Source organism: Mytilus galloprovincialis, chromosome 5 (genome assembly GCF_965363235.1).
Source record: "Mytilus galloprovincialis chromosome 5, xbMytGall1.hap1.1, whole genome shotgun sequence".
In the NCBI taxonomy this organism is placed as follows: domain Eukaryota; kingdom Metazoa; phylum Mollusca; class Bivalvia; order Mytilida; family Mytilidae; genus Mytilus; species Mytilus galloprovincialis.
The window spans coordinates 96,751,093-96,869,854 of NC_134842.1; the positions used below are offsets into that span (position 1 = coordinate 96,751,093).

Below are 118,762 nucleotides of genomic sequence, written 5' to 3' on the forward strand. Positions count from 1 at the left end.
AGAAAAACGCAAACCGGAGAGTTGTCTCAACATGGCTATCATAACACATCTTCTTTTTTTGTAATCAATGAATTTTGTAAAAGATTTAATTACTGGAGAATTTCAGAAAAGGTATCAAAGGTTCACATGAATAATTTTAGTGCTTTATATCTGTATATTATGAACATTCATTACTATATAAATATAGTGTATTTACTTTCAATTTTAAGTTTACTAATCGATCCATGGTGGTCATCGATATAGTATATATATATACATACCCTCTCTATTTAATAAACTATATGACCGCCGTGGATAGTAAACTTGAAAATGATAGCAGATAGAATTCTTAAAATACAGTATACAGAAAAACGCAAACCGGAGAGTTGTCTCAACATGGCTATCATAACACATCTTCTTTTTTTGTAATCAATGAATTTTGTAAAAGATTTAATTACTGGAGAATTTCAGAAAAGGTATCAAAGGTTCACATGAATAATTTTAGTGCTTTATATCTGTATATTATGAACATTCATTACTATATAAATATAGCGTATTTACTTTCAATTTTAAGTTTACTAATCGATCCATGGTGGTCATTGATATAGTATACAGACCCTCTCTATTTAATAAACTATATGACCGCCGTGGATAGTAAACTTGAAAATGATAGCAGATAGAATTCTTAAAATACAGTATACAGGAAAACGCAAACCGGAAGTCTAATCAGACTTTATATTTCGTCCAATGACGGGACAAATCCGGATGCCTTTTTTCTCGTTTTTCTCCCAAAATAACTCAATCTGAATAATCATATGAATGGATGACAAATGCGACTATGTACTGTACCTATAGGACACAGAGGCGTGTTGATTAATTCAATGTGAAAAGAAGAGAAGCGACACCAAAAATGAGGTCTTCTCGTTTAATAGTATAGATGAGTTTGACTGTCCCTTTGGTATCTTTCGTCCCTCTTTTCAAACAAATTTCGTTGTAGAAGGGTCTAAAAACAGCACAAACAACATTTTCCAAAAGATCAAAAAAGTGAAAAAGTATATTTAAACAAAACGCATTTCACTAACAGGTCGAACAACTGATGTTCTTTAACCCTGCTGACTGCCATTGGCGATTGCCAAATAAAATTGATCACAAGATGTAACAAAATGGATCTTAATATAAATTTAATACTAAACAGAAAAAAAAATTGTTAACTTGTGGCCACGATGTTGTGCCACAAACGTTCGGTGTCAATATTTCTTTAGTACACCAGATCCGGATTTCGACAATAAATGTCTCTTCAGTGATGTTAGGGATCGAAACGGTATTTGGAAGGCCATATAAAAAGTACCCTCAATTTTAGATCAACTCTTGAATTTTAAGAGTCAATATAGGATGAACGGATCATATAACCCGGAGAGAAAATATGATACATGCCCAAACAAAAAATATAAACGAGTCTAAATTGAAAACTACGTTCAAACCTATGATTGCGTTGGATAAAAACCGCAATTTTTATACGTGTGGATGACAAACAAATTTCGTTGTAGAAGGGTCTAAAAACAGCACAAACAACATTTTCCAAAAGACCAAAAAAGTGAAAAAGAAAATTTAAACAAAACACATTTGACTAACAGGTCGAACAACTGATGTTCTTTAACCCTGCTGACTGCCATTGGCGATTGCCAAATAAAATTGATCACAAGATGTTACAAAATGGATCTTGATATAAATTTAATACTAAACAGAAAAAAAAATTGTTAACTTGTGGCCACGATGTTGTAACACAAACGTTCGGTGTCAATATTTCTTTAGAACACCAGATCCGGATTTCGACAATAAATGTCTCTTCAGTGATGTTAGGGATCGAAACGGTATTTGGAAGGCCATATAAAAAGTACCCTCATATTTAGAAAAAGTACCCTCAATTTAAGATCAACTCTTAAATTTTAAGAGTCAATATAGGATGAACGGATCATATTAACCGGAGAGAAAATATGATACATGCCCAAACAAAAATTATAAACGAGTCTAAATTGAAAACTACGTTCAAACCTATGATTGCGTTGGATAAAAACCGCAATTTTATACGTGTGCATGTCAAACAAATTTCGTTGTAGAAGGGTCTAAAAACATTACAAACAACATTTTACAAAAGACCAAAAAAGTGAAAAAGTATATTTAAACAAAACGCATTTGACTAACAAGTCGAACAACTGATGTTCTTTAACCCTGCTGACTGTCATTGGCGATTGCCAAATAAAATTGATCACAAGATGTAACAAAATGGATCTTAATATAAATTTAATACTAAACAGAAATTGCGCCACAAACATTCGGTGTCAATATTTCTTTAGTACACCAGATCCGGATTTCGCAATATATATATATATATATTAATTGTATAAATATAGATACATTAAATATATAATATTCAAAGTGTCCTCGAAATGAGTGGTAAATCTCCTGTTTTCTATTTTGATTTACGCAAAATAAACTGTTACCATATTGATATGATAAATTAGTATACTAAGTACTGTTCCATTTATTAATAAAACTAAATAATTCAAAAATGATATCAGATAAGAACAAAAGATAAAATCAATATTCTAACATATAACATGTGTTTTAAATTCTAACAAAAAAAAACCATTAGTTAACTACTGTTCATAATAAACACAACGACAACAAAAAATTACAAAGTAAACATTGTATATTTTATATAGAGAATAATACATGGCAAAATCCGTATTATATGTCTTATCATCCCGAGACATCAATATCAGCCCAAGGGCCTTTAGGCCCGAGGGATGATATAAGTCGAGGGTGATACGGCATGTGATACGAATTTTGCCATGTATTATACGCTTTATCATATATTTCAACAGAAGAGTATTATATTATATGAACTGTTTTCTGATCCATAGCACTGGGTTACCTTCAGTTCTACTTTTGTCTTGTTTCAAAGGCCTTTTAAAAAAACACTGCTCAATTACTTATCCGAAGCACATTACAATTTGCGTGCTGTTGTTTTTAAAAAAATATTTTGTTTATCATTGTATTTATTTGTGTGTTTTGTACTTTTTATAGTTGCATTTAGTGTGCCAAAAATATGAAAACTTGACGTTCGTGACGTCACATACAATATATATAGAAAACTTGACGTTCGTGACGTCACATACCAAACAATGACGTCATTAAAAAAAATTACCTATTTTGAGGAAAAATTTTCTTTGAGCAAAAAAAAGTAAAACTAACTTTAAAAAAAAAAATAGTAAGTAGGGGTGTGATAAAGGGTAGGGGTGCGATAAAGGGAATGCGATAAAGGGTAGGGGTGTGATAAAGGGTATGCGATAAAGGGTGCGCATCAAAGTTGCGCGATATGGATTAAACAGCAGGCTATTTATCACATATGCAAAACTACTGTATTTACTACTAAACATATGATAAAAGATAATATAATACATTTAATATAATACTTAACTTGCAAAACAAACAAAATCAATTTTGGTCATAGCAAATACATAGACAAAACTATTAATATATTAAAGAATACGCAGCTGCGCCATGAGCGCATCGGCCGACGTCTTGTGTGGAAGTATCGTCCGACGTCTTGTGTGGAAGTTTTATGCAATAATCATAAATAGTTTCTGAGAAAGTTTTTAGCAATAACCATTTATTGTTTTTGAGACACGACGGGACATTTGACCCCCCCCCCCCTTTTTTTTCAAACCAACTAAATATCACTACAATAAAATTTTGAATCAAACCAAAAAGTATACAGATCTTTAGACTAATGTAACAAAGAAGTGTGTACAGTTTCAAGCAATAATCATAAATTGTTTTTGAGATACGGCACGACATGTAAAAAAAAACATCCCCTTTTTTACAAAAGACTCAATAACTCAAAAATAAAATTTTGAGTCATCACCAAAAGGTATGCAGTTCTTTAGATTAATATAACAAAGAAATGTGTAAAGTTTTAAGCAATAATCATAAACGGTTTTTAAGATACGGCACGACATGTAAAAAAACCCTCCCCCTTTTTTTACAAAATACTCAACCACTCAAAAATGAAATTTTGAATCATCACCAAAAAGTATACACGTCTTTAGATTAATATAAAAAACAAGTGTGTAAAGTTTCAAGCAATAATCATAAATCGTTTTTGAGATACACCGCGACATGTAAAAAAAAACCTCACTCTTTTTTACAAAATAATTAATAACTCAAAAATTAAATTTTGAATCATCACAAAAAAGTATACAGATCTTTAGATTACTATAACAAAAAAGTGTGTAAAGTTTTAAGCAATAATCATAAATCGTTTTTGAGATACAGCGCGACATGTAAATAAACACCTCCCCCTTTTTTACAAAATACTCAATAACTCAAAAATGAAATTTTTAATCATCACCAAATATTATACAGATCTTAAGATTAATATAACTAAGAAGTATGTAAAGTTTAAAGCAATAAATCAAGAATCGTTTTTGAGATACGGTGAGACATGTGAAAAAAACCACACCTCTCTTTTAGTTACAAAGTGCCGTAACTCAAAAAGTTTTAATCTTATTTTCATCAAAAAGTATACAGATCATTTGACCATCATAAGAAACATCTATATTTTAACCTATAGCTGTACAATGTAACCTATGGGAATGCAACAAGTGTATAAATCTCAATAACCGAAAATTATACCATAGCTATCTATGGTATAATTTTCACAATTATACCATGGTTTTGTTGTGCATGATTTTCGAAAAGAAAAATACAGATGGCAAGACCTAAAGGAGGCCGCCTAAATTTTTAAATTGACATGAACAACAGAGTCAATGTGGGGCCACTAAGCTAAACTGCCCGCTTTGCACCAGCCGATATAAATGAATGCCTAGGGTGGGAATCGAACCCACGTACACCAACTCCGTTGTCCCTACATTTTCAAATAAACAAATTTAAAAAAAGGAAGAAATGTGTTAAAATTTAATTATCAAATTATACATGAAAATATAAGTTGTTTTTCGATGATTCAGAATCTGATGTCTACTTAGATTGTAGTCCCATAGCCTCCATTGTACAGCTACACGACTGAATATATTTGGTAAAAGGGTTTAAAATTGCCGAGGCACATTTTTTTTGGGAGAAAGGAGCGGAAGGCACGCCCTTTTCAAGGAGCTTCATGTATGGTAGATGCGTAGTCCTTTTTTTAAATATAGTTTTACCTTAAATGTTGACTTGCTAGACCCCTCCCCCTTTAAAAATCCTGGATTCTCATCCGATTTGATATAAATCCAAACTGTTAACGAGGTTGATTAAGTAATAACAATTATGTTTGAGAATTAAAATAGAAAGGTTACTTAAAATGAAGCTGAACATTTTGTTTAAATCATCTAGAATATACATCGCATGCGATTTTAATCGTGGACATTTTGAATTCCTTGTTAATTAATGCGTCGACCTGGGGTTCTGGTACAAATAAAAACGTGGAATTATTCATCCAAACTCACTAAAAGATTCTTGGGTTCAAATTTCCACAGAATTATAAAATTAATCAACAATAAAAATTTAAACATTTCGAACATTTAACATTTTGATAAAGTAAAAAAAATCACTAACCCTTTGCAGTTCAACTTTTAATCTGGGGTTCCGGAAAACTTTTAAAATACCTCTTGCAGCCATATGCAGAACATCCAATTTCTTTTTACTGTAACGTTACCCGTCACCAATGTAGATGTGCATCCATCGCTGTCGAAAAATCTTGTCTAACTGATGTTCCCGCTGTTTCAGAAGCCCGTGCTTATTTCAGAAAGTAGGCGGAGCTTAATGTGTAAGGTCCAAAAAGGGTATTTTGACTGATTCTTATTAAAGTATTTTTAAAGTAAAAACTAACAAAAATATATGAAATACACATTTTTAAACAGCAATATATGCGATAGGTTAAAACAGATATTTCATATATTTTGGATAGTTTTGTGGTGTTTCATAAATTATACCATAGCTTTTGTTGAAACCCCTCGGCAACCTCACTCGACTTCGTCTCGTGAGGTTATTGCCGGGAGTTTCAACAAAAGCTATGGTATAATTTACGATACACCACAAAACTATCCAAAAGATATGAAATATCTATAACAAGTTTCATGCCTGAAAATTAGATAAGTCGTTCTCAAGTTACGGTGCCACATGTTTACGCCGGACAGACAGACAGACGGACACCGGACATTTGTATACAATAATACGTCCCGTCAAAATTTTGACGGACGTATAAAAATAGTGCACATGTTCAATTGATACAGTAAATGGTCTCCTTTATGAGTTGGAATGACTCTTTTATTTACCTTTTTTTATAATGTATCGTAACAGGGTTATATATTTAAAAAATCATATTTTAAGAGCTATTTCGGTATACAAATGTAACAAGAGTTGCGTTGGCCTTTAACTGTGGTCTATAACGAAGATTTTGTATGTTTAATATTACTTTCAGTTTATGTACATCTATTATCAATTATTCTAAAAATAACAACGGTGTTTTCCATATCTTTATTTTTATTGAATATTATTTTTGGTCTGATGACTTTAATAGATCTCCGGAACTTTAAATAAATACAAATGGCGACAAAAAGATTGAACAAGGTAAGTCCTAAATTACACAGTAAACAGGTAAACAAAACACCTATTTCATATCAGTATAATGTGTATCTATCCACACGCAAACAGACAAAACATAAAACTCATATTAGATTAACCAGAAGTTACAATTTATCCAATATCTTATAAAATGAAGTAAAGAGTTATGAAATAAATAATTTGGATATATCTATAGATTCACACTAGATGCAAATACAGACCTACCACAATTATATAACAACAAACAATTGTCATAGTTTTAGGGAATGCCTTTATTCATTTATTTCAATGTAACTATTAAAGCCAGGAAGAAAAAATAAATTAAATATGATTAAATATACCATGTAAACATCCAATACAACGCATGCGTTATTGATTAAACTTCCCGAATTCCTATGTAAACTTATTTACGGGCCTTAATAACGTGTTTATTCGATGCAAACACTAAATAAGCTTTATTGAAGGAGTAACTTCAGTTGATACCAATGGTGTAATTAATATGTCAGTCATTTTTAAAAATGTATTTTATGTAAGCTGGTCGCATCTGTATCATGTGTATGCTTTGAAAAGAACATGATATCATGGATACGGACTATCATATAAACACATTACTGATTTTAAGAGTTATCTTCCGTATAAACTAAGATCTAGTACCCTTTGATAATTAAATTCAAATCGCACAATGAACAGAAACAGTCTGTTGTGATGTCTCTTTGCAACGACTGTAGAGTAGGGAAGACTGGATATGTCACTTGTGTTCAATTTTTGAAAAGTCATTAAAATAGATGTAGACGAAATATGTGTTTGATAGCTAGAGAAATGATAAACTATACAAACAAAATCGCAATATAAATTAGTTTTTTTTTTAACTTGCATTGTTGCTATTCCAGGACTGTATCAAATTTAAAATATTGATAAACTTGCTTTGCATAACATGACGTGTAATTTTGCTTTTCAGGAACTTAAAGAACTTGCTGGAAATCCTAGTCCAGGTTGTTCGGCGGGCCCTATAAATGATGACAGTAAGCAATCGAATAAATTAAATGATAAGATACTAGTATACTAGAAGGTGACCGCTAAATCGCGGTACAACTGCATGGGCAAGTGTTGTAACAAAGAGTGTGTACACAGCAAAGACAAATGTTCGTTTGTAATCGTCGATTCAGTCTTGTTTTGCTGAAAAAATCGTAAATTTCAAATAATATCATCTCTTAGTCAAAACATTGGGCAGTGGGAGAAGTGTGTTTTAGACATAAAAAGGGGGAGGGTTATAATTAGTCGTTCTCTGTTTGTTTGTAATCGGCAATCCATTCGTTTTTTTTGCTAATAATTCTTTAGTTTAAATGATTTCACCTTTTAGTCAAAGCATTAGGCAGGGGGGTTACATAGAATAAGGGGGAAGGGTACGGACGTCGGGTGCCTGTGTTTAAACATAAAAAGGGGAGGATCATTCCGACACATTCAACGCTCAATTTCATTTTTGGACAGTTCTGCACCCGAGTAAAAAAGATGGAAACGTTTTATTTAGCAAAATGATACATTTATAATACAATACAGGATCTTTATATGCCTAACTGTTCCATTTTCTATCCTTTTTCTAATTTTCACATGGATTTCTCGGGCAGTACGTCGACTGTGCATGTGCAAAAGCGTATAAGACATGGATCGATAAAGTTCTGTCTCCGAATTTGACGTTTTCTGTGGAAAAAAAGAGTGTTTCAAAGGCAAATTACGGAAGTACAAAACACTACATTTATACGTCACATCACAAACATTTCCGACTTTTTATGGTGTAAGAGGAGTTAGGGCTAAACGAAATCAGTCTCTTCCTTTAGTAGTTGTAGATAACATATACTAGTATACACAACCATGTATCACAATCACTGCTGGTGGTCCGATGGGTAAATCTGTTGTAGAGTTGTCAATGGTTCAGACGCACTTATAAATATAATTATTTCTGTGACTGAATCTTGGATTAATTTGAAGGGTCCTTAACAATAGACATATATATATTTCAGCTGATCTGTAACAATTCCATCTTCATGCCTTATATATCATGTACTGTATTACGACGCTAGATTAAAACTGACGAGGAAAGGTAACACCCGGGGTTGAAGTCATAAAACTTTGCTCAGTGCTCGGAGCACAAAAATCAATGATTCTCGAAACATGAAATCCAGTATTTTGATTGGTTGATTCTTGAGTCTGAGTAAAAAAAATCGTGCTCGAAAGTTTCATGACCGCAAGACCCGGCCACCGAAAGCTTTAAATTTGTGAAGCCAAGGTGGTCGAGGGGTCTAGCGCGTCGGATACAGTGCAGGCGATATCTCAGTAGCATAAGTTCGAATCCCGGCGAGGGATGAACAAAAAATAGCAAAAAGTTAATTAACAGATCTAACATTGTTTGGCTGATCAATGTTTAGACGAATTATATATTATATTCAGAGGGTAAAGTTGCTTATTTCAGTTGAACATATCATACATCTTTTTTCTTCAATGTATATCCCGGCTTCATACACAAAATTAATTCAAAATATATGGCATCATTTAGAGCTTAAAAAAACTTGCATACGTTATTATAATGGACGTATTTTGAAACACAAAAGAAAAGAATAAAAACTATATATAGCAGACAAAAATATACTGTTTCCTTTATCTTTCAGTGTTCAATTGGGAGGGCAGGATACAGGGACCAGTAAGTATAGACTTTGTGTTTAAAGATGGGGTTACAGAATTGAGATTAGCTAACAAATACTACAGAATACTGGTAAAAAAGATATTTAAACAAATCTTTGCTATTTTTTTTTCTCCACATTTTAAGCATCAAGACAGCGTCACTAAAGGCACCTGTTCGAACTCACCTATTAGGTCTGCATTGTACTCGGTAAAAAAAAGTAATATTGGTAGTCAGTTTTTTTTATTACAGAAAGATTTCTGGAAACCTGATGACTGTTCTGCGTGTATTGTTTTCTGTTTATGAAAGTGTCTACCTTATCAAAAATATTGTTTAAACAAAAAGAGTTCCTGTCAATTTTCCTTGAAGGAGTTGGGCGAAGGAGTAGGAACAATTTTCATAGAAGGAGTAGGGCAAAAGAGTAGGACCAATTTTCCTCGAAGGAGTAGGGCGATAGAGTAGGACCAATTTTTCTAGGAGTAGGGTCAAGGAGCAGAATAATTTTTCCCTGTATCTGTTTCCTATCAGTTTCAAAATCTAACAAATTGTCGAATCGTACTTGATAATGTGTCGTTTCAGGATGGAACTCCTTATGCTGGAGGATTGTTTTACTTGCGGTTGACGATTCCCAGTGATTATCCTTTAAAACCACCAAAGGTTAGTAGTCTGTATTCTCTAATTGTTATCTTGCAGAGTTAGTCTGGGATCCTGCATGACACAATATTCTCAATACCGTAAGTGGACTTCCGATTTTAGTATTATAGTGAATTGAAGCTTGCAAGCAAAATTGAAAATATTTCATCAGGATTCCATGTCACTTGTAGAGTATACTTTGTATGAAGTCAATATGATTGAAAGAAAGATCCCGCCTTGCAGTCTTAAAACTTTCAAGCACGATTATTGTACTTAGACTCAGAAATCAACCAATCAAAATACTGCATATTGTATAACCTGGAACCCCTGTGTTCACGATTCGCTTACATACAGTAGACTCAGATCAAAGTAAACCAGACAAAAAAGTGAAAAAATGAAAAGAATATTTTGCTGCAATCTTTGTAACAACAGCGCACTCCGCCTTTAGTGTTACAATTGTACTGTGATATTTATAAATTGTTAACTAAGTTGCGTTTTAAGTAAATTTTTATAGTCAAAGGTAATATTATGTTTTTGTTACATTTCTTATAATTTGCAGGTAAAATTTACAACAAAGATTTACCATCCAAACATAAGTGGAAGTTCAGGTGAAATATGTTTAGGTGTACTTAAGTCAAATTGGGCGCCATCTTTAGACATACGTAAACGTAAGATATAGCTTTAAGTTTCAACCAATATGTCAGGTAGAATGATGTTAAATGAGAAATTAGAATAGGCTGTATGATTGCCATTGAGACCACTGTATTCAAAAAGACCAAGGACAGCATTGTACAACAGCTTAGTCCGAGATTTCTCTAACGCCCAACGGCTGTTTTGCCAGAAAATTTGGGCCAACGGCCCCAGCTGGTCTAGCAAAACAGCCGTTGGACGTCACAGCAATCTCGACTAACAACAGTCTAATAGGTTTAAATTATCTGCAATGCATATATTAGTGTCTTAATGGGGTTTACAGAATTGAGATCATGGGGGGAGGGGAATTACAGAATACTTGGCAAAAAAAAGAACATAGTAAAGTTGACTTTAAATTATAGAATAAAAATAATGGGGTTTCTGTGTATTGTAATACAAAAAGTGTGGACACAGATGAGTGAGGATAGTATGATGAATATATGGCAGTGTTTTCTGACAAAAACAGTTTCTATGATTTTCTGTGTCAAATTGTTCCACTGTGACATTCCTCCTGAATATCAGACCAGTACTAAACATCTAATCTTAAAACTAAAAAAAAGTTAATGACCAAGTGGCCATATTGGTTTCAAAAACGATATATACAAGAGTAGCCCAGTAGTAGTCACTAGTGGAGCAAGACATACTGACCGTTTAGTGCACTCAAGTTCACTGTATGGCTTTGACTAGAAATCATATGAAATACAACTACACAAGCGCATGGTTTTTACTGGCAATGGCATATGTAATACAACTACACAAGCAAGTTGTATTACTACTGGGACTACATAAATTATACAACTACACATATGATATATGCAATATATATACAATCGTGTGACTTTTGCTGGGAATATCATATATGTTAAACAACTATACTAAGCCCCAGCCCTGTGTCTTGAACAGCAATGTATTTGCTCTATTTTTGTGATACATGTAATATTATTTATTCCAGTGTTACTAAATATAGTATCGTTATTGAGTACTCCAGATCCTGATGATCCACTTGATACAGATGCTGCAAAACTTTATGAATCAGATAGAAAATTATACGATAAAACAGCGACGGAATGGACACGAAAATACGCCATGTAACGTGGTTAACTTGGATGACATCATGTTACATTTAACGTTTTCATTGTACAATACAAAACCTAAATGTCTTTGTTGCGTGGCTGAAATTTATATAAAATTGCACTAAGTTGATTTATATGTTGAAATAATTAATCTTGTTTTGTAGATTGTAATGAAATAAACTCTTGTAAGCATATGATACGTATATATCAACACCATTTGTGTTTGTTCTTGTTTTTCGTCCGTCGACAGACTTAAATAAATTTATATTTTCTTGTCTTCTTTTTTTTATATGTTGTTCAGTGTTGGGAATTTTGCCTATCATATGAAAATATTGATAACGGCTGCTGACCAAATCACAGTATAACAAAGAAGGGTTCATATTCAGAACACACTGGGATGTTCTCGTCCTAAAATGTGTGTAATGTTTGCCATTGGACATTAAACACCAATAATCATCAGTGGCAGATCCCAGGGATGGGGTTTCGGTGGTGGAAAACTCCCTTTCTTTTGACGATCAATGCTTTTGAAAAGAGGACATTTGGTTGGACCCTCACCCTTTCCTTTTTAAAATATGTCGAGATTTTAATTAACATTGCCAAAAACTATTACCCCCCCCCCCCCTTTAACACACACAAAAAAGAAGAAAAGAATATAAGATAAAAAAAAAATAAAAATGAATTTGTTTAAGATACTTAACCAGCCAATGAAGCTTTTCCAATCTTCTTACGATTTGTTTGACTGATTTATTCATTGACACTCAACAGCCAGCGACAAATATTACAGGTATATTCCCAAAGACGAAAACATGTTTATATCAAATTAATCTAGCCAAACATATCAATTATCTTTATGTTTTACTTGCTGGCTCACAAGTTAAAAGTAGACGTCCCTGGTAATAGGAAGACACGTTACATCTATAATATTTATTTGTGATACAATACAATCTATTTCTTAGTCTATATAGACATAAGAAGATATGGTATGAGTGCCAATGAAGCAACTCTCCATCCAAATCACCATGTGTAAAAGGAAAACCGCTATAATCAAATTACGGCCTTCAACACGTAGCCTTGAATCCGTGAGACCGAACAACAACCTATAAAGGTCATCACAATGACTATATATTATGTTATCATACACGGAAATCAGATATTCAGGAAACGTCTAGAAACCTTCGAAGAACACCTTACTTGTTGAATCTGTTAGTAATTTTAACGCCATCGCTTACAAATGTGACAATCATCTACCTCAGATCATGCATGTATAGTGAGTCATCCTATCGGAACAATCATTTTCAAAATCTACCGTAAATTTAAATAATGATATCTGTTTTACATAATTTATTGCCTGCTGAAACATAGGATATAGTTTCGTTTGACATCTCACGTGAGGTGGTAATACTTCTATTAAGTTACGACAATGGCCACGGTGGCTTTTTATTTTTAATTTATTTGACGTCTTAATGAGAGGGATTTGATATTGGGGTCCATGATAACAATTTTCACCCCTTACTCCGAGATAAAACGAATCGACCAGACGGACTTTTTCAGTATTTCCTCATCTTTTTTGACTCCCCCCCCCCCTTTTCCTAAAGTTCCCACCCTGACTTCTGTTTTGTCGTGCATTATGGAGTTTTCAATAAAAAAAATATCCTGAGAGTTTGTAAAGAACCAATAAAAAAAATGGATGACACTCTTAGGCGACCGGAGTTTGATTTCACTCTGAAACACCTCTAAGATGACAGATCTGAATAAATTTGTTGATCATTCATTAATCGTCTTAATTCTTACCATTTCTTGACACCAGAACTGAAATAGTTTGTAAGTGACTATCAATAAGACATGTTCGTCGAATGATTCATTCAAAATCTACTGTAAAATTGGATAATGATATTTTTTTATTTACATAATTCATTGTTTGCTAAAACATATTATTAAGTCTAAAATTGGCGTCTTTATTTAGTTGGTGGATTTTTTTTTTAAACTTATCACTATAAAAGTAGGATAATTATATATTTTGAAGTTAAAAGAAGTATGTCAACAAAGGTAAAGGGTTTCCTTATAACCAAGAAAACAATTATTTTTGTAAGGGTAGGGATAGGTTACATGATTTCCTTGATAGAGGGTTGCTGCTCACTAGGAAACTATTAAACCAAGAGTTCTAAACGGTGAAGTCAGGGGCGTAGCGGCCGTTGGGCACTTTAGGCACGTGCCTACACATAATTTTTTTACAAATATTTTGTTTTTATTAAGAAAAGTAAGAAACAATGTTATCTATAGATGAACGCCAGTGAAGTTGTCAAAACTCTTTAATTATCGAATGTTCAGTACATACGTTTCTCGTCCTTAGTGAATGGAATATTGGATAGAATTGAATGTTTTTATGATTTTACCTTATTTAGAAACTATAAACTAGAACTTAGGTTCAGATCATTTCACTTCTATCAACAAAAACTTGAATGAACCACAACTGAAACACATGAGTTTTCAATTAGTTGTTGTTAGTTTTCAATTAACTAGCTTTCCACTTTGTCTTCACCCGACTTGCCAATGTTGGTCGTCTGTTTGGCTGTGCATGCATGATGTATAAATATGCAGTCACGTCTGGTCAGAATGGGGACATTAAATCCGATGCCTAGTTGTACAGAGAATACCACTCTATGAGGATTTCGTAATTGGTCTACTGAAAGGCAAACTTTCTGCTCCTATCCAATAATTCCTCATTTTCCAATGCATGGCATTTTCAAATTTCCAGACCTTCGTCCTGGACGACAAGACAAGACCTAGCTTCCTGTTGTATTTATTGTAAACCTTTTTTTGGGACCTGAACTTGCATAAATATTTGACACTGGGTGTTTAAAAATCAATCAATCAACTAGCTTCCAGTAATTTTGAGTACTCTCAGATCTACGTGTAATGACCACAATTATTCAAATTCCTAAGCAGGTAGGGATTTTACAGTAGAGGCTATACAGAAATACGAATTTCTTGAATTTTGTTACGACAGAACAGAACTTTTGCCTTAGGCATCGACTAGTGTGTATGTGTTTGTGTGTTTGTGTGGCTAGGTTGAAGGTTTAAGATTCAAAAGAGTGATGGTTGATGTTTAGCCAAAAGGATAGTTTTATAATATAGAAATATAAGTGTTTACGTGCCTATTTTTTTTTTAATGAAGGATCGTCAAAATGTTCTATTAATTACGTTATTCAATTCGCCAGTCAGATGTTACGGTAAATTATTCACAATTCTCAAACTTTTCATAATGTATATCATAATTATCATGATTACATAACCAGTAAATTTAATATTTTTGTACATAAAATTTTGCAGCTAAAACACTGAAAACCGTTTTCCGTCGGGGGGCTTCGCCCACCTTAACTCCCTACCAGGGCTCTGCCCTGCACCTGATGGGGGGCCTTGAGCGGCCCCCAGACCCCCTGCCGATTGGTGCCTACAGTTGATTGAATACATAGCTACACCCCTGGAAGCTGAAATCATTCCTTCGTAAATTTTACGGAAGCAATCACGATACTACAGTTTAGTCTGCCTCATATCTTGACTTACATATAGAAATTGACAATGAGGGCCGGTTGAAAACAAAACTTTACTACAAAAGAGATGATTTCAGCTTTCCAATTTTGAACTTTCTATTTCTATGTAGCAACATTCCAGCAGCTCCTGCATACGGAGTCTACATCTCCGAATTGATACGATATTCCCGGGCTCATATTTCCTATCATGATTTCCTTGATAGAGGATTGTTGCTCACAAGGAAGCTATTAAACCAAGAGTTCCAAATGGTGAAGTTGAAATCATCCCTTCGTAAATTTTACGGACGCCATCACGAGTTGGTTGACCGTTATGGAAGCCCTGTTTCATAGATGATATCGGATATGTTCCTTAAGTCGTAACTACTATCCGCTTCCCTTTTCATGAATGTGACCTACCGAATAAGATTATTTACCAGGTTTTTAATAACATGAGCAACACGACGGGTGCTACATGTGGATACCCTTCCGGAACACCTGAGATTGACTCCAGCTTTTGCTGGGGTTCGTGTTGCTTTACAGTCTTTAGTTTTTATGTGGTGTCTGTGTACTATTATATGTCTTTTTTCTTTTTTAGCCATGGCGTTGTCAGTTTATTTTCGATCTATGAGTTTGACTGTCCCTCTGGTATCTTTCGCCCCTCTTTTACAAAGCTTTTAATGCGTGGTGATGTTGTGAGAGTATGAGTAGGTGATTGTGTAAGTTTTTCTTCGTCTAAAGTTTTGAATGTCAAATTGGTATCTTTTAACTTTTTTTTGCTTCAACCGGTGTTGTCTAATGGGATTTTTCCTTTTTTAGCTCCAAGTGAGCTTTTCTCATCACTTGGCGTCCGTCGTCCGTCGTCGTTAACTTTTACAAAAATCTTCTCTGAAACTACTGGGCCAAATTTAACCATACTTGGCCACAATCATCATTGGGGTATCTAGTTTAAAAAATGTGTACGATGACCCGCCAAACCAACCAAGATGGCCGCCATGGCTAAAAATAGAACATAGGGGTAAAATGTATATGTTGGCTTTTAACTCTGAAACCAAAGCATTTAGACCAAATCTGACGTGGGGTAAAATTGTTTATAAAGTCAAGATCTATCTGCCCTAAAATGTTCAGATGAATTGGACAACCGGTTGTTGGGTTGCTGCCCCTGAATTGGTAATTTTAAGGAAATTTTGCCTTTTTCGGTTATTATCTTGAATATTATTATAGATAGAGATTAACTGTAAACAGCAATAATGATCATCAAAGAAAGATCTACAAATAAATCAACTAGACCAAAATGGTCAGTTGACCCCTTAAGGAGTTATTGCCCTTTATAGTCATTTTTAGCTCACCTATCCCGAAGGGCCAAGTGAGCTTTTATCATCACTTGGCGTCCGTCGTCGTTAACTTTTACAAAAATCTTCTCCTCTGAAACTACCGGGCCAAATTAAACCAAACTTGGCCACAATCATCATTGAGGTATTAAGTTTTAAAAATATGTCCGGTGACCTGGCCAACCAACCAAGATGGTCGCCATGGCTAAAAACAGAACATAGGGGTAAATTGCAGTTTTTGGCTTATAACTCAAAAACCAAAGCATTTAGAGCAAATCTGACATGGGGGTAAAATTGTTTATCAGGTCAAGATCTATCTGCCCTGAAATTTTCAGATGAATCGGACAACACGTTGTTGGGTTGCTGCCCCTGAATTGGTAATTTAAGGGAAATTTTGCTGATTTTGGTTATAATCTTGAATATTATTATAGATAGAGATAAACTGTAAACAGCAATAATGTTCAGCAAAGTAAGATTTACAAATAAGTCATTAGACCAAAATGGTCAGTTGACCCCTTAAGGAGTTATTGCCCCTTATAGTCAATTTTTAACTCCCCTGTAACTATAGGGCAAGTTCATTACAGATAGAGAAAAATTATAAGTAGTAAGAATGTTCAGTAAAGTTAGATCTACAAACACATCACCAGCACTAAAACACAATTTTGTCATGAATCCATTGGTGTCCTTTGTTTAATATGCACATAGACCAAGGTGAGCGACACAGGCTTTGAAGAGCCTTTAGTTTTTAAGAGTGATAGCAATTTGCCCCTTTTTATTACTTCAATCATCTATAATACTAAAATTACGAGGTCCAATTTGTCAGCCGTCATCGGGTAAAAACGAGAAATCAAAGAATTCAACTCTATATATAACTAATATAGGACAATGGTGTAGATTAAAAATTACACCACTCCAGACCCTTTTGTTTTCAGCATAATTAATATTGCCAATAATTAACAAGTTCCGGGTCGAATCCGATACCGATACAAATAGTATATTCAGCTAATACCTTATCTGTACGTTCCGCATTTGACAGGCGCACCACCAAACGGTGTATTTAGGATTTTGCTATATATACGGGTCATAATCAAAGGACTGACACTACTAAATTCAATCATTGTCAAATTGTTCCCTATTGTAGTTTTATTCAGCAATCTGCAAGACTTTCTAAGATAACTTATATAGGACAATGCTGTTGATTAAAAAATACTCCATTCCTGGATAGCCAGGACCTTTTGTTTTCCAAATAATTAATATTTCCAATAACTGATAAGTTCCAGGTCGACGGGTTCAAACAGAAAGATTTAAAAGCAGAGAAAACTGTGTATCTTATAATCGACATGACTTATCAGATGACAATACCAATAACTAAAATAAGGCTTAGGCATAGTTATATACTTTAATTCAGTCACGGACCCGCGATATCACAGGTGTGTACTTGTTTTACCTATAAAGCCTTCATCTTCAGTCGTTTTAAGTTCAGTGGCCAATATTTCATGCATATTGATGACAAACTTTGACACATTCATAATGTGACTGTCCTTAGTCAGGAGCCTATAGTTCAGATGTTATCACTTGGTTCTGGTCAGTTACATTGATATTTCGTTTCTCATTTCATTTATTTTACATTTTTCATGCCAGAACATTTATTGCAAACTATGCAATTTGTTAGTTTGGATTTTTCTCATTGTTGAAGGTAGCTGCTTGAAACTACTTCATTTGTAATCTGGTGTATAGTTTATTGTCTCTGGCCATAATATGACATCTTATTATAGTATTCATTGGAATTTTCATATGGTTTGAATAGCTATTCAACTGATTGTTTTTCTTCTTGTCAACTTGTATTTAGCTCAAATTTAGAGTGGCAAATTTGTTATTTATCCAGCTACTTTTTATTGAAGATAGACTAATATCTGGTGAAACCAGAGAATAAATAAAAATCAGTAAGTTGTAGTTACAGCCTAAAGAGTAAATGTCAAACTAACCTTTGTAGAAGGTATATCTTCCTATATTTATTTATTGTATAGCTCTAAAGAGAAAAAATGCATGGCATCATTATTTAAGTGGTCTTATGTACAACATACATATTTTGGGTTTATTGTTTTTCTTCTTCTTCTTCATCATTCATTATTTCGTTATTTCAGGCCTGTTATAGCTCACTATGCAGTATGAGAGTAGCTCATTGTCAAGTCCATACTGAGACCTACAGTTGTAAACTTCTAATGTCATTAGGTCTCTTGTTAAGAGTTGTCTCATTGGCAATCGTACCACAACTCTTATATACCATAACAAATAAAGAATGTGTCCATGGGACTGTACAGAGATGTCCTCACTTGCATATAACGTTATAAAGGAACATAACTCAACTTTTAAAGTGATGCAACCCAAATTCGTACTTGACATGTGTTTTGTGGTAATAAAAGTATTGTGTACAAGTTTCATTAAGTTTGGTAAGGCAAAATTTAGTTAGAGAATGAAAACTAACTTTAGGATGTACTGATGGTAACACTTAATGCCTCCTCGGCTGAAGAGCGGGCATAAAAATAAGTTGAGATGAAATGTTATTATCAATTTTTATTTATTGACAATGAAATGACAAAGATGAATGCAATCTGATGAAACTGACCCTATAATCTACAACCCATTAAAATCTGGCAACATCTCTTGATGTCTCATTTCATTATCGTTACAATACATAGCAATGTTGTGAAAAATGTTACCATGGAAATTTGTCACCTCTTCTATTTATATTACTTGATGAAAGATTTCATGACAACTAGTAGATAAGTAACTGTGGACTCATTATTATTTGTAGGATTAATTTTTTGTTGAGGATTATGTGGATATGGGGCAACACACAATCAAGGTGTCCAACAATTAATATATATATCTTAAGGCTTGACTGAAGATAAAGAAATCAAGTATCCATGAATTTTTTGTTGAGGATTATGTGGATATGGGGCAACACACAATCAAGGTGTCCAACAATTAATATATATATCTTAAGGCTTGACTGAAGATAAAGAAATCAAGTATCCATGAAAATTCTTCTCAACAAAATTTTTACACTTTGTACTTACAAAAATAAAGGAATCTAAATAAGATTTCAAGTTCACCTTCAGTATATAGTCTTAAAAGTACATTTATACCAATATAAGTAATTGAATACATCACTGCATTCCAAGTTGAAAGTTTATTTGTGTGTGTATGGCTTCATTGAGATATCTATATAGTTGGACTTTTGAGAAATATATTCATACTATGCAATTGTTCTTATTTCTGCATGATTTTCAAGAATAAAGAAAATTTTATTGTGAAGAATATCCAAAGGATAAATGAATGCAAGTCTTACAACAACATAGCCAATGTTATTTTCCCCTCAATATTATACTGTGTAAAATTTATGACAGAAAAACCTAACCTTTTTTCAAAGCCAGTAAAACAATATTATCAAGCATTGCAAAGAGAATTTTAAAAGCTGGTCCAATCATTTAAAGATCGCATCAGGTACAGATAACAGGTACAGATAAAAGAAATTTGGGTACATAAAAGATAACAATGTTTGGTCATTGCTAAAACATATAACAATCATGGCATAAAACATTTCAATATATACAAAGGTGGGAGCTAAATTGTATCTCAAACAATTTTAATAAAAACATAATAAAAATGTCAGCTCTTCCCAATTAACATTGAAATTAATGTATTAAAAGTAGTACTGTACTTCTTATATATACAATTATTCAATCACCTGTTGTTGGATTACAATGTATAAACCTATGATAGGAAGACATGTTTTTTTCATTTGACATTAAAATGATGATACCTGTAAGCATTTCTTATTTCATAGTCCAAAATAAAGGCTCAATAAAATCCCACATAAGTTGGTCAAGGCAGGTTAGCAAAATATTAAAATAATGACCATGCAAATTATATCGCTCACTTGTTGAATGTCAAAAACAGTGGTGCATTCACTTTTAAGCTTAGTAACTTGACATCCTTTTCCCTCTAAAATGATATGGTATTGAAATGAATTAATCCTCATTATTTCCCAGACAAGCAAAACTACATCTAATAATAATTGTAGGATATGCAACATGACATTTAGATTATGTAATGTAAGCAATTTCGTTTTTTAAAAGTGTTCTTTGTTGAATACTAAGCCTAACATCACAAGAATGTCCCTACTGAAACAGTATAAATTGAGGTATATAATTTTTGTATGGGGTTTATTTATCTATTTGTCTTAGACGATGTGTAAAAAAAACTTTCACATGCATTTGTACAAGGTGTAAAATTTTATTAGCACTAAGTTATATGGTATCATAACAGATTTTGTTTTACAGAAAACAGCCTATATATATATATATATATATAGTACTTAACTCTCATCAGAACATGTCAGATTTACAGATTACACCATAGATCATTTACTTTCACGTTTCCAATTTTTTTTTTCTCACAGACAAAAAATAGAATTACATAATTAATAATGATAAATGATATTTTTTACATCAATGTTAAATGTTCTACTGCTAAAATATGATAACACAACATATTAACTCTACATGAATATTCATGATAATAATGAATTTACAATATGCAAATGACAAACTTAATACTATATGACCATTGCCTTCATTCCCTTTTCTTTCTAAAATGACTGCCTTGTGAAAACACTCAATTTTAATAATCTTATATTTTTTTGAACTTGATGGGAACATTTGTTTTTTTTTTAAAACCATCATTAACAGTACAAATTTGATGCAACCAGATGATATTTGGACAAACAATGGGTTTTTTTCATGGGAAAAAGTATTATGTTGGCAATTTGGTGCAAGAACTCTAAACTGCGTGCAGACTGTATATCAAGACATTTTATGCCTCAATGTTTTGCTATGATTTGATGTAGGCATTTAAATGTAAAATTAACTTTATGGAACCATCTCAATCCCTATACATTGTACAAGTTGAGAAATGTGAAGAGAAATTATTTAAAAAGCCCCTTCAAAGGCATACACAGTGAATAAAACTTGATGCAAAAAATAACCAGATATACAAAATGTCTGCAATTCTTGCTGAATAATGCATTACTTCAAAAGAATTTTGCCATACATCTGTTTCAACATGTCATCAGAGTTACTCTTAAACTAGAGGCTCTAAAGAGCCTGTGTCGCTCACCTTGGTCTATGTGCATATTAAACAAAGGACACAAATGGATTCATGACAAAATTGTATTTTGGTGATGGTGATGTGTTTGAAGTTCTTTCTTTACTGAACGATTTTGCTTCTTACAATTATATCTATAATGAACTTTGCCCATTAGTAACAGAGAACTATATTTGGTAAAAATTTACATAAATTTACCAAATTAATGAAAATTGGGCAATAACTCCTTAAGGGGTCAACTGACCATTTTGGTCATGTTGACTTATTTGTAGATCTTACTTTGCTGAACATTATTGCTGTTTACAATTTATCTCTATCTATAATAATATTCAAGATAATAACCAAAAACAGCAAAATTTCCTCAAAATTACCAACTCAGGGGCAGCAACCCAACAACCGATTGACCGATTCATCTGAAAATTTCAGGGCAGATAGATCTTGACCTGATAAACATTTTTATTCCATGTCAGATTTCCTCAAAATGCTTTGGTTTTTGAGTTATAAGCCAAAAACTGCATTTTACCCCTATGTTCTATTTTTAGCGGTGGCGGCCATCTTGGTTGGTTGACCAGGTCATGCCACACATTTTTTAAACTAGATACCCCAAAGATGATTGTGGCCAAGTTTGGATTAATTTGGCCCAGTAGTTTCAGAGGAGAAGATTTTTGTAAAAGATTACTTTAATTTACGAAAAACGGTTAAAAATTGACTATAAAGGGCAATAACTCCTAAACGGGTCAACTGACCATTTTGGTCATGTTGACTTATTTGTAGATCTTACTTTGCTGAACATTATTGCTGTTTACAGTTTATCTCTATCTATAATAATATTCAAGATAATAACCAAAAACAGCAAAATTTCCTCAAAATTACAAATTCAGGGGCAGCAACCCAACAACCGATTGACCGATTCATCTGAAAATTTCAGGGCAGATAGATCTTGACCTGATAAACATTTTTATCTCATGTCAGATTTCCTCAAAATGCTTTGGTTTTTGAGTTATAAGCCAAAAACTGCATTTTACCCCTTTGTTCTATTTTTAGCCGTGGCGGCCATCTTGGTTGGTTGACCAGGTCATGCCACACATTTTTTAAACTAGATACCCCAAAGATGATTGTGGCCAAGTTTGGATTAATTTGGCCCAGTAGTTTCAGAGGAGAAGATTTTTGTAAAAGATTACTTTAATTAACGAAAAATGGTTAAAAATTGACTATAAAGGGCAATAACTCCTAAACGGGTCAACTGACCATTTTGGTCATGTTGACTTATTTGTAGATCTTACTTTGCTGAACATTATTGCTGTTTACAGTTTACCTCTATCTATAATAATATTCAAGATAATAACCAAAAACAGCAAAATTTCCTCAAAATTACCAATTCAGGGGCAGCAACCCAACAACCGATTGACCGATTCATCTGAAAATTTCAGGGCAGATAGATCTTGACCTGATAAACATTTTTACCCCATGTCAGATTTTCTCTAAATGCTTTGGTTTTTGAGTTATAAGCCAAAAACTGCATTTTACCCCTATGTTCTATTTTTAGCCGTGGCGGCCATCTTGGTTGGTTGACCGGGTCACGCCACACATTTTTTAAACTAGATACCCCAATGATGATTGTGGCCAAGTTTGGTTTGATTTGGCCCAGTAGTTTCAGAGGAGAAGATTTTTGTAAAAGTTAACGACGACGGACGACGACGCCGGACGACGGACGACGGACGACGACGACGGACGCCGGACGCAAAGTGATGGGAATAGCTCACTTGGCCCTTCGGGCCAGGTGAGCTAAAAAAGACTGACATGCTTCATGTCCAGTCGCAAATATTTCATACATGTTTAGGATAAACAGGAGGTAAATGCTATATATAATGATAAACACAAGGAATGATTGACACAATGTAAGTGATATGGGGGGACGGTGATAAACTCCTGTATGGCCTTATAAGGACATACATATATTTACACATTTTCTCTGGTTCCTATACTGACAATAGGAATGTCTACACAAAAATTCCAACTCAATTTCTGATTCTAATGTCATGCAACATTTTGACAATTTCTTTTCTCATTTCCTTTCTTCTTTTTACAGAAACTTTATGTTCAGATAAATTCAGATAAAATGAAAATGGCATTTTTAATAAAACAAATCCAGATTAATTTTATTTAAAAATGACAAATAATTGTAATACAGATATATATAGGATATGGGATACTCTTAACAAGGGATAAAATATATATTTCCTCATTAAAATGTTCAATGTTAACTAAACAGTGGAATTAGTGAAATAATGTGGGTTTACATTTACACAATGCCTTTGTATGAAATCCATAGACTTGTTTGTTTAAAACCTTCTCCCAGTTTGAACTTCAAACAATTCTTTCAAGTTTAACCAATTCATAAAGCACATGTACATTTCTTTGCTTTTCATGATATAAAAATATCCCCTTTTTTGTGCAAGATCGCACTGGGACACATAAGTCTTAAGAAGATGATGATGGAAGCTTTTAATGACCTTGACTGGCGATGCAGCCCTCAAACAGTCGACCCTAGCTTGCGCCTTTTTCAGCATTTTAATAATTTTATTTTTACCATTTGATTCACTCCACATGATAAAGCATGTTGTAGAAATTTATATTCATATAATTTATCAATAAAAGTAAAATGGCCCTTTTTCACACAGATGCTGAATAGCACTACATTATATAATGTTATATTTGTGTCCCAACACGTTAAGGGTTATTCAAATATATGCAAGTGTATTTCAAACTTTCTGCTCAATAGCACTACATTATATAATGTTATATTTGTGTCCCAACACGTTAAGGGTTATTCAAATATATGGAAGTGTATTTCAAACTTTCAGACTGGAAAAGATTCTTTCCTGTAAAAGCAAAATTTGCCTCATGTAGGCAATTAAATGTAAAGAAGAAAACAAATGGTACAAGTTCACTGGTAAAATGTCTCTCCTCAAATAAAATAACAATTCTCCAAAGAACTTTCATATGATATTAGATTCTTTATGACCAGTCATTTCAAACTCTTCAGTTTCATTGGTCACATGTTTCAGAGTCACTATTTCTGATTGGTTAATTCCCTATGATTCTAGTTGTTATCAAGGTTGTGATTGGACAGCTTGTTTGACACATGCTGCTAAAAGTTCGTCTACTTGGTCACCATCAGCATCAGGATCAATATCAAAATCCTAAAATTAAAAGAAATCATAGACATGAAATTTCTAGACTGAATATATGACGTTTATTTTTACAACTATGTCTAAAAATATAAAAACTTTCACTAAGAAGGTCATTATAAATGATTCAAAATTGTTCTGGCTAATGAAATAAAAATTCTCAAGTTTTAATTGTGAAGGATCAGCAAATAAACAAAATTCATATACTGTAAATTCTGAAATTATTGCATGCATTTATTATTGAAAATTTGTCATTTTCAACTCCAATGTGATTTAAATTTTTGCGATTTTGAGAAAAATCCTATTTAATTCATATATTAAATTTCAAAATGTGAGTCCAAATTATTTCGATTATATTGTTATCAAATCCACAAGAAATCATCAGCTTCTTTATCTTTTTACCTTTGATAGTGTTTGAATATCAATGATTATAGTTGCACTTGCTTTATTTAACATTAAATCATTTTGAATTTACGATTTAGTGTCTAATCTGCGGAAGAGAATTTGAGGCATGTATATTACATAGTAAACAAAGCATGTGCGTTTGTAGTGAAAAAAACACATTTTTTTTCTACGTAAATTTAATTAAAGAACCTTAGTGAGCACGCTCACATACCCCACGTCCCCACATTGTCATTGGAGAAAATAAATAAGTATAAGAAAAAAAATTGTATAAGAAAAAATATTGAATAATAATTTCCTGTCAATATACATAGTATGTCCTTATTATCTATAAAATTTCATGAAATTCTGTTGTGTGTTTTCAGAGGAGTTGAGATGACAAACTGTTGCAGAAGTACATTGAAGCAAATAAGTTCAAAGGGGCATAACTCCTAGAAAAAAAATTGAACCGTAATTTCCTGTTGATATGCACATCTACATAGTATGTCCTTATTATCTACAAAGTTTCATGAAATTCTGTTGTGTGGTTTGAGAGGAGTTGCGATGACAAACTGTTGCAGTAGTACATTAAAGTAAATAGGTTCAAAGGGGCGCAACTCCTATAAAAAAAAATTGAATCGCAATTTCCCGTCGATATGCACAACTACATAGTATGTCCTTATTATCTGAAAAGGTTTCGTGAAATTCTGTTGTGTGGTTTGAGAGGAGTTGCGATGACAAACTGTTGCAGTAGTACATTAAAGTAAATAAGTTCAAAGGGGTGTAACTCCTAGAAAAAAAATTGAATCGCAATTTCCCGTCGATATGCACAACTACATAGTATGTCCTTATTATCTGAAAAGGTTTCGTGAAATTCTGTTGTGTGGTTTGAGAGGAGTTGCGATGACAAACTGTTGCAGTAGTACATTAAAGTAAATAAGTTCAAAGGGGCGTAACTCCTAGAAAAAAAATTGAATCGCAATTTCCTGTCGATATGCACAACTACATAGTATGTCCTTATTATCTGAAAAGGTTTCGTGAAATTCTGTTGTGTGGTTTGAGAGGAGTTGCGATGACAAGAAACAGGACTGACGGACGGACTGACGGACGGACTGACGGACGGGTCAAAAACATTATACCCTCCGCAACTTCGTTGCGTGGGGTATAATTAAGTTTTGATTAAACATAAATCAGAATTGACAATTGTCTTAGCTTAAAAGTAATTAAATAATGAAGACAGTTGTAATATTAGTTCTGAGCTGTGATCAATAGCCAGGTGTGAATTAAAAACACAGGTAAAGAGATTAGCGATGATGGATCATTAGCTTAAATATTTCACGGAGGCCTTAATATACATGTAGTAATAAGGCCCTCAGGATTATAACACTACACTAGAGTGGCAGTTTTATTACATGAAATCGATAACAAAACAAAAACAAGTTCAAAATGGCTTTTTAGAAACTCGATCTCAACAAAATGACCGAAACTATTTCTTAATAAAGTTTGTCCTAAATCCCAATTCCTCATTTAGGACAAACCCTTTCAGTTTAGGACAAGTCTGGAATATATGACAATTTCTGGACCCTTGAATTAGAACCACCACATTTTTCACAATGATAAAAAAATCACAATAATTTCTGAATTTACTGTAACATCATGAAAGAGGCCAATAGGTGACATGGCACAAAACTACTTTCTGTCTATCATACACTTATTTTCAAGTGGAAGTCTAAATCTCCCCTTTCATTCTGGTGTTCCAACTTTGTAGACCGCACCTATGGTTTTTTTTATTTGTTCTCTTTTGTAATGCTTGAAGTATTTTAATCAGAATTATAAGCAAATAAATAATCAACTAAAAAATGTCCTCAAGTATTATATAATGACTTTTATGAAAGATCCTAAAAGTCAATTCTTAATCAAATTTTTCTAAAAATAAAAGCAGAATCCTGTGTCTGTGGTGGGACTCTCCAGTAATTTAATGTTTTTGCTAAAAACTAAAACTCTAATCCAAGTCAGTCAATCAGTCAAAAAAAACCTCAACTATACATTTTTTCAAAGTAAAATTTTATAGATTTTTTTCTCAAGTCAAAGGGCAGTAATTCAGAAATTTTTCTCACTATTTGGAATTTAACTCCATCTTTTACAGACAACCAAACAACCTCACGTCTGGAGAATTCCAAATCACAAATATAAATAAAATGTAACTGACCACTAAACCTCAAACCCCAGGACAGTATAATTCCGACTTACAGACATTTAAAAATAACAAAATTTGTAACTGAACATTTAAAAAAATTAGAAGTCTTTTGACTTACTGACTAAATGCAAGCTACTTTTAGGTAGCTGCTAACCCATTACTGTTTATTCAATATTAAAATCATTCTCAAAGAAATCTTATTTTATGACATGAAAATTGATTCCCTTTAATGCAGGTGTTTGAAGAACTGGACAATGGACTGACCTAACAAGCAGAACAAAACCATATCGTACATATTGGGTGGTCACTAAATTTAACCACCCTTGTAATGTTTTAACATCCATATCAAATTTGTATACAAGTCGTAAACACCTGTTTGAAGACACTACAATTGTCTAATTTCCTGTGAGGTATGAGGTACTTACGACTTGTATAAGACCCGTTTAAGTTTTCAATATTTTATTGCATAGCAAGACTGTCAAATATTTCAACTTTTCCGTTTTATTTCTGTGAAAGTATCGCTGTATTATACACGTCACAGTGTAACTTCAGTAACTTAATAAGGTGACAAATTAACACATCAATTTTATAGTTTCTTTTTAAAATGTATTAAAAGTCACAAGTGAGACAAATAATATACAAATTATGCTTAAATGTAGCTTTCATTTCACTAAGATGAGAAACGTGTGGTTTTTAGTGACAAAAACTTCTGGTTAAAAGGTCCCTGAAATTGAGATATTTCACAAGTAATTGGTAAAGGAGATGTAAAGTATAGCTCACAGATTTATTCTTTTAAACAACATTATGCATCGGATTCTAGAAAAATGACACCAAATTAAACCATTCTGATTCATAAGGAAATTGACATTAATGAGAAAGAATCTGTTTCCCTCTTCTTTTTTTTTAACGTCCATTAAATATTTGGGAATTTGAACAATACAGAAAAAAGAAATAAAACTTCTAATTTTAATTTATTACAAAATTTAGCTAAGACCAGTAATTTTAACTCATAAATCAAATTAAACTGAATTAAATAAGTTGTTAAATAACTGTATTTTCCTCTTTATAATGAATCATTCAAACAGAAAATCTATACTTTATTCAAGACTCCTAAAACGTGCGTATTTATGACTAAGGCACAAGACAATTGTATAATTTCCTCAAGAAACTATGATAATTTCAAAAGACAAATCCAAAAGAACAATTCATCAACAAAAGTTGCAATCTTTATCCCTCATTTAAACCTAATATTTACTAACGATTAAAATGCATTTGTTTAAACGTAATTTACATTTCTAATTCAAAAACACCTTTTTTGAAAGTCGACCACTTGAGATGATAATAAAATTAAGAATGAAATTAGGTGTGAACAGTTTACCCCTACAGGTAAAGTTACCTGTTATGCCAGGTGGGATGTAATTTAATATTTTTATGTTTCATCCTCCGACAATCTGATAATCATCATAAATGGTTTTTCATTTACGACTTCACACACCATGAAATTTGACAATTATCAATGCACGTCCCATATACACTAGCTAGTTTTGGTTCCAACCAAATGTTTTGACGATTACGACTTGTTGCTAAACACTGGGAATATTTTGACACGTTTATGCTTCTTTTTTCGGTGACTGTATTGGCAAATATGTTACGATTCTTGTGGGAAAATCTCTGAATTAGTGAGCAAAAATACAGCAATTAAATTAAACAGACATAAAACAATCACACTTTAAAATAATTATTAAATATTTATGCAATGGATCTTAACATGAATTTATAAATATTAGACCAAGAGAATGATTCATTTAGTCACCCGTTTTAAATTAATTTATGATGACACAGTTTTATTGCTTCCATTTAAAAGAATTAAAATAATCATATTTTCAAATTAAAAACACTTTTCCATCAATAAACAATGTTATTTCAAGACCAGGCCGTAAGAAGAGAAATTTGATTTGATTTATAAGAGACAACCAACATATCCAACTGTATATTACAAATTGTTGTGATGTTTTTGTTATTGTGAAAAAAGCAACAGGGTTATAATTGCAATATTTCAACTCACATTTTGAAACATTTTATATAAATCAAACAGTATTTTTCTCAATATCACAAAAAATTAAATAACAATTTAGTCTAAAATGACAAAATCGCAATAATAAATACAAGCAATAATGTCTGAGTTTACAGATTATCAAGCTTTTGCTGAGAAAAGATTACTTGACATAAAAAAAAAAAGTTTTTTTCTTCTTCTTCACCAAACATTTATCTTTATTATGAAAGCATTTTATATAACAACAATTAAGAAATTGCTGCAGTATTTAATTGAGATTGACATGTTTTTTGGTTCCTAGATTTTTTTTTATATTTTAAAGATTTGTTGAAATAACTGAAAACCAGCTTGGATTTCATAGAAATTTGTATCTTTATCAATTATCTTTACCATCATCCAGTCTATTTTAATGTTTCAGAATTATTTTTTTGCAATTTAAATTATGAATGAAATACTTGCATCATTCATTTGTATTTTTAACTACCAGAGATATTTTTTTTGCTACATTCTCATACCATTTAATGATAAATCAATTTGCAATCGATATGAAAATCCATATTAATAAACTCTCCCTCAATTAAATTGTCAATCATTTAAATAGGTTCCACCTCCATATATCATATTTCCAAAGTAAAAAAAATGACTAACAGCAATAAAATAAGAGAACAACCCTTAGATTTCTCTTAAAAGCCTGGAAAAACACAGATCAAATAGTAGTTCTCTTTCTTCTTCAATGACATCCCTAGCTGGAAATATTTCATTCCCAAAACATCACAGTGCATTACCAGTCGTGTAAATGGTGTGAAAATTCGTTGGCATACAGCCATATGTACGGCTATTAATTCAATGACCGTAGATTAGGAATTGATAACATTTTGCTAGTAATGACAGTTGTGTATTAATATTGATGATTTGGCATTGGATTTTTCTCATCGGAGGAACTTATCATAAATCTACTAAATGTCTTTTTCCGATGCAATTCTTGATGTAGTCAAACATAGCTCCCATTTCAGAAATTCTACACACTCTTTGATGTTATTTCTTCTTGTTGTAAGGTTTTTTTTGTTAACAAAAACATTTTTTTTCTAAAATTTTACATACATTGACTGACCTCTTTGGTATGTGAGTGATATGAAAATATATTTATGAATCAATTTCAATCTGGGGTAGTCTTTTAAAAATCTTTTTTTTAAAATCATATTTTATCCATTGTTCATTTAAAACATGTGACTGACAGATGACAATTACATAATATATAGAGACTATTTCATTTCAATGAAAATTCACTGAACTGTGTCAAATCACAATAAGATACTATAGAATGAAAATGTAAGGTTTAAAAAATAGAACCTGACACAAAAATATAAATCACAAAAAACTGAATTAAAAAAACTAGAGGCTCTAAAGAGCCTGTGTCGCTCACCTTGGTCTATGTGCATATTAAACAAAGGACACAAATGGATTCATGACAAAATTGTATTTTGGTGATGGTGATGTGTTTGAAGTTCTTACTTTACTGAACGATTTTGCTTCTTACAATTATATCTATAATGAACTTTGCCCATTAGTAACAGAGAACTATATTTGGTAAAAATTTACATAAATTTACCAAATTAATGAAAATTGTTAAAACTTGACTATAAAGGGCAATAAAATTGAGAAAGGAAATGGTGAATATGTCAAAGCGACAACCACCCGACCATAGAGCAAACAACAGCCGAAGGCAACCAATGGGTCTTCAATGTAGCGAGAATTCCCGCACCCGTAGGTGTCCTTCAGCTGGCCCCTAAAATATGCATAATAGTACAGTGATAATGGACGTCATACTAAACTCCGAATTATACACAAGAAACTAAAATTTAAAATCATACAAGACTAACAAAGGCCAGAGGCTCCTGACTTGGGACAGGCGCAAAATTGCGGCGGGGTTAAACATGTTTATGAGATCTCAACCCTCCCCCTATACCTCTAGCCAATGTAGAAAAGTAAAAGAATAACAATACGCACATTAAAATTCAGTTCAAGAGAAGTCCGAGTCTGATGTCAAAAGATGTAACAAAAGAAAATAAATAAAATGACAATAATACATAAATAACAACAGACTACTAGAAGTTAACTGACATGCCAGCTCCAGACCTCAATTAAACTGATTGAAAGATTATGTCTTCATCATATGAATATCAGGTACAATCCCTCCCGTTAGGGGTTTAGTATCATACTATCATAAAATATATGAGAAGAACATAACCCGTGTCATGCCAACAACTGTTTTTTTAGAAATAAATGTGTTTAGTTCCGATGCAAAGACCCTATCAGTGAATCAATGTTAAATCCAAAATATGCAATCTTTAATGACCTGACAACAGTATCGTAACTATATCCCCTTTTAATAAGTCTATTTAAAGGTTTTGTTAGTTTCTGAGGAGAATACTGACATTTTTGTGCTTTATAAAGAATATTTCCATAAAATTTTGGATGTGAAATACCTGAACGTATAAGATGTCTGCATGTTGAGTTATATTTACGAATTATTTCCTTATACCGGTGATAAAATTTAGTAAATGTTTTGACCAGTTTGTGATATCGAAAACCCTGGTGTAATAATTTTTCAGTAATACATAAATTTCTCTCGCTAAAATCTAATACATTGTTACATACACGAGCGAATCGTACAAGTTGAGATATATAAACACCATAACTCCTTAAGGGGTCAATTGACCATTTAGGTCATGTTGACTTATTTGTAGATCTTACTTTGCTGAACATTATTGCTGTTTACAGTTTATCGCTATCTATAACAGTATTCAAGATAACCAAAAACGGCAAAATTTCTTTAAAAATTACCAATTGGAGGGCAGCAACCCAACAACCAGTTGTCCAATTCATCTGAAAAATTCAGGGCAGATAGATATTGACTTGATTAACAATTTAACTTCTTGTCAGATTTGCTCTAGATGCTTTGGTTTCATAGTTATAAGCCAAAAACTGCATTTTACCCCTATGTTCTATTTTTAGCCGTGGCGGCCATCTTGGTTGAATGGCCAGGTCATCGGACACATTTTTCAAACTAGATACCCCAAAGATGATTGTGGCCTAGTAGTTTCAGTGGAGATTTTGTAAAAGATTACTTAGATTTATGAAAAATGGTTAAAGATTGACTATAAAGGGCAATAACTCCTAAAGGGGTCAACTGACCATTTTGATCATGTTGACTTATTTGTAGATCTTACTTTGCTGAACATTATTGCTGTTTACAATTTATCTCTATCTATAATAATATTCAAGATAATAACCAAAAACAGCAAAATTTCCTCAAAATTACCAATTCAGGGGCAGCAACCCAACAACCAATTGACCGATTCATCTGAAAATTTCAGGGCAGATAGATCTTGACCTGATAAACATTTTTACCCCATGTCAGATTTGCTCTAAATGCTTTGGTTTTTGAGTTATAAGCCAAAAACTGCATTTTACCCCTATGTTCTATTTTTAGCAGTGGAGGCCATCTTGGTTGGTTGACCAGGTCACGCCACACATTTTGTAAACTAGATACCCCAAAGATGATTGTGATCAAGTTTGGATTAATTTGGCCCAGTAGTTTCAGAGGAGAAGATTTTAGTAAAAGATTACTTTAATTTACGAAAAATGGTTAAAAATTGACTATAAAGGGCAATACCTCCTAAACGGGTCAACTGACCATTTTGGTCATGTTGACTTATTTGTAGATCTTACTTTGCTGAACATTATTGCTGTTTACAGTTTATCTCTATCTATAATAATATTCAAGATAATAACCAAAAACAGCAAAATTTCCTCAAAATTACCAATTCAGGGGCAGCAACCCAACAACCGATTGACCGATTCATCTGAAAATTTCAGGGCAGATAGATCTTGACCTGATAAACATTTTTATCCCGTCAGATTTCCTCAAAATGCTTTGGTTTTTGAGTTATAAGCCAAAAACTGCATTTTACCCCTTTGTTCTATTTTTAGCCGTGGCGGCCATCTTGGTTGGTTGACCAGGTCACGCCACACATTTTTTAAACTAGATACCCCAAAGATGATTGTGGACAAGTTTGGATTAATTTGGCCCAGTAGTTTCAGAGGAGAAGATTTTTGTAAAAGATTACTTTAATTAACGAAAAATGGTTAAAAATTGACTATAAAGGGCAATAACTCCTAAACGGGTCAACTGACCATTTTGGTCATGTTGACTTATTTGTAGATCTTACTTTGCTGAACATTATTGCTGTTTACAGTTTATCTCTATCTATAATAGTATTCAAGATAATAACCAAAAACAGCAAAATTTCCTCAAAATTACCAATTCAGGGGCAGCAACCCAACAACCGATTGACCGATTCATCTGAAAATTTCAGGGCAGATAGATCTTGACCTGATAAACATTTTTACCCCATGTCAGATTTGCTCTAAATGCTTTGGTTTTTGAGTTATAAGCCAAAAACTGCATTTTACCCCTATGTTCTATTTTTAGCCGTGGCGGCCATCTTGGTTGGTTGACCGGGTCACGCCACACATTTTTTAAACTAGATACCCCAATGATGATTGTAGCCAAGTTTGGTTTGATTTGGCCCAGTAGTTTCAGAGGAGAAGATTTTTGTAAAAGCTAACGCCGGACGACGACGGACGACGGACGACGGACGACGGACGCCGGACGACGGACGCCGGACGCAAAGTGATGAGAAAAGCTCACTTGGCCCTTTGGGCCAGGTGAGCTAAAAATATATTAATTAACTGTCTTGCACATAAAAGATATTTCTTTCAACATTTAACAAGAGTGCACACGCTGAAATGTCTCGCCTTCTATACTAATCATTGATATTATGTTGATAGTCCTAAGTATAAAGCTAAGCTTTAATACAACTGTCACATAAACTTAACATTAACCAAGATAACTAAACAAAGACCAATGAACCTTGAAAATGAGGTCAAGGTCAGATGAACCATGCCAGGCAGACATGTACAGCTAACAATGCTTCTATACAACATATATAGTTGACCTATTACTTATAGTTTAAGAAAAATAGACCAAAACACAGAAACTTAACACTGTGCAATGAACCGTGAAAATGAGGTCACAGTCAAATAAAACCTGCGCGACTGACATAAAGATCATAAAATATTTCCATACACCAAATATAGATGACCTACGGCATATAGTATTAGATAAAAAGACCAAAACTCAAAAACTTCACTTTGACCACTGAACCATGAAAATGAGGTCAAGGTGACATGACATCTGCCCGCTAGATAGGTACACCTTACAATCATTCCATACAACAAATATAGTAGACCTATTGCATATAGTATGAGAAAAACAGACCAAAACACAAAAATTTAACTATAACCACTGAACCATGAAAATGAGGTCAAGGTCAGATGACACCTGCCAGTTGGACATGTACACCTTACAGTCCTTCCATACACCGAATATACTACCCCTATTGCTTGTAGTATCTGAGATATGGACTTGACCACCAAAACTTAACCTTGTTCACTGATCCATGAAATGAGGTCGAGGTCAAGTGAAAACTGTCTGACAGACATGAGGACCTTTCAAGGTACGCACATATCAAATATAGTTATCCTATTACTTATAATAAGAGAGAATTCAACATTACAAAAAATCTTAACTTTTTTTTCAAGTGGTCACTGAACCATGAAAATGAGGTCAAGGACATTGGACATGTGACTGACGAAAACTTCGTAACATGAGGTATCTAACGTAACGGTACCCAAATTGCACCGAGTACCCAAATTGCACCTATTTAGCAAAACTAGCAGCGAAAATCTTACAAGATTTCCTAGAGACTAAATAATTTGTATTTTTATGATTGATACTAAGCATATCTTTCAACTATTTAGATATGCACAAAACGTGTGAACAAAACGTTCACAGTATTTATCAACCGATGAAGTATTTACTGAAAAAGAAAAATGTACTGAAACGTCGCCATGCGACGTCATCAAAACGTCCTCTTTTTAAAATAAGCAAATTCAATATGTTACAAGTATCCATTTAAAAAATAATAAAGAGTAAGCATGGACTAATATCATATTGTTCAAAATATTTGAAGAAATTAAACAAAAGCTCTGTTATTAGACTTTTGACGATGTGAATTTAAGCATGGATGCAATTTGGGTACTCCTCATTTCAGAATCATTGATGGTTTGGAAGTCAGTATAGACCAATTTTTCTATGATTCCATATGGAATAAAAATCAAATTGGTGTACCTTTATAATAAAGACGGATACGGCTACTAAATAAACACAAAATGAACATTTTTGTCTTTATCATAAAAAAACGTAGATGAAAAAACTGTCAAAATAGGTGCAATTTGGGTACCGTCACGTTATATACAAAGTATGAAGCATCCAGGTCTTCCACCTTCTAAAATATAAAGCTTTTAAGAAGTTAGCTAACACCGCCGCCGCCGCCGCCGGATCACTATCCCTATGTCGAGCTTTCTGCAACAAAAGTTGCAGGCTCGACAAAAATCAACATAAAAGTTGACCCAAGTTATTGAACTAGCTAAGTAAAGGTAACCCAATTTAATTATTCAGGCAAATTAATTCTAATTCTATCATTTCTATCAATGCTGGTCTTTTTAAATGTAAAGTCAAAGTATTTTACAAAGTAATCATTACTGTTATTAAATTGAAAGTGTACAATGACCTATAGTTGTTTACATCCTTTCCATTATGTTTCTGGTGAACAATTGTCTTCTTGGAAATCCTACCATATCTCATTTTTTTTCTAAAGGAGAAATTGAAGATAAAACAATTTTTTTTATATGGTTTGATGGCCGTTTATGGCTATATGTAATTTAATGTAAACAAAATTACTTAGTCAGTTGGTTGTTGGGGGATGTAGGTCTCTTCAACAACATTCATTCTTATGAGAGCCAGATAATGTTTGGTGTATTTTTTCTTTAAACAGGTCACCTACCTCGTTTATTGACTTGAGAAGTTTGGCAATAAGTTTCCGTACTGACGATAATTTTGTGACGGCCTGGTCACTTTCTTGTTTTCTTTGAGAGGCTTCTGTCTGGAAGTTACCAACTAACTGTAATAACAAAAGGAACAAAATACATGTTAGAATATTTAATGCCAAATAGAAAAGGGGGGGGGGGGGAATCTGATCCCACTTATCCATTGCTTAGAAAAATTAACAAAACCAAAAATTGTGATAACCTTTTTTTTAAAAGAATCATTTGATAACATAATTTATTGATTGCCTTTAGAATTATTAGAAGTTCTCCAAGATTTAAGATGTGTTTTTCACATCAAACTTTTTGCTGATGTAACTGACAACTTATCTCAGGAATGATTCCAGGTGTTTTCAAATGGGTCCCTTGAATATCAAATTGGGAATTTTTATTTAATTGGGAATTTTTAAAGCATAAAATCTAAGACGAAATAACATTATTTTCCTGTAAAAACGGAAAATGTATATTATTAATATACATGATATACATGTACACTGATGTTCATGTAAGTTGTAACATTTTGAATAATTCTGGATGGGCTACTGTTATTACATGAATATCATTGAACAAGATGCACAAGTCGATCATCTTAGCTAGAGTTACCTAGGCCTATTACAAAAACATATATTTCAGCTAATATAAACCACTGAAAAAAATCATTCATCAGGTATTTTTCTACAGCAGGTCATCTCTTTAGATTTACCTTGATTCAAATGGATTTCAAATTGAACTAGTCAATTGTCGAATTCAAAAAAGCAATTACAAAAATTTATATACTTAATTGATAAGATATTTAAAGCATTGAACCAGTGTTCTTTAAAATTATTTGGATCATCTTCAAAACTTTTGAAATAGTTCAATAATGATGACATCGTATTTCATGAATGGTCTATCATCAACATTATTTTCAAAAAACGCTCAAACTTTTGTCTTTTAAGGAAATAATTTCTTTTACAAAACAAGTTTTCAGATAGTTGTCTCATTGGCAATCATACCACATCTTCTTTTTTATATTTCATCATATTATATAACCAACTCTTCTGGGCTATTTGCTTTTACGAGATCGGTGTCCATTAAACTTTATCCATCAATGTTATATCAAAATTTGAATTTGCTCTCTGCCGAGGTCTGCTTTGACACCTATTTTTATCAATCTGCTTTTACAAGATCGAATACTCCCATAACATATTAATCAATTGAATTCGGCTGCTAAAATTGTTTGCCACATGTTGACATCATTAATTTGTTGTTATTAAAATGCGATCGTAAACAACATTCTTATCCGGATTTTAAAACGTTTTGACAACAAACTATGAAAAATTATAGTTGCCTTAATCGGTGACAGAAATTTTTCCTGAAATATCGATTTTTATTTTATTTTCCTGAATTGGGAAGTCATTTTCATGTTCATTTTTTGGGGCCGCTAAGCGGCCCTAAACTATATAGTGGAATCATCCCTGTATCTATACAACCAACATAAAGGCTATTAAAGGGCAAGGGCTGCAAAAAATATTACATCGAAGAATATAAGTAAAATTGGAAGAACAAAAATCTTACATACCTTCCTTAAACCTTTTTCGTAATGGTCAAAGAAATCGTCTAATGGGAAGGCAGCTAATTCTGGTAAAGCCATCGTTGATATGGCATCTTTATCCATGATCCAGTTTGGTGGCAGGAAGTATCGTAAACATGTTCTGTAAAGAAAAGTCATGTTACATAAAATTACAATACTGCATCAAGACAAAGGAAATATCATAAACATGTTCAGTAACAAGTAGTAAGGGAAGTATTTGCATTGTTTTGATTTCATAACATTTATTTGAATTCTGATCTGATATTTTAAGTTGGATGCAATATAATAATTTGATTAAATATTTTTTTTTAGGATGTAGAGGACTACCAATGATACAAACAAATCCTTGGTAGTGTAGAAAGGGTCAGTATTTTGGCAGTATTTTGATATCATAAAGGATTCAACTGAGTGGTAGCACCATCATGTGTCCATTAGCATTCTTATTGGAGATTTTACAAGAAGGCAGCACCTATCTGTATCCTTTGGCTGCATCAATAACCATTTCGTTCAATAACAGTGCCAACTTGTATCTACTGGCAGTATAAATGGTAATTTAACTAGATGATGATTGGAGTTTTAACGAACTTGAATGGCTAAAGAGCCCTCACACTGTCAGTTAATTAGATGGCAGCACCTACCTGTAACCATTAGCTATTTCATCTGTGATTTGACTAGATGGTAACTGTGATGTGGTTGATGATGATGGGGCTTCAGTGGCCGAGGACACAGAGACGGGTGAGGGGGGACCTTGCACGGGAGATTCTGGTATAGGCTGACCACTCTGAAAATAAACGAATTAATTCAGCAACAACCTAAACACAAACGAAAAATATGCACGTGACAATAAAAGTTTTTGCTTTGTACAAATTAAGGCAATAAAATTTTCACCAAGGCCTTGGTTATCATTATTACAAAGTTTTAAGTCAACAATTCTATACAAAAAAGTAAAATTATTTTCATCATTTCTCACACTTTTCAAATATTCCATATCTAATATCAATTATATTAATTGTATAACAGATATAATATTAAATAAACATATGATACCCAAGATGCATGAGTATCATATTATCATAAAATTACAAACCTTTAATCTCAAATCTTTACTGGACTTTTCATACCTGAAATTTATAAATTTGTATTAAACAACACACCAAAAAGAACATGATTTATTTGTCAGCTGTCTTTTGCTCAGCCACAGGCCCACATGCCTAGGCTTGTTTAAGTTCTTGTATTTATAAAGGGCCTTCAAGAATTTCTACTACAGACCAAAAGAATCTTTACAATATTTTCTGGATAAAGATTTAAAATAACAAAGCACTACCAAAATTGTGCTGAAGGAATTGAAATTTAGTTATTTCTGATGCATAAAAGTAGGAATAAGAGTATAAATAAAACAGCACTACATCAATATAACCAAATGAAATCTAGAAAAATAGCATTGGGTCTTCAACAATTATGGACATTTTCTGTACAATATGTAAAGCTCTAAATTGCCTAAAATATAAAACAAATTAAGGTCAGCAATTTTCAAATTTTATATGAACTGTGTTCAGATGTTGACTGACCCAACTAGTCATAAATATAAAGTCAAATACCAGAGCAGTCTAAGAATAGCAAACTTCATGTGCAATTTGTGCTTTTTGTTATTATGTGCAGTATGCATCATAATGACAGAAAAATAAATAAAAAGAAGTGCAAGAAATTATCTCATTTTAATTATATATTCTAGAGATGATTGTTATTATTCCATTTCTACCGTTTCAAGCAACTCATTACAGAACATTTTTTGTTTGAAATTTATCTGCCCAAATTAAAAACATGAATGCATGTAATTTAATTATGCAACAAATCAGTAGCTAAATGACCAAAATAATCATGTCAAACATGTGTAATTTAAAATTACATCTGACAGTCGGCTTCCTGTCGGACGTCAATTTCCATGTATCTCACGCTTGGACACTGGTTATCACCGGATGATCTAAAGTCCCTTATTTGCAAAACATTTGTGACACCTATTATTAGCTGATTAAATTTACAAAACCCTATTAAATCAACAATTTAAACAAGATTTTGTAACATCCTTGACTATTAGACTTTGGGTCGTGTGCCAGTCTGGTCTCACACTGTGAGGGGATAAAAGGAACATTACGCCTCTGTTCTTTAAAGTCGGTAACAGATTTTCACCTAAGGCTAATTCGAAATTATAGGCTTGTGACATTTCTTGTAATTTTTCAATTAGCTAGACCACTTTTGTCAGATTGTTATCAAAATTTAAAAAAAAAGTTTAGCAATTGCAATGGATTTTTTCCCCGCTAATTAATGGTACAATGTATTACTCCTCAAATAAAATGAATTGTAGTTGCAGTGCATTAAAAAAAATCCATTGAACATAAAAAGAGATTTTTATATCAATTTCATAAAAATAAATTCTTTTAGTTTTAAATTGTTTTTTTCTTCAAAATATCAATATTTGTAAATTTAAATCGATTCTAAAGTCACAAAATATGTTAAGGTATAGATGGGGACTATTAGCAAATTGCAAACAAATATAAAACCAGTGTTTATTAATTAAACCATTTTTTTTTACTTGATTTATACTATTATAGTAATATCAGCTGCAAATAAAATATCGTTTGTTTTTGAATACTTTCACATAAAGTTATTTAAATTTGAGTAGAAAATGGCCCTAAAAAAACCAATTCTATTAAAAAACAAATCATGAAATAGCCATACCGTTTGCCAGTTTTATTTATTTTGTTCTTTCTTCTTATTTCAACAAAACAAATATTTTAATAAGTATTATTTCAAAGCAGGTCAAAATCATAAAAATCAGTTTGACTATATCATAACACCTGAAATGATATAAGCCTATTCTAATCATGTAATCAGGTATCACTAATTGATCTGATGGGTTAAGTACAACTTGTCACTTTCATCAACTCCTCAGACCACACATAACCACAAAAGTGTGTCCAGCACACTCCGGACATACGTCTGACAGAGATATTATCCACAAATTAAACAGGATTAAGCCACTGAACCTTACGCAGCGGAAATTGATTATACAAATAATTGTCTACGTTTTATAATATTGATAACAATGTTTCAGTCACATGACTGATGTCATTGAAAATGATTACACTAATAGATTTCTGATTTTTTCAAATCAAATTAATTACACGTAGGTTTTTTTTAATCAGTGTCATCACCTCTGAAATTATATTCATACAGGTACCCAGTAATATAAATTAGTATCAGAAAATTAAAATATACAAGATCTTACATAAATAAAGCAAAATGTGAGAATTTATAAAACCACAAATAGAAATTAATTAATTAAGCTTTACCAAAACGGGGAACATCATAATTAAAAAGGAAAGGCTATAATATAAAAGCCAGTTTTGGTTTAAATATATCCTTCAATTAATATCTATGCACTATGCACTAATTGTTTTCAACTGCAACTAATGACCTTTTTTCGAAATTGTATCGATCAGCCCTTACTATTGAAAGGTCATTTAAATTTCTGAAAGGCCAGATTTCTGTAAACTTTTCTTTCGACTAACTTTCATTTCTTTCAATATTTTTGACATTGAAATTATTCACGTATAAAATCCTATAAATTGTTCAACTTTGATGACTTCAAATTTAAATTCTGCCAAGCCATTCTTTATTTAATATCTAAAATTATAGTTTATGAAGTGTAAATGATAGATAAAAATTAAGCTCGTAAAAAAAATTGCAAATTAAATGTCTACATTCTACATTAAACTTTTAATATAGACCTATACTGCCTATTATTTTGTGCATCAGATGCAATGAAAAATGATGCAATACTTCATGCTTGTATTAAAATTGTCAACAAAACTTTTATTTTTCTCAGTATTTTTTTCTGAAGCAAAAGTCAAATAAATTACAAAACCATTAAACATTAATTCATATCCTAATAATTTCATTTTTTTTATAATTACACCTAACAGTCAGTCACTTTCAAGAAACAACATTAAATATCCTTTACTTTCTTGTTATTAAATCACCCATCTTAATACAACACACCATACTTCATGGATATTTAGGCGTGAAAAAAAGACGAATCGTTTCCCTATAATAGCAACGGTAATTATAATTTCATCACTGTCAACAATGCCCATAATTTTATTTGACAAATCGCCGTGGGGCCCTCTTGAGAAGTCAAGTGATATTCCCAAAGAAAGAGAATTTAATTTAGATCTTAAATACTCCTTGGCAATTTAGCCATTATCTCCGTTACATTTAAATGAAATCGTTGTGTAAATAAAGCGATATTTTCCATTAGCCTACAAATCTTCCGAGACTCTCAACATGCCAGATATTTGTTCCGTTAAAATGGACGAACAGCCTGGTTTCTTAGAAACGACCATAAACCTGTCCCGCTAGTAATTACAGGATTTTGTAATTTACAAGGGTTTAGTTAATTATTTTGTAATAAAATGTGTTCAAGCGAGATATCTCAATAAAAAGCATATTAACAGTAAGAGATTCTTCAGTTTTAATGTTTCGGAAGAGAAATGTAGAAATAGAGAATAGCCAAAAACCATAAAGACACATGCACTACTACATAATACATGTTTGTATAAATCTTTAAGCATATGTAATCTTTAAGGAAGAAAATAAAATTTGATCTATATAAGCATGACTGAACAGAATGGCTATTTTACATCTTGCTAGGAACATCTAAATGTTTATCATCTTTGGCATTGCATACCCCCTGGGCCATATACAGCTATTATCCAACTTTATGTCTCATGTACTGCTAAATTCTTAATATATTCCTTTTTATTTGCTTAAAAAGTCAAAATATTTCAAAATTTTAGGATTAAAATCGGAGAGCTTATGTTATAAGACTTTTAAGCATTTTTAATAAATGTGAATACAGGTTTAAATTTTTTTTAAGTTATTGCTAGATAAATCTGGAAATCATTTTAGGAATCAAAAAATGTATATCAAATATCAAACTACAATTGTATACTTTTATCAATTTGATCAGACCAAAAAAGATGAACAATTTTATCATATACTGAAATAAACTGGTAATATACTTTTCAAAATATGTTGAAACATTTTGCTAAAAATGGTAAAATGACAGTTTGTTGGAAAAAAATTATCCAAACAATAATAAATCTTATTCGTAATTCAATAGCTTGTATCTTGTTTTTCATGTTCTTTTTATTTTAGACTATCAATTTCAAAACAAGAGTGTTACCTTTTAAAAGGCAACATAATTGAAAAATGCATTTTGCTTGCTTCTTAATTCAGATAACATACAATTTCTATTTAAAACAATTAAAACAGAAGCACTTAATTTTAATTGCGCAAAAAATCGTGACTGTGTTTAAACAATACATAACAACTGGAGCGATCAACACGATTTTATGTCATGGCGCCCATCAAAGAACAGCAAACTGTAATTGTTTTGTATTTATCTTGTGTGTAGATCCTTATCGACTGCAAAAACAATTTATTTTTACAACTCTTCACTACTTTCAAACTGTGATACATCTCGGTAAAAATGGACACCTTTTCTGCGAAATTTCACTAGTCGCTGATAACGTCAACTGGTTTACATATTATTACTTTGGCTATATCTGACGAGTTTCTAGCGAGATGTTGTGTATTTTTACAGCGATTGGGCACCTTGGGGATTTTGGAATTTATTTCTTGTTAAGTAATTAAATATTTATGGTTCAGTTACGTCTTCTAGGGTCATAAATTTAAGCGTTGAGAACAAACTCTGCTTTATGGCTCTGCTCTTACAGCCGATTCTGTACCCAGTGGAGTATTTAAGGTAACTTAATTAGTGTTAGATTGCCAAGACCGTAAATTTGAGTTAGGGTGCAATTATCATCATCAATAACTCCAATTATATCCTATTTTATTTATCTTGTTCTTTGAGATATAAAAGTGTTCCACTATTTCTGGTAGTTATAGGAAATTTATGATTTCTTTTATCTTTGAAATGAAATATCTTTCACAGATTGTTAACGATCGACAAACTGATTTTTCTCAAATTATCAATCTGTTGCAAAAATGTGTGATACTTTCAAAATCTTTCTTTTATCCAAAACTGAGAAGTTCTAAACTGATAAGAAGATATTTAAACACACAAAGCTATAAGAAATATTCTTGCTACTATTTACAGGTTTTAGTGTAGGATTGCATATCTTTGAGTCAAACTTCAAACATTTTTCCAGAATTTTCAACATATTTTTTCTACAGTTATTAGAATGTATATAAGTGTAAAAATATGATGAATTATGGATTACTTAAGTTAAACAGATTTTAAATAGGTAAATCACAAATAAGGTGCAAAAGACAATGTTGGATAAAGATCAAACAAGCCAATACATTTTTCAAGAATTTGCAAATTAACTAACTGAAAGAGCAGAAATAGCCAAGTTTTTTAGGTTTAGGAAAACACCAAAATTAACTAAAATAAAATACAATATTTTTCTGACTGGATGTATATTATTTGGTTTACACATGAAGTTGTATTACTGCCTACTTAATGTTCAGAAATATGTTTCTATATGTATATGTGATTAAAACGATATTATTGGTCATAAAAAATCTGAAAACTTTTCTATATTTCCATTTTTCCTAATATTTGAATGAGTTCTTGAATATGAACATTAAGATTTTTTTTGGCAATACATTATAGACTTAAATTATATATTAAATGAAAGCATAAGGTTATGAAGGGATAAACAAGTCCCCAAATGTATTTTAAAGTTTCTTCGCTTTATAGACAAATAGAATGTATTTATTTTAATAAATCACAGCCTTTTTTGTTTATTCAGCCATTAAAGGTATAGTGAGAAATCAGTAAATTGGGAAGTTCTTAAATGCCGCTGCCATCAGACAAATGCAGAAAATATAAGACGGAAGACAAACATTGTGCAACAAGAATTACACTATAAGATAAGATAAGAATTTTATTAATCTAATCAAGAACCCATAAAGGGCATCATTTTACAACACAATATGATTGGAAAAAGCAAAACAGAAAACTAATACCATACAATAACGTTATGGACAGGATCAGAGCCTAACACAACGTGTGTTTTAAGTAACTATTTTCTATTTTTATTGTTGAAATTTTTTTAAATTAAAAAGTCTTTAACTGAAATCTGGAAAATTTCTTTTCTGGTGTTATATTCAAAATGTTGCCTAAGCTGAAACTGATATCTACTTTTTCTTAGAAACTATATAAAAGATGTGTCTTACAAATTTCACAATTCCATAATTTCCAGGCCTGCATAAGCCCTCAAAGTAATAGTGGTTACTATATTACCGAAAAATATTGGTACTACAGAAGAGGATTAATTAAATATATACTTTATAGACATATATGTAAAACTTAAGTGACATGAATGTGAAATGTAAAGATTAACTTAATCTCATAATCTTGATCATTTTTTTATCAGAAATTTTACAATGAAAGGGAGATAACCACAGCTTATTTTAGTTTCAAATCTAAGAAACGATTCCAGTAGTTTTATTAAAATCTGAAAATCTTTGACAAATGGAAAATTGGACCCACATTGATTTCTGTATCAAATTCAAACTGAAGTTAATTTTACATAAAACAAATAAATTAATATGAGGCAGGCATTACCTTTGAAAGGGGACGAAGTCTGTATGATATTGTTTTTTTTATATATTCAAACATATCTAAATTTCAAGACGGAAATACCGTAACATTTCCGATTTTGGTTCTGTTGTTAGGGATTTTAGTTGTGACGTTATTTAAGTTATGACGTCATATGCAATGTAAACAAAGAACGCTATCATCAGGTAACGTTTTTTCATATCAAGGAATTATTAAAAATGAAATTGGTATTGCGTTTATTCCTATTTTATACTAGACTGATAAATATATATTTTACTCAAAGTTTCATGCAAACGAGACCGGAAAAAGGAAGTCCATTGTAGATTTCTGCTCAGATGCGGGAATTCAAAACACAACATACAAAAGTTTGAACGATTTTGAGTTCATTAGTACAATGAAAATTTCTGTTTTTTTTTTTATTATTGATTTTTCTACTGTTTTTGGGGACTTCGTCCCCATATTAAAAGAATTACCAAGACAAAATGGTATTAAAACTACATGGCATATTTGCATCAAATTCCTACTGAAACAAATTTAACTGATAACAAATAAATTATTAAAAAGAACTACTTAGAAAAATGAACTCACCATTTATCATATTTGTCTTTTGAATTGTGGTCAAACTTTATCTTCCATTTACAATCTTTGTTATTTATTTTGGTCACCATTCCAGAATACCTGCATAGAATAAAACTGTATGTTAATTCTACAATTATCATGTATATCTGCAGCTAGTATTATCATACAACAAACAAACAGGAATCAGCTTCATGTATCTCACTATAGAATTTTATCAATTAAAATGTTATATTTATTTAATGAAAAAGAATAAAAACATCTCAACTCCTTCAAAACAACTATTATGAATTCAGAATTTATGAACAGTCTGCACCATTAGACACTGGTCTGATGCCCTTGACCAGTAAAAACAAGTGAAACTGCGAGCTACTGCTCACTGATGATACCCCCGCCGCAAGTGGATAATATTAATAGTGTAAAAATATGCAAGTGTTCGGTAAACAGGAAGTTGTCGAGTGATGAATCTGAAAACGCATCACACGGTATAGCTGACTTATATAAATCCTGAAACCAAATTTCAGAAAGGGTGGATGTGTAGTTCCTGAGAAAAATGTGACGAAAGTTTCATGGGACGGACTGACTGACGGACTGATGGACTGACAGACAGAGGTAAAACAGTATACCCCCCCTTTTTTAAAGCGGGGGTATAATTAATTTTTTGAAAAACTTTGCTAAGACATATAACTTAAATGTTGCAAATAACGGTCTTCGGACTAGTAGTCAAAAAAGTTTTTGGTGCAGACTGTATAAGTATATTTCTTTTCTTGTTTTCTGAATAAAAATGGTTTTAAACTACTGATCAAAAGTCATCATTCAAAGAGATATTAAACAACTTCAATATTTATTTCTAACAAACACAAATATTTGAAATGAAATTAATTTCACAAACTGTTCATATTTATTATAAATAAAATATTTTACAATCAAGGGGAGATAACCACAAATTAAATATCATTCAAACCAGTAGTTTTCAAGAAGTTTAAAAACCTGACTGATATTTGGTCCTAACATTAATTATAAAATGGACTGTTAACCTAAATCTAAACTAAAATATGTTTTTTGCAATCATTTATTACAGTGATGGTTGAACAATGGAAATGGACATTTGATCAACTTTTGCGTACAAATAAATTTTTGAAAAACCAATCTTTATTCAACATTGAAAAAATCCCAAAAACTTGTGAATTTACAGTAATAAATTTTCATGTAATGCTCTGTAGCTTTTCCTTGAATTTTTCTCTATTTGATAACAATACAACAATTTCATGACCTCTCAGATTACTGTATATTTTACATAACATGCCCCAAGGAAGAAACATAGATGGTTAAACAGTGTAAGGAAAGTGCCATGCTTCAACTTTGAAGAGACACATTTTGAATCTTTGTAACTACTCACTTAGGACCTTTGTGGAGACTCCATTTTCAGACCTACACTAACTCTGAAATATAATTCTTCTGACAGTCAGAAACATGTTTTAATTTTTTACCCTACCACCTTTTCAAATTCATTTTATGTTAATTTCATATCACCATTTCCATAAAATGCATAGACTCAATATAAGCTTTTGTTCTACTGTGGTGTAATCAATCCTACATTATCTTGTGGAACATAAAACTTACCATTTATCATTAATTCTTGCTTCTATCTTTGTACCAACTTCACCTGTAACAGAAACATATATATTTTAATCAGCTTGCATTTAGGTAATAAAATTGAGAGTGGAAACAGGGAATGTGTCAAAGAAAAACCGCAACAGGACTAAAGAGCAAGAAATAGCCTACTTACAAAATACACTATAGAAGTCAAAAGTTTATGAAATACTAAAATATTTACAAGAATTAAAAAAGTTCCACATGATACAATACACAATGCATTAAAAAGTAAAAAAGTTTCAGTATTTTTAATAATTTTACTATTAGAGCTAGACACCATCTAATTAGACATCAGATGACCTCATAATTTTAACGTATACAAAATAATATTATAGATAGGCAAGCAAATGCAATAATATTAATGATGATTTTAAGAGGTCTGTTCCATTTAATGTTGTATATATGTAAATCATCTTTTTTTCTGTTTAAAAAGGTTTTGTGAAGAGAATCAATGAAATGATTCTTCCTGTCTACTTCCTTGTTTAACTTTTTAGTTTCAACAATCTGTTTTTTTTTGAAAATATAAAAGGCTGCACAAATGCACAACCGCCAACCCGGTTCCATCTGAGGGTCAAATTAAAATACACCAAACAAGTGAAACTGCGAGCTACTGCTCACTGATGATACCCCCGCCGCAAGTGGATAATATTAATAGTGTAAAAATATGCAAGTGTTCAGTAAACAGGAAGTTGTCAAGTGATGAATCTGAAAACGCATCACACGGTATAGCTGACTAATAAAAATCCTGAAACCAAATTTCAGAAATCCTTGTATTGTAGTTCCTGAGAAAAATGTGACGAAAATTTTTAACTTGGTTATCATGTGTAAAATCATACAAGTGTTCGGTAAACAGGAAGTTGTCGAGTGATGAATCTGAAAACGCATCACACGGTATAGCTGACTTATATAAATCCTGAAACCAAATTTCAGAAATCCTTGTTTTGTAGTTCCTGAGAAAAATGTGACGAAAATTTTCAACTTGGTTATCATGTGTAAAATCATACAAGTGTTCGGTAAACAGGAAGTTGTCGAGTGATGAATCTGAAAACGCATCACACGGTATAGCTGACTTATATAAATCCTGAAACCAAATTTCAGAAATCCTTGTATTGTAGTTCCTGAGAAAAATGTGACGAAAATTTTCAACTTGGCTATCATGTGTAAAATCAGACAAGTGTTCGGTAAACAGGAAGTTGTCAAGTGATGAATCTGAAAACGCATCACACGGTATAGCTGACTTATATAAATCCTGAAACCAAATTTCAGAAATCCTTGTATTGTAGTTCCTGAGAAAAATGTGACGAAAATTTTCAACTTGGCTATCATGTGTAAAATCAGACAAGTGTTCGGTAAACAGGAAGTTGTCAAGTGATGAATCTGAAAACGCATCACACGGTATGGCTGACATATATAAATGTTGATACCAAATTACAGAAAGGGTGGATGTGTAGTTCCTGAGAAAAATGTGACGAAAGTTTCATGGGACGGACTGACTGACTGACGGACGGACGGACTGATGGACGGACGGACAGAGGTAAAACAGTATACCCGCCCTTTTTTAAAGCGGGGGTATAAATATCCTACAAACAAGAATGTGTCCAAAGTACACGGATGCCCCACTCGCACTATCATTTTCCATGTTCAATGGACCGCGAAATTGGATAAACAAGAATGTGTCCACAGTACACGGATGCCCCACTCACACTATCATTTTCTATGTTTAAAGGACTGTGAAATTGGAATAAATTCTCTAATTTGGCATTAAAATTAGAATGATGTTATCAAAGGGAACATGTATACTAAGTTTCAAGTTGATTGGACTTCTACTTTATCAAAAACTACCTTGACCAAAAACTTTAACCTGAAATTTGCACTACCATTTTCTATGTTCAGTGAACTGTAAAATTGGGGTCAAAACTCTAATTTGGCATTTAAATTAGAAAGATCATATCATAGGGCACATGTATACTAAGTTTCAAGTTGATTGGACTTCAACTTCATCAAAAACTTTAACCTGAAGCCAAAAACTTTAACCTGAAATTTGCACTATCATTTTCTATGTTCAGTGAACCGTAAAATTGGGGTCAAAACTCTAATTTGGCATTTAAATTAGAAAGATCATATCATAGGGCACATGTATACTAAGTTTCAAGTTGATTGGACTTCAACTTCATCAAAAACTACCTTGACCAAAAACTTTAACCTGAAATTTGCACTATCATTTTCTATGTTCAGTGAACCGTAAAATTGGGGTCAAAACTCTAATTTGGCATTTAAATTAAAAAGATCATATCATAGGGCACATGTATACTAAGTTTCAAGTTGATTGGACTTCAACTTCATCAAAAACTACCTTGACCAAAAACTTTAACCTGAAATTTGCACTATCATTTTCTATGTTCAGTGAACCGTAAAATTGGGGTCAAAACTCTAATTTGGCATTTAAATTAGAAAGATCATATCATAGGGCACATGTATACTAAGTTTCAAGTTGATTGGACTTCAACTTCATCAAAAACTACCTTGACCAAAAACTTTAACCTGAAATTTGCACTATCATTTTCTATCAGTGAACCGTAAAATTGGGGTCAAAACTCTAATTTGGCATTTAAATTAGAAAGATCATATCATAAGGAACATGTGTACTAAGTTTCAAGTTGATTGGACTTCAACTTCATCAAAAACTACCTTGACCAAAAACTTTAACCTGAAGCGGGACAGACGGACGGACGAACGAACGAACGGACGCACAGACCAGAAAACATAATGCCCCTCTACTATCGTAGGTGGGGCATAAAAATATAATTAGGCATTAAAATTAGAAAGATAATATCATAGGGAACATGTGTACTAAGTTTCAAGTTGATTGGACTTCAACTTCATCAAAAACTACCTTGACCAAAAACTTTAACCTGAAACATGCACTTTCATTTTCTATGTTCAGTGGACCGTGAAATTGGGGTCAAAAGTTTAATTTGGCTTTAAAATTAGAAAGATCATATCATAAGGAACATGTGTACTAAGTTTCAAGTTGATTGGACTTCAACTTCATCAAAAACTACCTTGACCAAAAACTTTAACCTGAAGTGGGACAGACGGACGAACGGACAGACAGACAGACAGACAGACAGACAGACAGACAGACGGACGGACGAACGGACGCACAGACCAGAAAACATAATGCCCCTCTACTATCGTAGGTGGGGCATAAAAAACTTGGTTTAGCAACCTTATAACTTGATAAAAGGGAATTTCAAGCTAAGGATGACTTTTTTTATGGACTAAGGGAGATAACTCTTACCTTCATTGTCAGTGTCATTTGTTGATACAATTCCCATATCATCATCCTCTGACCTCGTGTCGACTACTGCATCAGAATCATCACATGATGACTGTAATATAAAGTGGAAACTTGAATTAATATGACATATATTTTTACTTGGGCTCTTAATAAGGTCTATGTCAGAAAAAATATCTCAACTTCTTGGATGATGCTTAGAAACTGGTAGAGGAAAAAGCATACACAGTTTCGTGTTGAACCTACAAAATTTGATATTTTTCTGACATTAAACTTATGTTGTTTTAATACTAATGCTGAAAAAAACTGTTGTAAAAAAGCCATAAAAATTATAACACAAAAATATCATCTTTGATCCTGATTTACAATACACTTCCAATAATAAAACACCTTATCGCTCTTGTCCTCCATTACTGGACATCACAGAAGTTCCCTTAAATTTTTTACATCATAATAGAAAATATCTGACGCCACAATGAAAAAGTGATTGTTGTATCATGTCAAAAGTTCAAGCGGGACAGATTTACAAATAGCAATAAGGTGTATACCCTTCAACATCTGCAATTGCAAATGTTACGACTGACCCTGGATATCAATGCACAATATTTAGGAGATAACTGTATTGTATTTTAAGCTCCGACGGCATCAATTGGGGATTTGATGGTCGCAAATTAAGTTTACTGGCGACGCGTTAGCGGAGACAGTAAACAAGTATTTGCGACCATCAAATCCCAAATTGATGCCGTCGGAGCTTAAAATACAATATTGTTATCTCCATTCTAATGAAACTGACAGAAAACAACGATAAAACATGTATTTAAAATCTGTCAAATGCCGTCTGCGCTTGCGCGTACGTCCCATAGCATCAATTGTCAATTGATGCCTATTCAATTGATGCCATGTAAGAAAGTGACGTTATCCAATCAAAATGACAATACAAACGTTGTTGCATTAGAATAAGGGACATCGCTTCTCAGTTTCAAAGTAATTAACTTTTCAAAACACTAGTTTATATAGATAAGGGGTTATTAAAGCAATCCAAAGAGCCAAAAAAACATATAGGTCACTGTGCTTGTTTTCAATATGTGCCATTGAAATATATTCATTATTATTGGAAAATATTCTCTCTTGACTTTTCATAGCTTTATCATTGACAAGTTGAAGTTCTCAAAAACTGTTAAAAAGTAATTAAAATTTTATAAGACTTTTACAGATTGCTTATCAGTATATATGTAAAAGATTTATAAAAAGAAATATGGGGGTCACTGGGAAATTTTTTTCCAGGCATTCAAATGGATAAAACCAGAGGATTCAGAAAATCTATCAAAAAATCCAAAATATGACAAGCCAGCTTCCATACCTTAATAAGTAAATGAAAAATGGATTAAAAGTCGACTTTAAAAACACATATTTCTATTTCTTCAATATTTTTTGGCAAAGCCATAAATCATTCTATAGTTGGCAGAGAGGCAGGAAACAAACACGTGTATTCTTTAGCTCTAAGTCATTAAATGTTGTTTTAAACACCTCCTTTTCATTTTGACAAAGCTTTCAATATTTATTTATGGATGCTTAATTTATTTTCCTCTTTTGCCAAGTTGAAATAACAATTGAAAACCTCAAATCAGCATTGAATTGCAATAAGTTTAATACATATGTTATTTTCTTTCTTCCCTTTTAATACAAATACTTTGAAAACCCTAAGATAAATACTGTGAAAGTACTATTATTCATGGGGTACCAATTTTAGTGGTTTTCGTTGCTGACTTTATCCGCGAATTCAAATATTCTACTAAACATAACAACTATTGTTCAAATCAAGCCATGGAAAGATCTAAAATCTAAAATCCATGAATTTAAGAATACACTAACATAGAACTTTTGCTCAAATCAAGAAAATTGGTACCCACAAATATAAGTATTTTCACAGAAATTAAACTTACTTCCACAATATTTCTATTAATAGCTTTTCTCCCTCGCCGTGAGGGCGTTGAATCCACATCAGATTTCATCTTCTTTGTAGGAACGTATCCATCGCTATCTGAATCAACAGGTGAAGATATTTTAGCCTTCTTTGCTGACGATGTCGGTGTGATCCTTGATGATTGTAGAATAGGAGAAGCAGCTCTTTTACTTGCCTGTGTATGAAAGTTGTATCTTACCATGAAATTGGGTCTTAACGCTATTCAAAAATTCAGTGCTATTTTAAGTGTTTCTATCATTGTGTAACAAAGATTTGACCAAAACAAATTTTGCAGAAAAGCAAGCGCTTAAAAAAAGTGCACTATGATTCTAAATGTCTCAAGAGTTTATTCAACCAACCAAAAGTATGGATTCTTGTGAAATGTAGTTTATGTTAATTAATTATTGTATAAAAGTTGTTCGGTTTGAATTTAAGGATGTTTGCTTCTTAATCTTTGTCCACATATTTATTGACTGTTTTTTTTTCTTTTCTTTCACATGTATTGAGTGTAAAAATTTGTCTCTAGAATTTTTGTATTTACTGACAGTATTGTTTACTAATGCAAATGCAGAAATTTCTGTGATGTGTTTTTTTTATAATTGCAAAAATTGTGAGCAAAAAGGTGTCACAAAAATGAATTTTTGATGTATGTATACAGTATTTCCTGAAATAGTAATAAGCAAACTCACATTTGTAATGATTGTCCAACAATCATAATAATTTATTAATTTACAGTTATGAATATCAAGGAAATTTGTACTTCCTGACCATTTACTTAAAATTTCTTAAAGCTGATATTATTATATTATATGGATGTGAAATATCCTCTTACACTTAATCTTTTCTGTTCCCTTTTCTTCTCTGCCTCTTGTTTCTTCCTTTCTATTTCCTTTTTCCTTTCTGCCTCAGCTTTCTTTTCTGCATCCAATCTACAGAATAATATCAACAAGCATTCTGTGAGTATTGCATGGCAATACAGTCCCCTACCCATTATAAATTCTTAACTTGACATATAACTTGACATGGTGTAAACTTTATAACAAATATTAAGTCAATATCTTCAAGTATGACGAAAAAAAGAGTTGAAAACTGATTACTTAAGTGAATTATTTAAGTCAAAGGATTGTAACTCTGCACAAGATCATCAGACTGGAACAACATTCAAACTTGATCTGTTGCTTGTCATTATAAAACATATATACCTATTTTCAAATCAATATCTTCAGCATGACGGGAAAAAAAGTGGAAAACGGAGTATTTGAGTGAATTTTCTAAGGAACATAACTCTGCACAAAATCATTTAACCAGAAAAAAATTAAAACTTGATCTGTAACTTGTTATAATTAAATTATATACCATATGATAAAACATTACAACAAATATCAAATTAAAAGCTTCAAGCATGAAGATTAAAAGTGTGGAAAACTTATTTGAAACCCCACAGTTCTACCTTTTCTTTTCAGCAGCTTCTTCTCTTTTCCTTTCAGCCTCTTCATTCTTTTTTCTTTCTGACGTTTCTTTCTTTTTTCTATCTGCTTCCTCTTTCTTCTTTCTTTCCTGTTCTTCCTTTCTTTTTCTTTCAGCATCTAATTTCTTTTTTCTGTCTAACTCTTCTTTCCGCCGTCTTTCAGCATCTTCTTTTCGCTTTTTGTCTGCTTCTTCTCTCATTTTTTTAGCCTGTTCCTTTTTTCTTTCGGCTTCTTCTTTTTCTTTTCTCCGCCTTTCAAGTTCTTCTTGTTTCTTTCTATCCTCATCTTCCTTTCGTTTTCTTTCCTTTTCCTCGGCTTGTCGAGATGAAGACTGTTTCTTCTATTAAAATATTTCAATTTAATCCTGTTACACTGTTTTAAATTTTGTTTCCCTTATTTCAAAAAGTTCATAATATACAGCCTAGGTTTACAAAAATGTATCAGTTGATTTCCTTGTAACATTTACTTCGTAACATTCACCTCTAAATAGCAAAGTTTTTGCATTTTTATATTATTATATTTCTTAGTTAAAAGAAACTGTTTGGAAAAACGATGTAAGATAATTCTTATTCGAAATGGACGATATCTACAACATACTTGACTCCTTCATCAATTGTTTCAAAGTTGTTGTTGATGAGGCTTTCAAAAACATTAAGATTTTAGATACTCATTAATATAAAAAAAGACAATTTACCTGCATTTTCTCTAACTGTTCTGTTTTCCTCCGTATATCCTAAATAAAAAATAATAATTTCAAAACCGAAGAAAGCATAAAATTTTCTAAATTTTTGAGCATTCTTCATAATTAGACAATATACATATAGTGTCTTGAAATATGAAATTTATTTGTATGAGTCTTAGAAACGGGGGAAATGCGAGGTTGTACCGAGCATTTTCCCGTTTCGTGCAGAATACAAATAAATTTTATATTTCAAGACACTATAAATATGTAACAAATATTGTTAAAAAAGTGTTTGGAATTTCCCTCATGGGGTACTATTATGGGGTATTTCCCTATGAGCGTAGTCCAGGCGGTAAGACGTTGACATTTTAAGGAATCAGAAAGGGAAAATGAACTTAATTAATAATATTTAATAAACAAGGTATATAAATTACCAATTTGAAGACATAAGTTTAAATTCATAAAAGTTTGACCATTGTTACTACACGTTGTCATGGCTGTGACGTGACGTTGTTGATGAAATACAGTAGTTACGGTAAGTAGGTGGGGCTTATAGGTTAGTTCAGGTCATTGACGTATAAAGCTAACGTTTATACGTATAGCTTTATTTGTATAGTAAAATAGCTGATTGAAGTATAATAAGATTTAAATTAAATGCAACGTCACACTAATCTTTAATTCTAACCACACATTATATCTGGAACATTCTTCAAAAGCAACTTTTCTGACTTATAATCTTTGTTTTGAATGTGTATGAGGAACACAACAGGTGCAAAAAAAAGTGCAACAGGAAATGCAAGCCTTTTTTGAGGTACATGCATTCATCTCCATTATTGTGTGCACTTCATGTTGAACCATTGATTTTCCATTAAATATTTTTACCATATAAATTATTCATTTGTATGAATATAATTTTTCCAAACCATTCACTTTATGAAATATTAATCTAAAATGATTCTACTTTTTTCACATATTAGATGTAAAACTTGGAAAGGGAGGTATTTGTATAATGGAAAATTTAATTTGACCCCACCAAGCATACATTTTAAATTGGATATTTCATTTAAATGTTCAAGCAATCTTTCTTAAATACCACCACCCATCAAATTTTAATAAAATTGCCTTCCTTCATCCCCTATAAAAATAATTCTGGAAAAGCCCTCAGATTTATCATCAATTGTGTATTGTTGGCTCCATTTTACATCCTTAAATATAATCACTTAATAAAATTAAATTGCATATAATTATATAAAGGGACATAACTCTAGAATGGTAAAAGTGATGCCATCCAAATTCAAACGTAATGCACCCTTTAGAGAGGGCATAACAACTAGTAACAAACCTCTTCTATGTCTTTCTGTTTCTGTTCCTGAGATCTAACTAACTTTTTTAATTGACCTTCTGGTATATTCATCTTCTGTTCAGCTTGTGTACATCTAAAAATAGAAGTACAACAAATGCATTATTAAACTTCCCATCACATCCTGATTTACTGTTTAATGCAATTCCTAGCAATATTGGTTATTACATTTCAGCCAGTGTTATATTGTTGGAGGAAGCCTGAGTACTAGAGAGAACCTTTAATAGTTGGGTAAATATAACAATCCTATAGAAAGAAATATATCTGAGGAATTGGTAATACCTAACGTATGGTGACCTGTAGTTGTTAATTTGTGTCATTTTGGTCTCTTGTGGACAGTTTTCTCATTTGCAATCATACCACATCTTCTTTTTTATATTATATGTTAGAGAGATGTCCAACTAAAGCATGGTTTCTACTTCCTCTCTATTTTAATGTCAGCAAGTGAGATAATCAACAAAGATGGCTCTCTTTACCAACTGTTTTTCTTGCTACTAGCAGGAATTGAATTCCCAACTACAGTACTGACAGGTTAGTGTTTATTGAAGATAAACAAATTGAGTCAGGAGTCTGTTATTCTGTAGTTGTCATTTCTTGCTCTATATCATATTTGTTTTTTGTTCATTATTTTGAACATAAATCTGGCTATTAGTTTTTTTGTTTGAATCATGTTACATTTTTCATTTCAAGGCCTTTTACAGTTGACTATGTGGTATGGGTTTTATTCATTGTTGAAGGCTGTACCGTGACCTATAGTTGTTAATTTTCGTGTCATTTGGTCTCTATTGAAGAGTTTTCTGAGTGGTAAATTAATCATACCCCACTTTTTTATTTTTTCATTAAACCAATAGGCCACTACAGCCCTGACTGTACAAGATCATACCTACAGTAGATTCAAGAAAATTATCATGGATATTTGATTTTGTGGTTGGTTTTGGTTCAATGTCTTGAAAACAAGCTTTTAGAATAATGTTTCTTTGTTGAACATTAAAATTTGTCAAATTGTGGCTTACCTAAATTCATGAAAATGGTATTAAACAATAATAATAGATCCCCAGTATTTCTATACATACTTGTTATGCTGAACATCTGCATTCATGTCACAGATCCAATCATCACTGAAGTCTTTACTTATATTATTAGAGGAGAATGGGATTATTCTCCATTTCAAACAATTATCTACAATGAAATAGGATCAATGGTAAATTACAACAAAAACTGCAGAATTAACCATACATATTTTTTTTTTTAATAAATCAGTGAAATAAATACATTTAAGTTCAATTCCAAGAGTATTTTGCTGCTTAAATCCTTTAATTGAGATTGACAGGAATATGTGAGACTTAGTTAATGTCAATAATTGGAACATGTTGAGTGTACTTTTTTTTTTAATATTACAAGACTTTCCAACTTATTTAAAGCTGTACAAATGATTGCTATTTAGTTTATTTATAAGTAATTTCAAGACTTTATGGGCTACAGATAATCAATCTTCAACTTTGATGCAGGTTTTTTTACATGCAAAGTGACCATTTGCTCATAGATGTTTAATTACAACTTTCTCTTGGATAATATAAATGTCCCTGGTTTTCCTGTGGAATATAGTTTTTCTCCTTCTCCATCATGCACCTGAATATTTGATTCAGACTGCATTTTTTCCCATTGAAGATGGTACCAAAAACATCTATTACATAAAATTAATTTTTGTTGAATTTTCATTGATGAAATATAAAAATGGCAAAAAAAATTGAAAGCTGAAGCACCCTCTGTATAATCGGAAAAAAAATCATTGGAGATACAACACTAATTTTTATTATGAGAAGTTTAATATCTCCTAAACAATAGAATGTGATTTAATTTTTTACAGAGTTATATCTCTATAGTGGTATGTACCATCTTAAATATGAAATCTACCTACCACATTGTAAGGTTGTGTTAACCTGCATGGCACGTTTTCTCTGGAATTTGATATCTACTGATGGAGGATCCTTCCATGAATGGCTAACATAGCCAAAGTTTTCCCTGCAACACAAAACATTAAATATAAAGAAACTTTGCTTCTATTCAAATCTTAATATTATGTTTTGAGTGACAACCATTTTCTTCGAGTCTATCTAAAATGTATGAACAACAGAAAAATATCCATTCTTTCCTTGTTCAATCATAGTAAAAAATTTCAGGTCAATATTTGTCCATTGCATATATGTCCTTTTCCCCCTCCCCCATATATTCAATCGATGAACAATATTTAAATCTAGATACAAAGAGTTAAGTAGTGGCAGATCTCAGATTGAAATAGCGTGTAGTGAAAAAAATTGTCCAAATTTATCTAAGATTTCATACATTTGCTTTATAAAAGTTAATTAAATTTCTATCTGATTAAATGATGTAGGTTTAAAATACAAAATCTGGATTTTTTTTCAACGAATAAATAGAATCATTTAGTTTTTCTATGTTTCAAAAAATATTCTACAAATACAATAACTTACCAAAATGTTGTGACACCTTGGTTCCCTGTAAAAGAAAATAACAAAGTAATGATAATTTCAATTTTTTTTTAAAATTACACACCTTTGTTCGTTATATACATAGTACTTGAGGTAATAAGTATTACTTATCAAAAATGAAGAGAAAAAAAACCTGTATATTTATAATTAATTATGCTAACAATTTATGCAGAAATGAACTAAAACTATAAATATGTGTTAAACAAACTTTATGGGTTTTTTTTCCTGTAAAAAAACTACAGCTAAATGTAATTGCCATAAATATGGTTTGAAAGAATTAAAGGCAAAAAGTTAGAAGAAGGAAAAATAGTAAAACAATGTTTACAGTAAACTAATTGTATTAGCATGTCTTCCATTTTACTTTATTCATAACCAGGGGAAAAAATCTAAAGACATTTTGTTTTCTTGATATAAAGACATCAAATTGCATTTTCTTTCTTTAATTTGGTAATAAATTCTAAATGATTCGTTCTTTGCCACATTTAATGTCTAAGTATGTTTTAGAAAAATGACATCATGTCGAATAATTTCCAAAAGTTAACAAGAAACCAGACCTATTCCAATATCTTTCCAATACTGTTCCATGTGTTCTCCCATAGCTTTCATCATATGTCGATATTCCCGAGCATCAGCAAAATCCTGTTTGTTGTGTGTGGGTTCTAATACTAAGTATGGTATATCTACAATACCTACTATACCACTGCAAAAACTGAAATGTACAATGAAAATTACAGATTATAAAATTGACATGTAAATTATCTGCAGAACCAACATCTTAAACAAATGTTGTTTTTATTTTCATAAAAGTTACTCCACAAAATATATTTATAAAGACAATTTTCAGCATCAGTTATCTTTTAAATCTCAGCATCAAGATTAAATGCAAATTTCTTTAAAATCAATTTTAGTTACTGTGGATTCATTTATTTTCGTGGGTATCAATTTTCGTGGATTGCTGAAAACTTCCTTGTTCCTGGATATATTTGATTTTGTGTTTTGGCCAATTTCTGTATTCAAAGCATAACAAATATATGTTATTTGTTAAACATGTGAATTTGTGGTTCACCTGTACCCACGAAAATTGGTATCCAACGAATAATAATGAATCCCCAGTATATTACATTTATTTAGTATGAAAACAAATAAATAAAAGCAAGTGAGCAGAAACAATCCAGGCAACCCATAGATCATAAACAATATCAGATATAAAACCTCTTGCAACCTTAAATTTGCAGAAATATTTTAACAGAACCAAATATCCCCTCTCAAGACTTCAAGCAAAGTTGAAAAACCCATCATGCACCAAAATATAAATTTTTATTTTAAATATCAATTATATATAAAAGAAAATCCTGGATACATTATTCTTCATGGGATACAAACTTTTTGGGATGTTGTTGGTAGAAGTGAACCATGAATTTAAATATCCAATCAACTGCAAATTTTCTAAAGGCTTGTAAACAGACTTGACAAATCCACAAAAAAGACAATTTTTCACCAATCCACAGTATTAAAGACCCTCTTTAAAACAATAAATTGAAGATTTCCATTTGATAGCTTAAATGGGGAATATATGTTGCTCCCGCGGGCATTAAACATTATAAAGGGACAGAAGTTCAGAACTGTAAAAAAGAAACTGCCCAAATTCTTTCTAGATCTGAGTTTGTGGTAATAAACATTTGATAGAGACACACTCAAGTTATAGAATGGAAACTAATTCTTGGACGTTTGGCCAGAAGTACAGATGGACAAGGGTTAAATTTAATGCCCCCTCTGCCATGGAGCATAACAAATAAATCAGAGGAATATGCTGTCCCTGGAATCTAGCATGATTAAGTAACAGTAACCTACTTACAACATATCATGCTCCCTGAAATAGTCTTCAACAATTAAACATAGTGATATTCAAATTTTTTTATTTATAAGATTTCTGTCTGTTATGGAATAGAGGATTATGTCTTTTAATATTAAATCCCCCCCCCAATCCTATCTGCCATTTGAGACTAGCAGTTGGTCCTACCTTATATAATATAAAGTCACAATAATCTATCAGTTTTACAATATACTTTGGATTCTATATTATTTCTTCCTCACCATTTTTTGTGAGTATGAGTGAACCATAAATTTTTAAACATAAGGTGATATGCAGACTTTGGCAAAACCATGTCATCAAAAAATGAAAGTTCCCTAATCCCATGACAATTGGTACCCTAGACAATAAATAGATCAATTTTAATTTAGAGACCAAAACTGTGCAAAGCCTTTTTAATTTGGAAGGGGAATAGTAGACACTCAAATTTTTTAATTGTTGGTGGTTGCATTTACAATGAAATTTTATTTTACAGACGGTGTAAGTCTAAAAAATGTACCTCCATTGGTTTAATTCTTAAACAGCCATTACATGTCTAAAATTATTTATTTTGAAGAAAGAAATTATTGGGATGGGATTGGTTCAGCCATTTCTAAATCTAAATCCATCTACACAAAATTTTACCCAAAAATCACTGAAACTGAAATTTGTACTTACACACCACCATCTGTTTGGGGTCCTACTTTTTCGTACATCTTTATAAGACGACTACAGTTATATACAAACACACCATCATGACTACGATTATCTAGATTGACACCAAATATAAAATTCAGTGTTTTGGGTTCTTTTAACGACCTGAAAAAAAATATTTTTTTTAGAATGATTTCAATGTATTTTTTTTGTGAGCCAAGGCTCTGTGTTGAAGGCCATACTTTGACTTATAATGGTTTAACAAATTGTGACTCAGATGGAGAGTTATCTCAATAGCACTCATACCACATCTTATATCTAACTAATATCTATCTTTTACATCTGGCAATAGCCCTTCTTACATTTTGGAAAGCCTACATACAATAAATTCAAAAATTATAAATTTCTAAGAAATATGTAAAACCCTTATTAATTTATGTGTAATGCCTCTGAAAAATCAACAATACCTCTCTTTTCTGTCTGCCAATTCTTTTTTTAACTTGGCATCTCTCCGTAACTCTGCAGCATGCTGTTGTGCTCTCCGCAGCTCAGCCTATAATATAATTTTGACATTTAACTAGTTAGCAGAATGCATGAGACCTAAAACGTTTGTTCTAATACTATTATAAATACTTCTTTGCAAAAATCTAAAAGTATTTTTAAAATGAACAGACTTTTTTTGCAAATTATACATGATGACAACAAATGTATCTTTACTAGATAGGTGAGTGTACTTTGATCTCCATTCATACTTACATTTACATTGTTACTATATATTTCATCATCAAATATGTTGTAGAAATTTTAGGGCTGTACATTCAAAGTCTGATACAAAGCAGTTTGAAAATAGAGTAACCATCTACCAAAATATTTTATTTGTCTTTCTTATACTTTTTCACTGAACAAAACTGTGAGTGTTATAATAAGCTTTGGGTTTTCAAAGTTTGGCCTTGAGCATTACAGAAGAGATTGTTGAAATGCACATCATCTGGTGCAGAACAATTGGTACCGTTATGTAATTGACACTCAATATTTAAGATTTTGAAAAGTCCTCTCTTGTTCCCTTGTATTTCTATATGAAAGTCTTTAGGCTGATATATTATTCCTCATGAACCAAGAAATGTTAACTGTCTGACATGAACCAAGATCTTTTTAATTAATTGTTTAGTGTTTTAACCTATATGTTGACCTGTTTGATTTGTTGTGGGTTGCTGTCTGACATGGTGTATTTTCATTTTTTTACATAAATAAGGCCGTTAGTTTTCTCGTTTGAATTGTTTTACATTGTCTTATCAGGGCCTTTCATAGTTGACTATGCGGTATGGGTTTTGCTCATTGTTTAAGGCCGTACGGTGACCTATAGTTGTTAATGTCTGTGTCATTTTGGTCTTTTGTGGATAGTTGTCTCATTGGCAATCATACCACATCTTCTTTTAAATACCATTTCCTTTTATCCATATGACCTTACCCTGTGTTCTTTTAATGACCCTACTTGTTTTGATTCTATGTGTCTACAAAATATAAAGTACTTCAATATGAATTTGTTAGTGTTCACAATAAAATTGTTCAGGAGGGACACAGACTTACTCATTTAGTGATTACTTTAGAGCACAAGCTGACTAATTTACAGGGTTCTTATAATCATTTCATAGTTTTGCTTACAGAGGGATCTTACCCTTACTGTTTTCCAAGCAAATAGTTTTTAAAATCCAAATGTTAGAATCTGAAACATTGAAGATTAAAGTATCAACCATGACATACAAAATGTAATCTGCCACAGTAAACATGGTTGCCAACTTGTAAGGCTTAAACACATAACAAAACCATAGGAAAGCTTTAGGATATCACAATAAAGTTGCAATTGTTCTATGAATTTGATAGCTTTGATTTAGTTATCTCCCTTGTTTAAATGTTGATGCAATTTGGTTAACATGGTTAAACATGTGTTTTATGTACACTTCTCAAGTTTTTCTTCATTTCTATCATGTTTATATTCTTACAAAAATTACAATACAAATGCATATCATTTTTACTACTTTTTTTCACTGCATCATCAAAGGAATGATTTATTTATTTTAACACATCCTACATACTTAGCTTTACTTTCTGCTTCTTTTGCTCTATGTTCAGCATTTTTTGCGTCTTCTTTTGATTTGGAAACATCCATCTCCGCTCGCGTCTTGAATCGATTTGAAGAATATTTGTACATTTTGGGTTTATATAAGCAGCACGCTAATCGCTTTGTCCGTACTTTTTTGCCCTGAATGTATATTTTCATACTAGGGTTTTCATACACTATAGCTGTGTAGGCTCTGAATGATTTCCTTTCTGGCATCAACCTGGAAAAATAATGAAATTTTAATTCATATTGCAGAAAAAATTATGAAACAACATATATGTTTTCATTCATTCGGCACTAAAAATTAGAACAGCCCATACACATGATATACTTGTGTTGCAATACAGTAATTATTTGAATGATGCTGAATATTTATAAGTTGTAAGTAAATATATAAAACATTACTTGTAATGTTATATTATGAGTAAGATTGATTGTTAAAGAGAGTAGATCTTGGAAAATAGAGGTAACTCATTGAATAAGAAATGAGTTTGTGCAAGGTAGTTTGTCAATGTCATAAACCATTCCTGTAAAAACAGAACTAAAGTAATATATTTCTCAAAACCTGACAACTTATTTTTGCAAAAGGTTGACACAAATGCATAAGAAATTTTTAATAATTTCTTTCTTAATCCCTATCCCCTTTACCCTTTTTTCAAGATGACAAACCATTTAAGTAACAGTGGCTTAATTTTAAAGTTTTTTTTATGTCAAGTATGTCATTAACCATAATTTTGAAAAATCTAAAAATTTGAAGCTGCTTGGATCATTGTAGATTTCAAAATCTCTGTCGAAGTATTAATCTCATAACAGCCTCTATTTAATTTATATTCAAGAGATGCTTATAACAGATGAATGTTGATGGTATCACAGCGCATTTCATTGAGTGTGAGGCCAAAGGTAATATCTTTGGTTGCTTGCTTGCTAGCTGAACCCTGAAGTCATTGTTAGGTTAGGTAAACAACCTCACTTTAAGAATAGACTAGTCTGACAGAAAACCAATCTATCGTCTGTTGGACTATGCTACTTCGAAAAGAGGGAAGTATACCCGAATTAATAATGACTTTACGGTTCAGCTAACAAACAAGCTAACCAAAGATATTACCTTTGGCTACACACTCATTGAAATCGGATGTAAGAGTTTTAATTTCAAATAGAAACATACATAAATCACAATTTCATACGGTAAAACAAAACCATACAAAATTCAAGATGAATTTCTGACACTGACATGCCTTGAATCATAAAATGATACCATGCAAAATAAAACTTTTCACACTGCAAAGCTGAACACTACAAAATATAAACCTATCTACAGTAAGATGAACCAATATTATACTTTTAAAATGTGAATTCATCAAAAACTGACAACAAATTTGTTATTTGGTAGTATGCCTTGATTGCCTTATATATCATTTCAACTGAAGAAATGAAGCGATTGTTTATCCAACAACAAATATTCCCCCTTTATTATTGTACAATTGATGTGCAAGAAAAGTAAATTCTATGCTATAATATATATATATATGCTGGTCTAAAAAGCTTCTCAAAATTGAATTTCTACAAAAATAGGAATCTAACATACAGGAACAAAAAATAAACAATAATAGCATTACAACAGCTAATTAATGAAAAATAAAAACAAACTGATGGCGATTATATCAACCTAAAATTACATGTATTTATGTATTTTGTAAAATCTACAGAGACTGAAATGTGGAAAGTGAGTCATACTGAACAGATATATCATGTTAAGGAGAGGGTTTTTGCGAAAAATACCAGTCCAGAGAATGTTAAATTTTGCGAGCCGTAAGGCGAGGGAAATTCATTCTCAAGACTGTTTTTTTTCGATGATACCCCTCAAGATTATGCTATAACTGTTTAATTACACTGAATGTTAACGTTTGAAAACGCATCGATGATAATGACATTACAAGCGTCCAGCCGGATCGCGTATTTTTGGGCAAATACTACAGCAGAGAGGGTAAAAACGACACATACATTTTGCCTATACCCTGATGGCCTTAAAAAATGAACGATACTCATTTGATAAAAATAAATAGGTAAAAAATACACTGGCTATCAACCAATCAAAACCCAGGATTCTTAAATAAGGTGTAATTAATATTAATATACATTCATGAGCATTATTCCCATTCTTTTAATTGAACGTACCAATTAAATGTATAAGGGCAGAATGTACATGATGTACTGTAATTTACCCTATTATTATAACAAAATTATCTATATTCCAAAACACATCTGAAGAATGCAAGTTAAAGTCACAAATTTACGAGGAAGGATGTTTACTGACATGACAGTCAGGAAAGAAAATTATAACTTAGAAGTAGAAACCCAATGGATATGTTTGGTGGCTTAGTTCAACATGATCATGCAAAAATAAGATAAGAAATTTGCAGCTCAGCTCAAATTTAAGGGTCCACCAGGATTATTAAGATGTCTAAGGGAACAGTCTTGGTGCTTTTTGTAGGCCATTTCAGTCCCTAAGATTCTAAGCTAGCAAATAACATGCTCAGGTACAACTAGTTTTTACCTTTCTGTACGAAACCTTGACCACGACCTGATAACATATAAATGTTACACTACATAACTGACTTCTCAAATATTCAGATATATTTATTCACTCAAGCATAGTATATTGTAGACAACTCTTCTTTTAAAAATGGTTAAATATTCAAATGGAGATAATTCTAAATTCTAATGCTGTGTTGACATTTAAAACAATACCATATTTAATTCTAATTTTGTCTATAAACACACCAGCATGTAAGTTAATAACTTTGAAATTTGGAATTTAAGTGAATGAAACTATTTACATATACACTGTTCAGTATTTTTTTCAAAGAGGATTTATTTTTATTAAATCAAAAGAAGTAATTAATCCTTAACCTTGTTGACATAGCCTGTTTATGAGTCGAGACTACTTCAAGTAATATCAACATAATTCTGGTGTGATTCTTAATTAACCAGTGTTTCTCCCTATTTTTTCAAATAGCACCATCAGATGTGAAATAGCATGATTTAAGTTATACAAGAGTGCACACACTGAAATGTCTCGCCTTCTTTACTAATCATTGATTTTATATTGATAGTCTTAAATGTACAGCTTTATTACAACTGTCACATAAACTTAACATTAACCAAGAAAACCAAACATTGATCAATGAACCATGAAAATGATGTCAAGGTCAGATAAACATGATAAACCATGCCAGGCAGACATGTACAGCTAACAATTCTTCCATACAACAAATATAGTTGACCTATAGCTTATAGTTTAAGAAAAACAGACCAAAACACAACCAGATGCTTCGCAGGGCGTAGCTTTATACGACCGCAGAGGTTGAACCCTGAACGGTTGGGGCAAGTATGGACACAACATTCAAGCTGGATTCAGTTCTAAATTTGGATTGTGATTAAATAGTTGACACAGCATAGGTTTCTGACACAGAATGAATATGTTCTAATGAACTTAAAATTTTTGTTTTCTCTTAGAGCAATTCACTATGCTGTTGAATATTAATCCTCTCAAAAAAATGTTTGAAGAAATTTTCTTTTTTATTTATGAAATTTCAAATGAGAAAAATTGAACCCAATTTTTTTAATCACATCCCCCTTTCCCTTATTCCAAAACTAATCTCAATTAAAATTTCTAATGGAGTTTGCAACAATAACTATTTAAATACATCATAAAATATTAAGATGTAAAAAAACTGCTTGTTATCACTGAATGGTAGAGATTATTTTAATTTATCAGTTGGTAGTAAAAAGTGAATATACATTGTATATTGTATATAACAAATATTTAAGTTGATTCTGGACAAAGAAAGATAACTCCAATTAAAAAAAAATCTTGCTATTGCACAATATTTTGCAATTAGATATTTCTTGCTTACTATTCTGGACCAAGAAAGATAACTCTAATTAAAAAAAAATTTGCTATTTCACAATATTGTGCAATTAGATATTTCTTGCCATTGCGCAATACTGTGCAATTGAAAAGACTTGCTATTGCACAATACTTAATATAATAATTTTAGATCCTGATTTGGACCAACTTGAAAACTGGGCCCATAATAAAAAATCTAAGTACATTTTTGGATTCAGCATATCAAAGAACCCCAAGATTTCAATTTTTGTTAAAATCAGACTAAGTTTAATTTTGGACCCTTTGGACTTTAGTGTAGACCAATTTGAAAACAGGACCAAAAATGAAGAATCTACATACACAGTTAGATTTGGTATATCAAAGAACCCCATTTATTCAATTTTTGATGAAATCAAACAAAGTTTAATTTTGGACCCCGATTTGGACCAACTTGAAAACTGGGCCAATAATCAAGAATCTAAGTACATTTTTAGATTCAGCATATCAAAGAACCTAACTGATTCATTTTTTGTCAAAATCAAACTAAGTTTCATTTTGGACCCTTTGGACCTTAATGTAGACCAATTTGAAAACGGGACCAAAAGTTAAGAATCTACATACACAGTCATGACAGGTAGATTCGGCATATCAAAGAACCCCAATTATTCAATTTTGATGAAATCAGACAAAGTTTAATTTTGGACCCTTTGGGCCCCTTATTCTGTTGGGACCAAAACTCCCAAAATCAATACCAACCTTCCTTTTATGGTCATAAACCTTGTGTTTAAATTTCATAGATTTCTATTTACTTATACTAACGTTATGGTGCGAAAACCAAGAAAAATGCTTATTTGGGTCCCTTTTTGGCCCCTAATTCCTAAACTGTTGGGACCTAAACTCCCAAAATCAATACCAACCTTCCTTTTGTAGTCATTAACATTGTGTTTAAATTTCATTGATTTCTATTTACTTAAACTAAAGTTATTGTGCGAAAACCAAGAATAATGCTTATTTGGGCCCTTTTTTGGCCCCTAATTCCTAAACTGTTGAAACCAAAACTCCCAAAATCAATCCCAACCGTTCTTTTGTGGTCATAAACCTTGTGTCAAAATTTCATAGATTTCTATTAACTTAAACTAAAGTTATAGTGCGAAAACCAAGAAAATGCTTATTTGGGCCCTTTTTGGCCCCTAATTCCTAAAATGTTGGGACCAAAACTCCCAAAATCAATACCAACCTTCCTTTTGTGGTCATAAACCTTGTGTTAAAATTTCATAGATTTCCATTCACTTTTACTAAAGTTAGAGTGCGAAAACTAAAAGTATTCGGACGACGACGACGATGCAGACGACGACTCCAACGTGATAGCAATATACGACGAAAAATTTTTCAAATTTTGCGGTCGTATAAAAACTTAACACTGAGCAATGAACTGTGAGAATGAGGTCAAGGTCAAATAAAATTTGCGCGACTGACATATAGATCATAAAATATTTACATACACCAAATATAGTTGGCCTATTGCTTTTCGTATTAGAAAAAAAGACCAAACCTCAAAAACTTAACTTTGACCACTGAACCATGAAAATGAGGTCAAGGTCAGATGACACCTACCAGCTAGACATGTACACCTTACAATCATGCCATACACCAAATATAGTAGATCAATTGCATACAGTATAAGCAAAAAAGACCAAAACACAAAAACTTAACTATAACCACTGAACCATGAAAATGAGGTCAAGGTCAGATGACACCTGCCAGTTGGATATGTACATCTTACAGTCCTTCCATACACCGAATATACTAGACCTATTGCTTATAGTATCTGAGATATGGACTTGACCACCAAAACTTAACCTTGTTCACTGATCCATGAAATGAGGTCGTGGTCAAGTGAAAACTGTCTGACGGGCATGAGGACCTTGCAAGGTATGCACATACCAAATATAGTTATCCTACTACTTATAATAAGAGAGAACTTAACATTACAAAAAATTTTAACTTTTTTTTCAAGTAGTCACTGAACCATGAAAATGAGGTCAAGGACATTGGACATGTGACTGAAGGAAACTTCGTAACATGAAGCCTCCATATATAAAGTATGAAGCATCCAGGTCTTCTACCTTCTAAAATATAAAGCTTTTAAGAAGTGAGCTAACACCGCCGCCGCCGCCGTAGCCGGATCACTATCCCTATGTCGAGCTTTCTGCAACTAAAGTCGCAGGCTCGACAAAAATCAATAAAGCTACTGTAAAGTCAGAAATCATCCAGTTCAATTTCTTTATGATTTTTGAAGAATGGACAAAAAGGAGAGATAAATTATTGCCTTTTCTGTTAATCTGCAAAAGATATTAGTGTCAAATATCAAAATGCTAGAGCTTGTTATTAAGATTCTCACACAGTTGCAATATTCCCATTAATAATAAACCTTGCAATAATTTCTGAATTTATAGTAGCAAAATAGTAAAAAGTCTTGTCATTGCCCTTTGTGTCTTTCAGGCATAGCAAGGACTAAGTAAGTTATTTATAGTAAAAAGTACCATGGCATAGTGCTACACATTTTTACATCATCTACAGTTTTGTGTAAAATTGAAAAAAAATGTGTGTATGTTTGTGTTTCAGCGTGATAATTTTTTACCCTTCATCAGAATCCTCTTCAGCGGAAGGATGTGCCGATATTATATCCCACGGATCACTTAGTACGTCTAATTCTGGTAAACCATTGTCCAATAGCTTCATATTGTATATAATAACAAGTGTCCCTGATTCACTTTCAATTTTATCAAACTGTTCAAAGAATTCAGCCTCATTGTGGAATGGTGAATATTTATAGATTAGTTCCATTTCAATTTCATGCTACAAAAGATGAATACAGGTTTATAGATTATCATATACCCTTTATTCTATGCTAACAAGTGACCTTGACTTAGAAAACTGATTAGTTATTGATACTTTATTTAAATTCTTTAGAGAATAACTAATCGAAGAATTCAAATAGTATACAATTACTGTCTTTTGAGGAGGTAAATGTGTAGTTTTATTGAATTTTGAAAAACTGATATTCACTGAGGCCAACGGTCAAAAGTCAATTAAACCACATATTTACCGAAACAAAAGACAGTAATTGTTTTATTCCATATTCCGAGAGAAATGTATGTAATGGCAATTATTAACCAAAACCAATTGTACATCAATCGTTTTTTACCAAAATAGTGCAGGTAAAAGCACGCGACGTTATGCGCGGTGAATATCCTTTTTCCGCAGGTGAATATGCTTATATGTACCTGATATTCATATGATGAAGACATAATCTTTCAATCAGTTTAATTGAGGTCTGGAGCTGGCATGTCAGTTAACTGCTAGTAGTCTGTTGTTATTTATGTATTATTGTCATTTTATTTATTTTCTTTTGTTACATCTTTTGACATCAGACTCGGACTTCTCTTGAACTGAATTTTAATGTGCGTATTGTTATTGTTTTACTTTTCTACATTGGCTAGAGGTATAGGGGGAGGGTTGAGATCTCATAAACATGTTTAACCCCGCCGCAATTTTGCGCCTGTCCCAAGTCAGGAGCCTCTGGCCTTTGTTAGTCTTGTATGATTTTAAATTTTAGTTTCTTGTGTATAATTCGGAGTTTAGTATGACGTCCATTATCACTGTACTATTATGCATATTTTAGGGGCCAGCTGAAGGACACCTACGGGTGCGGGAATTCTCGCTACATTGAAGACCCATTGGTTGCCTTCGGCTGTTGTTTGCTCTATGGTCGGGTGGTTGTCGCTTTGACATATTCACCATTTCCTTTCTCAATTTTATTATTTATTCAAAATCTCATTCATATAGAAAAACCTTCTAAAGTTTTATCAATATGGAATAAAGAAAAATATTCAACGAGTGACAGAAAAACACATTAATTCATGAATGCAGGTAGCGTATGAGTTAATTATCAATGTTGTTCGGTCACGAGTTGAATATTTTTTGATTTTTGAATTCTTTGATTAGTTATTCTTTTTATTACATAGGCAAATGGCTTTTTTTATAAGACTAAAGTAGAAAACCTAAGGAACTATATCTTTTTCTACGCATTCACAATTTGTTTTGATTTGTCTTTATCGATGTCTTGCCAACAACTATTGTTGTAAGACGTCATAGGAGTGCAATAACCACGTTTATTTCAAATGTGAAATTATCAGTTTTTATTTCACTGGGAAATCAATGTATTTCATTGCAACCAATGTAATAATATTATTTCATTACAACTTACAAGTAATTTTATCTTTTATTTCACTCACAAAAACAATATTATTCTAGAAACATATTATATGATAATAGTTTATCAAAGTTATTGACTTCAAACTGAGCATTCACACATTTTGATATTTTCTAAATTCCATACTCACCTTTTTGCCTTTGCTCACAGGTTTTCTACTGTTAACTTCAAATGATGGCAGAGGAACAATCACCTGTCAAATATATATCTCAAATTATTAGGAACAACAAATTATAAGAGTTCTATCAGTATGCATTCATATGTGCATAGTCTCTGAGCTCTTGTATTGTTATATGATAAAGAACTTATCAAAATTCCAATACAAAGCTATAAAAGTGTAAACCATGAATAACTATATATCTTTATATTTATGTTATTTTACTTTTACAACATATTGTCTAGAAAGGCAATGGAGAGGTTTGAGCACAAATAACACTGATTTTTCTCCAACATGTTTTGAGTCTACTAAGTCAAGTTATCCATGTATTGTTTTATTCTTTGAATGGGTTTTTTAAAAGTTCAGTGTTGTTGTTGTACTCATAAGTATTGTCCAGAATTCTTGGTGATAACACGTCTTTCTTTTTTTTTAATGAAAAACAAGAATGTGTCATTAGTAGACTGATGCCCCATCCTCACTATCAATTTCTATGTCAGTGGACTGTGAAAATGGGTGAAAAACTCTTAATTTGGCATTAAAATTAGAAAGATCATACCATAAGGAGCATGTATACTAAGTTTCAAGTTCATTGGACTTCAACTTCATCAAAAAAAACTACCTCAACCAAAAACTTTAAACCTGAAGCAGGACAGACAGATGAACGGACGGACGCACAAATCCAGAAAACATAATGACCATAAATGGGGCATAAAAATCGTCACTTTAAATAACTACTGTACCTCATCAATGCCTTCCTCCTCATGAAATGTACGTGACAAAAACAAACATGACATTGCCTTGTCCTTTTTGGTAAACACCATCAGGTCATTACCAATCCTCATTGAACCTCTGAAATAACAAAAATATAACATACATTTTCTTCTTTCTAGGAGTTATTTTGAAAAAATAGTAATGCAAACAAATGTAACTAAAATATCAAACAGATATCTTCACACTGAATATATAAATATAAAATAGCATGAAGGTAACACAAACAGGAAGTTGAAAATATTTCAATAGTTTTTGCTCTTCTAACTGAAATATACACATTTCCCATCCAATCTTAAATTGGAGTGAATTTTTTACTTGAACAATGTTAATAAATTAAAAAAATCCAATGTTTGCCACTTAAAGCTCTTTTCTGAATACAGGTTAACTTGAAATGCCATATGCATTGACAAAAAATACTACCTTGAATAAATAGAAAGCTAAATGAACTAACGTATTCATTGATTACTTACGATTTGAGACCATTTCCATACATGCCAATGTGTGAGTTTTCTTCATCTCTTTTTGTTGATCTTCCAAATGTGATGATATCAGCTGTTTCATCTAAAAATGAAATATTTCCACTTAAAATAGTCTTATATATACCCATCTTGACAAAGCTAAATCTCATACTTAAAATAGTCTATATACATGATATATACCCATCCTGACAAAGCTAAATCTCATCTATGTAATAGAAAAACTTGCTACATTGCATCAGAAAATTTGCTTAGTTTCTAATTTTATCAAATACTGTTATATCCATATCTGACATGCATGTCTATAAATGGTCGTGATAAAGTTAGGCCAAAAAAAATATATGTCTGTTTAAGGTTACATACTTACAACAAATAGGGTAGGTAGGTCGGTATCTCCATTTTATTTATTGTGTCATGATTTTGAGTCATGCAGTTGCGTTTTATCGTGGTCCCAGTTGATAATGGGCCAAGTTTACCCATATTTTTAATGATTGGATTATTCCTCTTTGAAAAAATGGCGGCCAAGTGTCTATTTCATCACACGGGTAGTGAATTTCCTTAAAACAGCTGTCATATTCATGATAGTGAACATTAGGATGTATCAGGCAATGGATTCATATTATTGGAAACACTAACTTCACTTTTGACACAAGTTCAGTTTATTTTTCACTTTACAATGGAAATAAAAAGACTTAGGGTCGGCGCTCAAAAATAGCGTAGGTCGGGTAACCGTAAACAGGCATACATTTTTTTTGGCCTTAACAAAAGTTGCAAAGCCAAACATTTTTAAAACTTACTATAAACAATTTTCATATTCTAATTTACCAAGTGTTATAAGAGTGTTTTAAGTGTGGGTGGTTGATAATTCATATAAATGACATAGGATCAGTACAATCTCCTTCAGACCAAGGATCCGGAAATTTTTTCACCTAATTTCGGTCATTTTCATATAACTTAAAAGTTGGTGCCCCTTTTCAAAAACAGATTGTCAAAATCTCATTACTGCATGAGTATGCTCCTACTCGTAGCATCAACAAACTTGTTTAACTGTTGCATCGCGTTTACTTCATGATTTATCCTACCATTTTCCTAAAATCGATCAAGAGCAATTAAGGGAAGGCAACAGTTTAAGAATAAAATGATTTTAATGACTCAAAATCGTAATTTTCTCAGTCATCGCTTACGTTTCTTTCGATTCTGAAGTCGAAATTCAAACCGGATGTAATGCGACAATACTAAAACGAACAATTCCGGACTTATTCCCGGGATTAGTTTTGTTTGTCAAATTCACAGGAAAACATCGTTTTTTTTTAAATATTTTACCTTTAATAGTGTAAGAATATTAATGAAAATAGTTGCACTTGCTTTATTTAGCAAGAAATCATTTTAAATTTACGATTTAGTGTCAAATCTGCGGAAGAGAATTTTAGGCATGCGTATCATAGTAAACAAAGCACGTGTGTTAGTAGTGAAAAAAATCTTTTTTCTACGAAAATTAAATCAAGTTTTAATTTAATTTTAAATCATAATTGACAATTGTCTTAGCTGAAAAGTTATTAAATAATGAAGACAGTTGGTATTGAATTTTAATTTCTTTATAATATTAGTTCGGAGCTTGTGATTAATCGCCAGGTGTGAATTAAAAACACAGGTAAAGAGATTAGCGATCATTAGCCAATAGCTCCCCGAGGCATTAATATAGCTATTAGGAGGGCCCTCAGGATTATAACACTTTACTGGAGTGGCAGTTTAATTACATAAAATTGATAACAAAACAAAAATATGTTTAAAATGGCGATTTGAAACTCAATCTCAACGAAATGACCGAAATTATTTCTGTTGAAAAATAAAATTTGACCTAAATCCCAATAAATGATTTAGGACTTTTGAGTTTTCAAATCGGTCATGTCTGGCATATATGACCGTTTCCGGACCCTTGCTTCAGACATCTACTTACTTGGGTCCATTCCACTTCCATCGTCAAGGAAACACAACAGGTAACCTCCCCTGAGAGATTCATCTGGGACTAAAACAGAAATTATACACATGTAAAGATAAGTACTTGTACATGTGAGCACTGAAAGGTAAAGATCCCTTTCATTTTGCAAATGTATAATTTTTTAAGTATAACATTGAACTGATTGTTTTCTCATTTGAATTGTTTTACAATGTTATTTCAGGGCCTTTTATAGCTGAATATGGGATATGGGCTTTGCTCATTGTTGAAGGCCATACAGTTACCTATAATTGGTAATTTCTGTGTCATTTTGGTCTCGTGTAGAGTTGTTTCATTGGCAATCATACCACATGTGAAGAGCAAGGGTAAAAATCCTCAATATCAAAACATAATCACCATTTTGTCATCAGCAACAAAATATAAAATTTTGAACAATGATTAAATTTTCTGGAAATTTGATAGCATGTAACAGATTGAGTCACCTGCTTGTCAACTATTCCAAGTTATTAACCAGATGTATTGTCAGAAACCTTGCTAAATAACTGCCATTCCATGAATCTAATTTTGTAAATTCAAAATTTTTTGCATGCATTTAATATTACGATATTGTTATTAAAATGTGATTTAAATTTTTGTGATATTGAGAAAAATCCTATTTAATTCATATACAAAATTTCAAAATGCAAGTTTAAACTGTAGTTATTTTAACCCTATGCCGTGGCATTTTACATAATAATAAAGACATCGCAATAATTTGTGAATGTACAGTACCCCTCTAACCAGATGATTTCCTTTTGAACTTACCTGTGAAAATGTTGATTGTTGTTGCATTGGCATCTCTGAAATTAGACATTGAAATTAGTTTGGTTATAAAGTCAAGTTAATGCTGACATCTTGTCATAAACCTTGGATTTCAAATTAAAACATTAAAAATTTGTAAGGGTTCCGCGGAACCCAGTGTCTCGCCTACTTTTGCTGTAAATCGCAGGCTCAACAAAAATGAGGAAAAAAATCAATAAAAATATTCCTCTTATACTATCTTATGATTGTAAGAAGCTTCTGTCCAAGTTTGGTAAAAATTTAGGATAGTTAATGAATCTAATAAATGTTTTGAAAACTTTAACTGTAGACTGTATGTAATGTTAACTGGAAGAAAATCTAAGTCCATTTAAAAGTAAAATACAGAAAAAAATGGAGTTATCTTTTTACAAAATTTACTTCTGGATACTATCTTATGATCATAAATAAGCTTCTGTCCAAGTTTGGTACAAACCCAGGATAGTTTAAGAAAGTTATTAAAATTTTAAAAACTTAAACCACAGAGTGAATGTAATGTTTCCCCGCAGAAAAACTAAGTCCATTTTAAAGTAAAATATGGAAAAAATGGATTTATTTTTTTACAAAATTTACTTCTGGATACTATCTTATGATCATAAACAAGCTTCTGTCCAAGTTTGGTACAAACCAAGGATAGTTTAAGAAAGTTATTAAAACTTTAAAAACTTTAACCACAGAGTGAATGTAATGTTTCCCCGCAGAAAAAACTAAGTTCATTTATAAGTAAAATACGGAAAAAATGGAATATTATTTTTAAAAAATTTACATCTGGATACTATCTTATGATCATAAACAAGCTTCTGTCCAAGTTTGGTAGAAATGCAGTATAGTTTAAGAAAGTTATTAAAATTTCAAAAACTTTAACCACAGAGTGAATATTTGTGGACGCCGCCGCCGACGACGACACCGACGACGACGGAATGTAGGATCGCTTAGTCTCGCTTTTTCGACTAAAGTCGGAGGCTCGACAATAAATGATAAGGATTGGTCATTTTAATCAGACAAATATTGTGTGCTCAACACAAACCAGATGCTCCGCAGGGCGCAGCTTTATACGACCACCGAGGTCGAACCCTAAACAGTTTGGACAAGTATGAACACAACATTCAAGCTTGATACAACTCTGAACTTGGATTGTGATTATATAGTTGACACAGCATAGGTTTCTGACACAGAATGAATGTGGTCTAATGAACTTCAACAAGAGGCAGTCACATATCATATCATAACTGATGAACCATGAAAGTGAAAATCGTCAATATCAAATTTGACCTCCATATTGTCATCAGTACCAACATATTAAAATTTGTAAAGCTTAGGTCGAATGGTTCATGAGTACATGTAAATGCAACAACATGAATGGAAACGCCATTTTTCAATCTTTCAAGAACCATAACTCCTGAACGGTAAAAGTCAAAATCGTCATTATTAAACTTGACCTTCACTTTGTTGTCATATTAAAATTTTTAAAGCTTTGGTTGAACGGTTCATGAGTAAATGCACGGACATCATTTGGTTGCCGCCCACCCGACCACTCGACTGTCATACATCCCCAAATCAATAACCGACATTTTTGTCACAAAAATCCGGTTAAAAATTTATATTTACCTTAAAAATGGTCCAATATCCAAAATCTAAATACATTTGTATATGGTCATGGATTGATTCAGCATATCAAAGAATCCCAAGAATTCAATTTTTGCTGAATTCAAACAAACTTTAATTTTGGACCCTCTTGACCTCAATGTGGCCCATTTTGATAACAGGGCCCAAAAATATAAATACATGGTTAGATTAAGCATATCAAAGAACCTCAATACTTCAATTTTTTATGAATTCAAAAAAAGTTTAATTTTGGACCCTTTGGACCTCATGTGGACCAGTTTGAAAATGGGGATTAAAATAAAAAACTTAACACACGGTTAGATTCAGCATATTTAAGAACCCCAAGAATTCAAGAATAAAACTCCATTGAAATTGGTCAAGAAATAAGCAATTTTGAATTTATACATAGTATTAAAAAAGTAGTTTTTGGCCATAACCCCCAAAATCAATCCCAACTTTCCTTTTTTGGAATTGAACCTTGTGGTACAATTTCGGAAAGATCCATACACTTACACACAAGTTATTGTCTGGAAACTGGAAAAATACTTATTTTGACCCCTTTTCAGCCCCTTGTTCCTAAACTGTTGGAACCATTGCCCCCAAAATCAATCCTAACTTTACTTTTGTGGTTTCAAACCTTGTGTTTAAATTTCATAGAGATCCATTAACTTAAAGTTATTGTCGGAAACTAAGTGTCTCTGGACGACACTGATGATGACGATTACAGACGACATGATACCAATATTCGAACGCAAATTTATTTTGTTCAAATAAATACAACTGAACATTATGATTAAAACACTTGTTAAAGAGGAAGTGCACCATTTAAATTACAAAATAATCATGACAACCATGTACATGTAACTGAATAATTTCTCATAGTATTTAGTAATGTGTTTGAAATACCTTACTGACTTTTTTCGATAAAGGATAAGGTGTCAAATTTACACTTCCCATTTCTAACCTTGCTGCAGAACCGTAGCTCTTACGTCCTAATGTTATTTTTTTACTATTTGCAGCAATTTAATTCGCAAATAGTCAAAAAATAACATTAGGACTTAAGATCTACAGTTCAGCAGCTATTACTACCCCTGCCAATATTTTTCTTTAATTAAGTTATGTTACTTACCTGCTATTGTCAACCAATTCAGCAAGGGCACCAAATAAAAACTCATGTGTAGTTCTGTAAAAATAAATGGAAAAATAATGTGAAAAAAATAATTCGTGTCTAAACCAATTTATAACACCCAATTATTTTGAACAAATTACTTGGTGGTCTTGGGCTGTTCCACTATTTGGTTGTTTTTTTGTCTTATTGACTCATTCCCCAATTCCATTCTCAATTTTACGACTGATTTATTGCATGTATTGCACTAGATACTATTTCTGATTAACAGTAAGTTGTATGTTTTTAATGTCAATAAATATGTCCTGGAGGTTGTTTCTTAACATATATATAGTTTTTAGTTCACTTCCACGAGGACCAACACCTTACCTATGTAGTAATAGAATTTTTCAACCAAAAGAACATTTGTTTGTACAATGCTTTACATCTACTCCAATTTATGTCATTTGGTCTTGGGTGGATAAGAGTCTCTTGGGCAACCATATTACAAGGAAGCAAAGACATTTTCATATTTTTAAATTCATAATTTCTTTTTCAGAATTAAAAATACCTGATGTTCAGTAATAGTTGTTTGTTGATGTAGTTCGTAAGTGTTTCTCATTTTATTTAAATATTTTAGTGTGTTTTCCTGTTTGAATGGTTTCACACAAGTCATATTTGTGGACCTTTATAGCTTGCTGTTTGGTGTGAGCCAAGGCTCCCTGTTGAAGACCTTTCTTTGAAATACTTTTACAAATTGTGAATTGGATGGAGAGTTGTCTCATTGGTTATGTTAGCACTCATACCACATCTTCTTATATCTTTGTAGATTTCCAGCTGGTATTTTTATTAAACAATTTGGTAATGCTTTTGAATGGTTAAATATACCTTGATAACATTTATTTTAAAGAAAAACCACGTTAAATTAAATTGACTCTACAATATTTATCATAAAAGTGAGAATGGAAATGGGGAATGTGTCATAGAGACAGCAACCCGACATAGAGCAGACAACAGCAGAAGGCCATCACTGGGTCTACAATGCAGCGATAGTTTAGTGATAATGAACGCAATACTAAACTCCGAATTATACACAAGAAACTAAAATTAAAAATCATACAAGACTAACAAAGGTCAGACGCTACTGACTTGAGACAGGGCGCAAAATTAAAGTGGGGTTAAACATGTTTGTTGAGATCTAAACCCTCCCTGTTTATTTCATCTTAAAAAGACATATTTCTTAGCCAGTTTTGTTCTGATTTCTTCATTGTTCTTCAGTCTTAACAAAATTGCTGTTTCTTTCTTCAATACAAAGAAAATTAAAAGCTTAATACTAGTTTTACTGTGATCAATAAATCACATGCCATAATAAAATTAAATTGAAATTCTTTGGGTTAAAACAGCCATAGTTCACACTGTGCTTCACCATTATGGCCAATGTTAATTAGTTTTATCTTGTGACATTTTTTCATGTCCAGCAACATTTTTAGCAAAGACGAAAACAAGTAAACAGCACTGCCAAATTGTACTCCTTAGTGGTATGACTCTTGAGGTTGGGGAGGTGTGACAGGATTACTTCCCTTACTTAATGTGCAAAATACATAGTCGTAAACAGCTTCACATTACCATGATGCTTTAAGTCCTTGGGGAGAAGATTGGTGTGGTAATATGAATCTTGTTTCAGGACATAATGTGAAATGATGATTTTACTCCACCAGGATTTTTGTGTAACAAAGCAGCAAATTAACTGAATGAGCTAAAGAATATAAAAAAGAAGATGTGGTATGATTGCCAATGAGACAACTATCCACAAAAGACCAAAATGACACACATTAACAACTATAGGTCACCGTACGGCCTTCAACAATGAGCAAAGCCCATACCGCATATTTTCCCGATATTTTCATATTGTACTAATGAACTCAAAATCGTTCAATTTTTTTTTGTCGCGTTTTTGAATTTCCGGATCTGCGCAGAAATCTACTTCCGTTTCTGGTCTTGTTTGTATGAGACTTTAAATAAAATGTATATATTTAATATCAGTCTCAGAAAGGAGCTCAATACTATAGTCGCCGTCACGTAAAATTGGCACCATGTTTTTTGTCAAAATTTTCTTAAATATCGACCGCGTTTACTGAAGATCATGTTTTTCAATTAGCGGAATCAAATATCATTCCAAAAATCAACTACTGTCCTACCTTTTATTGTGTTTGCACTGTATAATCCTGACCTTCACATAATCCAAGATTAATTTGTATGGTGGAATCCGACATTGTTATTACCGGAAGTGTTGCCGTGGAGTTCCACGTGCTCTCCATTTTCTTGTGTCTCTCGGAGCTTTTCGTCATCTTTACGTAAAAAGCGCGGGAAATTGTATCATCAATGACAATGATATTACCGGAGAGTAACGAATGTTATGGAATAAGGGACCCTCATAGAAACCAAGATGGCGGTTATACAATGTAAATAATCTTGAAAAATGTGAAGGTCAGGATTATACAGTGCAAACACAATAAAAGGTAGGACAGTAGTGGATATTTGGACAGGATTTTACTTCAGCTAAAAGAAAAACACCATCTTGAGTAAACGCGGCTGATATTTAAAAAATTTTTAACAAAAAACAGGGTGCCAATTTTACGTGACGGCGACTATAATTCATTTTTAAAAATTGTTTGTTATAAAAAAAAAAAAACGTTACCTGATGACAGCGTTTCTTTGTTTACATTGAATATGACGTCATAACTTAAATAACGTCACAACTAAAATCCCTAACAACAGAACCAAAATCGGAAATGTTACGTTCTTTGTTTACATTGAATATGACGTCGTAACGCCACACTAAATCCCTAACAACAGAACCAAAATCGGAAACGTTACGGTATTTCCGTTTCGCTTTTTAACATGTTTGATTTATAAAAAAATCCTACAGACTTCGTCCCCATTCACAGGTTATGCTTGCCTCATATTAAGATTAGTTTATTAAGTTCTATAAATTATAAATTGTAATTTGTATACAAAGTCAAAGATGAAGATAACAATAATTGCATCAGTAATAATTTCATGACATGTAACTCTCCAAATATATGTGTACTTACGAATTAGTATGTAGATAATCAAAGCTAAGCTGAGCTCTACTCAGAGACGTATATTCTTCTTGCGACATATTTAACTTAGAGCGTCAACTGCTTCTGCTGCTGATGTTGGCGGGACGACGACAATTCAAGTGTGAAACGGTAAAATTATGATGAAGTCCATGTTGCAATATCAGTGAAATGTTTGAAGATTGAAGGCCCAAACTTTAAAAATCATTATTCACGTTGTTTAATGACATGTTATTCCTTATTTTAGTAGAGTTTTGGGATTTTTTTTGTCAAAATCGGCCTCATGCAGTTATCGCATTCCAGCTTCCTGTCCCATTGCGCACGCGTACATCCGTGCTTTCCGATTTGTTTGTTTACATTTTTTAACTGTTTTCTAACGTTTTTGTAAGTTCATACAGCTTATATACGTTGACCAGATTTACTAATGATCAGATTTTGTGCCATTTAATAGATGAATTATAATAAATTAGCACGATTGCAGTTTTAAAAACAAAAAAAACAAAATTTATATAATTTTTATACAAAACGAATAATAAAACAATATGTTAATTTTGTATCAATGCAAAAATTGTTTCAATATTTTTTTTTAATAAATTTCATAGTATTTATCAACTACAATAATAACTATATAATATGAATTTCAGTAAACATTTTGATCTCAATTTCGTTTTCTTTTTTTAAAGAGTTATAATTTCGGAATATCCTCTAAATTTTAGCATACTTGAATGATAAAATAAGAGAATGTAAACAGCATGTCTGATTCAGATAGTTCAGAAGAAGATATTGAAGAAAAATCTCGGTTACTAGAAGCTGTAGTAAATGTCATCCCACAAAGCACATCCAAACATGTACTGATTAACCAAACAGGTATTTTTAGCCAAAGAAACATTCAAAAACCCTCTCTGATTGACTCAGAATTTTTGATACAGCACTTCTATGACTATATGAAGACATGTAGTACTATAACTTCATATACATTGTATACCTTTATAATAATATGAGGCAGGCATAACCTGTGAATGGGGACAAAGTCTGTATGTATTATTTTTTAAATTCAATCACGTTGATAAAAGAAACCGAAATACCGTACGTAACGTTCCCGATTTTGATTCTGTTGTTAGGGAATTAGCTGTGACGTTCTTTAAGTTATGACGTCATATTTGATGTAAACAAAAGAAACGCTTTCATCAGGTAACGTTTTTTCATATCAAACAATTATTAAAATGGAATTTGTATTGAGATCCAATCTTATATTTTACTAGACTGATAAATATAAATTTTTTCAAAGTCTCATGCAAACAAGACAGATATCTGCGCAAAAGCGGAGAAAACCGGAACAGGAAGTAGATCTGAAAAAAAAAGTTAACGATTTTGAGTTCATTAGTAGAATGAAAAATTCGGGAAATTTTTCCCGATTTTTTTTTTTTTTTTTTTTTTTTTTTTATTGATTTTTCTACCGTAATTGGGGACTTCGTCCCCATAATATATATAATTATATGTAGCGTTTTTTGTTTATTACATGCATCATTGGATTTTATTATCATGGTATAATTTAGATTAATTATTCTCATTAACCATTTTAAAGTAATTCCTTACAATCAGATTTTATCGCCTTCAATCAGATTGTACTTGTTAAATGTCAAATCAATCATGTTAATCAGCTGGTGCTCCGTTTCTTTGTTTATACAGGTGTCTCGGTTGACCTCAGTTTCGGTTGACCTTAGCTCCGGGCTCCTGTTATATAGCTCCTGTAAAATATTTCTTTATTCAGAGTCATTTAACCATATTGTAATCAGGTTACTAGAGTAGCATAAAAGAGAGAAATAGATAGTGAGAAGAGAGACAAGATACGATATACGAGGAGGGGAGATGATTTTGTGTACGAGAGGTGTGTACTTGCGATTGATGATTATACCACCGTATTGTTGAGCCTGCAGTTAAGATGTTGTAAACTTGTATTACTGTTACATATAGTTTGGATTTTTGAATAATACAGTATTGAACTTTTAATCGACTTTGTGTTTATGTTAACTTGCAAGACTTCGTTCAGACTATACCAGGATCCATTTATTTATTTATGTGACCAGGATTCCCTTAATCACTCTACCAGAGATTTTTAGGGTAACCCTGTTAAAGAGTATACTTGGCATTTGTCGTTCCGTGTACGAGTTAAACTTAGACACCCAACAACACAGCACAAACACAAGACTATATACACTTTAGTTTAAGTATAAAGCTGTGCCCTGCGGAGCATCTGGTTTTTCTAGGAGTTATTCCCCTTTGAAATTAATGATCTCTTTATACTACTTCAACAGTTTGTCATCACACTTCCTCTTAAACCACACAACAGTATTTCATGAAACCATTGAAGATAATATGAACATATTATGTAAACTGTACATGCTGTATGTACATATCCACAGGAAATTATTATTCATTTTTTTTTCTTGGAGTTATGCCCTTTTGAACTTACATGACTTATTGGCCACAATATACTACTGCAACAGTTTATCATCCCAACTTGTCTGAAACTACACAACAGAAGTTCATGGAACTTTGCATATATCAGCTTATATATATCATGTATATCGTCAGGAATTATGATTATTTTTTTTCAAGAAGTTATGCCCCTTTGAACTTATTGGCCTCAATATACTGGTCATAACTTTAAACATAATAAGGACATAATATATATATGTTGATGTGCATATCTACAAGAAAAAAATAAAGTTGACTTTTTGTAGGATTTGGTCTTGGGAAACTCGTGAGATCTTGTTAGTCCACTGACAATGTGAGGACGTAGGGTATGTGAGTGTGCTCACAAAGTTCTTCAATTTTGACTATACCATGCACTAGTACTAGTATTAACAGTCAGATTTATTTGTTAGGATCCTAGATCTAACTCAGTCAGTAACTATATGACTATAGTCCAATGTCTTTAAATCTACCATCACAAAATGTAAAACAATTCAACCGATAAATCAAACGTTCTGATTTTGTTATAAATACCATAAAAACAAAAAAGAAAAACAAATATGACAAAAGCCTTAAATGAGAGCCCTATTGGACCTTCATGACAATCAAAGATCTCTCAAAATTGTGTAAACATTGCGGGAATTTCTCGCTACATTGAAGACCTGTTGGTGACCTTCTGCTGTTGTTTTTTTTTCAATGGTCAGGTTGTTGTCTCTTTGGCACATTCCCCATTTCCATTCTCAATTTTAATATTTTTTGTACATGACGACAAAATGTACATTTTCTTTATGATGTTAAAAAAATCAACTGATTTCTCAAGAGAATCACTTAAAATTTCTTTTAAAAAATAAGGGTTATTAATAATATTTTTTTAAACCTCTGATTAAAGAATCACAGGATTGAAGAATCACAAGAGTATTTTAACCAATATGACATATCAGTTGATTGTTATTTCATGTTGTACCTATCAACAAATAATTTAATTTTGGATGTAACGCATCTTCTGATTGGCTGACGTTATTTTGATATCAGCCCATAGACATAATTAAGTCATGTGACCGTGCTGTCATCAACGTTTTTTCATGGTTTTCTACGGTTTAAAATGGAATTTAGAATTAAATTATAAGAAATGACTGTAATATTTTTTCTGTCTATTCGAAATAACATAAAAAATGTGGTGCACACTGTTAAATAACCCGCTATGTGTGTTATTCAGTGTGCACCAAATTTTTTATGGTATTTCTTCATAGACAGAAAAAATATTACAGTCATTCCTTAAATATATCACAGAGACTGTACTAATTCAACAAAAGATTTATAAATAAGTTAAAAGCGAAAACAAGATTTACCATCTGGACCAAATTCTCCAAATAAATAAAAAAAAAGATAATGAAGATATATGGGTTTATTTTTGCTTCCAAACTGATTTAAGGGAGTTCGCTTCTCAGTTTCAAAGTAATTAACTTTTTAAATTACTAGTTTATATTTATAGGTGATTAATAAAGGAATCCAAAGAGCAAAAAAAAAATATAGGTCACCGTGCTTGTTTTTGTGCTATTAGCTGTTGAAATTTTGGCGGGAAAATATTATCTTTTGACTTTTCATAGCTTTATAATTGACAAGTTGAAGTTCTCAAAAACTGTTAAAAAGTAATTAAATTTTTTTAAGACTTTTACAGATGGCTTATCATTATGCATGTAAAAGATTTACTAAAAGAAAAATGGGGGTCACCGGGCAAAATTTTTCAAGGCATTCAAATGGATAAAACCAGAGGATTCTGAAAATCTGACAAAAAATCCAAAACATGACAAGCCAGCTTCCTTAAGTTTTGTAACATTTTTCAAAACTCTTGATTGAATAGTGTATACGATTACCATTGACAAGGTTCCTAACTAAGGACATACTAAGGACTGTATTACAGGTCTTTAATAGAATTTGTTGTTCAGTCTGAAAGCTGGATACAGCACACTTTCATCACACCCTCAATATTTTTTGATTCTGAATTATTTTTAGGCAACGTTAGGTGTAGCAGAATATTTCAGGAAAAAAGTTCTGTTAAATTATGTCGGCCAAATAAATAGGTTTGATACTAAGGAAATGAATAAAAACTGTTTTTGAGATGAGAATGTACGCCTTTGTAAATGTTGTATGTATAAGTGTTTTTTTATGCTTTCTTTTTTATTAAAACTAATTACAAACATGATAAAAAAAGTTTTACATTATATATTTTGTAGATCTTAAATTACCTGTGAAAGAAAACTTGAAAGGAAGAAGATTCTCTACTTTGCCATCTAACAGGTGATGATGAAATAGATAACAATAATAGGCTGCAAGCCAGGATGTTGTTTTTTTTCTTTTTTTTTCTCAATAATGCAATATCAATCCAATACCAGAGAATTACCTGTACAATGTCAATTCCCACAAAAAAGTTCAAAACAGTTAACGATTAGAAAAATGTTTATCAAACTTATTCTAAAGGTTTATATTAGCTTTGTCATGATTGTCTTGTGCAAATTTTGAAAATCAGTACTGTTATTTATTTTTGAAAAGAGTTGTATGGCACTTGGAAATATTTATTATGTCGACAATTTAATTTCATTGTAACGGCTTTCAAGCCTACTTTTCTTTTTTACTTTTATATTTGTAAGTTTTGATTGGAATAATGGCCCTTGGACATTTGAAATATTAGAAATGCTTGGGACGTTGGGATTCTTTTATTTTTATGTCAGTATGATACTGAGTTTGTGAGACCTTAACCAACATTAGTCAATTTTGTTGTTGGCAGGTAAACAAAAAAAAGGATTGATATATATATATTGACACCACATCAGTAAAAAAAGGATTGATATATACATTGACACCACATCAGTAAAAAAAGGATTGATATATACATTGACACCACATCAGTAAAAAAAGGATTGATATATACATTGACACCACATCAGTAAAAAAAAGGATTGATATATACTTTGACACCACATCAGTAAAAAAAGGATTGATATATACATTGACACCACATCAGTAAAAAAAGGATTGATATATACATTGACACCACATCAGTAAAAAAAGTCTATATATATAGCAGTAAAACAAAAAAAGAATGTCTGCTCACAGTACAATTATTGATAATAATTACATTGGTTTCAAACATGATTTCTAGGTAAAAATTGACAATTTCACAAGGTAAATATAAAATAAATTCTGTAATTTTTCTCCCCTGATGTTGTATATAGCAATATTTATATATGTTGCATCAAAAAGAAGCTTGAATTTGTATCTTTCTGGTTTAATAAGTCATATTGTCATTTTGGACATTAAAACACTCAACTATTTTTTGCGTAAAGGCAGTCCAACTCATGGATGCCACATTTAATGTAAAATTGCAGCCTTGATGCTTGGCTCTTGAGTCCAAAAGTTAGAAGCTCAATTATTTGAATAGTTTGTTGAATTCTGTTGGCTTGCAGAGAAGAATTTTACAAGCCTGAAAGCAATTTTACTAGTCAATGGTGTAGGACTTGTGGTTAAGAGTGAAGACTGAAATTCAATTCATGTAGCAAACTTGTGACACGAATTCACCAAAACAATTTACATGAACTATATAATCTTATTTTAATTATTACAGACCATTTCTTGTTGATAAAGAGGAAGAAAATGGTTCAATTACTCCAGGGGTCAGAAAATTTGTGGCGTCAAAATTATCAGAACAGCTCGATAAGTAAGTTAATATGTGAAATTCCCTTAAAAAAAGGGGAAAAGAAACAAAACAACAAAGTATAATTTTCACAAAAAAATCAGTTTAATGCATGCAATGACCAAAAAGAAAACCAACAGTCTTCATAAAAATACATCAAATAAAATCTGACGATTTAGAAATATAAACCCAAACAAATACTGGTGCTTAAATTAAGTGCTCTGGAAGGAAGGGCTGAGCTGTTCCAGATTAAAATATTTAGATTTTTTTTTTGTACATTTACTGTATGATGTTAAATTTTTGTTGTTGTTAAACCATGTCAGAATGTTTTATATTTTGATGTTTTAGAGAGATAGAATTAACTGATAGTAGATTGAATGAATTGAATGGAGAAATTACTGATACAGGTGAGTTTTGAAATAATGCACAGATCTTTAATACAGAATAATTCTGAAAATAACTTGGGATTTTCCTAATATCATCAGTTTGAAGAAACGGAAAACTCTCAAGGAAATTACCTAAATATTGTGATTGCATATTCTTTAGACTTTGATAAATTTATGGGTGGTCAGGTTTTTAAAAAAAAAAAACAGTCATCATGGTCATTGATTGATATTTGATTTTAGGATTTTAGTAAAGTCTGGATTCAAGCCTAAAGCTAAAGAATTTTATTTGTTTGAACATTTGAAATATTGTTTAACCTACACCTGCAAAATCACTGAAATTTGGTTTCCCTGAAATAATGCTGCTAACTGATTTTTTAGAAGACTAAAAACATTTCAAAATAAGAAAATAAACACAACACTGAAAAAGTTCCTAACATCAATTTTTCATATTTTGTTTAAACAGGAATACAGTTATTTTCATCATCAACAAGAAGTCTAGTAACAGACCAAGAAGATAACTTTATCCCAAAACAAAAGAAGAAAAGGGTTGTTAGTTCTAGTAGTAATAGGTATGTATAGAAAACTAGGCTGTATAAGTAAGGTCTTTCTCAGATGTTGGGAAAGACCTTATTGATTCGGGAAAGACCTAAATCAGTCCCCTACCAACAAATGTCTGTCTGTCTGTCTGTCCATCCATCCGTCCATCCATCTGTCCATCCTTCAGTCGGACAAATCAGTTTTCGACACTTTTTTCTTCAGGCTTGAAAATATTGATTTGATATTTGGTTTATTGTATTATCATGACAAGTTACAGATCACGTTCAAATTTTTTCCTATTTGATGATTTTGTTCAGAGTTATGGTCCTTTTTGTAATGCAGGAAGATATTTGATTTGAAATTTTTTTTTACTTATAAAGTTTTTTGACATGACCTCTATTGAAGTAATCTGGACCATTGATAGGCCTCATTGTGAAGTATTACAAGATGACCCTCTGTAGGATTCAATCATCCCCTTGAGAAGTTATCTCCCTTTATTGAGTTTTTATTTCTGTTAATGGAATCTTGTTTTGGCTTTACCTTACTTACCTGAACCTACATAATGTTGTGGATTTGTCTTGTGAAAGTAAAATTATACCTTCTGTTTAGCTAATCATTGTTGTCATCGTCTTATTTAAGATGTAACATATTAAGACAGGGATAAAGAAATAATGTAGGATGCTACATAAAAATATCAAGTTATAAGGCACAATCATTTTCAACTATGAAGGATAGTTAACCTTATTCATTGTTTTATACTGATCAGTTGTGTGTACATTAATTAACCATAAATCATTTGGATCATTGTAGTTCCTATAGCAATCCAACATCTAATAGAAAACTCTTTAACCAATTTAAATTTCAAATCAGATTAAAAAAACTTTTTTTTTATGTCCCACCTACTATAGAGGCAACTCTTGATTCTGTATTTATTTCCAGATTTTATCTCCTCGGAAACCTAGGCATATTTTTTTTTCGAAAATCACTACTTGCTACAATATGTAAAAAGATTTTCCTTTCATGCTTATCAGGTAGCATACATAACAGTAATGATGCTACAAGGTTTTCAATTTCATCATTACTCAATCCATCAATCCTTAATGAACTGCTGATTGCTATGACTTACTGTAAATTCAGAAATTATTCGGATGTTTTTATGATTGCGAAAAATGTGACAGGGTTATAATTGCAATAATTTAAACTCGCATTTTGAAATTTTTATATGAATTAAACAGGATTATTCTCAATATCACAAAAAATAAAATTGCATTGAAGTCCAACATGACAAAATCGCAATAATAAATGCATGCAATTATTTCTGAATTTACAGTAGTTAAAACCAAGATTTTAAAATTTTATCCTGATTTGAAGATATACTGCAAAATGCTGTCCTGTTATACTTTTTTGAAGTTATATTAAGGTAAAGGGATAGTTGTGTTTTATTGTCTATCATAGTCAATTGTTTTGCATTAATTTGATATATTCATTTTTTACTTTTACAGTTCAGAAGATGAAAGGCTTGCTGAGGCTGCAGTTTCTCATGATTTTATAATAAAACAAAGTCATTCAACAGACAGTAACCAGAATTGTGAACAAAAGCTGATAGCAGCTATCTCATCTGAAAAAGACATCAAAGAAATAAACAAATTAAATGAAAATAGTAAAAACAATACTGTGAAAAAGAAGAAGAAGAAAAAGACAAAACAAAAGGAAGAAATAAAAGTTTCATAGAATTATAAATACTTTTTATGTCCTGTATTGTTGCCTGTAATCTCAGCAGCTTGTTGTGTGTTTGGTGGTCTAAAATTGAGAATGGAAATGGGGAATGTGTCAAAGAGACAACAACCTTACCAAATGGCAGCAAAACACAGGGAGAAAATCCTGCATCCAACTAGCCCCTAAACAAAACGTGTACTAGTTCACAATAAACTCAAAACATACAAAGACCAGAGGCTCCTGACTTGGAACAGGGGCGAAAATGTGGTGGGGTGAAACATGATTTGCAAGACCTCAACCGTCCCCCTATACCTCTAGCCAATGTAGAATAAACAAACACCACTGTGACAGCAATATGCACAGTAAAACTTATTTGTAAAGTAGTATGAGGCCGTTTAGTTTACCTGCAATGACTTTAAAATTATTAAACCAATCTTTTTCAAATACTCATTTGTTGTTTCTGATTACAAAATAGAGGTCAAAATGATATTGAAAATTTTCATTTTTCTTTCAAATAGTTTTGGTCTTTAATCAATTGAAAATGTTACTTTTTAACATTGCTGTGCAAAAAATAGAAAACAGTTTCAGATTGAATAATGGAGGGCAAATTTGATTTTGACAATTTGCTCATATGCTGATCAGTTGAGTCCTTTGCTTGCATATGGTACGTGTAGGTAAGACATTATTTAGAAACTAAAGTTGCTAACCCACTCAGCTAAAATGTTGGTGATATTAAAACTCCTAAATATTTCAGGTATTGATACACTTGGCTTGTGAATTTCTAAATTTGATCAATCCTGATGAAGACAAATCCAGAAAATTTCCATACATGTATGCATTAAATGTGTAAATGTAATTTTCTAAATGTGACAAAAAAATTTAGATTTCTGTCACATTGGCTGTATCTGGCTACAGTAATTTTATATATCATTATTCTTTTAAAGAAACTTTTATATGATTAATGTTTTGTATTTGAATCATTATCTTGGTCTTATATTCTGGAGCACAAAAATTCTCGTTAAATCAGATTGGACAATAAGTTCCATAGCTTATAAAAAAATAACTTTGTTCAATAGGAACAAAGCAGATCGATGAATTATCTTACTGGTTGATTGCTGTTTGCTTAACATGCAGGGGCAAACAGTTCATTCATGTCAAGGGCAAAGACAAATGAACAATAAATCTCTATGTAATGAAAGTGGGACTGCCACTGGAAAAGAGGGTATGGTAGTTAGATGTAGAAAGATTGCCTTACAATAATTCTAATATACAGATTTCTTAAGAATTGTTTCAATAATTCTTTGATACCCAGAGAACATGGCAATATAAAAAAGAAGATGTGGTATGATTGCCAATGAGACAACTATCCACAAAAGAACAAAATGACACAGACATTAACAATCAAAATGACACAGACATTAACAATGCCTACACTAGGAATTTGTTTCAAAGTACCCATTCTAATCTGACATGGCAGCATATTTATACATCCCTTGTAGTCGAACAAACGGTCACAAACCATCTTTTGTTCTAATGTCTTTTAGGCTTAGCACAGGTGAGCATATTTCTCACATTATTGACTGACAATGCATTAGACAAAATACGAAAAAATGAAAAAAAATTGCAAAAAAAACCAACAGTTTACTAATGATATGCATCGTAGACACAGAGTTTGAAATTTTGTTTCCCAGATACATGTCTACAAAACATTAAGGCTTAAATAAAAATTTGTACAAAAGGCTAAACAAAATAGAAGATTAACAATGAGAACCCAAAAGATAAGTAGATCTTCTTCAACATGTGACATCCCTATTACAGACTTATTGTCTGTCTGTCATATATGTATTCATTGTAAGTTCGTAAGTTAAAGATGTTAATTTCACAAAATCTTTTTCATGGTATCAAATATTTCGCCTGTTGAATATTTGGTTCCATATATAAACAATTGCTAATTTAACGACATGTTCCAGAAGCTAGAATTACCAATCTGTTTAAAAGGGGGCAGCTTTTAAAAAAAAAACCTAAGTAAAACTGTGATCCAAATTCACTTTCAGAAAATGTATTTAAAAGTAAGTAATTTGATATTGAATCATCAGTGACGTCATTATTAAAACAGTAAAAGGTCCAATCAAGTACACATTTGAATACATTTTAAACAAAATACTCCTAGAAGTTGTGGCAAAAATGCAAAAGTTATGCATGTCTGGTGGTTAAAAAGCCTCCATGTTTCCAATGATTCAACCCTTAAACAGTAAATTTACCAAAATGGTGAAAAGATATAATTGTCTTATGAGGCAGTGACTCATAATTGCTCCAAAAATTTAATTATGATCACCTATTTGCGAATCTCATTTTGCGGAATATTTGCTGACTGTTGTCTTGATGTCATTAGTTTTCTGTATAATAAATTTAGAAAATCGTTTAACAAAGTGCAATAAATCGGTAATTATGGTCATTGAAGTGAAATGTATTTACTTTCCAGTTATATAAACATATTTGTAGATCTTGCTGAAATATTTTCAGAAAACTTATTCTCTCCTCTATCATCGTTTTCGCGATAATAGTAAAAAATGCAAAATATTCAGAATCTTTAGCTCAACTAAAAGTAAAATGACAAAAATAGTGAACTCCGAGGAAAATTCAAAAAGGAAAGTCTAATCCATTGGCTAAATGAAAAACTCAAAACATCAAACGAATGGATAACAACTGTCATATGTCATATGACTTGGTACAGGCATTTTCTTGGTGGATTAAACCTGGTTTTAAAGCTAGCTAAACCTCTATATGATAGTCGCAAAATGTCGTCTTAAGGAAGTTATCTGACAATTTCAGTCTTGATAACTTATAAATGTTTTCGTGTTCTCGTTGAGCAAATACCAGAGACTAAATGACGTGGCACAAATCTCACCAAAAATGCTAAGATTAACATTTTGTAATGGGAATTCATGTTAAGCGTTCTAAAACATTTCGGTTTTAATGAATCATTTATATCATGGGTGGAAACTTTATATAAGGGAATACAAACATGTGTAATAAATAATGGATGGGTATCTGAGATTTTTGAAAACTCCAGAGGAATCCGTCAAGGATGCCCTTTATCTGCTTTATTTTTTGTTTTGTCAGTAGAAATTATGGCTTTGAGATTACGACAAAACCCTGACATCAAAGGTATTCGAATTACTATTGATAAAAAAACACATAGCATAAAAATATCTCAATTGGCGGATGATACAACTCTTTTTTGTAGTTCAAAAACCGACATATCAAATGCTATGAATATAATAGAAACGTTTGGTTCTTTCTCAGGTCTGAGATTAAATCGCAGTAAAACAGAAGGAATATGGATAGGGGCGCTTAAACATAGTAAAGATTAAATTGAGGGAATACGCTGGACGGACAAACCAGTTAAAGCCTTAGGAATTTATTTTGGTCACAACACAAACGAATGTGAAAAGTTAAATTGGGAAACTAAAATTGATAAAATGAAATCCTTACTTAAGGCTTGGAAAAAAAGAAAATTAACTACAATTGGAAAAATATTATAATTATAAAATCTTTGATCTTACCTAAATTTACATTTTTGGCTACTTCGTGTATTGTTCCAAACAAATACATAAAAGAGATTGAAAGCTGTTGTTTTAAATATATTTGGGAAGGTAAAAATGACAAAGTAAAAAAAAATACACTAATTGGCGAATATCAAAAAGGGGGGTTAAAAATGGATTTTGATAGCTATTTTACATCACTGAAAGCTTCATGGGTTTCCAAATTTAATTCAACCACTATGCCGAACTGGAAGATTATTCCTACCAAATATTTCAACAATCTGGGAAAAAATTATCTTGTCTTTAACATGAATTTAGATAATGTTAAATCACTAAAAGAATTTGAAAATATACCAGACTTTTATTTGCAAGTAATTTCAAGCTGGGTAAAAACAGGGGGAGGTTTTACAAAATTTAAAGATAATTTTTCAAATATTAGAAAACAGATTATTTGGGGAAATAGATACGTTAAACATTGTAACAAAAGTTTGTTCTTTCAAAACTGGGTAGCAAGTGGGTTGATTTATATCAACGACATACTTGATCGTGAGGGAAAGTTATCAGAGGTTTTTATTTTAGAAAAATTAAGCAATAAGTCTAATTGGATTGCAGAGTTTACGATATCAAAATCTTCCATCCCAAAGTAATGGCAGCAAGTTCTAATTAAAGAAAACTCTGTAAAGAGTAAAATCAGTATCAATAAGAATAACTTGAGATGTGGAAACAAACAAATACAAGCAAAAGATATCTATAATAAAATGTTATATAATAGTCTAGTAGATCAAAAATATACACAGCCAATCGGTATTAATATTTGGACAAGAAATTTAAAGTTAGATAGCAAGCCAAATATGTCATTCGTAAACGATTTTATATTTAAATTTTTAAGAGAGAATAAGATGAAAATGTTTAGATGGAAACTGCTAAATTATATTATTCCCACAAAGCAATTACTATTTAAATGGAAAATTTCTACTGATAGTAAATGTAATTTTTGTCAAACAGAAGATGAAGATTACTTCCATTTCTTTATAACATGTTCTTTTTTAAAAGACTTTTGGAATAAAGTGGAACATCTTCTTGCACAACTCAATTTTAAAAATAAGATATCAGTTAAACAATTAGTTTTTGGATACAAAATATCAGATAAGGGTTATTATGGTTTTAACTATTTTTTGACAGTTTTAGGTTTTTGCATTTTCAAGTCATACTATGTTTCAGAGCAAAAATTGAAATATATAGATGTATATGAATTGTTTATTAAGGAATAAAGAAGGGTTATGCACGAAAGCAAAATAATTTCTCAAAGTGTATTTTTCATAAATTTGAAGAAACTGATTTAATAGAATAATTTGCATATATTGTAATAGTTTATGTTATATTGTTTATTATATTCTGAGTATGTTCCTGGCAACTCAGAAGTTTTTTTCACAGGAATACTCCTCTGGCGCTTGGACAGTGAAGTATAATTGTAACAAGATATCTTTAGAATAAAGTATATATTTGTTGTTAAAAAAAAAAAAAACATTTTGTAATCCAGAACTGCATGTCGTCTACAAATTATTTGTCAGTAATCAAAATATTAATAAAAGGCAAAAATAAAGCTACTAAAGGATACCTTAGGGCGACCAAAACTGTTTGGAAAATTTACATGATTTAATACCAGAAAAGCAATGGCCTACTTATGTTAAAAAAATAAACAGAAAGTAATGTGACAGATTGCAATCAACGACGACAACCACTGAATGATAACCTCTTGACAGGCACAAACAAAATGCAACGGGGTTTAATATGTCTGTCTCCAAAAAGTGACTGGGGACAAGATGAATGGTCGCTGGGGTCTTTTTTCATCGACAGTTAACTCATTCAAAACTTGGGCGTCCGTTTGGCCTTTTTGATATTCAAGTACGCAGTCCGGTCCAGTCAGAATAGATATATGAAATCCAAAGTCTAACTTATAGAGAGTACCACGTTTTTGTCGTGTTTAGAATCATTGCAACACGTCTTATAGGGATCCGTAGGTGGGTTGTTATAAGGGAGAAAATCTGTCCATATACAATATACCATCTGTTTCCAGTGGTAGTCAAAATGTCCATGACTTGCATCCCGGACATCTTCTATTACAGGACCTACCTACTGTATGTAGTGTTAATTTGTTCTTGACCTGAACATGCACAACATATTTGCCACTGGACACTGAGCACATTAAATAATGTGTTTGTGGATGCACAGAAATATTTTCTCACACTAAAATGTCAATTGGTACACATATGACGGATTGAGTATAAAGACATCATAACCAGTCTGAAAAAAGCATGATTTTGTGCAATACAAAAATATTATTATAAAGGTCCCGGATGTGTTCATACCTGTATACCTATAACGTTTAATATATTTGTTTTATTTGAACCAATGTTGACAACACATGATACATTTGGAAATTATTAATAAAACTAAGTTTCAATAGACCACGTTCGAGTTTGTCCTTCACCGGAAAAAACTCGTCAATTATACGAACCTTTATGACGCCATTTTCAAGATAGACTTAGTCTTAGTGATCGTTATTTTGCAGGATAAACTAGAAATAATGTTTCCTCTGTAGGTACTTAATTTACAATTCCATAACGACAGCAATGCTGATTTTCAATTGTTAGAATTCAATTTGCCGAAAAATTCGTGCAATATCTATAGCATCATAGTTTTCCAACCACTCGCTAAACATATGAACGGAAGTGACAATGCCCCTAAACGCACGAATGATGTTCACTAAAACTAAAAGTTTTTGAAGAAAATGCATCGAAATCAAATTGAAGGTTTGACAAAGTTTTTAATTCCGCAGATAACTTTTAGTAACATTAATACTACTCAGAATTATTAATTAGATTACTATGTAGATCAAGTTGAAAACATAAAGATGATAAATGTTTTATACAGATCAATAAAAACCGTCTTCGGAAGGTTAAGCATATCTCCAATTTTGTTGACTCATAACACTTGCTAACGTCAGTTCTGCATTTATATATTTATTTATAGTGGATTGGGAAACTGGATATTTCAACTTATATTAATCCCTTTCCACTTAAGGGTGCAAGTGCTGCCTTGTAGCGGCATTAGCCTGCTCTGTTTCGAAATCTACAAGGATGTCTTTTACGTTCAATGAGATATTGCTATCTCTTAACATGGGTCATCCTTTTATCGTCCTCTTCCGACGGACTATCATCGTTTCTCATGACCATACTCGAAAATGGTGTCCTGCATTTGACCAACTGCAATGGGGACCAAGTCTTGTATAGAAAATATCTATAATCCGACGACTTTCGCCGTAAAACTTTTTAGATTTCCACAATGTACCAATTGTTTCGTTGAAGACTTATATATAGTTTAGGCGGAGAGACAATATTTGGCCAGATCATTCCAGATATGAACATGACATTACTGATGTAATGTTTTACTTGAAGACAATCAGTTTTCATTTTGCCAAATATCACAACAAATTCCTTTGGCATCTTTGATAAATTTATTTACCATAAATTAATTGAGGATGTACCGATCGTGCAAGGGCTGTATAACCAGTCAAGGTCGTTAAAATTTGCATTTGTTGTTGGAGGATGTTTCCACCCTGATGGTATCACCAGCCACGTAGTCAGAACTAATGTGGTGATATGAATTATCATTAGGAAGCCCAAGCATGTAATTACAAATTACTGTTGATTCATTTATTTTAGTGGGTATACATAAAGTGAATTGAGGAAAACTTGCATTTTCGTGGATATTTATTGTGAGTTTTACCAATGTATGCCTATGCCAATTTGTTATTCGTCGAATATTTTAATTCGTGGTTCATTTTTACCCACGAAACTCACGTAAATTGGTATCCATCGAATAATTATCGATCCACAGTAGTTGCTAACAATTGTTTTTGAATTGATAAGGATTTTCTTCCCAGGAATAACTACCTCAGTTGTATTTGACAAAACATTTCGGAATTTTGGGTCAGTAATACCTTTAACTTCCTGTTATAGTTGGCTTTTCTACCTTTTTTATTCAAGCGTAACTGATCTGATGAATTTTGAAAACGGTAATCGTTATGGTTGAATAGATAGGGATTTCGAATTGGTGGTCTGGCACCTTGAATTAAACGATTAAAATGATAAAAAATAGGCTGGGCGAAAAAAGAACAATGAATCTTAAAGCATTTCAAACTTTATTATCTACTGATTTTTATTTTTCTTATTCTTCTTGTCTTTCCTGTTTGGGTTGTCCTTCCTGTTTTTGTTGTCTTTCCTGTTTTTGTTATCTCTGCTGTTTTTCTTGTCTTTCGTGTTATTTTTGCCATTTTTACCTTTCCTATTCATCGTTGTAGTAATCCAATCTAAATATGCAGAAACTTTGCTATAAATACTTGGTACTTTTGCATCGCAACCAAGTCCAAGTGATACAAGCCCAACAAGCTTTTCTGTATTGTCATCTTCATCCCTACAAATCAATCCTCCTCCACTATCACCCTATACGAATTAAAGAATATTCAAAATATTGAATTGTTCGTTTTGACCACTCTACTCTTCAGCAAATTGGTTTAAATGATACCAGTCTGAAGCCTTAAATTGAAAAGTTGACATGAATACTCGCATATTGATAATAGTATTATCTATATGAAATGACAGAGATAGATATCTTAATATCAACTTAGGATATGATAATCTCATTACATATGTTAAAGTTAAAAAAAATCTACAATCTAAAATTGGTTAGATCATTACTTTAGGAACAAAATAACATAAACTATTGAAACTAGTAGTTTATGGAGCTCCTTTTTGAGATATCTATTTTTTATTTTAAAAGTGAGTAAATTACTCAGACTTTCACCTTATATTTCATTGATATGTGGGTCTCAAAACGAAAGAAAAGAAATATAGAATCTGCGAAAAGTTTTGTAATTGACCTTTAATGAGCTGTTGAATTAATATATGAAAAAATAATGAATGTAATTGGTCAAAATATTTTAGATCTACCGTACATCTATATTACATAGTATTTGGTTTCTGATTGAGAGTTGTCTCATTGGCAAACAAACCTTCTTCTCTTTATGAAAGGTAGCAGCAGTAAATCGATGTTTAAAAAAAATCCAAATTCGAGTAACAAAAACCTCCAAATGGAATAATTTCGTATACGTTGAGATAGGATAGCGTCTCCTGCTATGCATTGATCGACAGTAATCACGGTAGGTACACATGTCGTGCTCGGATTGGGGTTTCTTGAGTGATTTGGATGTTTTTTTTCAAGTGTGACCACTTTTTTCCGAGTGAATATAATAAAAAAAAATATCAACAAAACAGACTGCCTTTCTGATAACGTGATATAGAAGCTTGAGTTTAATATACAAGGTTATACACTGTATGTTAGTGTTTAAAATTAAAAGATATTATCAATCAAACATTATTTTTCGTTTAAAAAGTTAAATTTAGCCTTACAATGGTTATTTCCAAAATACTGGAAAAAGCCATTTTATACACATACAAATGATGATATTAAAGGAAAAGCATTCACAGAATCTGTATATCCTTTCATATACAGACACTTTATAAAAATCATTGTTGTTGCATCGAAAATGACATTTTGAGACATTTTTATATGTCCGGGGGGCAGTCCGGTTTTTTCGAGTGCGTCTGTGGTTTATATCGAGTGATTATATAAATTTCCTTTAGCATAAAATGTTCTGTGTCAGTGTATTAACGTTTAAAAACAATTAAATTGTTTTTTAAATTAAGTACTTTTCACTGTCCGAAACCAATGCATTCATCAGTTTGATAATGGTGTACTAACATGTACATAATGGAGACAAGTCTCATTCATTTGTAAATCTTGCTATAAAATACTCATCATAAATACCAGGACTAAATTTGGTATATTTGTAAATCTTGCTATTTATCACATCTTATAAATCACATATACAGTATACATTCGTTATGTCTGCAATCTAATGTAAGCATAGACAATTTAGATTGAGACGTACAAACATATACTATTTTAAGCTGATGAAGTATCCATTTCATTGCTTACTGCTATAAAATTAGGTGTATTTCGAACTTTTAAAATTCTTTTGAAAAAATTAAAATGCATCTCAATACTTTTCAAAATCTCAATACCCAAAACGTCTTCAACTATATTAACGAACGACACACTTACTAAAACACAGCATCATCCTCTGTTTGTTGTGCATGTTGTGTCAGTTAAACAATGAATTACCGACCACTGTTTCTATAAATAACCTATCATAATAGCAAATTTTACAAGAACAGAATTCATACATTACAGAATCATCAAAATTATCTTTTTTTCGACATTTTTTTTTCTTCAAAAAAACGTGCACACTATGTTGACCAATTGAATATGTTGAAAGATAGGGCACCTTTGGCAAACCTAAGGCTAAGTGCACACAATCTTGAAGTTGAAAGAGGCAGATACATGCAAGTTAACAGAGAAGAAAAGTTGTGTAAATTATGTCATGATAAAAATATAGAAGACGAAAAATATTTTATATTGCACTGAACAAAATATGAATCACAAAGAAATGTTCTTATATCAAAATTGTTCAATTTCAAAAATCATGACAAATAATCCAAAACTGAGGATGTATATATCAAACTACAACTTAATAACAAAAATGTCCTTATAAATGAGTAATATAAGGATTTGAAGCTATAACATACAATATACTTATGTCAGTAGCCTATTCTAAATTAACCTTTATATATTGACATATTTATAACTGCACATTTCATTGTTATTATCATTAATATTCTATGTAGTATTGTTTAATTGCTGCAACATTACTATTTGTATACTAGTTGTATGGGCCGTTGCCAATTATTGTAATTGAGTTTGTGCCAATAAAATATTTGCACAAATTTCAGACGAAAGACTGTTTGACTTTCTCTTTTTTGTTACAAGTAGTGCAAATTAAAACATTCCCTCTGAAGGAAAGGACGTTGCTGGTACTACTTTAAAATATAGTAGCATCAGGATAAACATATTTTTTTGTTAACTGATTTTATTGAGTTTTAAAAGGGGATATTTCAACGGAACCAAAATGAGTGAAAATGTGAAGAGAAATATCTCAAGATGTATAACAGGCAAACGAGTATCCGAGTACTTAAACTGTACTCGAGTACTCGGCCTTCTGATCGAGTACCCGACTACTCGAGTACTCGTTGGCATCCCTAATTATAACATAGCATTTTTCTGATTCTTTAATGCTATCCAGTAGGGTTCTTACTCTAAAACTCCGGTGTTTACCACAAAAAAATATGATCAACTGTAAAAAATAAGTACTTAATTGAACTTGAACAGATTATTTTGTTCCTAAAGTAATGATCTTACCATGGTCAATTTTGATCATCGAAGTAATAAATTTTGGGATTAGTTTGGAATATATGATATTGTCCTTCATATAGTTACAGTTTTAAACTAGAAAAGTCATTTCTAAAGTCAAGAATACCTTTTGTTCTTATTAGAATTTTCGTTAAAAAAATCGGATGGTTTCACAATGCGTTAAATAGTTAAATACAAGGAAATTGTGCTTTTTTGTTGCTCAAACATGTTTGTTATTCAAAATGAGATTGGTAGTCATGTGAAAAACTATCATAATTACAAAATAGCAGTTAATTGACCTTATCGCATGTTTTATCATTCGAAAAAACCCGATCTATCCTCGAAAAAAAATGAACTGAATCACTCGGGTGAACCTGATCCTAGCTGGACACTGTACCTACCGTGGTCATGTAAATCTAAACTAAGACAAAATGACACGATAGAAAATTTATCATTTGGGTAGACGCCTATGGTAAGTGTCAGGAACAAGACAAACCAGTTCTACTGTTAGATAACATACATTTATAAATCATAAAAACATAACATACATAAAAATGAATTTATGTAACAATAAAAATCGTGACACCGACGACAGAGCGTATATTATTGCCTTTTGAATCACGATTAATTCAGTAGAGTAGTTTATGGGTGTACGAATATCAGGGTTGTTTCCTCTGAAATCATGTTTGAAAGAGAATATTTTGAGTATACAAAACGAACATTAACATTAATTATATAATTAGGATCGAGAATTGCAAGTTAAATACTGCTGCTAATGAAAATGAAACCTTTAGAAACAATACTTCTTATATGTTTCATGATGTCATTAAATTAAATTAAAATTGCAATTGTAAGAATGAAGTTTAAAATCAAAATGGTCCAACGAAAAGATCAGTTTGACTGATAAGTTGTGTTATGCTTGTTTAACGTTTAGTCGCCAATATATATTGTCATTTTATCTATCGTTGCGTCAAAATTAGTAATAGTTAGAAATATCGTCTGACGTATCCTAGTATATTGATACTTGAATTATTGCTTTAAAATTATGATCAAGGTGGTACTAAATATTTGACTAAAATCAATTTGATTCGTTTATTTGGCATAAAATTTGTACAAAATAATTACTTTGAACCTTGGACAAAAATGTAAAAATTATATATCAAAGAGCAAATTGAATAGAAACATATGATTAAACAGCCTCAATAGAATAAGTATGCACAGCTTGCATCTAATTTCAATCGAACGTTCGGAACTGGATGTACGAGATGATTATTCTAGAAACAAAAATGAAATATAGTTTAACATACGCCACAGGAACTTTTCTCCTCTCCCTGGACACAAACTTTCGTATTTGCCAGCCAAGTATAACCTACTTTGTAGACTTTAACACAGCTATCAGGGTTGATAATTTGTACAGACGCTTCTTGCAAACGATCCAGTAGGTTTAATTCTTGAAATAATGTTGAGAAAAAATATTTATTAATAGATCAGAAAGAAATGATTTTCTTATCCCAGGAAAATATTACCTAAGCCGTACTTGGCACATCTTTTGGAAAATTTTTGTCCTCAATGCTCTTCAACTTTGTACTTGTTTGGCTTTATAATTATTCTGATCTGAGCGTCACTGATGAGTATTATGTAGACCAAACGTGCGTCTGACGTATCAAATTTATAAACTTGGTACCTTTGATAACTATTGGGACAGAAGCAAATATTTGAAGGCCCCCGCAATATAGTTGCAACAATTATGTGGGTAATTGGACAGTTATTGTTCTATACCATGGTGTTTTTCATTGTCAACTTGGTATTTTTTATTGCAACTAACGTCTAAAATGATGCTTTGACGACAACTAGGTTAAATTACAATGTGTCCAGTCTAACATATCTTAATGTCAAATTTTAGCTAATTTTTATTTTGTTTATAAACGACATACAACTTTCGTTTGCAAATTATGCACCAATAATCGGAGCCTTATCTTCATTAAAGGCTAGACACAATATTCTTCATGACTCATTTAAATAAATCAGTTCACATAACATAATAACAATACTATATGTCCCATTTGGTGCTTTCATATTAAAAATTATATGTTTAGTGTTACTGTATCTGCGTTTTCCCTGTAAATTCTGTAATAAACATACTGTCCTTTGTTCCATTTATATTTCCCCATCCGGATACTTTACACAGCTCTCCTGTACGATTTTTACTTATATCACCGTCCAAGCTTATCTTATTGATTGTCGCACCAAAAATAAGTGGTTTCTTTAGCTCAATCAGCATTATGTCATTACCAATTAACATTCGTTTATTGAAGTTTTCATGCTGAAAAAATAACAATGTTGATTGATTAAACATGATATGTTTGTTGTTTACATTTTTGCCATTTTGTCTCTGGTGAATATGTGTACTATTTTCGATCATACAACCTCCCCTTATTTCCATATTTCACACATTAAAATTCTATGTTATATGATTGAACGTTTATTGTTAAATGACGAAACTGTTTAAATTATTTTGGAGTATTCTTATTTCCTTGATCTTCTGTTTATTGAGGTCTATAAAATTTGTAGTTTAGCCTCGATATGATTTGTATATTTGTAAAGCTCGGATCATCATTGATGAATGCTATATCAAAACTTACAGACTTCATCTTTAAATGTGTTTTTGTGGAGGTTAATGAAAACGTTGCTCATTTCTAATACATATTACACGCACATAATATAAACGTCTCTTGTTTTTTCATTGCAGTTTGTAGTTGCATAGAAGATGGGTTTTGGCTTAATTTGTCAAATAACTGATTATACAAATGTATTCTTTTTTATATAAAGTTGCCAGTAACACAAGGATTTAGTTTGTCCAGTTGAAAGTATTTTGATATTAACACGATTTGATGGAATGATTTAGAGTGGAAGTTTTAGGTCCATAAATCTTATTTTTGAAATAGAACTAGGATATGATCCCTGTTTTCAACAGGAAAAGACTACATTAAACTAGTTCATTCATTCATAGATTCATTTTTTTAAACTAACAAAATTCACAACATTTTCAACTATAGGAAAAACATTATCATACCACATAAATATCTTTCACATATCTGATAACGTTGAGCTGACTATACAAAGAACTACCCGCTAATACCCGGAATCCATCTTTTCTAAAAAGAAAATAAGTTGTAAACTTCGGTTGCATGTTAGTTGATTTGTATAAATATTAGACATAATATTCTTAACTCTCAATCAAACTTTTTTAGATATTGAACTACATGTAAATTGTGTTTTACTTATGATGCAACCAGATATTGTTAAGTTAGTCAAGTTTTCTCCCTGCCTTGCAACGTACGGGTATCTGTCAGAGTCAAACAGATAAAAGACAGGGAACCAGTCTATGGAAAAGATAGTATGATCAACAGTTTTATAGAAAATTAATGACTCCATGATAGTTAAAGCTAACACACAAACAAGTTAACATTGCTTGCTGTTTGATATGAGCCAAAGCTCCGTGTTGAAGGCTGCACCTTGACCTATAATGGTTTAATTTTATAAATTGTGACTTGGATGGAGAGTTGTCTCTTTGACAATCATACCACATCTTCCTATATCTACTAGTTTTATAAAAGATAAAAGAATTATGTGTCGTATATCAAAACTGTTGTGTCGAAATCCCTTTTAGCAGAAAACACAAGAATGTTAGATAAAGGCAACAGTAGTTCAAAATTCATAAATCGATAGAGAAAAAATAAATCCGGGTTACAAACTAAAACTGAGGGAAACGTATCAAATATAAAAGAACTACGACACAATAGAGAAACAAAACCGAAACGTAACACAGACAGAAACGAACTATAATGTAACAATGGCCATTTTCCTGACTTGGTAGAGGGTATTTTAAGAAAAAAATGGTGGGTTGAACCTGCTAAGGTCACTCTAAGGTCGCATACACACGGTAGTAACCATATATCTTTAGTACCTAAATTTCGAGTACAAATTAAGTACTGTAAAATACAGGTACCTAAATATTACAATAATTTTAAAGTAACAAAATAGTACTGAATATTAAAAGTAGATTTCCAGCACTACAGATTTTTAGTACAGAAATAGTACCTATGCAAAAGTAGCTGTGTAACTAGTTTATTTCTATTTATAGAATATAACCCTTGCATGCAGGTACAAAATAATCAAAATTCAAATGATTAATTGATTGACTATTGGTTACTTGAATTCAAGTGGCAAGTATTTCATGAATGTTCAAAATGATTAGTTAGATATATACATATGTAGTTTATGAAAAAAGTGAACAGCGATATCATATCTTGACCTTCATCTAGAATAGATTTTTTTTGTATTATTAACTTTCTACTCATTTTCGACAGGTTATCAAAAACAAGGTCAAGTAAGGACAATTAAAAACAGGAAAATCTAATTTTCAATCTGTGGCAATTTGGAGAAAATTAAACTGAACGATGTTATACGCGAGAAAATCAACAGAAAAACAGTTATTTTCGCAAAACAATGCATCGATAGATAGCTTAATTTCACTTCTTATTGTTGCTTTTACTTGACGGAGAACCAGACTGTTCTTACTTCATGACAAAATTGATGGTTTCATTTTCACAATTGTGACTGTTTCATTTCTATATAGCAAGGTTCTAGCAGCGTCTGCACATGAATAGCGATTATCTGTTATGAGAAAAACCTTCTAAAATTCCAGTGGTTAAAGTGGAAGACATCCTTCAAAACTGGTACGGACAACATCACATTTTAATTAATTACCATGTAATATCTATGTCATAGATGACTTCGTTTTTGTACCAATAGAGCACCCTGGTTGTATATTAGATTCAATGTCGCTCAGTCTTGCAGTTTCCATGTAATGTTTTGTAAACTTATTTTCATTGTGTTGTCAGTTCTTCTTCGACTTTTGTTCATTTCATATCTTCCGTCTCTTTTTCGCTGTTTGGGTGGTGGCTGTTTCCGAAAAACACGTACCCTCGCACGGTCGGTCAGATATTAAACACAAGATGCATCTTTTTTACATGCTTGACAGATTTAAAATTTATGTAACCATGTGAAATTGGAGAATGTGGTAGAGAAATATATAAAAACATGTAAAGCAACAAATGCTTTCAATATTGAGATTGCCTTTCTTAAGAGTAGCTTAAATACTTGTAACTTATCACAGATCCCAGGATTGAAATTTCATATTTATGCCAGACGTGCGTTTCGTCTAAAAAGACTCAACAGTGACGCTCGAATAAAAAAATGTTGAAAAGGAAAATAAAGTACGAAGTTGAAGAGCGTTGTATGTGAGCCTCCCTGAATCAAAAATGGTTGATAGGCCTTGGTTATTTCCGAAATATTTGTATATTAACATGTAGGAATTGTAACGGTTTAAGATTCAAAAAGTGAGTTTATATTATATAAGATATATCTCACTTACGTTCTGGGGTCAGTGGATATAGTGCAATGAGCCGCTGTTAAAATCCAGTTTTCGGCAATAATTACTCCCCCACAATGCCTCTCCCAATAACCATAATCATTGGTCTGAACAGAGACTTGCCATGGAAATTCTTCTATGTCAGCATCTTCACCATTAACAATCTTAACGATAGTAGCGGCATTAGACACCTAAAAGATAGTCGAATGTTATCAAAAAGACATTTAAACTCATAAATCGCAAAACAATTGGACAATGCAAAGAGCGGAAAGCGATAAAAAGACGAACAACGATGTCAAAACGTATATATAATATCACTCATCAAATAAACAAAGCATAGCTTACGATATTTTATATTTATAACAAAAGACTATATGAAAGTTTTCGATGAAATGAGGAAGTAGTATGTATAATTTCATGGTTTATTTTTTACTTGTATCCTAATATAATTTAATTTTGGATTAACGCGTCTTCTGATTGGCTGACGTTATTTTGTTATCAATGGCTTTAAAGGTGCTACGCGCGTTATTCATTGTGCACCATTTTTTTTATGTTATTTCTTCATAGACAGAAAAAATATTACAGTCATTTCTTAAATAATTTCTCAGATCGTATTTTACAGCGCAAACAATAATATTTGCTGATAATGAAAGACAGAGAAGACACAAAACTAAGCAGGAATAAACAGAACAATGAAAATAAAAATATGCAAATGGTAAAATAAAATAAAGCTCACCAAGGAAAATTCTAAAATAAAAAGTAGCTTTTTAAATGGCAAAATAATCAGCTAAAACACATCAAACGAATAAAAAATCAACTGTAATATTTCTGATGGGGTAGTTAATTACTTAAGTAGAAAATGGTGGATTTAACCTTGTTTGATAGCTAGCTCAACATTTCACTTATATGAAAGTTGCATATAAGTCCATCATATTGACAACAATGTGTGTGCAAAACAAACAGAAATAAAAAGTAGAAATGTCAAACATTAGGGTAAAACGAGGAGTAAAAAATTCATACAATTATCTGCCTTAAACTGAGTGGATTTCTTCTCAGGTATTTGACAAATAATATGCTTAGTTTTCAAAGTTTTGGTTGAGGTGTATTAAAGTATATATATGCAACCAAGTAATCTGTTGGAACTTTTGAATCTCCATGACGACACACAAAAGTCCTTTTCAAATCATGAAACCGTTGAAATATTTTCAATGGTATGCTGTTTATCAGTTGTTTTTGTTTAGATAAATGCTAACCTTTTGATGTTAAAAATAGTTCTACTTTTCTTTACAAAATTATTTGTAACAGTCACATTGAGGATTTTTTTTTAAACTATCTCTTAAAACGATAATTCCCGATATTTAAAGCTGTCAAACGTATCACTAGCATTCGATTTTTGGCGGAATGTTTCAAGTTTAACAAAATTTGTCAAACATTTATTCCCTCACGACAACAATCAGATATGTGTAGTAAGTCTCCCGATTTAGCAGATTTTGGTGAATCGGCCGCTGTAGTGACGGATAAGGTAGTAGTTTTCAATATACGAAGGATACAAATTCAATAAGAATGGTAAAAGGAACGGTTTATTCTGAAGAGTTCTACCGAAAGCAGTTAAATCGGTTCGCTCATGAACATTATCTTATAATTTTTGCGATTAACTTCATGATAATTTTATCTTTGTTTTCCATCTACGCATCACGAGTTTCTGATCAGACTTTTGACAAATTTTATTCTGGATAGTCTGATCAAGAACTTCAGTAAAAATCCCAAATGTATGAACCAGTCTATATTCAGAATGGATATATATTCGTTCTTTTAGAGCAGTCATTTAGTTCTGACACTATAATACCTTTATGTGTGGAATCAAAAACAAGTCATCGGAATGAGCCAGTTAAATGTCCTAGCCTAGAAAAATCAAGATTTTGCTATTGTGTAAAACATACCAACACCGCAATCATAATTGAAACAGTCGGAGGGGGCATTGCCATGTTACTCTTTGTTTATTGAAACACTGGTAGCGTTACGGAACGCAATTAATGACAAGGAAACATTTGTAGTAAAAACCTTTGCAAAGTATACAATAAACACTGTAGAAAACTAAATACTGAGCAACACGAACACAAGTCAAATCCGGGGTTTTCTGTACAGTCAGAAACCCGGTTGAAATAGAACAAAAGAATCGAAGCTCTTTGTTAGAGAAGGCGATAAATGTGTACTGTATTGTTTACTATAGTGACAAAATTTTTAAAAGTTAATAGAAACGAACAAAATTACAATTTTCTTTTCAATTACGAGGTGTTTTATTTTAAAAACACCATTTGCATAAGTTTTCAATTTATCTAGTACATAGTTAAGCAGAACAATTGGATTTCAAGTCGACGACATGGGTATCTTTCAAGTTGGATGAAGAAAATGCATAACCTCCGATTTTTTTGAAAAAATTACCACAGACGGAAAACATACCAATCTATTAGTCCAAAATTTTTCGTGTCTGCCCTTCCATTATGTGACTCGAGCAAAAATTCCAAAAAATGGGTAACAATTGTATCGAAAAGAGAAATTCGAGTGCACATTTTTATGTCAGGGCGTGTTTGAGTTGAATATTTTGTCTTGATATCGTATAAAGTAAGATTATTTCATACATCGGTCGCTTCAGATTCTATTATTTTTATATATCACTGCTACAGATTGACTTTATAACACAAAAAATAACAGCACTAAAAGATGAAATATATGGGTCAAGTGAAATACCTATCTAATGAGTCACAAAAACAGAGAAGGTGTGTTCGAGTAGCTAATTTTTTACTGAAAGTACTTGACGACAGTCTTTCAAGTTGGATGATGAAAATGCATATCTTTGAAAAAATATATTTTTTTGTGTGTGAAAACTAGGATTTATAGTCTTTATACACTAAAAAAAATCTAGTCTGCCCTTCCTAGAAATTTTTAATTAGAATATTTTAAATGTTTATGAATTTTCGAAAATTCCTCCTGACAACCGATCAGACAATAGTTTTAAGTTGAATCAATGCAGACAAAATCATTAACTGATGCTGATTAGCTAGTTGATACATTTGTCTTTTAAAATACAACTGACATATAAGGATCGTAATGGTGCAATGTGGATAAATTTATCGGTTTCCATGAGCAAAATTGGTAGCGCGTCATCCCTACAATGTCTTCCATTTCTACGATTGTGAAAATGAACTGGCGTAATGGGGAGATAATTCTGACGAAGTAGAATCCTGACTGTGTAATGCCTCATACAGATGGATAAACAGAGCATGTTTGTCATGTGACACCAGCAATGGTGCTCATGGGGAATACAATTCGATGAAAAAATTCCATTCAGTTATGTTCGTAAAAAGGAAAATGGGATGGGATTACAGGTGGCTTCTTTAAGCTTTGACAGATTCATTTCATAACGCTCAAACAAAATAATTATGGCGGCTCTAATAGTTAGTACTTGAAAGCATTTTAAAAATGTATGATCAAAACCGAAATATGATAAAACAAGTAAATATGTTTAACTAGCAAGAGTAGAAAAGAAAAAGAGAAAAGTGATCCAAATTTATAAAATATCATAGGAATGTTTATATACGTACTACAGCCATGTAAAACACTACAAACAATAATGAAGAGGTTAGGCGCATTGATATAACTACTTTCTTATCTTTATTATTACTATTAATTATTAATTATAATTATTATTACTATTATTATTATATATAATTAATTTTACTATTATCATTATTTATAATTATTATTACTATTGTCATTATTTATGATTATTATTACTATTATCATTATTTACTATTCTTATTACTATTATCATTATTTATTATTATTATTATCATACCTTTTGTTGCTGCTAGTGCTACTTCTTCGCAAAGGATTATTATTATACAGAATAAAACAACATACAGAACTAGTGAAATCGAAAGCAAATTGGCTATACCTACATTTTTGTAAATCACGCCTAATATTAATCTCACCATAACAATGAATGGTCTTAAATTTGAAATTTGAAATTAATTCCTATATGGTTGTCAAAAAAAAGGATATTATTGTGAGTTTATGATAAAACGTATACCAGGTTTTATGTCTGACTGCTTAAATAATCACCAACTTACCGACAAATCCAGTGAACAGGAATAACCTATACATTTGTATGTTGAGAGTGCGCTGAAATCAGAATGATAGTTATAAATATCAATTCATTCAAATAGAATCTGTACGTTATACAAACAAAAACAATTATCAACTTTTAACCTACAAACAAACAAACCAAACAAAAAAGATAGAAAGAAAGAAAAAATAGGATAACTTATGATATCATTTTTAAAGGCGGCAATAGTTTACCGATGTTAAAATCTCTTAAATTGATTGATAATAAACAAACAAAGGTAACCGACTAAAGCTGTGAAAATCTGAACTCCGAGGAAAATTCAAAACGAAAAGTCCCTAATCAAATGGCAAAATAAAAGCGCAAACACAGCAAACGAATACGTAACAACTGTCACATTCCTGACTTGGTACAGGCATTTTCTGATGTAGAACATGGTGGATTCAAAATTAGCGAAAACTGGTGAGTCGACTAGGTATGCGTCTCTATCTACCCACCCACGATGCTAATTCACACTCTCTTAAAATTAAAAATCAACAACAGTATGAATACAAAACCAATAAAATTGCTAAAGTTAGAGACAAGCAACTATATTAGTATTCAAAAATCTAAATCTGCAAAAACATGTTGCTTTGAGTCTTTTGTAGACGAAACGCGCGTCTGGTTTAAATACAAAATTTAAAACAGGTATTTATGATGAGTTTATCTGCTAGTGAGTTGTGAAATCGACGGTCAACTAGAATCCCCACTAGTACCTAACTTTAACTATAAAACAAATTCTTTCATTCTTCAATAAAGCTCTGTTGGAGCAGTTTTCGTATAAACAGCACATATATGAAATGCTGTATACTGACATTTGATCAAGACAACTAATTAATTGTTCAAGTATCTTTTTTTTATTTTCTATTATTTTTATAGCCAGTAGCTCATATTCAATAACATAAGCGATGCCAGTTAAGAGACATTTGATGCACATGTCGACATGTCTCTCCACTGAATAACACGGACAAAATATTGAAAATTCAAAAATTGAAGATCTTATATAACCAAAAGCTTCAAAACATAATAACTCCGGCATCTTTAAAAAGATCTCTGCAGTTATTCCTTTCTTTAATTTAATAAACCTCTTTTCATATTTAGTATCCTCTCAAGCGTTTTCTGAAAAGGAAACGGATTGTGAAGCCTCTTGTGCAAATACATTTACCCCATTAATGTAATAATTATACAGTGCGTTAAAATTACAGACCTGTATTAAGATTTCAGTGTTGAAATTAAAAGTTGCGTCGTTCTGTGTTCCTTTCCTCTGAAAAATTGATCACAATTGATTTACAGTCTATTTATATTATCACGTACGACGTTGTATCGACGTGGTATGAAGTCGAAGCTGTTGCAATTTGTTTTTGAATATAATTAGTTTCTACATGTCGATTACAACGTACCAATTGACATTGGTCACGGAATCTGAAAATAAAAAATAGGAATTATTCATGTCTTTGCTTTGTAAAAAGAAAAAAAGAAACCAAAAAATCAAACAAACAACAAGAAGTCAAAGAAGGACAAACGAACCCAAGGCCAATAGAAAAAAACAGAATTTAGCAACGACTAATAAACAGTTGGTTCGTTATAGTAATGATGATGTTGTAAAAACATAACGTAAAACAAATAAAGAAAGTTTTGTTAGAATCAAATTGGGCCTAAAAAATGTTTTATTTTGTATTGCAACCTGAATAAAAATAATAATAAGTAGAACTATTATGTCGATACCACTACTGTATCACGACGTGGACCAGCCCAGTACTCACCACATTTGTGTTATTATGCAATGTAATGTTAATTGTCTGTTATAAGTTATTGAATAACTTTTAAACACTTCGGTTTTTATGCAAACATGTATAGGTTGCCAAAGCCTTAAATTGCACATCATTCTAAAATTTCCGTTTTTTTTCCTCTTGAATATGTTCTGATTCTAACATCACCGATTATTTAAGTGTAGACGAAACTAGCGTTTGTCGTACAAAAGTATTAGCCTTGAATCTGTGACAAGTTATTTTACTAAGAACCCTTATATTATACATAATATAACAGAATTATGTTTTTAAGTTTCCTTCAACTGGGCCTGGATTAAAGTAGCGAAATAATAGATCTAGATTTTAGATTTTAGAATTGACTACTTTATTTTTGTAAATTAATTGGGGTGAATAGGATAGCCGATGTACATTTATGAGGTGCGGAAGCGCTAAAATCTAAAAATGCACAGTTAACGTATAATATGTCTGTTACAATAGTTCACATTCTTTTAGTTTTGACTAATATTCGTCGTGATATATGAAACGGCTTTGTCAATTAAGTACAAACCCGTTCTTTTTTTCTCGAAACATTCAGCATTGAAATTAACTAAATGATGTTAATATTCGTGTATGTTGGAATATTATGACAGGGATTGCCAAAAAAAAAAAAAGAAGATACAAAAAGGACAATTTGATACCCATGAAACGTTACAAATTTAAGATACTTTATACATGAGAGGTAATGACGATGCTAACGTGAAATGTTATTTTCGCGATATCAAACTGTGACATGTAGGGAAAAGATGCATTTATCGACTGTTTTTTTTTTATTATTTAATTGATTATATTTGAAAAGGAGTACATGGATCCCTCTTCTTATTGAATATTATTGGTTCCAATTTGAAAGAATAAAATCAACGATAATTTTTTAGATAAATTTGATTAATAAACCACAAAATAATCCTGAAACTTTGTTTAAAACATTGTTTCCAATTAATTGTTCTACATATTACAATGTATTAAGAGCATATTTTTTTAAAGAAGAATTTCATAATGGTTTAACAAAAACCCTTTTGTGGGTTCTGTTGAAATAAAAGAGTTTGGCGTGTCTAACCAAAGAATAGAAATGCTAAAGAAAAACGTAATTTTGAGTAAATGTTTAAAATTTCGACCACTTTTATCTGTTATATTAGAATTTAAAGGAATAATTTTGCAAATACAAAATGTCAATCCTGGTATCTATGATGATTTTGTTTCATCATATTTGAATTGTGTAGTTGAAAAAAGTCTGAAAGCAAATTTTTGTAAAAAAAAATCATCGTAGGATCGAAACTATACCGTATACCCTTTAGGTTAACTACGGACACTTGTTATTCATCTGACCTATGATAATCGTTTTTGGTGAATCACCTTTTAAAAAAGTACTTTTTGTATCAAAAAATTTAAATAAACATACAGGGTCTCAGTTTATTAATAGATATCTGTTCATTAACCTCACAAAGAAGAATGTACTATAAGTCATATAACGCGTGTTTTAATCGAAGTTATTCATCATTTTGATACATTTATACATGTACATATATTTTAGTTTTCTTAAAAGTAACTGCTTCCGTGTAATTTGTTCCTACATACAAGATGTCACATTGATATTTTATTTTTTTCCATATCAAAACATTTAAAAAATAAATACATGTGAAATATTAACATGAATTAATTATTTGATTTGTACATGTTAATAGCATTGTTAAACATTGTACTCTAAGAGTTTTACCTCTTTGTTATATATATGAAAAAAAGAAAACTTGTTACATTGGTATAATAAGACGATGCCTTTCCAGACTAACAGATATGTTTTCACAAAAGCCAAATAAAAATCATGTGATTTTAAACAATCTGACTTTTGTACAGGTTGTCCTCATATTTTGTTCCAAAACCATTTCCCCTCGTTGGGATAGGATCGAACAGTTTCCGCCACATTCTGTGGATGTAATAGCAGGTCATGAGCTTATGATAAATGTAAAGTAATTGTAAAATCCGGTTACTTCAGGCTTTTAGTAATGAATAACTAAAACTTCAATCTAGGGTTCTGTAACTTTTATTCAGACTAACGAAGTTCAATATTGGTTATGTAAATAAAGCCCTGTAAAATATAAATGAACTTATAAGTTACAGATAGATAAATCTGTTTACTAAGTAATAATAATTAAAACTAATGTTCGTAATTCATTATCATGCAAACTTATTTAGTTGCATACATATGTATCTGATCACAAAAATATATAATGTGGATACCATAGCAATTACTTGTCCCAATTACAGTTATACCAATTCGACTTTAAGGTATTATAGTACATGTTCTCATATGCTGTCTCATACCAAAGTCTATTGAACAATACTTGTGTTGATAATATAAACTACACAAAACGTAAGCTGCATGCTTGTTAAATCAAAAAGCAACTAATCACAAAAAGTAACAATAAAAGCAAAGCAAATATTAAAAACTAAAGCTAAGCGAAACAAGAATACAAATACACTTAGCTTACCTCACATATCGTGCAAGTGGCATATTTCCATATAAACCATTATATTACAAACACTTCATCTTTGGTAAGGTTTAAATATACCTGTATCACAAAAATGATTATTATAAATCTTTGATAAGCAATGTTTATTGTTTATAGTAAAAATCAATGTTAAGCCTAGACATCTATTTTTAGTTCTTATATCGATTTACTTTAATTCGATTAACCTTTAAACTTTACAACATTTTTTCGGTCCACTCGACACTCGCAATCATTCAATTTATATGTAAACTTTATCTTCAAATCATTATACCAGATTTAATTGGTTATTGATGTATTATTTTATATGATCTTAAAATTCAACTCTTCTTATGTTTTTAATATACATTTACGATCTCTTTTAATATGAAATTTAGCTCTCGTTCTCGACATTCAATCTAAACATGCATACGTGTAAAATATGCACTATTGGACAGTTATTGAAAAATTAATAAAGAAAGATATAGGACTGACCTTATATAAGAAACTGCAATCACAGAATTGTTATTGCATAGATTAATTTCTAAAGTTGTTAATATGCAGACAGGTCAATATATCTGTTTGCCACAAGATGTCTTCCCATAAGATATAGAACAAAAGAATTAAACCGCCAAAAGTACTGACCAATAGCAGAAATGTCCGAAAGCGCTCAAATCAACCGTGAAAATAAAGTTATCACTACAGTGAAATCAGACTTAACCAAAGCATAATCCGTCAATAGTCCATGTCAATTAGTTAAAAAGAATAACACATAATACTAATCCATAATTACAGAATGTAATTAATAAGCTAACAATATAACTTTATTCAAATATGTACTAATATCAATTACTAAGAATATAAAAATATACAAAATATACAAAATACATAAAATAACATGCTATCACATAATTAAAAAATATTTTTTTTAAGGAAGTACGTTGACTTGCAGCTAGCTATTGATAACATCTTCCGATATTTCTATCTCACTATATCATTATCTTTTTGTTGTTCTCCTGATATTTTGTCAACCTTAAAGTTATATCCTCTAGTAACTGTAACTTTTTCTCCTTTATTAAGATTTTGTATTGATTTTGTGCAACTTTTAATACAAAAATATTGCATGTCTATGTTTCAAACGGTCAAGAGATAAGTCGGATGTCCCATTAGAAAAAAATAAGTATTCATAGTAATTTAAGTTGCAGCTTGTGCATTTGAGGCGATTGATTTTTTTTATGATCTTTTATGACATTTATGCTAGTTACACTAAATATTTCTTAAAATAGTACTGCAAATCCAGATGACTTATATATAGTAAGATTTTTTTATTTTTTTTATTTCGCTGTTTTATAATTACTGTATTGTTGAAAAGCCTCAATTATTGATTGATTGATTGATGGATTACTTGACTTTAATCAACATAATTTTCAGCACTGTTGGCTCATTCGTTGGTGCCACGAAAAAACCACAGACCTTCGACTGGAAAACGTACAATACTAATCACTTAAGATAGGAGTCAAACGCTCTTGTCACGTTTTTGACTAAATTTAAAACTCAAAACATCAGTGTTGACAGGATTGGGATACAATACTTTGACTACTTAGACCACTCAGTCACTGCAATCGGGGACTCGATGAATAAGTTCTGATTTTGCAACCCTCTTCAAATACAGAATGAATTATTGTTATTTAAAGGCTTCAGCACTCAAGTACGGATAGATTTTATTGTTGATATTTTAAAAGGCTATCATTGTTGAGTTTTCATATCAAACGTAATTATGTGTGCTTATATTCTGCCAAAAAAGTATCTTGCATTGTACGTTTTTTTTGTTCGTATTGGTGACAACTCTAACCATAATGCTTACTGTAACCTTAACCCTAATGCTGACTGTAATCCTCATCACTATGCTGGCTTTTGTTTGATGACTTCATGCAATAGAGGTTATGGTGAATAAGATACAAACAAATACGCAATAGAGTCAGTGCTTAACATTAAATGAAGGGTCCGTAGGTTGACTACTGCAAGGGGCAAAATCTATTCAAACTAATCAGAATCAGATTAAAAGCATGATATTTTGTAATATTATTAATTCGTATATTTTAACAAATTTGATTCGTTAAGGGAAAGACACATGTTAAACTATATTTTCGAAGGTAGAGAGAAAACGGCGGATGGCAAAATGCATATTGCACAGCAAAAAGCATATTGCACGGTTATTTTTAGACTACCTAAAAACTGATATACTTTGTGACGTCATGTAATGAATTTCAGGATATTGTTAAACGATCTTAAACGTTTTGAAACCAATGATATCTGTGATCGATTATTTGACGAACAAAATCTTCAAATACATTAGATGACAAACAAACAAAAAAAACCTAATATTTTGTTATTGTCAAGGAGACAAAATAATATTATTTATAAAATTCCAACAAATTCAAATGGCGATTTTGATACAAATATGGTCGGAAATTAATAATATAACAAATAAAGCCTTTTTATGAGGTCAATACAGGATATATCGACCCAAAGAAGTATATCGACCACGGACTTCGTCCTCAGTCAATATACTTCTTTCAGGTCAATATATCCTTGTATCGACCTCATACAAAGGCTATATTTGTATAATACAAAAATATAAGTATCGACAGGGTGAAGGGTCACAAGTGAAACAAATCAATGGCATAGTTTATCTGAATCACACAATTTGTTTTAATTTTTTTCTGATTTTCTGGTAAATTTTGAAATTACTGAAAAAAACTAAGGTTCCAACTGTCTCAGGCAAAGTTGACAGTTTGACAAATTTATTATTAAAATGTCACAGGAGAGACAGCAAGGTAACATTAGTAAGCCTAGATATATATAGTTCCTTACTATGAGAAATAAATAGAACACATAAAGATGCCTGAATTATCAACAAACAAAACTTATAAAAAGGAATTGTATTATCTATTGGTGAACATGGAAAGTCGTATTAGGAAATTTGGTCCTTAATGCTCTTCAAGTTCGTACTTTATTTGGCCCTTTTAACTTTTTTGGATTCGAGCGTCACTGATGAGTCTTTTGTAGACGAAACGCGCGTCTGGCGTATATACA

General features: G+C 31.6%; 4 protein-coding genes across 5 annotated transcripts; 2 read left to right on the top strand and 2 right to left on the bottom strand.

Moving 5' to 3' along the window:
• The first annotated feature begins 6,531 nt into the window (after window positions 1-6,531).
• Window positions 6,532-11,946, top strand: LOC143076811 (ubiquitin-conjugating enzyme E2 D3-like). Its single transcript, XM_076252686.1, has 6 exons — window positions 6,532-6,606; window positions 7,559-7,622; window positions 9,264-9,295; window positions 9,854-9,931; window positions 10,467-10,575; window positions 11,550-11,946. Exons 1-6 carry the CDS (start codon window positions 6,583-6,585, stop codon window positions 11,687-11,689), a joined length of 447 nt encoding a protein of 148 aa, XP_076108801.1. The 5' UTR covers window positions 6,532-6,582; the 3' UTR covers window positions 11,690-11,946.
• Window positions 11,947-24,675: 12,729 nt separating this feature from the next.
• On the bottom strand, window positions 24,676-82,378 carry LOC143076814 (ATPase MORC2-like). Of its 2 annotated transcripts, XM_076252689.1 has the most exons (30): window positions 82,056-82,378; window positions 78,985-79,038; window positions 76,218-76,252; window positions 75,414-75,482; window positions 73,451-73,541; window positions 72,950-73,058; window positions 72,183-72,245; window positions 70,418-70,635; window positions 66,442-66,468; window positions 63,862-64,107; window positions 63,237-63,279; window positions 62,236-62,321; window positions 61,793-61,933; window positions 59,820-59,974; window positions 59,248-59,272; window positions 58,677-58,780; window positions 57,832-57,937; window positions 56,741-56,834; window positions 55,411-55,449; window positions 54,698-55,056; window positions 54,080-54,176; window positions 53,228-53,422; window positions 51,288-51,378; window positions 47,954-47,996; window positions 46,343-46,432; window positions 39,191-39,224; window positions 38,742-38,884; window positions 38,092-38,224; window positions 36,491-36,607; window positions 24,676-24,900 (listed from the first exon to the last, which is right to left on the bottom strand). In XM_076252689.1, exons 1-30 carry the CDS (start codon window positions 82,121-82,123, stop codon window positions 24,811-24,813), a joined length of 3,165 nt encoding a protein of 1,054 aa, XP_076108804.1. In that variant the 5' UTR covers window positions 82,124-82,378; the 3' UTR covers window positions 24,676-24,810. The 2 variants fall into 2 exon arrangements, with proteins under 2 accessions (XP_076108804.1, XP_076108805.1); XM_076252690.1 differs by lacking the exon at window positions 66,442-66,468.
• A 385-nt stretch (window positions 82,379-82,763) lies between these two features.
• LOC143076816 (uncharacterized) lies at window positions 82,764-90,890 on the top strand. The gene is made up of 6 exons (XM_076252691.1): window positions 82,764-82,928; window positions 86,771-86,834; window positions 88,159-88,251; window positions 88,576-88,634; window positions 89,077-89,182; window positions 90,653-90,890. The coding sequence occupies exons 1-6, from the start codon at window positions 82,814-82,816 to the stop codon at window positions 90,879-90,881; spliced, it is 666 nt and encodes a 221-aa protein (XP_076108806.1). The 5' UTR covers window positions 82,764-82,813; the 3' UTR covers window positions 90,882-90,890.
• Window positions 90,891-98,598: 7,708 nt separating this feature from the next.
• LOC143074217 (chymotrypsinogen A-like) lies at window positions 98,599-115,692 on the bottom strand. Its single transcript, XM_076249767.1, has 7 exons — window positions 115,670-115,692; window positions 111,347-111,398; window positions 107,220-107,407; window positions 104,856-104,937; window positions 103,925-104,105; window positions 103,090-103,232; window positions 98,599-98,916 (listed from the first exon to the last, which is right to left on the bottom strand). Exons 1-7 carry the CDS (start codon window positions 115,690-115,692, stop codon window positions 98,623-98,625), a joined length of 963 nt encoding a protein of 320 aa, XP_076105882.1. The 3' UTR covers window positions 98,599-98,622.
• Between the last annotated feature and the right edge of the window lie 3,070 nt (window positions 115,693-118,762).

Excerpts from the sequence above, each read along its gene's own strand:
- LOC143076814 (XM_076252689.1), bottom strand. The coding sequence starts at position 82,123 with ATGTCGCAAGAAGAATATACGTCTCTGAGTAGAGCTCAGCTTAGCTTT. Across the intron at positions 59,975-61,792 it reads CCCCAAACAGATGGTGGTGT|TTTTTGCAGTGGTATAGTAG; the intron begins GTAAGTACAAAT and ends TGTACATTTCAG. Across the intron at positions 38,225-38,741 it reads GAAATAGCTAATGGTTACAG|AACATGTTTACGATACTTCC; the intron begins GTAGGTGCTGCC and ends TTTTCTTTACAG.
- LOC143076811 (XM_076252686.1), top strand. The coding sequence starts at position 6,583 with ATGGCGACAAAAAGATTGAACAAG. Across the intron at positions 9,296-9,853 it reads AGGGCAGGATACAGGGACCA|GATGGAACTCCTTATGCTGG; the intron begins GTAAGTATAGAC and ends GTGTCGTTTCAG. Across the intron at positions 10,576-11,549 it reads ATCTTTAGACATACGTAAAC|TGTTACTAAATATAGTATCG; the intron begins GTAAGATATAGC and ends TATTTATTCCAG.
- LOC143074217 (XM_076249767.1), bottom strand. The coding sequence starts at position 115,692 with ATGCCACTTGCACGATATGTGAG. Across the intron at positions 104,106-104,855 it reads ATGTGAAAGATATTTATGTG|CATGAAAACTTCAATAAACG; the intron begins GTATGATAATGT and ends TTATTTTTTCAG. Across the intron at positions 103,233-103,924 it reads TATAAATGGAACAAAGGACA|AATTAAACCTACTGGATCGT; the intron begins GTATGTTTATTA and ends CATTATTTCAAG.
- LOC143076816 (XM_076252691.1), top strand. The coding sequence starts at position 82,814 with ATGTCTGATTCAGATAGTTCAGAAGAAGATATTGAAGAAAAATCTCGG. Across the intron at positions 86,835-88,158 it reads TCTACTTTGCCATCTAACAG|ACCATTTCTTGTTGATAAAG; the intron begins GTGATGATGAAA and ends TAATTATTACAG. Across the intron at positions 89,183-90,652 it reads GTTAGTTCTAGTAGTAATAG|TTCAGAAGATGAAAGGCTTG; the intron begins GTATGTATAGAA and ends TTACTTTTACAG.